At 33.8% G+C, this 141198-nt stretch overlaps 20 protein-coding genes, 1 long non-coding RNA gene and 2 pseudogenes across 44 annotated transcripts; 10 read left to right on the top strand and 13 right to left on the bottom strand.

Annotated features, from left to right (window-relative positions):
* The first annotated feature begins 577 nt into the window (after window positions 1-577).
* LOC135147286 (replication protein A 70 kDa DNA-binding subunit B-like) lies at window positions 578-3714 on the top strand. Its single transcript, XM_064080205.1, has 11 exons — window positions 578-727; window positions 836-1115; window positions 1191-1287; window positions 1365-1486; window positions 1552-1633; window positions 1711-1819; window positions 1907-2061; window positions 2133-2253; window positions 2385-2591; window positions 2660-2800; window positions 3520-3714. Exons 1-11 carry the CDS (start codon window positions 578-580, stop codon window positions 3712-3714), a joined length of 1659 nt encoding a protein of 552 aa, XP_063936275.1.
* LOC135147348 (uncharacterized) lies at window positions 2408-5369 on the top strand. 2 transcript variants are annotated; one of them, XM_064080510.1, is made up of 10 exons: window positions 2408-2591; window positions 2660-2800; window positions 2911-3799; window positions 3880-3982; window positions 4064-4185; window positions 4278-4359; window positions 4444-4552; window positions 4655-4809; window positions 4880-4991; window positions 5072-5369. In XM_064080510.1, the coding sequence occupies exons 5-10, from the start codon at window positions 4131-4133 to the stop codon at window positions 5339-5341; spliced, it is 783 nt and encodes a 260-aa protein (XP_063936580.1). In that variant the 5' UTR covers window positions 2408-2591; window positions 2660-2800; window positions 2911-3799; window positions 3880-3982; window positions 4064-4130; the 3' UTR covers window positions 5342-5369. The 2 variants fall into 2 exon arrangements, with proteins under 2 accessions (XP_063936580.1, XP_063936581.1); XM_064080511.1 differs by having other exon boundaries at window positions 2911-3982.
* A 2946-nt stretch (window positions 5370-8315) lies between these two features.
* Window positions 8316-9425, bottom strand: LOC108226823 (uncharacterized). Its single transcript, XM_017401815.2, has 2 exons — window positions 8745-9425; window positions 8316-8654 (listed from the first exon to the last, which is right to left on the bottom strand). Exons 1-2 carry the CDS (start codon window positions 9327-9329, stop codon window positions 8580-8582), a joined length of 660 nt encoding a protein of 219 aa, XP_017257304.1. The 5' UTR covers window positions 9330-9425; the 3' UTR covers window positions 8316-8579.
* Window positions 9426-11585: 2160 nt separating this feature from the next.
* Window positions 11586-16972, top strand: LOC108224291 (PP2A regulatory subunit TAP46). Its single transcript, XM_017398825.2, has 9 exons — window positions 11586-11864; window positions 11949-12071; window positions 13309-13392; window positions 13563-13664; window positions 13814-13975; window positions 14582-14617; window positions 14728-14799; window positions 16177-16460; window positions 16561-16972. The coding sequence occupies exons 1-9, from the start codon at window positions 11769-11771 to the stop codon at window positions 16808-16810; spliced, it is 1209 nt and encodes a 402-aa protein (XP_017254314.1). The 5' UTR covers window positions 11586-11768; the 3' UTR covers window positions 16811-16972.
* A 1562-nt stretch (window positions 16973-18534) lies between these two features.
* On the bottom strand, window positions 18535-19710 carry LOC108225367 (phytolongin Phyl2.2). The gene has a single exon (XM_017400214.2). The coding sequence runs from the start codon at window positions 19561-19563 to the stop codon at window positions 18781-18783; it is 783 nt and encodes a 260-aa protein (XP_017255703.1). The 5' UTR covers window positions 19564-19710; the 3' UTR covers window positions 18535-18780.
* Window positions 19711-20398: 688 nt separating this feature from the next.
* On the bottom strand, window positions 20399-23163 carry LOC108225303 (protein IQ-DOMAIN 21). Its single transcript, XM_017400139.2, has 4 exons — window positions 22895-23163; window positions 21832-22125; window positions 21363-21728; window positions 20399-21237 (listed from the first exon to the last, which is right to left on the bottom strand). The coding sequence occupies exons 1-4, from the start codon at window positions 22976-22978 to the stop codon at window positions 20605-20607; spliced, it is 1377 nt and encodes a 458-aa protein (XP_017255628.1). The 5' UTR covers window positions 22979-23163; the 3' UTR covers window positions 20399-20604.
* Window positions 23164-28011: 4848 nt separating this feature from the next.
* LOC108224562 (E3 ubiquitin-protein ligase SINAT5) lies at window positions 28012-31537 on the top strand. Its single transcript, XM_017399225.2, has 3 exons — window positions 28012-28483; window positions 30240-30626; window positions 31034-31537. Exons 1-3 carry the CDS (start codon window positions 28259-28261, stop codon window positions 31394-31396), a joined length of 975 nt encoding a protein of 324 aa, XP_017254714.1. The 5' UTR covers window positions 28012-28258; the 3' UTR covers window positions 31397-31537.
* An 812-nt stretch (window positions 31538-32349) lies between these two features.
* On the top strand, window positions 32350-36931 carry LOC108227175 (calcineurin B-like protein 7). Of its 9 annotated transcripts, XM_017402195.2 has the most exons (10): window positions 32521-32658; window positions 32928-33079; window positions 34800-34917; window positions 35313-35395; window positions 35541-35600; window positions 35706-35814; window positions 35925-35998; window positions 36224-36304; window positions 36382-36494; window positions 36567-36931. In XM_017402195.2, the coding sequence occupies exons 2-10, from the start codon at window positions 33017-33019 to the stop codon at window positions 36628-36630; spliced, it is 765 nt and encodes a 254-aa protein (XP_017257684.1). In that variant the 5' UTR covers window positions 32521-32658; window positions 32928-33016; the 3' UTR covers window positions 36631-36931. The 9 variants fall into 9 exon arrangements, with proteins under 9 accessions (XP_063935363.1, XP_063935364.1, XP_017257690.1 ...); XM_064079293.1 differs by lacking the exon at window positions 32928-33079 and having other exon boundaries at window positions 32350-32523; window positions 34835-34917; XM_064079294.1 differs by lacking the exon at window positions 32928-33079 and having other exon boundaries at window positions 32351-32523; window positions 34835-34917; window positions 35925-35977.
* A 2515-nt stretch (window positions 36932-39446) lies between these two features.
* LOC108227174 (phosphatidylinositol 4-kinase gamma 3) lies at window positions 39447-43102 on the top strand. The gene is made up of 3 exons (XM_017402193.2): window positions 39447-39602; window positions 39958-41371; window positions 42427-43102. Exons 2-3 carry the CDS (start codon window positions 39989-39991, stop codon window positions 42802-42804), a joined length of 1761 nt encoding a protein of 586 aa, XP_017257682.1. The 5' UTR covers window positions 39447-39602; window positions 39958-39988; the 3' UTR covers window positions 42805-43102.
* A 1325-nt stretch (window positions 43103-44427) lies between these two features.
* LOC108227173 (probable pectinesterase/pectinesterase inhibitor 34) lies at window positions 44428-47923 on the bottom strand. Its single transcript, XM_017402192.2, has 3 exons — window positions 46685-47923; window positions 46284-46420; window positions 44428-45355 (listed from the first exon to the last, which is right to left on the bottom strand). The coding sequence occupies exons 1-3, from the start codon at window positions 47644-47646 to the stop codon at window positions 44658-44660; spliced, it is 1797 nt and encodes a 598-aa protein (XP_017257681.1). The 5' UTR covers window positions 47647-47923; the 3' UTR covers window positions 44428-44657.
* A 10129-nt stretch (window positions 47924-58052) lies between these two features.
* Window positions 58053-58802, bottom strand: LOC135147287 (uncharacterized). The gene has a single exon (XM_064080207.1). The coding sequence runs from the start codon at window positions 58800-58802 to the stop codon at window positions 58053-58055; it is 750 nt and encodes a 249-aa protein (XP_063936277.1).
* Window positions 58803-62656: 3854 nt separating this feature from the next.
* Window positions 62657-64775, bottom strand: LOC108226730 (GDSL esterase/lipase At4g10955-like). The gene is made up of 3 exons (XM_017401722.2): window positions 64636-64775; window positions 63824-63931; window positions 62657-63708 (listed from the first exon to the last, which is right to left on the bottom strand). The coding sequence occupies exons 2-3, from the start codon at window positions 63883-63885 to the stop codon at window positions 62742-62744; spliced, it is 1029 nt and encodes a 342-aa protein (XP_017257211.1). The 5' UTR covers window positions 63886-63931; window positions 64636-64775; the 3' UTR covers window positions 62657-62741.
* An 829-nt stretch (window positions 64776-65604) lies between these two features.
* LOC108226893 (GDSL esterase/lipase At4g10955-like) lies at window positions 65605-67223 on the bottom strand. The gene is made up of 3 exons (XM_017401887.2): window positions 67084-67223; window positions 66826-66954; window positions 65605-66703 (listed from the first exon to the last, which is right to left on the bottom strand). The coding sequence occupies exons 2-3, from the start codon at window positions 66885-66887 to the stop codon at window positions 65731-65733; spliced, it is 1035 nt and encodes a 344-aa protein (XP_017257376.1). The 5' UTR covers window positions 66888-66954; window positions 67084-67223; the 3' UTR covers window positions 65605-65730.
* Window positions 67224-69972: 2749 nt separating this feature from the next.
* On the bottom strand, window positions 69973-71892 carry LOC108226300 (GDSL esterase/lipase At4g10955-like). Its single transcript, XM_064080208.1, has 2 exons — window positions 71865-71892; window positions 69973-71068 (listed from the first exon to the last, which is right to left on the bottom strand). Exons 1-2 carry the CDS (start codon window positions 71890-71892, stop codon window positions 70071-70073), a joined length of 1026 nt encoding a protein of 341 aa, XP_063936278.1. The 3' UTR covers window positions 69973-70070.
* Window positions 71893-75678: 3786 nt separating this feature from the next.
* On the bottom strand, window positions 75679-77531 carry LOC108226301 (GDSL esterase/lipase At4g10955-like; annotated as a pseudogene).
* A 4161-nt stretch (window positions 77532-81692) lies between these two features.
* Window positions 81693-82616, bottom strand: LOC108226302 (GDSL esterase/lipase At4g10955-like). Its single transcript, XM_017401246.2, has one exon. The coding sequence runs from the start codon at window positions 82614-82616 to the stop codon at window positions 81693-81695; it is 924 nt and encodes a 307-aa protein (XP_017256735.2).
* Window positions 82617-85786: 3170 nt separating this feature from the next.
* LOC108226303 (GDSL esterase/lipase At4g10955-like) lies at window positions 85787-87167 on the bottom strand (annotated as a pseudogene).
* Window positions 87168-88817: 1650 nt separating this feature from the next.
* Window positions 88818-92658, top strand: LOC135146957 (uncharacterized). 14 transcript variants are annotated; one of them, XR_010284102.1, is made up of 5 exons: window positions 88819-89429; window positions 89554-89645; window positions 89885-90998; window positions 91247-91394; window positions 91834-92374. It is a non-coding gene; the product is annotated as an uncharacterized LOC135146957 (long non-coding RNA). The 14 variants fall into 14 exon arrangements; XR_010284104.1 differs by having other exon boundaries at window positions 89573-89645; XR_010284096.1 differs by having other exon boundaries at window positions 88822-89645; window positions 89885-89955; window positions 90712-90998.
* Window positions 92659-95070: 2412 nt separating this feature from the next.
* LOC108225438 (wax ester synthase/diacylglycerol acyltransferase 11) lies at window positions 95071-98027 on the bottom strand. The gene is made up of 7 exons (XM_017400294.2): window positions 97664-98027; window positions 96981-97574; window positions 96752-96818; window positions 96435-96556; window positions 95837-96046; window positions 95604-95741; window positions 95071-95401 (listed from the first exon to the last, which is right to left on the bottom strand). The coding sequence occupies exons 1-7, from the start codon at window positions 97892-97894 to the stop codon at window positions 95237-95239; spliced, it is 1527 nt and encodes a 508-aa protein (XP_017255783.1). The 5' UTR covers window positions 97895-98027; the 3' UTR covers window positions 95071-95236.
* A 2915-nt stretch (window positions 98028-100942) lies between these two features.
* Window positions 100943-103125, top strand: LOC108225439 (protein BOBBER 2). The gene is made up of 6 exons (XM_017400295.2): window positions 100943-101072; window positions 101734-101906; window positions 102016-102064; window positions 102293-102459; window positions 102669-102752; window positions 102849-103125. The coding sequence occupies exons 1-6, from the start codon at window positions 101066-101068 to the stop codon at window positions 102885-102887; spliced, it is 519 nt and encodes a 172-aa protein (XP_017255784.1). The 5' UTR covers window positions 100943-101065; the 3' UTR covers window positions 102888-103125.
* Window positions 103126-113086: 9961 nt separating this feature from the next.
* On the top strand, window positions 113087-116680 carry LOC108224467 (two-component response regulator-like APRR7). The gene is made up of 4 exons (XM_017399104.2): window positions 113087-113362; window positions 114567-115028; window positions 115617-115763; window positions 116303-116680. Exons 1-4 carry the CDS (start codon window positions 113255-113257, stop codon window positions 116390-116392), a joined length of 807 nt encoding a protein of 268 aa, XP_017254593.1. The 5' UTR covers window positions 113087-113254; the 3' UTR covers window positions 116393-116680.
* Window positions 116681-118114: 1434 nt separating this feature from the next.
* Window positions 118115-126925, bottom strand: LOC108227826 (splicing factor SF3a60 homolog). Of its 2 annotated transcripts, none has more exons than XM_017403188.2 (13): window positions 126641-126925; window positions 126444-126557; window positions 126212-126316; window positions 125590-125732; window positions 125337-125433; window positions 124422-124586; window positions 124005-124076; window positions 123120-123278; window positions 122082-122159; window positions 121310-121438; window positions 120474-120620; window positions 119120-119291; window positions 118115-118357 (listed from the first exon to the last, which is right to left on the bottom strand). In XM_017403188.2, the coding sequence occupies exons 1-12, from the start codon at window positions 126812-126814 to the stop codon at window positions 119145-119147; spliced, it is 1530 nt and encodes a 509-aa protein (XP_017258677.1). In that variant the 5' UTR covers window positions 126815-126925; the 3' UTR covers window positions 118115-118357; window positions 119120-119144. The 2 variants fall into 2 exon arrangements, with proteins under 2 accessions (XP_017258677.1, XP_017258676.1); XM_017403187.2 differs by having other exon boundaries at window positions 118115-118709; window positions 126641-126907.
* Window positions 126926-133702: 6777 nt separating this feature from the next.
* LOC108225062 (uncharacterized) lies at window positions 133703-139697 on the top strand. The gene is made up of 6 exons (XM_064080385.1): window positions 133703-133928; window positions 134016-134065; window positions 134439-134512; window positions 134985-135102; window positions 136283-136341; window positions 139143-139697. Exons 1-6 carry the CDS (start codon window positions 133823-133825, stop codon window positions 139219-139221), a joined length of 486 nt encoding a protein of 161 aa, XP_063936455.1. The 5' UTR covers window positions 133703-133822; the 3' UTR covers window positions 139222-139697.
* Window positions 139698-141198: the final 1501 nt, after the last annotated feature.

The following is a 141198-nucleotide window of genomic DNA, read 5'->3' on the forward strand; positions in this document are numbered from 1 at the left end:
ACTTCATAAATTCAAATAAATATGATCAAAAAATGACCTGCACTCAAATTTGAAAGGTCGATAAGGTCATTCGACATAGCATGCTTCTAACCGGCGAAACAAATCTCCGTACATACCCTATCTTCCGTAGCACTGCAATATCTAACATGAGATTTTAAAAAAGTACTAAGTATTTAATATAAACCTACAGTTTAGTATATTAAAACCGTCAGAGAACTCAGCTTTTCATACATCATACATGATACAGACAGTTTGGAGTCTTCCACAGTACAGAGCAAGATGATGCAGATAATAGGTAGTACCTATGTGCTCTCCTTCAACTGTACTCTCAAACTTAATCACCATACACCTGTAACAATCTTGGGAAACCTTAGCTGTCAAGGATTTCAACACAACTATTAGAGATTAGAGATTGGAGAGAACGAATTAAATTCTACAGCATTCAAGTTTGCAACTCACTCTGTCTTCGGATAATCTTCAGGTCAGTTAAAGCCTCAACCACTCTTGCTCAATTCATTATACAGAACCTGCAATTAATTTCTCAAATGTAACTTTATTTTTATATTAGGGTTTTAAGATGGAACTTGAGAAATTTGATTCAATCGAAGCTTTGACAACGACGCGTTTCGATTGGAAATGTAGACTACGCTTACAGTGTCTGTGGAGAGCTTCAAACATGAAAACCAAAGAGTTCTGGGGCTTAAACATGATCTATATTGACGATTCAGTTAGCATGCTAAACTTATATAAAATATAAATATAAAATATAAAATTCCTATTTTTCCTGCATTGTTCGGTTTCTTAGATTAATTTTTGTTCACCTAAATATTTGTAGAACCATAGGATCCATGCCTTTGCCAGCGCAAAATACTGCAAAAATCTGATTAATGAAGTGAAAGAAGGAAAAATTTATATCTTAACCAATTTCAAAGTTAAGGATTATGTTGGAGATGAAACATTTAGAGCTGTTCGCAACAAAAAGCACATTTACTTTACTACCCACACCAAAATTGAGAAAGATGTGGACAATGGTTTACAGATCGACAGGCATGCTTTTGATTTGTTCTACATGGGAGAAATGCCAAAGTTGGCAACTGACAACCGGTTTTTAGTTGGTAAGTTATATAAACAATTCTTGGTCATGTAGTTGTTGAAATTATAACTTGGTAAATTCTTTTTTGTGGCTATAGATGTCGTAGGTGAAATCCGGAATGTGCGTGCAAATATTAAGTCTACCAAAACTGATTCTGAGAAAGTTCTAACAAAATTTGACCTGTGCGATGAGAGGTATGTTGTTGCCTAGATTAATATATTTTAGGAAGGACATTTACTTAAAACTATTAATTTTCGACAAATGTTAACAGGCACACTCTGGCTGTAACTCTATTTGACGATTTTGGAACTCAGTTTGAGCAAACGCTGAGATGTTGCAAGGACCAACAGGTCTTTGTCATAATATGTGCTGCGAAGATTGGCCTCTATGAAGGTTAGATGCTCTGTCTTACAACATATACTTACAACAGCCTGAACTCCTTAAATGTTTTTTTACAGGTTTACCTAACTTAACAAACTACTCTGCTACAAGAATCTACATAAATCCAGGGCATTACAGCGTACGTCAGCTCAGAGAAAGGTTAAGAAATTACAAATGTTGTTGTCACTGCTAAATATATCTTAACACAAACACTAACACACAAAGCTTGCATTTAGGATTGCTGCCATGCCACGTGCAAAAGCTGGCTCACCACCTGTAGAAGAGATGAATTTTCCAATGCTGACTGTGAAACAAATCCAGTCATTGCCTCCTGAATCCAGCGAGGTAATGTGTCTAAACTATCCAATACAGTAATCTATTCGACACCTTCGTTAATTTCATGTTTTTTATAAATATATTATGTTTGTACAGTGTAAAGTCAATTGCAAGGTTCGTGTGACCAAAGTTGAGGAAAATGCTAATTGGTATTATGCAATTTGCACAAAGTGTCCAGCAGAAATTGTCAAAGAAAACGGCGTTTTCAACTGCATCAACTGTAAAAGAATTATTCCATATCCAGACAAAAGGTTTCGAACCAAGTTTATAAAAATATGCTTCAGGATATATAAAATTGCTTGCTGAATTTAAAATTCCACAGGTTCCGTGTTTGCACATTGTGCAGCGACAGCACAGGAACAATTGCAATAATATTTCTTGATGAAGATGTGAGCCGTATTCTAGAGAAAACAGTTTTTGACGTTGAAGTTGAAATGTTTGAGGTATATAAATACTATTATGCACAGATAATATGAAATAAATATATAATTTCGACATAATTACTTAATTACGATGTCATTTGATATATACAAATGACACCGTAAATGCCACTGATGAAACTATTGATTAATAGGCCAAAACTGAAGGGCAATTTCCACAACAGCTTAAGGAGTTGCAGAATGAAGTGTATGACATCACTCTAAACATTACGGCTGACAATCTGAAGAAAGGATCAAAGGTCTACGAAGCCTTTCAGATTCTGGACAAAGTCGAGAGTGGAGGCAATTTTGATCCATCTGGCGGAAAACACAGCGAAATGGCAGATGCAATCTCTGTGGACGTAAGAATATTTCCTTCTGCGTTAAAAAACAAATAATTTTGCTTCAGGTCTAATATTAGTTATTACAGCTTGGAGATGACAACATGAACACTCCGAACACTGGGATTTCTTCTACGAAAACAAGACCTCGAGTCCATATTGAGCCTCTTCCGTTTGATCCTAAAGGAGCAAGTCCTGCCAAAGCTATCAAAAAGGAAAATCCGGAAAAGGTATTGTCATGAAAACTTATCAATGTATTTTCCTACACACTGCAATTCTTTTTTTTTTTTTTAAATCCTACACACTACAAATCTCAATATTATTTCTTAACTATCTGCAGTGATTGGGCAAGGAACTATACTTTTGCTGATTAGGATTGGATGACTTTTGGCATATTGGAGCTTTGATTTGGGATATCTCTGTTTTATTTATGTTTCGTGACTTTAAAACTTTGTCTGTATTAATGCTCTTAACTTTAACAACTGTCCTGTAACAACATAACTCCGCATCCATCCATCCATCCATTATTATTAATGCATGACTTCTGATAAGATTTGGACATGTAATTACTATTTCTTCTATCTGTAGCAGTTTATGATTTTGTTAAATCATTTGTTTTACTACATTAAATGCTTTCACAACAGCATCAACTTTGTTAGGTACTATAAATTAGTTGTTACCCATACTGTCTTCTATACACTTTGTTTCAAATTTCTTAACACCATGGCAAACAAGTTTACATCAATAGCAAACATTCAGACAGGATTCCATGCGACCAATCTGAAGATCAAAGTTCGTGTAATACGGCTCTGGAGGGGTACAACAAAGAAAGGAGAGGAATTTACGTCTTTCAACATCCTGCTACTCGACTGCAAGGTCACTTTTGTCATGTTTTCATCTACTATTATTTCTGCTATAGAACAATTAACTTATACATTATGGTCTGCAGAATAGCACAATTCATGCTTTTATACCAGCTGTGTGCGCTTATGACCTGGAAAGACAAATCATGGTGGGAACTGTGAATATTATTTCTGACTTCATTGTGCAAGCTTACAAAGACACTGACGGTTTCCGTAGTGTTCGTGCTGCAAATCAACTAATCTTCACGAAGGAGACAAAGATACAACAGGTGGATGAGTAAGGAACAAAGATTGCACACGAGTACTTTGATCTCTATGATCACAGTGAAGTGAAACCGTTTGCTGCCCAAACAACTTATCTCATTGGTGCTAAATTTTGTTACGCATATTATAATTTCTGAGCATATTTTAATTTTAAGCTTGCTCATCTGCTTCTTATGTCACAGATATTGTAGGTGTTATCACAGATCATGAGATTTATATCAACAACATTACCAACAGACACGGAGAGGCCCAAGAGCAAGCCAAGTTTGCTATAACTGATGGAAGGTAAACTCCCAGTTCATAATCATGCATACTCAAGTTTGCAAGGTAAAAGTTCATAAGGTATTTATTAGCTCACTACCGCAGTTCACTGTGGAAAGTGACCTTCTGGGATAAGTTTGCAAGGCTGTTTGTGAAGGCCATTTGGGAGAAAATGGAAACACCAGTAATAATCATTATTGCTGGATGCAGAGTTCAAAACTTCAACAGTATGTTCTCTACGTACAGTTTTTGTCTCAATTTTACCTCTTACTTTACACGGTGAAAAAACAATCATTAACATAGGCATACTCCATTTCAGATGAAGTTATTCTAACAAACGTTGCTGGAACAAAATTCTACCTCAATTACGACCATCACAGTGTCAAACATCTGAGAAGAATGTGAGTTTTAGCTTTGCAAATTTCTGAAGTTAAGGAAATCAGGATATTTCCTGCAGTCATTATGTAACAACTTCACATTAACAGGCTAAAGGATCCAGATTTTGCAAAAAAAGTCGCAGCAAACAACATATCAACAAAGGCAGAACTTCTTACAGTTCAACAGATTCAGTCTTTGGATAAAGAATTTATTCAGGTAATACTTTTCAGAAAAATTATCAATTGTTTTTGCCTTCTTTCTTAGTTTCTACGTTTTACAGTTCTTTCAGATAATCACTACATTTTTTTTCATGTGCAGAGGAATGTCCTGGCTCACGTGAACATCATGCAAGTTGATGGAAACCAGCCTTGGTTTTTGTATGTATGCACTTCCTGCAACTCAGAAGTTGAACCAAAAGATGACCTGTACTTTTGTCAAATCTGCACAAGAATAGTTCCTTATCCAGAAATAAGGTAGCATACGTCACTCTAAAATAATGTTTTATTATGTGCATAATGTATATATTTTAATTTTTTTCCACAGATTCCGCTTAGTCGTGCTTGCTTCAGACATTACTGGGACAATTCAAATCATCCTGCATGATCGACAGATAAGAACCCTGATTGGAAAGAGAGCAAGACAACTCATACAAGAGGTCAAATCTTTTTCTTTGTAATACATTCCAGCTTTTACATATTTGCACTAATATAATCATTTATCCAACCATTATTTCAGCAAGGACCATCAAACCACTTCCCACACTGCTTCAGTCTTCTGGCTCAGAAACCATACACGATCAAATTAGAAATCAATGAGATCAACATTAACAGCAAATGCACATTGTACTGGGCAACCAACATTTGTCATGGTTTCAAACTAGAGTGTACAGAAGACAAAGTGGAGCAGACAGTTACAACAAATGACACAGAGGCTACAACATCAACCGTTGATCTGCAAGGTCTGTCGGGACTCAACTGCAACTCATCAGCCATTACCAAAGATTAAGATCAAGCTCTGCCATCAAATTTTCAGCACCTGTCTTTCGGAAACAAAATCACTCAATGTAGTGACTTCACTAACTATGTTTGTTGTTAGGATATTTTGTTTAAAGTCGGAAAGTCAATGGTTTGTAATATTATCTTTATTATGTTGAAATTTTCTATTTTCGAACTTTTTTTATCTTCCAACGCCCAGCACCGCGGGCTTAAATACTAGTTTATATAGTCACGCGGTATATTCCTAATTTGAGATTAGTTTTTACATAGTACTATTTTCTTGTATTTTTTCTGAATAAAATTAAGGATTTTTTCGTATGTCCATGTGCACGAACTAACAACTACTTTTTAACTAGATAGTGAATTTTTATGACTACCATCCCACTAAATTAATAATGACTTTCCTGCATGCACCAAAATCCAACCCAATCAAAATCTTCTCATAACCAAGTAGGATATCGATCATCCTTGTTTTGATTATTTTTCACGTATTTAAAGTGCTAATAAGATCAAGTCTTAATTTTCTTCTAAAAAAAATCAAGTCTTAATTTTATTTTATAGGGAACTACTCATATACTCCCTCCGTCCCTATTTATTTGTCCATTTTGGAAGTAAAAATTTGTCCCTATTTATCTGTCCATTTATACTTTCAAAACTAATTTATTGATAGTTTTTCAAATATATCTCCATAATTTCAATTTTCAAGGCTTGACTTATTTAAAACTTGGTTGAATTCATGTTTTCAAGACATAAAGTAGGGATATTCCACCATTTTCAAGACATTAATTAGAGGTATTTAATGAAAAAGTTTATACAATCAAGTATTCCTTGGTATGTGTTTTTTTTTCCAAAATGGACAGATAAAAAGGGACGGAGGGAGTAGTAAAATTTTGGAAAATACTGTAGACTTTATTATAGTACAATTAAACGTTTACATCCGGCCGTGTGAAGATTTCACTGTGAGTGCATGTTCATCAGTGCGTGCGCGTCGTATACATACGCGTCAAGTAACAATGCAAGCATTAAAGCAGATTCAACCCCTCGTTTGTCATGTATAGGTAATTGTTAATCATAATTACGCTAATTAAATCAAAATTCATTTCACACTTTCATCGTAACTCCCACAATCATATTAGTCCCAAGTACATTCACCCTCTCCTGATCATTACGAATCCATCCCCTCCTCATAATATATATACATCTCCTGCTAATAATTTCCTCATCACTGTCAACTCACATTTGTTCGAGATGAACTCCATTGTGAAGGTTGAGTTCGATAATCATGATGATCAAGAAACGACAGGAGGGTATGTACATGCATTGCGTCCTAACTATAGTTATTGTTTTTAGTCAAGTTATATATCGTGTTCATGTTTATTTGTTTTTTATTGCATGCAGATTTATAGATAATTACTCAATATATAATGGTGGCTCACGTATTGAAGAGTTTGATCCTATGTGTGAACCTTGGCCCCTTTCGGGGCAACACGACGACATTCCTGAACTTAGCATGAAAGACATCGAAGAGATTACTCGTAGCCTCGATGCTGACTGTTCGTGCTTGTTTCATCAACCTGGGAATAGTACCCTGGTTGGTGCAACGCAACCAACAGTGATGGCTTCTCAACCTCAGATTTATAATGAACCGAGTCCTTTGGTCGATGCAAACACGAAAATAGAGACGACCCAATCTCATCAGTATTTCCATGCACAGAATATGTTTGTTGATGCAGTGTCTGTCTATGCAACAATAACTCATCATGAAGCTCAGGACTTCCCAACTCATTATAGGAGAGCTGATTACGAGACGACTAATCAACCTCAGTATTCTAATAATTACAACGTTGGTAATTTGGGGAGTAGTGAGAATGTGGTCTATAATTCAATGCATCTCAAGGATGATTATTGTGATATTTTTCCCTTACAAATTGATGAAAATGTTATAGTTGATGCGGAGCCAATTTGTATGATACCTGCAAGTGCAAATCATGTACCGCAGTGTCACAATGTTTCTGCTGCGCATGATTCCGGAAATGTAAAAAGTGCAATCAACTTGAAGAGTGAGCAAAGCAGCAACGTTACTGCAATGGTTAAATACGAAGAGGGAGTCAGTTTACGACAAAATGCAAGGTGTAAGACATCTGCGCTGGAGCTTGATGAAATCAGAAAGCATTTTAATCTGCCACTCACAGAAGCTGCCAAGAAACTCAATGTGGGTCCAACCGTGTTGAAGAAAAGATGCAGAGAGCTTAACATTAAGCGGTGGCCTCACAGGAAGATCAAGAGCTTGCAGTGTCTGATTAATAATATCAAGGTAAATTTTGTCATATATTGATGTAAATATAGCAGAAAACAAGAGTTTATGATTATGCATCGGAAAGTCATTTTTATTTTGTTTTATTATGAATATTCTGTATAGTCTCTGTAATCTTTGTGCCTCTGTGATTGTAATTCTTTTTTATGAGATTACTATAAGTTTGTAAATAGTTATGTTTATTATGTATGTGTCTTGATTAGGAGATGGGGATGACTAATAAGAAAGAGATAGAGATGCTGGAAGAGAGCCAGAGGATGCTGGAAAGAGTTCCTGAGCTCGAACTGAGTGAGAGCGCCAAGCGGCTCAGGCAGTCTTGCTTCAAGGCCAACTACAAGAAGAGAAGATTGTCGCGCTCATCTGCAGCCGCCCGTCGTTGACTCATCACCACCTCCTCGTCCTTCTAGTCGGCTATAATAATCATTGTGTAATTGGTTAATTTGCTAATGTGGTCAGTATTGTTTCTAGCTGATTGTTTTGGTAATGTTGGTATATGGCTCATGTAGAGACAGCAAACCTCAGATGTTCTATTCGGACTATTCATGTAATTCACGTTTAAGTTGCAGATGGTGATCAATGCAAATTTCTAGTAGAATCAAGATAGACCTGTCTAATCTTTATGTTCGTTTGGCTAAACATGCAAACCCACGTAAACATGGATTCAAGTCAATCAAGAGAATGACAGCTAGCCGCTTTCACATACATTATGATCTAGAGCACACACAAGTTGAATTTCAGTAACACCTACTTGTCTCCTCCCAAATTATGCAACAAATTCTACTTCATCCTATATGAGATCTCTAAGTTTAAATTTTGAATTATAAGATCTACGGTGGATCGGACGAGGGAGACTTTTGCTTTCTGATTACAAGAATTAAAGATATATCATACTACTATAGAGGCTCCCTGAGCGTGACAAGTACTTAATGAATCTTCAAGAACTCATCCTTCTTATCTTTTCTGGAATGCGTTTCCACGGCACTTGCTTAATGCTTTCGTAAATACTCGACTGCAACAACAAATGTTAAAAAAGAACAATCAGTTAATTCCATACAACAAAATTATGTGTAAACGATCCGTTTAATTAGAAAAAACTTACCAATACTTTAGAGCTCGCAGAGGAAACGATCAAGAAGCTGTTTGATCTCCTTCTTAACCTCCGTGTTTTAGTACCCTTCCCTTTATCTACCGAATTTTCGAACACCGATGAAAAGTCCATACTACCCTCCACACCGCTAACTCTACTGTCCTTGTTACTCCGCCCTCGCCTGCATGATGAGCTGAAGCTAGACCTCCCCTGGCTACCTTTCTGCCCTTCCGGGCTCCAAAATGATCTTCCACCACTCGATGAAAACGATCGGCCTATACTATAAGGCTCATCCAACACCGTCGTTGGCGAGGGCATATTGGTAACTTTACTAGTAGTACTGACATTAGTTAACCGCGGAGGTGGTACTAAACACCTCACGGTCTTGGACTTTGGCAGTCCGCAACCTTTTCCGTTGGTGTTAACCGCCGCGGTGGTTCTCGGCTTCCCCGGTGCCTCCTCCCACTCGAACGGTATCGACACGAAGCTGTGCAGCGGCGGCGTTAGCATTCCAAGTGGCTCCCTTTTCTTGCTCGGGAACTTGTTGTTCAGACAAAGCTTTGGTGTTGAACTATTCTGTTTCTTATCATTATTCATTTCTCTCTATCTACTAATTAATCTCTCCGAGCATGCAACTTACATGTAAATATATAATAGCGTGTCTGGTTAGAGTATCTAGATCACGCATAAATAGACAAGTCCAAAAAGCAAAAACAAGGGGCGCTTCTTCTTCACGAGAAAACAAATGGATGATTAAACATGGAATATTTTCGCGATAACGGATCGGATATTCAGGGTGCAATGACGAAATTGTCCTTGGAATTGGTAGATGATAGAGACTTGTGTAACGGTACTCATAGATATATGACATGGACGATACAGTTATAGCATCTATATGCTTATGAGTACAAAAGTGACTTTGTTTACATGTAGTTTTAAACAAAGTGCCGAGAAAGGAACCGTTTAGACGGCCTCTGTCCGAAGTATAACTACTTCTTTGATCAGGTGACATTTACAACTAATTAATCTAGTGTTAGCCGCGCCGGCACTTTTGTTTCTCTATTGTACCTCTAATTTTTATAAGTCAAATTAAATACTTAAGTAATAAGCCTTGTCCCATGCAAATACAAGGAGGTTAAGATAAAATAAATAAGTTTTCAATCAATATTTAAGAAAAAACTTAGAAAATGGTATATATATATAATCTAGTCATAGTAACATTTATTGGATTAATATTGATAAAACCTTAAAATAGATAATCCACAAAAAATACTCCCTCCATCCGGATATACACATACGAAATGCACACAAAAATTAAGTAAAATGTACATAGTAGTATAAAATAATGGGAAAGAGAAATTTTTGAGTGTTGGATTTGGAAAAATTGATGAAAATGGTGGGTGATTTGGAATTTTTACATCATAAAAACTTACTATTTTGATAAATATTTGTCATGTACATAATTTAATGGGACATCGAAGAAAATTTCTCTTCTTCTCTTTTTTTTCTTCTTTTTGTTTCTCCTCTCAAGCCCTACCATTCAAATTTATAATATAAATGACACGATAATATATAAATATAAGCATGTCATTCATTAGTTATATCATTATCGATACATAGTTTTTTTTGAAAATAATATATTTTTTATAAGAAATGATAATAATTTCTTATATAAAACATACTTTTAACTATTAATTTTTTGCCAAAATTTAGAGCGGATTTCATTAATACGAAAGATACTCAATCGGGACAAACCCCCAATTGATCATGCAACCATGTTGAAAAACAAATAAACGAGCTAAATAATTAGCCGCTTTGTTTCCGGATCGCTTAACTAACTGAATACAAATATTCTGAAATTTAAAAATGAAGATGATGGCTTCTTGAGCAATCGAACCGGCAACTCTCCCGAAAGCAGTAGCTTCACAATTGACCCTCACAGTAATTTCATGGATAGTATCATGTTCAGAGGACTCAGTTACAAAAACTGAGTTTAGAGGCCTCATATTATGAACAGATATATTTTGTGAGAGGTGAGCACATGCGATTTTCACTACCGTTCCGAGTGCACCCCAACTATCTACTCGCTGGACACCAGCTATAAACAAAGTGTTGTTGATGCGAGTTCTCCGGATCTCCCAATAAACCGTAAAATTCATTTTCAACACAAACACATCGCATAAAACGAGACACATCGCACAAGGCGAGACACTCAAACACATAAACAATAACTCAGACAGAAGACAACGGAAAAATCCAAATGGGTTTCTCGAATTTTGTGGAACAAAACTCGATTTTATTGAAAAAGAAACAAACAAAGAGGATTATTGATAGAAATTGAAAAGAAAAGAAGAGGTGTTGTGTGGATGGAGAATGGATGGCTAAAGAATTGAGATGGGATGAAAGGAGACAGTGATAGATATGGGTAAAAGGGGTGGAGAAGAAGATGGAGGCGCCAGCGCGCCAGCATTTGAGGAGGATGGAACGGCCGACTCTCATAGAAGAGAGAATTTCGTAGAGATGGATGGCAATCAAAACTTTTTCATACTTTTAACTATTTTAAGACAGCAATAATATAAGTACAATTCCCAATCTTACTATATTATTATATAACTAAATTATATAAATAAAAAATGTAATCTCCAACTCAAAATACGGCTATTGAGTTGACAGAAAATAAATTAAAAGCATGGCTACGAAGTACAATCCACCCAACGGGAGCCCGTGGTTTGATCCGACTCTTAAGCATATCAACCATGGGGTCCAGCCCGATCTCATTCAAAAATATTGAAGCCCAAGCCCATAGAAGGAGTCCAAAGTTTTAAGAAGGGCGTGCCGCGTGCGTCAGAACTTACGAGACCTGGCCCTCATCCATTTGCAATCAAACTGCACTTCTCTTCTCTGTATTTTATATTTTGTTCACATAACCAAATAAAACACACACACACACACACAACGATCTATCATCTATCCAATCGAACCCTAGCCTTCAACATCTGAATTGATCGATAGCTCGCAAATCGAGGCGAATTGAGAATGGGAGAGTCGAAGATGGAGGAGATGTCTCTACCAAGCTTGTTCGAGCAGGCTCGCAGGATTCATCTCTTAGCTTCTGAATCTTCTGCTGATAAGGTTTCATCTTCTTTTAATTTTCTACTCACTTTTTTTAATTTATTCAGATTTATTTGTTTTTAATGGATTTGCTGGGTTTTGTAGGAAACGGTGAAAAAGGGGTGCCAAGCATTGATACAATGTGAGGAGATGGTTAGCAAATTAGGGCTTTTTTCGTCGAATGAATCGAAAGAAGATATTAGCACCACCAATCTCAAGTATCTTCTGGTAACTCTCCCCCCCCCCCCCCCCCCCTTCTCTCTCATATGTTATAAGGTCTGTTGCTTTCTATTGTAGCATAACAGTGATAATGAAAATTATCTTACCTTAGTGTGTCACTTTTGGACGTACAAGAGTAGGGAAATGGAACTACGAGTCCTTTTATTTCTTATCTGTTCCTGTTTTTAGTACTGAAAATTTAGAAGCTTCCGCATTTAGTTGGCAACTTTTTTTTGTGATTTTTTGAAGTTTGAGTTTGTTTTGTGCCAAATAATTGCTGCATTTGCTGCTCTTTATATATATTAGTATATTACCTGAAATCAGATACTACAGTTCTAGCTATTTTGGCTGTTAGGGTTGACATAGCTATACTATTAGGAAAAAGTGAGGTTTTAATACGTATAAAATCAAAATTGACAATGATTGCTTTAGTTCGTGTTGCTATACCGACTGTTGTGGAATAAAGCTGGAAGCATTTTGTTTTATGTTGTCATTACTAATGGGAATACAGAAACAGCCACATTTAACCACTCGTAGTCCTAACGTCATAAAGTCATAAATTTCTTTTGGTTGGGATTGGCAACTTTATTTGTAATTTATGGTGAAGGATACCTTTGTAGCCAGATAATAGTTGCTTTGCTGCCTTGTACAATGTACATTATGACCTACAGATATATTAAATTGAGTCTCTTTCTATAAGTTGCGATATATCTTAGTTTCTTCTTTCTGTGGTCAGCAAACTCTTGGCGTAGTACGTTAATCAACCAAAGTGTATTCTTCATTGCTTTCATTTTACAAGTCCATGTTTTTCGTTAGTTCTGTTTTGCATCTGGTTCATTTATCTATAGAAGTAACTATATACCTTCTATATTTGTATAAATTTTTCATCTTAAATTTGTTGATATATAATGTTATTAAAAGACATTTTAATGAAATTTATGATTTCCGAAGAAATTACACATCTACATGTATAAATTTGAGTATAATCATATACATAACAGAATATTTGTTCTTTTAGAATAATGGAAAATTTTACCGGAAAGTATTGCATTTAAGACGAACCAAATATTTCCCTAAAACAGTTTGTTATCTCATTTTGTTTATTCTGATTATTTTCCACTTTTTTCTCCTTAATAAAATATTAATTGCTGTTTTTTTGTTATATTATTCGAAATATCTTTAATGTTAATTCTTAGATCAATCTGATCTCACAAGATTATAATATGGGTTGTGCACATGATTGCAGGTGCCATATTATCTGGCTGAGTTAACAGAGAAAACAGAAGGCGACAGATTACAAGTTCTTCAAGCCTCGATCGCTAAGTTGAAGGTAAAATTGTTCTATTAAAATTAGTAGGTCGAACAAATTGAAAGAATGATCTTTTACGCCTAACCACATTTACAGGCAATAAAGAGCAATGATAACAACACTGGGAAATGTTCTCAAGCTTGTTACTGGAGACATAACTTGGTTTTGATATAATTTTCTCATTTTTGCAGGAGTTCATTTCATTTTGCGAGGCTATGGAGCTTGTGCCAGAAGAGGAGTTAGAAGAATCTGCAAGAGGCTCTAATTCTCATGTGGATCGGAGGGCTAAGAAGGTGAATATAGTTTGTTTGTTTTTCTTGTCAGGAGGTGAATATAGTTATATGCATACATACACGCCATATATATATTGCATCAACAATTATAATCCAATGTAGTGAAGGCAGTCAGGACAATGCAATGATTCCTTTATAAATCTATGCAGATAGCTCGGTTTAAGCGACAAAGAGCGGCAGAGTCAAAACTACTGGAAATAAAGGAAAGTAAAGAGCGCCGCATGCGTTCTACTAGAGCATCTGCTTTATCTGCTCCTGTTGAGGCAGAAGAGGAAGATGTACAAGATTATGATGGAGAGGAAGAAAGAGAGGTACATTCTTTTAGTTCATATCTTGTAATCACTTCCCTAACACTCCCCTCCCCCAAAACCACTCGGTAGGCAACTGCAAACTTTTGTATGTACAGAATGATTCCACTAAATGGACAAGATTCGTAGAATTTACTAAATTTATGCTGAGGTGAACAGTATTCTCATTTCTGTTGGTGGTTTGGCCATTTAAATTAACTCTCCGCCGAATAAAGACATGGATAATGGATGTTGGTGTTTACTCATTAAACTACACGTTCAAATTTCAATTATCACCGGCAAAAATTTATAAGATCATTCGTGATGCATTGTATTTCCTTGCCTCTAGATCACTCAAAACAGTATTTTTCACATCTGTGGGTGTCTGGGTGATTACCAGTGCTTGAAATTTAAATATATTGGTTTGTCCTGTGGATATAACAGAGATTCAGTTTTAACTCATACAGATAAGGTCACCTGCATGCTTAACAATTTTTACGTGTTCCCTAATTGGGATGTTTTCGGTGTTTGAAATGTTATTGAAAGTCTTATTTAACCTGATGTAATTTTATTCTTCAAATTATCCATAAACCTCTGACAACCTCCCCCCCTCCCCATCTTGGTTGATAGGCATGGCTTATTACCATCTCTCTGGACATCTGCAAGGTTAGTGTGACATTCATTCTTAAATTTTATTTTCTGGAGGTGTTTTCCATAATTAATGTGGTTAGCATCTGATTCATTATCATAACTTCTGTCACGAAATTATGTATCAGGCTTTGGATCTCATGGAAATGCTGAAGAAAGAGGAAGAAATGCTAGCTGCTATAAAGGAAAAGCAATTACAGGTACAAGTACTTTATATTTCCTAATACTGCTTAATTTTGAATCTCAATTGAAGATTATGCATGGCGCACTTGCTATCTTATCAATCATGAGTTTGAAACGCTCAAAAACTGTTTTAAAAATAAATAACAAAATCAAGTGGCTGCACACTGCATACATGGGGACTTTGTCCAGTTTTGCGTGATTTTCTATTTGTATGTAATATGTTGCAATACACCTTTTTTCTGCTAATTACCCTGGTGTTGAAAATACTTTCTACTATGTAGCTTATAAAACCAGTTAATTTTTTGACCTAGATGATTGTTTGTTCATCATATGCTATTATATATTTTTGATATTGTGATTATACCAATGTGGGACAGAAAGTTCGTGAGACATTGTTCTGATTTTTTCTTGAAGTGTTTTTTAAGGGTCAAACTAAAACCATTACTTTTGGCTCGAACGTCGCTTAAATTTGAGTTCGATAGCATTTTTATCTAGCCGAATGTGAGCACTCAATAGTTGGCTTGGCTCATTTGCAAACTTATCTATATCATAATATTATATATCACACAAAATTGCCGTGCAATGGCTATATAATTTTCTATAAAAACAGTTTACATAATTAGGGTTTGCGGATACGTGAGGGATAACACCTCTTTGCGTTGCGACAAAATAACAGTTGCTCTATCCCTATTTTATAGGCCACTTGTATATTGTTTGCATGTGTGTGATGTGTCGTGTAAAGAACAAGCAATCATCTCCTAAACACAACACAACAAAAAAGTGGTCCTTCTCCTCGCCCTGTCTCCCTTATCAGAATATCGCACTGTTTGTGTCGGAGAATCAGGATTTTTTCGGGTATGGATAGGAAAAAATTTTATAAAAAAATCGTGGATCTGGTTAGCAGATTGAAATAGTTGCTCGAGGTCGAAAAACTAATTTTGAAAAGTTACTCGGGGAGCTTTTACGATTAGAGGATTGTCATGTGTCTACTTCATATACAAAAGGCTACTTTTTAACAGCTATTTACCAAACAATTTCATACGAAATAACTATTTCAATCCAGTAGTCAAAACTACTTAAATCAGCTAGTCAAAACATGCAACCCCTACCATCAATGACTAGCTTCCGTAATTCTTTGCCACTATCCGCTAACCGCTAATTGTCAAACAGGGCCAATAATTCTTACAAGATTTTTTGACCGATTAGCGAATTTAGAACACTCATAAAAAGATAGCGGTCGGATGCCTTGTCGGCAACTAGTCGATGACTTGATAATAATGCCTCATTCTTGTGGTCAAAACATATTTCTTACTGCTTTGTTATAAATTTTTAGTGACCATTTATTATTAGCGATTCCAGGATCAGCTATGCTTAACGATTTCCTACTTTGGCAGGACGGTAATGAAGGGATTTCACAGGCTATTCTTGATGAGCGTGCTAAGACGGCTGAAGCCTGGCATCGTGGTGCTGCAGCTCGAGCTCAATACACAAAACCAGCGGCACCAATTACATGTGCCACATTTGCTCAAGATGTTTTAGAGGGGAGAGCACAGGTTTCGCAGGCACATGAGCACAAACACCAGCAGCCCTTGATATTTGGACCGGCAAGTCTTGTGGGTGGAAGAGTAACAAGTGAAAGGGAAAGGATGGCCGCACAGGTTTTTCAACCTGGACACAGGTAATTATTGTACCCAAACTTGAATGTGAGTTGAAATACTCTCTTGAAATGTATTTATATATTTCTAATATTTTGGTGAATGGTTGTAATAATTTTCAAGATTGCCGACAATGAGCATTGAGGAGGCGGGGTTAACAGAGATGAATATGATGAATGATTGGCAAGAGAGAACTGCCAAGATGATAGCAGAAGCCAATTCTTCATGGCATAATGATGGTCCAAAGCCAAGGCCGGGAGAAGAGGAGGATGAAGATGACGATGCAGCCCAAGATAAAGCCAGGGCATGGGATGACTGGAAAGATGAGAATCCTCGGGGTGCGGGCAATTCGAAGCTAACCCCTTGCGGTTAGGTGCCACTGTCAATTATATAGAATAAATGTTTAGCTGTGATATAAACACATCCACATATTTATTCTGCCACATTAGCATATTGTTATATAACCTATATGATTTTTGTGTATTGTTGTGGTCCATAACTATGTTTTTCAAATTGGGATGTTCTTTTTTTCTAATTTTGGTCCAGAGTTTAACTAGATGGCTATTAAAATGCAAGATCTGTGCATTTATGAGTGCTCCTTGGTGCATTGTAGTGCTACTTTCTTATTTCCAAAAAAGTAGATAGATCTTAAAATTGCCAAAAAAAGGATCTAAATCTGCAGCAATTTTTCAGGCGTAGTAAAATATGCATAACTGTTGCCTGGCACTTTTGATAGAAAACAGCTTTGGTGATGGTTATACATTATTGGATTTATATTTATATATAGATTTGTGCTGTTGCTGCTGAACACTTTTTCGTTGAAGATCTGTTGGACACGGTTGTTTTATAAAATTATGCTTGCTCTTATTAATTTTCAGGCTGGAATGTTTTCCCTTTTTTGGAAAGAGTTGTATATGATTAGCCTGTGGTTGCATTATCTGACGTCTGTTCACTTTTACTTGATGTTTTATTAAAATGTAAATCATGTCTGAGACGCATTAGGATAGTTGGTATTACCAAAGTATAGCCGTGCCACTTGCAAAATTTTAGCACAAAGACCGTTGGTGAAGAACATCACATCTTATATGAAGCATATCTATACTTTGATATATGTATATAGGCAAGTGCTCAAATACAAACTCTTTAGTGTACAAACGTAAAAACAATCACTAAATGACTTGAACAGAATCACTAAATGATTGAACGGAATCACTGAATCTACCAGGAGGGTCTGATGCAGAGATAAGGGGAGGGGAGCACTTACGGGGCGGCATAGCCGAGTGGTGGTGCAGCGCGGCCGGCGGCAGCCGCGACGCCGGCGCGAGGGCAGTGCTAGAAACACGATTGAGGGATAGAGACACGATTGAAGGAGATGAGAAAAGCAGTGGTGAATGTGTGTGTTTGTGTGTGTATAGCACTAATCGGTGAAGGAACAACCAGAGAGAGAGAGCCGCTGACAGTGGTGGTGGTGGTGAGAGAGAGAGGCGCTGGGCAATGGTGGTTGGTGGTGGATGGTGGAGAGAGAGAGTGGCGCTGAGCAGTCGTGGTGGGTGGTGGGTGGTGGGTGGGGTTGTCGTGGTGGTGGTGATTGGAGGTGATTGTGGTGGCGGTGGTGATGAATATATGTATGTATGTATTTGTTAAAATAAAATATGCTAATCACTAAATATTATTGTCATAATCACTAGTTTGTACGTTTGTACAGTAAAGAGTTTGTACTGGAGTAAGACCCTATGTATATAATCAAATTTTTAGTTGCTACAAAGTGACCTGATGTACTTACATGCGTTATTTCGGTAAGGGCTTATTTTAAAAAATAGGTGCTTATTATTTAAAGAACATGTACTTTCTTATAATATTTTTGGATAAAAATGTTAAAAAGATGTTTTATATTCATTATTTGGTAAAAGAAATAATGATTTATTTCAGAAAAAAGTAAAGCATTATGTACTTTTCTCCGGTAATAAGTACTTATATTAATCAAATGTTCCTAAAATATTAGTTGTGATTCAACCATATCTCGATTATTTCAAACTCCCGGAGTATTAGCTATCAAGCAGCAGCCATACCTCAGACTATTCCTTACATACACATAGCTAAAAGCATCGCAAATTTGTTCACAGATGACATTACCACTTACCAGTACCAACATCATAGTTTCATAATTTACATTTCAAATTTTACCAAGCATTTGTGAAGAGAATAACTGCAGTATCACCTATACATAATTGGTGAGTATAAAATTAGCTTGTATAATTAGGTATACAAACAAGACTTCATCTGACCCAAAGAAGGCCATAGCAACGTTACCAGGAGTTTTTCAACATGTAAGAGATCAGCATATCATTCAGAGATGCATTTAAATCCGCGGCATATCCACAACCATATCGCAAACATGATACAACAGACAATCAAGTCCACCGACAACACAATCCAGAGTTGTTTCTTCCAAACTCGCTTTGCCTTGTCAACAACAAACAGTCCATTTTTGTGACTGCTTATTAGAGAAAATTCTCTGCTCGAGGTAATGCCATTGTCACAAGACATATCCACCTTGTTCTCCTTCGAAACCTCTTCTTTACAACCACTCGCCTCCCCGAGAAACCTCCTTTTCTTCTTCATCACATTCTTCTCTGATCCTCCTAACAACGGAGTCAATCCGACTCTGTTATCTCTAACTGAACACGAACCACTATCGTCACTCACAACCAACTTCCCACCATCCAGGCTCTCCTCGCCCAAAGGCGCTGCCACCAATTGATGGAACACCGGATATAAATCCCCTTGGAAGCAATGCGGCTTCAAATTACTCAATTTCTTGACAGAATTCTTATCAAGAACCCTAGTAAACGAGCCGATCACACTCTTAAGAAAGGAAACGCACAAGGGTTTCTCAAGATTCCCATCAAAGATTCCGAAATAAACAAAAGGGTCTTCAATTAAGTACATATAAATCCTTTTCCTAACACTATGAGAGTACATGGAATGAAATTGCGGGGTTTTCTCAAGGCATTTCAGAGCTAAGGCGCCAAGATCTTCATCTTTGGATATAAATTCAGCTAGAATTGTAGTTCCTTTGGCAATACAGGCGTAAAAGATCATCTTAGAATACATACTAGACATCATTAGCACTCAATTTAAGCACAGAATAAGATCACAATGTGAAATTAAAGCGGTAGAGTAAGATCAGAATGTGAAATTGGTTTATAATAAAGATGAAATCTTTCAGATCATTTTGTGGGAAAAAGAGAAAGATTTAGTGGGATTGAGAGAGATTGAGATTGAGAGAGAGAGAGAGAGAGAGAGAGAGAGAGAGAGAGAGAGAGAATAAAATATCAACATGGGGCGGTGGATTGTATTGAGCTGGATAGACTACGGAGTTATTCGATTCGTGTGTATGCGTATAGTGTGAGAGATAAAGTGCAAGTTAGGGTTTATTCGTCCCCAAATTGACCCAACTTCCGATAGATTTATATTATTTTCTTTTTCAGTGAATGATGAAGACCCGATTAGAGATTGACCCAATATCCAATAGACATTTTCCCCTTCAAACGAATGAATTAAAGTTAGGGTTACTCAGAGAAAAAAAAACGAAGTCATAGTTAAAGGGGTTAGAAACATAATTATTTAAAAAGTTTATGAAGAAGAGTCTAATTTATAATTTACTTGAAAATTTCAGATACGATTAAAAAAAAATTGGTGAAGACATGAAGTAGTTAGTGGTTTATAATTTGTGTGGGATTTTATTGACGTCGATTAGAAACTTTGAATTGGTTGCACACCTCTCTTTAGCAAGTTTGCATATCTGTGCTACATCAGATGCAACCATGGCTAATTAACATTCCCTCCTTTCACAAAATCCATACTATGTTTAAAGCAGGGAACTTGATTTCTCAAACCGAGGGATCTACGAGGGAATTTAATATTTTGTTACAAAATCAAAAACTCGATAGACGACAGCTGCAACAAATTTTGAATGTCTTGCATAGGCACCACATAATGTTATTGAACTCTTTATGGAGTTTTTTTTTTTTTTTGAAATTGTTCAGAAATATACAATGAAAAGAAGAGTTCTACATAGTATTATCAACATGAACACTTGATAATAATTTAAGACATGAGTAAAATCACACACCCATAAATGCCATGTCTTATTGTGAAATGTAATCAGGTAAACCTGTGTCTCCAGCCATGAGAAAATCTTTCATCACCTCCACTAGAATCAGGGCTGTATCCTGTCATCCATTTAGCCTGTCCATGTTGAAGCAGACTGCTTTTCGGGCTCTTCAGGACCTGATACCCTGCAGTTCCTCCACCTGAGCTTGACGAGTCTGCATTACCTAACCCGAAAATAGGTCCTCTCCCAGTAGATGTATTCCACTGGTTGGCAGATGAGTTTCTCGGCTTAGTTGTCATTGGGCCCTGGCTTCTGACTTTGGCTTTAGCAGACTCTGTGGGTGCCATGTAGCTAGGGACAACATCTAGCCCAGACTGTCTATTTGGCCTAGTCGAAAATTGTGCTAATTCAAGAGTATTCCCTCTTAGCCGGCCCATGGGGACATGTTCTGAGGCCATGGGCATTGCCATTTCAATTTCAACTGTCTTCTCAGACATGTTGTCTGTAGTAGTAAGTGTTGTGTAGGAGCTGTCATGAGGTCCTAGGTTGCCGAGGTGACCAGGCTGCGACGCCATCCAACGCTCTAGCCAATTCCATCCCCATTGTTGTTTGTCATGCTCATTGCTCAGTTGTGCAAATTCATCCCCGTGTAGGTCCCAGTGTGAGTGTGCAATCTTTTGTTGCTGTTTATGATTCCAAAAGTTAATTTAGGATCTCATAATTTACAATGAAGTTCAGAAAAACATAAAATTAAGGCAACTGATTAATTAGCAGATAAACAAAAGTATGACACAAGTACATAGCTAACCTGATAAGCAAAAGCATATGCAAGAGCTCTCTCCCTTTTCAAGTCAGCGTCATGTTTCCTCATACTACTTCCCTTGATTTTCTCCCTGGTCTGATCTTCATAGTCACACGCTTTTGATCCGAAACTTCTTTCTGGGGTCTTCTGTGTATGGTTGTCTTTCTTGGGTGCTAGTTTATATTCTTCCTTGATTCTTTCCTCAAATTTTTCATGGGCTAATTGGAGTCTGCGGGCACGAACTCTTGACTGCACTTGTAAAAGTGCCTGCATGCATCGCATAGTCATATGTGCTTGCTTGCGAACATTATGGCCCCTCACTAATGCTTGCAGCCTCACTAATCCTTTCAAAGCACGCAAAGCACGTCTAGCCTAGACACCCAAAACACGACAAAAATTAAACAACTAAAAGCATTAAAATCCACAATTGAATCTCAATGGTATCAAGATATATATGATACATGTATAAACTTACCAGATATCCTCGGTAACATGATTGTATGAAGATTGTAGCTCTTTCTTCCTTAGAATTACGTCCATAGCCAGCTAAGCGAACAACTTTAGCTGCTGCTTGTGCAGCTGCAACAGCAGCCTCAGCTGCTGCTGCAGTTGCCACTGCAACAGCATTAGCATGCTGGTCCTCAGTTACCGGAGAGAACGAGTCTTCATTACTATCATCATTGGTGGTATCTGGTGAACTCTCTGCTGGAAAATGTTCGAATGACACAACCTCAGGCACATCTTGTTGCGACTTGTTTCCATTCTCTTTCTGGAAAAATTAGCCATGCTAATCTTTAGGGTTATCACAATTATACTACTAATACAAGAAGAACAAAATTTATCATCTTCTTAATGGCAAAATAAATATCTCTTCAAGAACTGACACGAGCTAACTGGACCGATTGGGATCTAACACAGGGAGCACATGATGATCAACTAGGATGATGTGAAAGCAGAGGTGGCATTAAAATAAACATGTCATTAAAAATATCAAATTTTTGTCATAATAAAAACAGGGACCATACATATAATGCCCTTTTTGTAGTAGCTATAGATCCAACAAGAATTAAATCCATCTCCCCCACCCTAATTACCTATAATTAAATTTGATGAACTCAATACAAAAAGTAACATTGTCTAAACATCTTTGCCAAGAGTGTTAAATTTCGCAAACAGTTAATATCAGGCTAAATACATAGTAAAAGATGTAAAATTTTCCTCTACTACAGAGCTCCTTATAGAATAATCTGCTAGAATTTAGTAGAGAAGGTCAGAGTAATAACAAGTTTAACCATTTGAGATTTCTAATAAATTTAAGTTTCTGGTAATTGTGGTTACCCATAAAACAGTAAGAATCATTTCATATTTCATGAACATCTATTTAAATGATTCTTCTGCAGCAGGAACCATCCAAATAAATATATTTAGCTCTGGAAATGCAGCTAGTATAAGAATGAAATGAAACTATATTTTCCTGGCATGCTGAAATTTTAATACCAAACATTAGACAAAATAATAGTCAGGGAAGTTGAGCTCACCCTCGAGTCCGGGGGCAGGTCTTTAGAAGAAGGCTTGAAGACTCTCCTGACAGAAGAGAACCATCCGGAACCTTTCTTCCCCATTAATATTTTTTCAAGAGAAAGAAAAAGGTCTAGCAGTAGACTGGTAATAGTGCAGTAGAGAAGAAGAGAGAAAAGAAAGGAAGCAAGAGCTTTCCAGCAATTGTTGTTGAGTATTTATCACAGTCACAGCTGAGGAGCCAAAGGCCTAAATTTAAGCTTCTTCTAGTGCTTGTACTGCATTACCCACATACATGCACACATCCACTTGTCATCCACAAATAGGGTTCGGACACGTAGACCGGACTTGCCCTCATTCACAAGGCTTGTTTTAATCACTACTTAGTGTACACTTCCACCCTTTCTGATGCATACATGAAAAGTTATGAGCATTTTAATCATCTTTAACAAACAGTTCGTCAAAGAAAATAAATAGGATTTGATTTCTCCAGAAGGTGATACATTTATTATGCCCAAGGGTGCCCTGTGTTTTGGGTCAATATACATTGCAGATTGTTGTCATTTCTGTCAGTAGCAAACCAAATTGCAAAAGGAAATGTCATAAAGAAATTTGATGAACTTTCGTACTACTGCTGTAATAATAATTTCTTACCTAATAATACGACAGATGAATGAATGTATGTTTGATACATTTCAAGTTAGTTGTGGCATCAATTATCGGCTCTTGACATTGAAGGTATGTAATGTAATGCATGATTTTTACATCTCACTGTATATCGAAATTATTGGACATAATTATTACTTTAATATATGCTCAAGTCTGAATCTTTGGCAGTTGGAAAGAACTCACAAACCGCAGAAGATTTAATAATACATAGGAAATTTTTGATGTCATTACATTTTTGGAAGTAGGCCTTAAAACACAAAGGCTGTTGCTCAGACTTTTTATAAAATAAAAAAGCCAAGTTCAGGAGATCACTCTTTAGCAGCATACTCCAATTACATTAACAAGCACCATATTATACTAATGAATTTCATGTATGGTATTGTGCTCTAATAGAGTAATGGTCGTAAAAATTTGACACACGTTTGCTTACTGGAATTCATATACAATCTTATGCAGGACACAGAGAATCAATACAGTTCTGTCTGGAGAAGCAGATGTTATATTCCCAAAAAGTTCCGGAACTACTATGTGTTGAAATGCATTTTTATAGTTTTCAAATCTTGTTCTGTCAGTCATAGTACATCAGTCATCAGAGGCTAACTAATACCGGGAATATTAATGCTGGATCATCTGATCAGCATTTTCTTTGTCTTCATGGATCCCTGGTTTGTTGGTTTGCTACCTACATAGTCTTTTAAGTGCAAGAGGAGGAGAAACGAGGGCTCGAACCCGTAACATTGTCACCAGGAAGGCCAGAGGGGCCGTGGAGATGAGATTTTATCTACAGGCTATTTCTGAATCTTCCCTGGAGGATAAGCTCTATTTTCCCTGGTTTTTTTGCAGGTTGAATAGAAGCCATACATAACAAGTAAAGTCGCACAGCAGCCTATACTTTTTTATTCTGCCATTCTGTTTCTTTGTATACAATTTATAGTTTTACAAACTACTCAATGTAACTCTTGCACTACATCCAGCATCATGACATTGACATAGCGTAAGATTTGTCACATACACAAGGAAAAATATTACGGTACATTTATCTTTTCCTTTCCTTAGCTGAATTGTAATTGTTTAACAAATTTCTGAAGTTAAATTAATACATAATTTGTATTTTATCTGTGCTTTGACGGGACTCACACATATTACTGGTAAGACAATCTGGATCAAATATCGAGTTTTATTTGAAAATTGGTCAACTTCTGAATTTCAACTTCAATAATAAGTCACAACTGCAATAAATTGGTAATCTACGAACCCGTCACAGGGTCTTCAAAAGATCATTTATACTTATAAATGATGAATTAAACTGAACTAAAATCTACTCGATGTGAGACCGGAGTATTACAACTCACAACCCCGCAAGTTCAGGGTAACTCTGTCCAAGATAGGATTTACATACATCTAACAGACTTTGATTTACAAATAAGTATTGAAATTAAAGAGATGAGAGTCCATGTTGTTGGCGCATCCTCTTGGCTCATGGGACTAAAACAAACCAAGTAAAATAATAAGAAAGATATGCAAATATTTCTGGGAAGAAACTAAAAAAATGTGCAGTAGAGAAAAAGCAAGTGGTGAATAGAATAAAGTGAAGAGCAAGTAATGGGGAGGGATGGAAAAGAACAAGAAGATGAAGAAGAACACCCACCACCAAGGAACGCATATCACTAGAATCAAATCATCCAAGGCACCGAGCCCACCTTCCTTAATAACATCACCAACGTGCTGTGCTTTCATTATTGTTTCTTTTCTCCTACATACTTAGCTGTACTTGAATTATCAACCAACCTGTAACACTTTTTTACATTCCATTGTGTTCATATTTTTATTAATTAAATGTTGCATGCAAGAATATTATTATGTACACAATGATTATGGTGTTTTACTTCAGAGTGTCAAATTCAGGAATATTCTTCATTTATTTTATGATTTTCTGAACGTTTATTACTAACAAAATGATTATAAATAAGACTATAAGAGTATGGTACATTTTATAATCCGGAGTTTAAAGCTGGGAGAGGTCAACTTCTTGCGCCTACCGTTCATTGTGATGCAATTTGGAAAGATCACAACATGAATAGATTTTTCTTAAAAAAATCAAATACATTTATAACATACTGTATTAATTATCCATCAAAGATGTTGTACAATAACATGCTTGTTCCTAAAGTCTGCCGGGGAATGGGCTGGCAAAATGTTGAATTTCGGTTTGAACTGGTACGAATGCAAGGGGGAGTTCGATTTTGGAGACGGTGCACTTCTGTGATTTCATTTTTAATGTTTTATATATAATAAATTTATGTTTAAATTTCTATTTTTAGTTATGTTAAAAAAATTATATAGTTATACGATCAATACACTCTAATTTTGTATTAAAGTAAACTAGTACAAAATAATTTAACTATAATTTTGAAAAAGAAACTTCATATAAGAAGATACGATTATTTGAATAAAAGAAATTCTACTTCTCCGGATTTGTATCTATCAATAAAATTATCTTCCTTCTGATTGGAAAAAAGATCAACTAGGACTAGAAATTGATATAAATTTAGAAAAAAAATATTATATAAATATATCAATTATTTTTAATTTTTAAATATTATCTGACTAAAAATAATAATTAAAAAAAAAACTCAAGGCACTCGATATCATATACTTATCATTTAGCAAATAAAACATATTACTGTAAAAAATAATGTGTTAAAAACGACTTTAATATGTGTGTGTGTGTATACACGTGTGTGTATATTTGTTATGAATTACACAATTATAACTTATTTCTAGACTTTTTTTCAATTTTTTTTAAACATTAATTTTTTAAAACTAGAAATCTCTGGCCGAAATAATTGCGAATCCATAATCCTAATTGTTAACAAATTAAGGGATTGTTTGGTTCACCGAATGATGTGTCGTTGGAATGAGAGATCAGGTAGGTTATGATATGGAATTAATTTATCATATCATGTATTTGATCAAGTGACGGAATCAATATATTTCATTTAAAAAATTAAGTTTTTTTTTGAAACATAAAAAATTAAGTTATTAATTTATAGTAATTAAAAATATCAATATTATTATTATTATTATATATTTTTACATTATTGATTATTTTTGAATTAAATATTAATATAATTATTTAAGTAAAAATAAAATTGATTTGCCTACTTTCATCTCATATCCGCCTCTTTAATTATAAGAAACTCATATGTTGATACATTGAGATTTAAATTTGAAATTTACTTTTTGCCCGACACCCGTATGAAACTGATATTTGATTTCAGAAATCTATGAACCAAACTATTCTTTTGGGTAGGGCTGAGCAGAACCGAACCGAAACCGAAAAACCGGACCGGACCGAATAATTTCGGTCCGGTCCAGTCCTAATTTCCTGAAATTTCGGTCCGTTCGGGTATTTCGGTCCGGACCGAAATAAAATACGGTCCGGTCCGGTCCCCATCGAAAAACTTCGGTCCTGGACCGAACCGACCTAACTTTTATATATAATATAAATAAAATTTTTATTTTATATATTAAATAACATATTATATTTATACACTTATATTATATTATCTAATATCTATATTCACGGACTCTATACGACTATACCTAATCTAATCGAGCTTTGAGCATACCTAATCTTCTGACTATCTAACTATCCACGGTGCCGCAACACAGTATCTCACTATCTTGTTCGAGTATGAGAAATCGATAACTCTGGTTTCTATATAAATGTTTACCAGGAAAAGTACAAATTTTATCAACTCAACTGTACATTTCATTACATAATATAAGATAGAAATATGGTATGCAAATCTCCTCTGTTCCTTCGCTAAATTAATCTTTTACAGTTATTTTGCCGAGTGCCATTGAATTAGCAACCATGGTGTGATGCAGATGTTTAAGAATAGTTTACTTGTTTAGTAGTTTACCTGTTTGGACATGCTTTTTCTCTTTAAGTTTTGCTTCTGAATTCTGATGCTATGTTATTTGCTTGTCTTATAGTTGGAGATTTGGAGTGGTGTTTGAATGTTACTGGCTTTCTAAATCATGTGTTGGTCGCTGCATTTTTTTACATTAATTATGCTTGATGTTTCCTTTATAACACAGATTAATTTAAATTTTTCAAAAAAAGTTCGGTTCTGACGGACCGGACCGGACCGACCGAACTATTTCGGTTCGGTTCCGGTTCGGTCCATATACAAACTTCAGTCCGGTCCGGTCCAGAAATTTTCAGAAGTTCGGTCCTCGATTCGTTCAGTCCAGTCCGGTTCTGGACCGAACCGTCCGAATGATCAGCCCTACTTTTGGGAGTATTATTTTACGATTATTGTTTAGTGTCTTTCCCTGTACTTGCAATTTCTTCCACTTATGACCCAATTCCCAATTTAAAATTCGTAATAATTCTCTTTATCCTGAGAATTCAAAATAAAGAGAAAAATATTTAAAATAAAGAAGCCTTTTCTTTTTTGTTGGGTAAAAGTGCTGTTTGGCTGTTTGGTTATTGTAATTGTAATTCTCTCTCTCTCTCAATCCTCTCGATCTCTCTCTCCTTCTGCGTGTTCTTTCTCCAAAAATACATATAACCCTCCCCTCCTTGCAACAAAGAACTTAAAACCCAACTTCTCAAAATCCAATAAAATGATGATCTTGAAATCATCAACAAATTAGAAGATTTAGAGGGGTGGGTAATTCAAGATTCGTGTGTAAAAGACAAGATGGATATAGATAACATAGAGTGTGTATCATCATCAGATGGAATTGAAGATGATGAGATCCATCATCACCACCATCCTGTTAATCAGAGGCATCTGTACCCTTTAAAGACTCATAACAAGAATATAATTATTGGGTCTGTTCCAGGGATTGCTCCTGCTACAAGCGTTCATGAGTTGTTGGAATGTCCTGTCTGTACTAATTCTATGTACCCACCTATTCATCAGGTTTGTTTTCTCATCTGGGTCTCTTTTGTTTTTGTGTTTTTATCATCTGTTTATGTATGATATTTTGTGTGTTTGGTTTGGGGGTCTTTGTTCTGTTGATTTTGATGAGGGTTTTTTGTATGAATTTCGGTGTATTGTTGGTGAAGTTTTGGTTTTTATGGTTTGTGGCTGCTAGGTAGGTGGAAGAGAGGGGGGGGGGGGGGGGGGGGGGGGAGGGGTTGGATTTTAAAGATTTCGAAGTTGTTATGTACAGATAATACCTAATGATATGGTTTTCTTAGATATTATATGGAACGTGTTGTGATTGAATCATATTGCTTAGTTGCTTGGTTCAATTCTGGTGTGTTATTAGTTGATTTGAATGATGAAATACTCTTCCTGTTGTCTGTACTTCCAGCCTCCAACCAATTTACAAATTCGCTGTGCTTTTATGGTGTGTTTTTATCCTGCGTGGTTGGTAAATACGATATGATGGAAGATTTCTGGAAAACATTTGAAGGTGGAAGAGGTGAAAGTGAAAAATGTTAATTGTCAACTTCGAAATTCATGGAGTAGTACTAAGAGAATTTGAAATTGACATTTATTATAAGTCCATTTTGTTTTTTAATACATTCCCTCCTTATCAACCAATGTTACCTTATTAGACTTTGAAACAAAAATTCCTACTCACATCAATTACCTGAGCTTTTGGTTGGATACAAAATTACCGGTGTCCATCTGAGGTATCATTTGGGGATTCGTTTTTGTCGCTTTTCATTTTGGATTCAACCAGCGTAACCTTATTTGTTAGACTTCGAAACAAATATTCCTACTTACATCAGTTAGGCAAGCTTTTGATTGGATACAAATCACTGGTTTCCATCTAACGGTATTATTTGGGGATTCTTTTTGTCGCTTTTCATTTTGGATTCAACCAACATAACCTTATTAGACTTTGAAACGAATATTCCTATTTACTTAAATTAGCTAAGCTTTTGATTGGATACAAAATCACTGGTTACCATCTAAAGGTATTATTTGGGGATTCTTTTTGTCGCTTTTCATTTTGGTTATTATGTCATGACAAATGAAAAAATTAATCCAATGATCATAGAGTGTCCTCAACTGGTCAGTTCATCACGGAAATTTTATTTTAATGCTGGAATATGTGAATATGCCAGTTAGGGGTCTACTTAAAATGCACCTTTAATCAACTCCTGGGCTGGTATTGCACATTGCCTATGTATCCAGTAATAGCAAGCAACTTGTGTCTTGAACTGGACGTTGACAGTCTATAGTTTTCAATCTGCATGTCTGTTGTTTGCGTCCTATAATGGTCTGCATTTAGTATGTAAAATGTTAGACACTTCATCTTGTATATGAACAAGGACTTCTTACGGAGCCTCTTTCTGCCATCACAGGGTCTCTATACGTGTAATCTATACCTTGTATTTTTATCTGATGTCTGACTATATGAATGAGGCTTACCCGACTTTGAGAAAGTGTTAACATTGTAATGGCACTAACCCTTATTGCTCGCAAATGTATTGAGGTTGTCACATAATGACATATCTTTCTAGCTGCTTTACCTTGTTCCATAGATAAAGAGATGCTGAACTAACTAATATACATCTTTTCTGCCTTCATTCCAAACTGGCCTTTCATTTTATTACATCTGCTTGCATGTAAATAGTGCCAATATGCTGGGGATTGTGGTTCCCTCAATTGTTCACTACACTGATGAATTGCCTTTTTACTAATAACTGCATCCTTACAGTGTCCCAATGGTCACACTTTGTGTTCGACCTGTAAAACAAGGGTTCATAACCGGTGTCCTACATGTAGACAAGAGCTGGGAGATATCAGGTGCCTGGCTCTGGAGAAGGTAGCAGAATCTCTTGAACTTCCATGCAAGTATTACACACTGGGTTGTCCAGATATTTTTCCATATTACAGCAAACTTAAACACGAGGCAGTGTGCAATTTTAGACCATACAGTTGCCCATATGCTGGATCAGAGTGTGCTGTAAACGGTGATATTCCTTTTCTGGTTTCCCATCTGCGCGATGACCACAAAGTGGACATGCACTCAGGATGTACATTCAACCATCGATATGTAAAATCAAATCCTCGTGAAGTAGAAAATGCCACTTGGATGCTAACAGTAAGTCCTCTAACTCTCATTTCTCACTTTGTCTTCTACTTGTATACGTCTCCCTCGATTGACCTAATGATGGACCTGTGCTGTGTAGACACTGTTAAGATAGGTTTGAACACCAAATTGCATCTGTTTTTGCGTGTCTTCTCTTGATGTGAAGTTTAGAATAGATTGCATAATACATTGACAACACTTGTTTCGTGAACTTACATGCATGGATAAAACTTAAAAGTGTCTGATATAAACATGCACATATTTATCGACTTAATCATTATCATTGTAACTGTCTGGTGATAACTGCCAACCTGCTTCTGGGTAATGCACTACATCGTTCAGATTGTATGATGATTGACTTTCCACTTTTAAAAAAAATATGTATTGGATGCCTCAAGATGATGTACCTTTTGTGATAGGTATTCCATTGCTTTGGTCAGTACTTTTGCCTTCACTTTGAAGCATTCCAGCTCGGTATGGCTCCCGTATACATGGCATTCCTTCGTTTCATGGGTGATGAGGCTGATGCTCGCAATTACAGTTACAGCTTAGAGGTAGGAGGTAATGGTAGAAAACTGACATGGGAGGGTACCCCACGCAGCATCCGTGATAGCCACAGGAAGGTTAGGGACAGCCATGATGGGCTAATTATTCAAAGAAATATGGCACTCTTCTTCTCTGGGGGAGACAGGAAGGAGCTGAAGCTTAGAGTTACTGGAAGGATATGGAAAGAACAACAGAATTCAGATGCCGGGGTGTGCATACCAAATCTTTGTAGCTGAAACTAGTTGATTATTGTTAATTCTTGTTCTTGCTGCTTGTATTGTTCTGTTATGTTAAAATTGTAAGCAAAAAGAAGTCTGGAAGTACAGAACTGGAGGTTTAAGCTTCTTTCAGTATTTATATTGCAGCTTCTTTTCCCATTCCTACCTGGAAACACAAAATTGATCTACTTCCTCTTTCTGTGTGTATTTATTGGTCAAGCTTCACAAGAATTGATGGAGCCAATTAATCTTCAAATTTTTATACTTAAAAGGTAATTAGGCCCTGGGCCTGTATACACTTTGTTTAGTTGCGGAACTGAATGTCTTGAATTGAAATAAAATTGAGATTTAACAATTCGAAACCCAAATCTAACAGTATTTTGGATATCTAAATATATCATTTGATCTCAAATGAAATACAAGGTCCAAATATAAGTTTGATCGAAACATATTTGCTATGCTAATTTTGACGCTTATTTTAGTCTAATTATTTTAAAATCTATAAATTTAATTGATATAAGTATTAACTTTATGATATGAGTAATGTATAAATTTGTAACTTTGCCGTATAAATTTATAATAATTATTTTTCACTCTTCTATATACGGACAACAATATTTAACTTTTCTACTCTTCACTTACCAAACATAGTCTATCACTCATAATCTTTTCTTCCCACAAAATATATATTTTTTTTCTATCAAAAGATGTTTTTATGTAAATTCTTTTTGTTTGGAATTAAGTTTTTATAATATCCTAAATTTTATTTAATGAACATATCTTTTATTTAAAAAATATTTTTATCACTTAGTTTAATTATTATAATTTAACATTATTTAGTCAAACAAAATTAAAAGTACAAAATATTATTTTATTACAAATATAATATGATAAAACAAAATGAATCCTAGAAGTCGGATTACTAGTATCGAAATTAAAAGTTAGGCCACTTTATTCATCGACCTACTTTGGGATGAGATCACAGCTAATGGGACTCAGAGAAAATGGAAAATGGGGTGTAGCACCCAAAATTGCACTGATGAGTCAATAATATACACCTCCACGTATATGAATAGTGTTGAGAAACGTGATTATTTTTGGCTTTATATAGTCCCGAATCCCAACGTTGTGTCGCACCGCCTCAGGTTTCTCTCTCTCCCTCTTCGTTCATTTTCAACTTCTTGAAATTTTTTCAATTTCATGCAAGTAGCAAGTGGGTGTTTAGTATATTGTGATTGCATTGCACTTTGCCCTCTTTCTGCTGATTTGTCTCGACACAGGTTTGATTTTGGCTACCCAGCAATTTATCTTTGTTATTTTCTTCTAAGCATTGCTTCTTGATTATGAACAACTTGTCTCTCTTACACACACGCACTGTGAAAAACCATCTTGTTCTTGTTGGGTATCACTTGGGTTTTTTGATTTTTAGATTCTATGTTGTTGTAGCCACCGTAAATGTTTCTGACAGCATCTTATAAATTGTAGCGTTGTGGTCTGTTCTGGCTTAGCTTTGAAACAATTATCTGATACTTATGTTGTGTTTGGTTAGGGAGAATGGAAGGGAATGAGTATAATTACTTGAAACTAATAGAGATAGGAGGGAAGATTTGAAAAAAATCAAGTGAGTGCAAAATTGGTATGATGAGATTCGAGAAGAAATTGGGGGTAGGAGAGAATGGAGCTTTACATCTCAAATTGAAGGTTTGATCTCTGGCACATGATGTAAGGAATGGAATGGTGGAAGGAATGGAATTTCTTAATAATTGCCCATAACATAGTTCATTTTTCGTTCCATTCCTTACGGAATCTTCACCCCAACGAAAAACAACATTAGAGTTTTTTTATCTGATAATTTGTTTACATTTAAGCTATTATCTTTTTGGACATGTCAATATCTCAGTTGATAATGTATTGTGTATACATTATATTTGTATACCAATAATATTTGAAGTTACATGTGACTAGAGTAATGTTGTTTTTTGTTGAGATAAGTAACTGAAACAACTAAAAGTGCCCTTGTCAATGGACAAGTTGGATTGAAGGTTTGAAGTTTTTAATTAATAGACCAATAGACCAACCGACTTAATTATGAGCTGTAACTTGCAAGTGAATTTGACCGACTCATAAATGTTGGACAAACAGCTTACTAAAAGAGGCCCTAATCTCATGCTAAGGAGGGTATCTGATGCTCTTAGGCCATGTTTGTTTGGCCATGTTTGTTTTGGTGGATTATGATCCCTGGACACTGACCTTGTTTTCTCTAAATTTGAAGGATTTTAGTCCCATGAAATTAAATTTCAATCATCTTTTTGATTCATTTCATATTATAATACCTTCTCTCACAAGACATTATAATCCCATAGAAATGAGCTAGAAAGATGATCAAAATATGAATTATGGGATTATAATGCATTGTATTTATTACAATCCGTGGATTACATTCCCTCAAAACAAACATGAACTTACTATGAATTATTTTAGTATCATCTTGTAATGATATAGGTTTTTTCTTACTATTTATGAGAATCATTCACAATAGCACATGAGTTCCTTTAGGTCCCTCTACAAGTGGTAATATATTGAATTGATCAAGTAGAAAGATGATAAGTTTGCTGAGTTATTTGATGTGCCCATTTAGTAATTTATGGTATTGATATACAATGATGGTACCAATGCTTGGTTGGTACTTCTCAATACCTTTCACCATTTCTGTTTTTTTCCTTGGACATAAAAGAACTTTGTCTTCTTCTGCTTCTTATTAAATGTATTATATTGTTTGTGATTATGTGAACCCTTGTGAAAACATTAAGTTATTATATAAAATATTATATTCTTGGCAGTTTGATCCCATGGGTCTCTGGTGGCCGAATTTGGTAGCTATATATTAGTGTGTTTTTTCCATAGTAAAGTTATTGTACATACCGGTCAAGCTGGAGCAATGATGTATCTGTTAGGCCATGTAGATTGTGATTACTTTTGCATGGAGTCCTGGCCTTTAATCACTTGGGGATGTTTGATTTAGCTTCTATCTTGCTATTCTTGTTATGTAGAAAACTCATCATATGTGGTGTTGAAAACAAAGTGTCTTTACAACTTAGTAAAAAAGAAAGTGTCTGTACATTATGTGGTCGATTAATATCTTGCAGCTGCATAATATATTCGCTGATTTTTTATTAAATACTTCTAGGTATGGAGGCTCTAGCTGCACGAATAACTCAAATGACTTTGTTTGTTTGTATGTTATTACAATAGCAATGACTCTTGCACCACCTTATTTTTTATGTATCAAGTGATTTGTTTTCACTTAATATAACAATGACTCTTGTACCCGCTTATCTCTTATGTATCAATTGATTAGTTTTCATTAGTTTGACTTCTTGCATCAGGGAACTTGACAATCTTGTTATACTTAACTTTTCAGTTAGCTTCTTGGTATTGCATTTTAAATGTTTCCAGCATAATGGGCTGCTTTTCCTCGAAGAAAACAAAATACACCCCCGGTTATGAGGAGCCAACTGTTCTTGCATCTGAAACATCCTGTGAGTAGTCCCTTAATTTCTGAAGTATATGTTATTTATGCTCTTTTTTAAATTACTGCATCAGTAGGGAATTAAATTCTGTTTAAGCACAAAGTTCTAGTGTCTTACTTAGTGATGCACGGATATTTCGTTCCTTGGAACCATAGGCTAATATTGGGTCAATGAGCTCTAATCAGTCTACCACAGAGATCAGGCTCTGAGCCTCTGACAGTCCGACCTATAATTTCTGATGAATATGTGAGATGTAAACTTGCAGTTAAAAATCACTAAATTGTCCTTGTTCTCTTTCAATTAAAGAACCTAGAAGATGCAGATAGGTCATTAAGATTGGTTTTTGCAGAGTGTGTTTCTACGATCAAAGTATTGTTATTAAATAAGGTACCCTGTCTATGCAGTTTCAGTGAGTGAAGTTGAGGCCTTGTATGAGCTATTCAAAAAACTAAGCAGGTCGATTATTGATGATGGACTTATACACAAGGTACTTCCATCCAATTTAAGATAAAGCTTGAAGTCATATCTCGGGCATAAATACATATACATGTTTTGAATTTTGATATGTTTATAAAATTAGTTCATGATATATATTATTTTTAACATTTGAAATAATATCGTCTTGGCTATAGGAAGAGTTTCAGTTTGCTCTTTTCAGGAACAGAAACAAGAAAAATCTCTTCGTCGACAGGGTATGTTATGCACAAGTATACTCATTAGTTTTATGTCTTCTTTTTCGTGCTCATTAAAGTATTTATCAAACAGTAATATTACTGAGGTAGTTTTCTGTTATGCAGATTTTCGACTTGTTTGATATAAAACGCAATGGAGTTGTAGATTTTGGGGAGTTTGTTAGGTCATTGAGCATATTTCATCCAGATGCCCCAGTATCTGAGAAAATTGCTTGTAAGATAGGCTTCTTTGGACATGACTACTACTTTAATGTTGACTCTACCCTAAAAATAATGGTTTGCTTGATTTATTCCTAATTCATTATTTGGAAAATTGTTTTGCAGTTGCATTTAAGTTATATGATCTAAGGCAGACGGGGTTTATTGAGAGAGATGAGGCAAGTATACAAGTTCTTCGGGTTTGTTTCTTTTTTCCTACTGATTACCCTCTTAAGTAGGAAGATTAATGACATGTTGGCAAAATTTCAAAATCACGGACCAAGAATGGAGTGGTTTCATATTCTTATTACTTTTGTATTGACCGTCTACGGTGCAGTTATCAACTTTTTCCCTTTTCATGGTACCTCATGCGTTTTTGGACTTTGTTCTCTGCCTAATGTGATCAAACCTGTGTTCTAGAACAGTTGAAGGAGATGGTGGTGGCCCTATTACATGAGTCAGATCTGATCCTTTCGGAAGATTATGTAGAAACAATCGTGGATAAGGTGCAGTTAACTATAGCTACCTGCAATGTTGCACTCCCTTGTTGTAGTCACTGATAGCTTTGTGACATTTGGTACAGACATATACAGATGCAGATACCAAAGGTGATGGGAGAATAGATCAAGAAGAATGGAAGGAATTTGTACTAAAAAATCCATCTTTGATAAAGAACATGACCTTACCATATTTGAAGTGAGTATCTATTTCTCTATAAAGCAAAATGTCACGTTTTTATGACTAACATAATCTTGATAAAATTTTCAGGGATATAACTTTGGCTTTCCCCAGTTTTGTCCTAAACTCAGAAGTTCCCGATTCCGAAGTGTAGACTGGTGGCCAGGTTGATTTCTGGATCACACTTGTTCACACATCCACATCTGCTTTTATTACTTGACCTGCACTCCGTGGATAAGATCAGAAGAGCTTTGGTTTCTATGGTGACTATCTTTGAACCGTATAAGATCCTTAGTGCCTAAGGCAGTACTGTTTGCCGAGCAATGAGTTTGGATTCACAGACTCATAATGGGACTCGCGAGTTAGTTTCTTACTGTAGTTCCTTGTAAATTGTACATTCAAATTGATAGATAGGGACCTTAAATGGTCCGAATAAATTTGGAAAATTTTAGCTATCCAGGAGAATATATGTCTGTGTTATTATATTATCTTTAAAACAAAGTATTCACTGAGTGATAAAATGACACAAGTACTGCGTACTGATGACATCTAGGTAGAATGTAGCCCATCCGATAACCATTTATAGAAGTCGGATATTTTTCGATGCTGTGTATCATCATTTATAATTACTCTTAATTTACATTCCAGCCAGATTCTCATAGCCTGAAGGGAGGCTTAAATTATGAACTTGTCCCGAAGCAATCCAAAATGTTATGCAGATGAGTCTCCCTTCAAGCGATCAGGCCATGTAGGAAGCACAGTATGTTAATATGATGTCCCAGTTTTAGTTGGCACGGTACATTGTTATGCCAACTTTAACTATAGTTTGATGTGCTCCTTTACCTTTCTCACATGGTAGATCTCCTTGTTACGAACAAGCAAGGACATGATTAATTGCTTTGGACAATTAACACTTCAGTACCATATTCTATGCTTCAAAGAGCAATTAGTGATCCAAGAAGTTGTTAAACACAGCAAATAATACTAGATGGTACATAATTAGTGATGCAGATGAGATCTTTTAGGGATATGCACCCTGATTTTCTACCAGCTCTGTCTTATAGTACTAAGCTAAAGTGGTTGTGCTTTTAATGGAGTTGATTCAGGTCGTAAAAAAATATAAAGAATTTGTATAAGGAATTTAATTTAATTTATTGCATACACCAAATTCGTCTCAATTATGTTTTCAAAATGAGGTGGCAAACAGAAAACTAATAACGGAAGATAAGCTCTTAACTTGATTGGGTGATTTATGTGTATGATTGAGCATTTCATTTTGGTTTAAAATCGAACCGAATCGAAAAATCAAAAGTCAGTTATGCATACAAGATTATTTTTAATATGGATGGAATCAATCATTGCCAACAAGATTTAAGAAATAAAATTGAGAATTTTGAGATAACTTTCTCGCTCTTTTTAAGAAATATTCCCATCTCAAAGAAATTATCCAAGAAATTGTCCCAATAATCTTTTCCAAAAAATTTACAAAATTTGTTATATCTCAAAGAAAAGTTTCTAAAGAAATTTCACATTAAAAAAAATTCTAGTAAATATTTCTAAAAGAATTTACATTGCATTTCCTCATCAAAAAAGTTGTTAAAATTACGGGTTATTTATCAAATTGGTCACTGAAGTGGGTTTAATATATCAAGTTGGTCACTGAACTCAAAACGGTATCAAGATGATCACTGAAGTGGCCATATATATCAAACAAGTACCTTGAAATATGAGTTCAAGCAGTAAAAATATTATTTATAAAGTTTTACACATTATTTTTGAATGTTACCAAAACCAAGTAAAAGGTTATGACTTCTAATATTTATGACAAAAAATTTAGACTTTATCAAGTTTATTTATTATTTATTTTTAATTAAAACAAAGAAATAACTATATAATAAAATATAAATAATAAATAAACTTGATAAAATATAAATATATTATTTTAAATACTAGAAGTCATAACCTTTTAGTTGGTTGTGGTAACATTTAAAAATAATGTGTAAAACTTTATAAATAATATTTTTAGTGTTTGAACTCATATTTCAAGGTACTTGTTTCAGTTGTTTGATATTTATGGCCACTTCAGTGACCATCTTGATACCGTTTTGAGTTGAATGATCAAACTTGATATATTAAGTCCACTTCAGTGACCAACTTGATAATTACTCTTGAAATTACCGACAAACAATTTATTTTTAGAAAATATTTTTATGCTTTCTGAAGGTGAAGCAGTTTTGCGAAACTATTCACTTCTTCAAAAAAATTCCTCTATTTTTCTGTTTCATAGAAATAAAAAAACACATAAAGATAAAAAATAAAAAAACAAATGAAGAAAACACATTTTTTTTCTGAAAAATATTTTAAATATTCAAAACATCCCGAAAAAGTGGGAATATAAGTCTTCTAACAGAAGGAAGGAAAAAAGAGCATTAGTTACCTTTTTTTTTATCGAAAATATTTTTCGTTGCTGAAGTCCTCTCAATTTAGTGAGGAGTATGCGGGAGGTTTGTCAAAATTATATTTTCTTTTTCTTTCCTTTTTTTCGCTTTTCTTTAACAAAGAAGACAGTATATACGTGGCTGATGTCTATTGGTCGTGTCATGTAATAACCACGTTTCAAGTGGCATTCGTCCCCTGAGCTTATATTCCCTCCAAATATATTTAAAATTAAAATTCAAAAATTTACAGTAATAAAAAATATTATAAAAAATTGGACAAATAATTTGATTTCACGAATAGAAATATACTGATTATATATTTAAGAGAAAATTTTAAAATTACATTTCTATATAATGCATTCTATAACAAATTTAATAAAATAGACAAATAAGAAAAGATGTCATTTATTGAAGAAAAGAACCAGTGACATTTATAGTTTTTAAAAATAACCCTTGATAAATTCTTGATGGTAAATAGCCAAATAGGTCATGCATTGAGGTAAGTTCTAGAACAAGTAAAAAAAATTCATGAAAGTGTAATTGTTTATGATATATCAATGGCTTCAAAAGCACCCGTACATTTCGGACCACGCTTGCCCTTCGGCTATATATTGCATTTCACTGATCATATTTCACAAAAGGGTTACATGATCAACGAACACATCAGTGTTTAATCCTCTTCATTAAGGTACAACCCCTGTTTCTTGATTTCTTGTTCAGATTGTGTGCATATTTTAATTTGTGTTGAAAGATTGTGTATTTGATTGAATTACATTCATGGGGTGTGTTAAATTTTGTGTTTTTATGATGGGTTGTTTCTTTCTTGTGAGATTAAGGTGTCGTGCAGTTGAATGTTGAAACCCTTTTGATGTTCTTGAAATGGATTGTTAATTAGTATGTAATTGGTGTTGATTTGTGAGATTTGCTGGTTTGTTGTTGTGTGTTTGATGTTGGGGCTTTTGATGGATGATTGTAAAGTTGGGTACTTCTGATTTTTAGTGATGAGTGTGGTGATTAATGGTTTTTTATGGGTAAATATGTAGGCTGGAAGAATTTTGAATTTGTAGTGCTGCCATGTCGATAGCCGGTGTAGCTCGGAGTCCGGTTCATGGTGGGTCTTTTAGTTTTCCTGGTAATGTGTTGGATCAGTTTGGACTACGGTCGAGGGAGTCGATTTTGATTTATTTGACTGTGGATGGGTCTGTGTCCCGAATGCGTGTGCTGGAGTCGGATTCGATTGCTTCTGTGAAGCTAAGAATCCAGATGGACAAAGGGATTTATGTGAGGATGCAGAAACTGATTTTTGATGGGAAAGAATTGGCTAGGAATAATTCTTGTGTTGGGGATTATGGGGTTGCGGATGGGAATGTTTTGCATTTGGTTCTTCGACTCTCGGATCTCCAAACTATTACGGTTCGTACTGTTTGTGGTAAGGAGTTTGAGTTGCATGTTCAGAGGGAGAGAAATGTGATGCATGTTAAGGAGCAGATTGTGGATCAGGGGATAGTTTCTCTCGGTCTCAAGGATCAGCAGTTAATTTTTAATGGTGAGGAGCTTGACGATCAAAGGCTCATATCTTCAATTAGTAGAGACAATGATGCGGTGATCCACTTCTTGCTCCGCAAATCAGCAAAGGTAAGTGCTAAAGCAGTGGAGAATAATGTTGAAGTTTCTATTGTAGCTACAGATCTTGCTGAAGAAACTGAGGCTCTGAATGGAGGAAAGTTTCAACTGGGAACTCAGTTAAGGAAACCGCATGCTATAGTAAAAAATATTTTGCAAAGTAATCTGATTTTAGAACCCATTGTTGTTAGTTCAGATATTAAACTGACACCTGGTATTAAGAAGCTAATTAGTGGAACATTAGATGGATTAGAGATGGGCAAACAACCAGTTAGGTCTTCAGAGGGATCAGGAGGTACTTATTTTATGTGGGATTCTTCTGGTCACAAATATATATCTGTCTTTAAGCCAATGGATGAAGAGCCAATGGCTGTGAATAACCCTCGAGGGCTTCCCCTGTCAACCAATGGTGAAGGGTTAAAGAAAGGAACACGAGTTGGTGAAGGAGCATTCAGGGAAGTTGCGGCATATATTTTGGATCATCCAAGAAGTGGACCACGCCTTTGTTACAATGAGGAGGAGGGCTTTGCTGGGGTACCCCCCACAGTTATGGTCAAATGCTTTCATGGAGGATTCAGTTATGCTGCAGGTTATGAGAATGCACCTAAAAAATTTAAGATTGGATCCCTGCAGATGTTTAAGAAGAATTCTGGCAGTTGCGAGGATATGGGTCCCCGTGCTTTTCCTGTGGAAGAGGTGCATAAGATATCCGTGTTGGACATAAGACTGGCCAATGCAGATCGGCATGCTGGAAACATATTAATTAGTAAAGATGGCTGTAGCGATCGACTTGCTCTCATTCCGATTGATCATGGCTACTGCTTGCCTGAGAATGTAAGTTTGTTATCCTTCTCTCGTATGTTCGATAACTCTTATATTTGATTAGTGTATTGAAGGTTTGTTATTGTTATTATTTTGTTGTGCGCCTTCTGTATTGCTCTGTTCATTGTCAACTTGCTAAGTTCTGTTGTTGGTGTTTTGGCGGATTGATGTAATAAAGTTCTTTGGATAGAACTCCCTTTGTACTTGTGGATTTAGCCAATATTAACTACTCTATTAAATATCTGATACACTAATATCTCTTAGGGTTGTAAGATATAGTTGCTAAGCTTGTTTATCACATTAAGTCTAATGATGATCGAATGCTAATCATGAAGGCAAATGCTATTCTATCAAGGTGTGTGCTAAGAGTAATCAACACATATAATGGATGTTTAGACATTCATAACTAATTTTTCCTATATAATTGCTTTGATAGTTTTTTTTTCTTATACCATTTCTTTCCTAATATGCTCCAGGGAGTCACTTATCAAGATTTCTATGTATGCACACATGGTTGTATGTACTCCTTTCCACTGCTGATTGTTTTCTTTCTCATTATGTGTAGTGGTTTGCCTTCTTCTCATCTTCTGAATTTGGTATTAGCACTTAGCTGGCCCGCTAGGTGCAGTATTATGATAGATTTTGTTGCAATGCAAGATGTACACGTGTTCATAGTCGCAACTATTTAATTTATGGTAAGCTCAAGAGTCTCAATGTTTTCAGATTTCTGTGTATAAACATCATGGTTCATAAGACCTTCCCTGATGGTGGCTGTTTTCTCTGTCATTCCGTGTAATATCAGCTGATTGCTGGCTCTTTGGTGATGTGATATGATAGCATATATTGGATCATAGATAATACATGTGTTTTGTAACAGAAGTTACTTGGTTTTTTCTTCGAAACTTCTGTTTCTTTTCTGTTAGAAAAATTGGAGGAAACAGGCGTTGCTGTGGTCTGCCTCAGAAACTTTACTGATCAAGAAGTTTTTTCTATAATATACATAGGCCAAACTAGCAATATGGGGGCTGCGGTATTAATTTTTTTTTATTTTCATCTCTTTGCTGCAGTTTGAGGACTGTACATTTGAGTGGCTCTACTGGCCTCAAGCTCATGAGCCTTATTCTCCTGATACAATCAAGTACATAATGTCACTTGATGCCGAGCAAGATATCGAACTACTGAAATTTTATGGATGGGACCTTTCCCGTGAGTGTGCACGCATCCTTCGAATATCTACTATGCTTCTAAAAAAAGGTGCAGCAAAAGGACTTTCACCACACGCTATAGGAAGCATCATGTGCAGGCAAACATTGAAGCAAGAATCTGTGGTTGAGCAGATTATTCAAGAAGCTGAAGAAGCTGTGCTCCCGGAAACAAGTGAAGCTGCGTACCTTGAATCTGTCTCTTCACTCATGGATAGTCGCCTCAATGAGCTCTTCCCTTAGGTCCCTGGAATCAGATACTTAATATATCTACATATATAATCAAAGATATATCTGTTATTAGCAGATGATGGAAAATGATGCTTCATTTTGGTTGCATTCGAATGCAGAACCCAATAACCCATGTAACTTGGTTTCTCCGGCTTTTGCTCTAAGCACATCCTTGTGTTGTATGCGTGTATGTTAGCGCTATGCTACATCTCCTCCCCTGTTTATCAACCCATCCCCACTTTGTATTTCTTCAATGCCCTAAATCAAACACATTATACTATTGTTTTCTGGTATATATGTGTGTTATGTATATTTGTGCTGTTTTCTGAAGCATGTCATATCTGTTGCCTCTTCCCTTTAAAGTTTTGCTACCACTCAATCATAAATTTGTTGTTTTTTTTCCTTAAATTTTTAAGTGCAGAGTTTAAGCCTTTCGGAAGGCAAATATATCTTCTTTTGCTGAAAAAAAAAAAAAAATGGACTTGTGGCAACTAAAATTTTGGGCAGATGTTGAAGTGACACACCATCTTGCATAAATATGTGGCATCATACATAAGCCAATCAATAGAGAAAGCTACAAGACAAGAAGTTCCAAACACACACAAGAAATCAAGAATACACAGTACGTTTGAAGTTTTGTTTTAGTGATTGGGCGGTCCAGTGTGCTTTTTAAATTGCAGGCAAAACTACAGATAGAGCAGGTGCTTGGTCCTTATTCGGATGTCACCATTCACCCAGGTACATGGTGCACTCTAAAAGAAAAAAGGTTTGGTCGACTTGACTGATACTTCATCCAATCTCAATCATCTTCCCAAATTTCTTTATTCATGAAAAAATTTTATCCTGAACTTATTCACGGAAAAACCCGAAGGACAAAGTTGAGCCAAAAAATCCCGATTCAAGAGACGGATTCGTGTTAGGTCATAAGTCATATATACAAATTAAACCGTACACATGATTAATATCAGTGGTAGTAGATTCAACCATATCAGTGCTAATAGATTCAACCGTGTCGGGGTATTTTAAAGGAGTAGTCTCAGCCAGTATGCATGAAGTTCATGTTTAACTCCACAAATTAATTAAAAGTTGAAATTTTCACCTGCCAACATAAATTTAGTTAGTTGGTTCACTCTCATTGACTTGTAGCCCTTCTTTCCAATTGTCTGCTTGTTTATTTCTGCAAACATATTTTCTCTAACACTAGAAAAATGACTTTTATTTCACTGGTCTTCAGATGGGTTCTGCACAAGATTTCCAGAAGGAAGTAGTTAATTTATAGTACAATATATTACATATAATAGGACTAGACATGTAAAAAATGAAAAGCTTGAGTTTATCATCTTACACATTGAAGCACTTTGGGTTGGAGATTTGACGATAAGATGCATGAGATTCATGCCAGCAAGATGAAAATGGACATGGACCCTCCTAGTAGTTGCAAGGGACCTTCTTGTTTTTATGGAGTTGGCTGCTTCCCATTATTACCCAGCTAGGTCCATCGCCATTATATCTCAACTAAGTCCTGACATTGATCTGTCTGTTCCGTTGTGTATTAATCGAATACTTAGATATCGTTTTCCTAATCATGTTAATAATCGAGGTTTCGACTTCCTTAAATGCTTATCGACACCGACAGATTGATTAGTATGTATTTTCCATTCACAAAAGCGAAGTTGCCAATTACAAATTTTTGCCCTGGCGGATACTACAGAAGGGAATGTCATTTCTTCACTGGACGAATTATTGAACTATGAAGAAAAAATTAAAATACAACAGAGGAATTAATTATATACCTATACTATAATACAAAATGAATAAAAAGGACTGGATCCCGCTGGGAGTCTTCTGTTAATGTAGTTGCCCATTTAAACCGATAATCCTGCCAAGAAAGCCACTCCTGTGGCAGGTAACCACGAAGATCCGTAAATGAACTGTGAAACTGTAAATTTGTTTGCTTCCACTGGGGATGTGATGACCCGATAGCCAGGCCATTTTACCCGTTGTCCGACAGCTCCACCCGGTCCGTAATTCATATACTCGCCATAGTATAACGTATCGAGTGCAAATGTCGTGTTCCATTCTAGCCATCCCCTGGGATGAATATGGTCACCCATGTTAGACAACATATAAACTGTTCGCGAATATAGTTTCCAAGGACGCCCCAAATATGTTGAGAAGTTGGCTTTCGACGCCTGCAGATCTGACGTTGCCACTATTCTGCAGGCATGGATTGAAATGCCAGTGTTCTGATTGGGGTCTTTCCGGTTCTGAGCTGTGATCGTGTTCTTCTGCTGGTCCATGGGCTTGCGCGCGTACATGCTGCAGTTCTGAAACACGACTGCTGCATTCCCAAAGATGAAGTCCACTGTTCCATATATGTCACATTCGCGGTAGAACTGACGTTGAGAATGCACATACAATGTGTCTTGATATCCGATAACATTGCAGCGGTAGATGACCGCATGATCCGCGCCAACACGGAGGGCCACCGCCTGGTGCTTGCTAGGTCCGGCCCAATTTTCAAATGTGATGTCCCTGGCAATGAAACCAGCACCAGTAGCCGCTGCAGTGTCACAACTCACAAGTCAAACAGTAGAATCTTATTACAAGTACTACACATATATTTCAAGTTTTGCAGAAAGCTAAACTGTAACTTTAGGACTAAAGGCAAGTGGGAGAATGAGATACCCATGACCCCCTGCCCCTCCAATAATGTGATATATGGATAGCATTTCACTTATATTCAAAAACAACCACCTCCACCGATTTTGCTGTACCAACATTTCTGTCAATGTCGTCTATTCTTGACCCAGGAACACTAATAATATCAATCATTTGTTGCTTATGTCTTTAAGAGATAGCACTAAACAAATAGCAACAAGTCAGATACAGCTCATGGTATGCGACTTCAAATTTCGATAAGTATTCCGGTGCACAATACTCCTGTCCCGTGACAAACTTTCGGACATTACATAATCATAACATGAATTGATGTTGAACAAGATATTCGACTCAACTTGGAATATGACAACTATTTTTTAGTTTCAGAATTGATTCCTTAATAGAGAATAAAGGCTTTTAAGATGAATATCGTGGCTAAATCTGTCTAAATAATCAAGGCATCCAATGCAGGTGTAACATCAATTTGTCTATCACTAATCACATGCATTACTTAACGACAAAATAAAGCAATTAGCTTCAAACAAATGAAAGAAAAGAAAACACACGTAATTATAACACCTTTTATACAGCATTACTGTAGAATCATGAGATAAAACATCACTTAATCATGCGTTGAGAGCGACAAGACCAGAAATCGCAATAGTGCAAATACTATTAGCTCTTTAGTCTTTAGTAACAAAGGAACAAACAGATCACATGCACGAGCATCCCCATTACTTTATTTATCCCATTCACTTTGTTATCTTCTTGCCAGCTTAATTAACTTTTCAACATAAAATCAGAGGATTAAAAAGGGAATATATATTTACCAAAGGACGCTGTGTGAAATGTTGTGACGTTGTCAAACACGCTTTTGCCTCCTGAAATCACCGTTTTGCCCTTGCCGTCACCAATGAACATCAAGTTCGTTTTCTTCCTTCCCACTTTCAAATTCTGCTCTTCGTACCTACATTGCATTTATTCATTTATTATTGCAGCGTACATTTTTGACAAATCACCGATCACAATAATGAAACAAAGTTAACGAGGTGATATTTAATTTTGCATTTACGTGACAACTAAGATACAATGCAGAAGTAATCTAGATAATTTTCGAATCCACCAAAAAGTTATTTTTTAAGATCTCCAGAAACTTTTAAAAAGGTGTAGATATTGTAATAATATAATAATTAAAAAGAAAAAAAAAGATATATTTTAATAATAAACTTACTTTCCTGCCTTTACGTAGATGATAAATCGGCGAGTGCCATACTCAGGCGCTTTCTTGATCGCCGCCGCTATGGTCTTGTACGTTCCGTTGCCGTCTTTGGAGACTATAATATCAGCTTGTATCGCCGTCACAGGCGATTGTAACAACCTCCTTTCTCTTCTGGACAACCATTCCGGGAACTCACGCGCCGCCGGCGATTCTTCGAGCAATCTCCGGCGATTTTGTATCGGAATTCCGCTAAAGTCGTCGCCGTTAGTCGCTGCAAATATAGCTAAGCAGTTACTAACCAGTTCTGATAAGTCCTTGAGTCTGTCCACCATTTGATCCTTGACGTCACCTTTGACATCAGCGAAGCCTTCCGCACACGTGTCCTGGTTCGTCAACGCCGCGCTCAGCCACGTCATCACATCGGCGGTGGATCCGACCGGCTGAGACCTCCGGTTCGGCGGCGGCGCAACGGACGTCAGCGACATGGAGAGCTGGTCGACCGAGTGTTCCAGAAGCTCGAGGCAGTCATCGTAGGCGGCGCGTGCGCGCGTGTCCATCTGCAAGTTATTAATCTCCGCCGAAGCGGACAGCGCGCGGCCGAAATGATGCAGTGTCATATTCACCGAGATATGCACTAAATCAGTATTCGAAGCCGTGGTCGAGCCAGGAAAATCAAGCAGCGAGTCGACACATAAACTCGGAAATCGAGTCTTCCTGCACACTTGTGACATTGCTTGACTCGGTTTCCGATGCGACGGGAGATCAGTATTATCATCTCCCGTCGCTTTATTTCGCAGTGCCACGAGCACTGCGACAGAAACACCGCAAGCTACGATCAAAGTAGCTGCGAAGATAAACAAAAATTTAAGCTTAGAATTGCGAGGACGAGGTGACGTGGCATGCGCCACGGCAGTGCTGTCAGGATAGTGGCGGGAGGATCCGAGCTCGGATGAACCGAGACGTCCATAGCCCATTAATGAATTAGCTGCAAGTTGAGTGAGATATGAGAGAGAGAGAGAGAGAGAGAGAGAGAGAGAGAGGGGAGAGTGATAAACAATTGGTGAGCGAGTAGAATATATAGATTATGCTGTATGAGTGTGGGAATTGTGATTGAGGAGGGGTGGGGTGGGTGTGAAGTCTGTGTCTAGAGTGTTAGCTGGACTCCTATTCCCGGCAGTGCTGGGTTTAACTGTTTTAATTGGTTCTCAAATAGGTTTTCAAATTTTGGATGGCTGATTCGTTTTGATTAGTGGTATGCTGTACCTGGGCTTTTCTAATCCTGTGATTAAGACAGTTTTACACGCCTTTTATATACGTTGAGGTGGAGCAGACACATTGCAAAATTTTTTAACCTAGACGTATTAATGAAAAGGCTGGATTTATTAGCACATAGCTTTCTTATAAATTTCTGTCAGAAAAAATAGTTTTTCTATTATTTCATCAATATAAATTAATACTTTATACGGGAAAAAAGAAACTTCATTTTATGATATTGTTCGAAATCCTTGATAGTAATCTAACTCATTAAATTTATTGCTAGATTCATGGGTAGTCGGCGAAACAAAATGATATGTATGTCAAAGGATTCTCAAAACTTCTTTCAAATGCTCACCTATGAATGAATGGATATATGACAATATTTTTAACAATAATAGTAGATCCACGTCGACTCTATATATGTAAAGATTTATAAATTAAAATGAATTATATTTTTATAATTTTATTTAAAAAATTGAGATAAAATTTGAAATGCTTAACAATTTCTTTTGATGAATAATTGCATATGTCTACTAGAATAATTACTATATTCTGTCTTATCTATTTTAATAATTATTTAGGCTTTTGATAATGTAATGTTCTTTAATGAAATTAATAATTAATCACACACTCTGTCTTTCTGGCATTTAAAATTTGAATCCACAATTTAGCTGGGGAAGGAGAAGGTGCATGTTGGTTTGGATTAGTTTAAAAGAAATAACTTCTAGCTTACAATAAAAAGATAAAGCAAAAATAAAAAGTAAATTAATTGTTATAAATTGTTAAAGTGTTTGAAAAGAAAGTAGAAGTTGCAAAGAGAAATTAATATTTTCTCCTGACAAAAAAAAAAGAAATTAATATTTTCTATTTTTAATTTTCTTCTCACCATTTCTTAAAATAACGGGTTAAGAAAAATACAATTAAGAGTAGCTCTGCTTCTCTTTCCAGACCGGGGCACAATCTGAAAAAGCAATGATTCGCTATTTTCTGAAGGATCATACGTTTGATAATTTAGTTATGTTTTGAAGAGTGAATTAATACATTCATTCAACAAATTATAAATTAATATTTATTTAATAATTCTTCCCAAGATGATTATTCCTTGTGCCTAATTCTACTGATTGTTTTTTCTTTTAGTTAATTTAAAAAATAAGCGTAAATGTACTGAAATGAGATGATGACGATATTTGATAATTGATGCCTGATGGCTATCATATTGAATCAACTGTTCTGAGAATTGAAAATAGTCGTTTGATTTTATTTTTATATTTTAATTAAATATATAGAAAAAGCCTATTCCTAACACTATATAAATGTAAATTATTATGTATAAAATATCATTTCAATCCCATGTTTCAATCTCTCATTATCAATACCCATATTAAACCGTTTGACTAACCTTAAAATAAGTGTTTCTTGCTTAAAATAAAGAAGTGAAGTAGAAGCGAGAAGAGAAGCAAGTTAAGACTTTTAAATGATTAAAGTATCTGAGAAAGAAGTAGAAGTCAGTGAAACAAAAGTTAACCTTCCTAATTTTTTAGTTGTTTATAATTGTTTCTTGAATCTCTAATTTCACCGTACATGTTTTAAGCCCCATTTGTGAACTTTTAAGTTGGAAGCACTTATTCGCACCGTTTGTGTAAAAAGTCGAGAAGTACTTATAAAAAGCTACGATTCCTAACTTTTGTTTCATGACTTCTACTTTTTTGCCAAACACTTTAATCACTTATTAGTCTTAAATAACTTCTAACTTCTACTTCACTTTTTTATTTTAAGCTCATTCAAACGGCCCCTTAAACTCCTGATCGCATTAAATAAAAACCTCTTACGAACTCGGCATATCATATCTTGGTTAATCAGCTGAAGAGTTATTAATGTATATTTTTTATATGCTTCTATTTCATGACTTGGAACTATATAGTTTCCGTAAAGTCAAATAAAAAAGGTCAATTGTTTCGATTATAGAAAACTTTAGATGAAGAGAATGAAGAATATTACTACTACCCCTTTTAAAGAAAAAGAAAGGAATATTACTACTGCCAGCTTAAATTATTGTAATTTTTTTAGTAAAGTCCCGAATATCGATCTTTATGGGAGAGTCCACATTTATTTAATTTATATGGACAACGACGGGAACAATGCGTCAATGTGGCGTTCCTGGAACTTTCCTCTAATCTATCATTGCGCTCAAGACTATTACTGTACTAAAATTTGCAAGCTATGTCGGTCTCAGACTCTCTCAGTTACAAGGGCAGCCCTCCGCCGCCTTTCGTTCTGTTTTTGCCACCCGCTCGAACTTTATAAAAACGGTAAATACGAATATATGAGCTGAAATAAAAGAATGTAGCATGTTCGCTGCTAAATTTAAATTGATTATTGTCAGAAATTGAATTTTTTTTTGACTAAAACAGGGTTAACATCAGATACCTTGGACAAATGAATACTTTTATTTCAAACTAATTTGATATATTCCTCCCACCTGTCAAATACTGAGCATCTAGAACCCTAATTAAGAGCATCTCCAGTAATAAAAATTCTTATTAAATTATCTAGGTGGCTTTTATTTAACATCTATGTGTCATTTTTGTCTTCTTTCTCTGTTTCAAGCAGATGGATTTTCAGTCCGATTTTTTTTAATTCTGTGGTTCTACCTCAGATCTAAGGTTATTTTCTCTCATTGGTGAAAACTTTGTTTTACACTTCTTAATTGTAAGCGGGGTTTTGATTAGGTGACGAAAATTTGTATGAAATCGCTGTTTTGATCGATAACTCTATCAGGGGCATGATGAAGAGGGTACCAGTAAATTAACGAGAATGGATGAAGCGAGTACTTATATTTGTATATACATTTTCTTCAAAATATCGTTTAATTGTCTATTTGTGAGAATAGGCGATTGCAATTTACTGCTTGTTCGACTTGATCATTGGTCTAGATGTTGTATGATTTTTTATTATTAGATTAACACTTTTGTTTCAAAAAAAAATTTATGTAAAAAAATTTAGATTCCAACCCTCTCTCTCCTTAATAAAAAAAAAATATAAACAATCATGTTTGGTTGACATATTTGTCTATCCAAAAAAACATATAGATATAATTTTAAATAAGCATATATCTCATTGGAGTACATGCTCCACCGCTTGTGCGGACCCCGTCATCATTAATCACTTAGCAAAAATATTACATAATCAATTTTAGCCGATAAAAATATTCAACCATTATACATATTATCTTTAGAGATGCTCTAAAAATCATTAATATATACTAAATAAAAAATATAGAAATTATAAAAATTATATACAAAAAACTAATTCCAAATAAATTTGCAAAGAACTTTTATATCGCTTATTATTATTATATTAAAATAATATATTACATCTGTAACAATCTAAATCATTAATAACAAAACTATTAAATATATCGATACCATCAAAATATAATTTATTACAAGTTCAACAAATTGTATACTAATCATCTAAGAGTATCTATGACAGAGCTCTTAAATCTTTAAAATATAATATTATATGTGGTTCCTAATGAATTAAGGCATTGAAAAATATGACAAATCAAATACTTCTCTTTATACTTGTTCCTTATTTATATTTTATTTATATAAATAAGAGTGAAAAGTAAAAAGGAGAGAAATGTTGGAGTTAAGTTGAATGGAAACTAATATTATATTCATAAATACAAGTTAAGAGCTACCGGATGTTGTTTATAAGAGAGGATAAACGATGAGTTCTTTAATTTTTAAAGAGTTTCTAGAAGACTATTAGAATTCTCATTTTTATATTGACTCTAAAATTTGAAGTTAAGAATTTGTTTGGAAATATCTGACATGAGCAAGGCTACTGTAAATTTTGTCAAATGATCCGACCAAGCGTGTGGGTCCGTGGGCTTTAATTTACCATTACAAAAGAAACCCACAATGTTCAAGCACACATACTTAAAACCAGGTTCAAAATGGCCCACTTAGTTTGACCCAGTTATCATATGCAATCAAATTAATATGGTTTGCATAGCAGGAAATGGAAAATAATAAAATTAACTTTCAAAATTAAAAATAAAAATTGACAATTTTAATAGTTTTAGTTATAATATTAATGAAAATAGTGTTTATATATCAATATATGTACGCATTATTATTGAATAAATGTATAATTTGTAATTTAATTATCTATACTGGTCAAATCTCACAACTGAACAAAATCATCTGTAATAATATATTAAAACTAAATTTTATAATATTAATTTTTAAATACATAAGCAAATGTAAAATTTTAACAATTAAAATATATTATCTTTAGAAATATTTAAACAATTTAAGAAATACTACTATTATTATAAATTAATAATCCAAACCGGTATCCGTGACATTATTGGGAAGCCTCAAATCCTTTGTTAATGGAAAGCACGTCCAGCGTCCACGGGCCCTGTAAATCGTAATCTCAGTTACGTAGAGTTGTAGACCATGCACCGACAGCAGAAATATATTGTGAAGCAATGAAGTTACACATTTATGGCCATGTTCTGCCTTGAAAATTGTCACCTCCTGAGTCATATCATTTTGAATTATATAAATGTACTCCTTCCCTCTCGCCGATCGTCAAAATTATTTTTTGACATATTTTTAAAGATCTTTTTAAAATATAGTTTCACGATATTTTTTATATTTATTTTTTCTGGGTACAAGTTTGATATTTAAATTTTTATTAAAAAATAAAAATTAAAAAAATATTACATAATTATATTTTATAGAATTTTCAAAATACATGTAAATAGTGAACATCAATGACTTAGCAGGACACAAGGAGTGATATATAATTTTGGTTGAATGATATTTTATTATATAATTATCAATAAATAGTGTAGGAACAAATAATGTCTCAATCGCTGATCAGCAGCAGCTCGTGTCATGTCCATGTATACGCGTTTAGAGATAAAAGACATAACGACAGATGTTAAAAAGAGTCCAGAAAATAATGTGAATAGAATATATATCTTTCACAATTCATTCAACCACACTAAATTAGTGGTTTATCCCATAGAATATTGGTTGGTTTCAAAATGTTTTGTTTGTCCTCGTTCTGCAAAATAATAAGGATCCATGCAACTTGCTCAGACTCTGATTAGTATCATGTACCTTTTCGTGTTATATATTATTTTTATCATTTATTTCAAATTCAAAACGAAACACTACATAAAATAAATTCGAGTATGGAATCCAAACACAAATGATACAAAAGTATCAAGATACGCAGAGTAAATAGAATTCTATACTTATACCACACATAGACACACACATATAAAATCCCCCGGAAAAGGGAAAACCGTACACTTTAATATGGAATAAATACTTTATTTTATGTTTAAAATGACTTTGACCTTAATTTATATGTTAGTCCTTTAGAATTCAAAAATTCTGAATATTATACTTTAATATGGAATAAATACTTTTATAAACTAAGAAATTTTGAGGATTTTTTTCAGATTCGGGACGTCGCAGGAGACTCTCATTCACGAACTTGTTTTTTCCTAAACAAAACAATTTAACTATCAAGTTAATTTTTATTTCTTCAAACAAATCTCTCTTTTTTAAAGAAAAAGGTTAAAACAATCTAAACCTGCATCTAGTGGGGTAGACCGATTAATAATATCAGACACGACCCGAACCCGCAACCCGATTTAGTGAGACAAAACTCGAAAGTGACCCGAAAATCACCTGTTTGACACGAAATGGACTCGACAGGATCCGAAATTTGAATTTCGTTTCTAATAACTTCAATTTTCAGTTTTATTCAATTTTAAGTGATTTTAGCTTGACCCAAAATCGACCTGATTGCTGACACGAACACGACCGAACCTGTCATCCGTGCGGGTAGTACATTTTTGGAGTTTGAATACTGTATTCTGAAAATCACAAGAGACAGGCAGGAGGTTGTGCATGTGCAAGCTTCCCACGAGGTAGGGAGCATATACATGTATATATCCAACTAAGCTGCTTGTATCGCAAATGTCAAACTTCTATTATTGTGCCGCTTATATCTTCCAAAACATGACTTGACTATTACAATTAAATTTTATCTTGATAGTTACTGTAATATTTTTAATATGTTATAAAATTGCTGATTACAGTTAAGACCACATTATGAATTATAGCTGGAATAAATTAATCTCGTGATCAAATTTATAACAAATGAATAATTTCGCCACAACAAAAAAAAATAAAATAATTTTGTTTATTGTTGCAGTGAAATTATGTAAAGTTCGTTCTCAGGGAAGGACTGAATACAATATTAAATCAAGTATATTACTCCTTTCTATTTAGAAGTTTAGAGAATAAATTGTGGTTTTTACTATCAACTAAATTAAACTAATAAAGCAATTAAAAATGTGAATTAACGATGATAAAAAGCAATCCAAGAATCAGGTTTCTTTGCTGGCTACAATGAATGTCAATCAATTGTGATAAACAAGTCTCCACTCTGCTAAAAACAATCCTTCTATTGATTATAATGTTCTCTCCCAAGATACAAAATAATACCTATAACTTAATCTTGAAGTCACTCCCATGATCAATCAAAACCAACTTATAAGCTATCACGAACCAAGGATTTTCTGTTTCACAACTCGCCTAATAATCTCCCGATTAATTAATCAAGTTATGTCTGTCATATCATGTACAAGAAATATAAATCCTCTCCCGATTCATTATAAATCCTACAGATACAATTACAGGTTCGCGACTCCTATAACTGTGTTAAGCGCTCAATGACAGATTAGCATACATAGAGAAACCACAATCTTAGATCAAACAAACATATTAAGCCAACAAATACTCCCCAATCCTCGGATTAGAGGATTAGTTACCCATAACAATTAAAGAAAACACGAATATATATATTACTGAAATCATGTCAAAAGAGTACAAGAGTAAGAAAATACAACTTGACGAAATCTCTCGAACTTGGACTGAATCCCTTCAATCTTTGCTCAAGTTATCTCCTAAAGCTTTCTCTATCTCTATACACTCTCCTCCATCTCCAATAATCATAAAACCCTAATAATAATAATGTTTTAATGGTTTCCTCGAAAAACAATTCCGATTTCCTAAAACAAGTTGGATTCTGAGACAAAATTCGTGGGCTGACTTTCAGGCCTGATTCTGGGCTGATCCTTTTGTCTTTAGATAGCTGGACCACTTTAAACTTGTAGACAATTAAGATATCTTCGCGTGGGCTGTTGAATCGTCTAATTCTGACGTCCGGAACTCAAGTTATGGCCCAAACAAGATTTGCTGCGCAGGTGGCCCATAAAGTCCGAATTTCCATCAAATACAAGCCCAAATAAGCCAGTTTCATCCAACTTAGGAATATTTATTTTCCTGCCATTAAACACTTAAAATCAATTAGTAATTACCCGATTATTTACAAAATACTACAATTATGGGAATAAAATCATATGAAAGCATATATAAATATATGCTCTATCAAATATCCCCACACTTAGTGTTTTGCACGTCCTCGGGCAAATAAAATAAACTTAAACTAACACCTAATAGATATATACCACTTCCGTAGGTGATCACGGTTGCATTTGGCATATGCAACAAGCCCTTTAAACCCCTAGGCAGCCCTAGTGGACGAGTAAGGTCTCGTGAGGGCCTGTAGTGAATGTACCCACAAAATTCATTTTTTTCTGCCAAGTCTTAAGAATGCAACTAATATGAATGCAAACTAAATGAATATGCATAGATCCCAATCATGAAATTATCAACCTTGTCAACATATAATCCTCAGAATATGCAACAATCAAGGATTTCATCTATCACACACATTAGTCATGCAACTCTTTCACTGCAAGTACGGAGTGCATCGTGTGTGCTCAACATGCTCTCTAATGAAACAACATAAAGACCAACAAACTTCAACAGAATCTTAGCCATGAGTCGTTAATAAGAATAATGCTTAAACACTTCGTTACATTAGAGTCAACTACAGCTTGGGGTCACCAAGGAACTTCCATGCCTCTCTTATATATGCTCTTTTTCTTTTCTTTGTTTTTTTTTCTTTTTTTTTTCAATATCTATTATTTGGTGTGTACATGCTCGGTCTAAGGTCGGGACGCTTCTCAGGGTAAGTGAGTTACGACCACCATAAGACTTCACCAACCAAATTGTTCACACATGCTTTCGATGGCTTATTTGACCGTGCAATGGTTGAGATCCCAAAAGATTTATGCACTAATACCCATTTAGCGAGTGTTGGGTCAGCAATCCCAAACCATGAAAGGCTTTAGGTTACTAGGCACAAAATCCCCTCAGACTTAATTACTCGAGTATTAATGAGCCCAACCTAGTCAATTATACCACCATTTTTTTTTTGTGAACTTTATTGCTAATATATGTGTCTATTTTTTTTTCTTTTTTCTTTTTTTCTCTCTCTCTTTTTTTTTTTTATAGAAAGGCATGTATATCCCAAAGCTCCCCCTCACTTAAAAATTATAGACTCTCAGCTCAAAAGGGAATAGTCAAAATTCTACGCCCGGCTCATAGCTAAGACTCAAGAAATAAGCTAGTCTAAATCTCGCCTCTAGAACAGTTATAGTGTAATTACAAGTTACCGCACAAGCAATTTCTAAGCATGCAAGACATCACATATGATCAAGATTACTAGCCAAGAAATTATGCAAATAAACTCATCATAGGAAATTGACTTGGTCGACAAACATTCATGGAATTGTGCAAATGCAAACTAAAAAGAAAATATAATAAAAATAAAAAAAATAAAAAATAAAATAAAAAAATGCATGCTAAATTAAATAACTATATGCTCTAATTTAAATGCAACTATCATGAATAGTCTAAATTTAAGACAAGGCAATATACAATTTTTTTATTATTTCATTTTTTTGTTTTTTTTTATATATATTTTTAATATAATATTATTCGCCTTGAGAACACATCCCCACACTTAAATGAGTCAATGTCCTCAATGACACAAAAACTACTCTAAAAGGATAAGGAAGAAAACTGCCCTGATATCAAGATGCATGTTGTGAAGAATATCTCTCTAGGGAAGCAGAGACGTCAGCCAACTGTTGCTCAATCTTTTTTTTTTAATTCAAAGAAGAGTATGAATTGGAAAATCTTCTCTTCCTTGTTTTAAAAGAGGTGCTGCAGGATTTAGGTTAGACACAAACACAAAAAACAAATTATATTATACAAAGCACATATAAATATATAATTAGTATTAATAAAAAAATATATATAAATAATGATAATAAATACTAGATTTAAAACTAACACTAATAAATATCTGAATATTATAAAATATTAGCAATACAAAATAATAATTAGCTAACATAAATCTATTAATAAAAGAAAGCATATTATTATTATAACACAAAAGTCTATTTAATAAAATATATAAAAACAAACCGGTACATGGTACGTGCTCTTGTGGTAACAAACCGCATACGGCCAGATCCTTTTGCACCGACGGCAGTAAAGCTGAACGCCAGGCAGCAAAAGCTAAATAATTCTTTCCTGGCATTAGAAGTTGTGCTGTGGGTGGCCTGATGGTAGGCACTTGCGTGGTGAAAGTGGGAGGTTCAGGGTTCGAAACCCACTGCAACCTACAATTTTTGTCGGAGTGGACTGGGCTTACACATGGGCTGCTACCACACTTGGGCCACGGAGTGGACTGGGCTTTCTAAGAACTGCATGAGATTAAGCCAATTGAGTCAGTAGCTTCTGCACCGGCAGCATGAATGCGCACAGCCGGCAGATAAAATAACTAAAATCGCAGGATGTCCAGTAGCTCGTGCACGGACAGCCCAGGTATCGCACCCCAGGCACGCAGGAATAGCAATCCGGTTAGTTTTTTTTTTTCTTTTTTTTTTTTACGTCCAAAATTATTAAAATTTATTCCTATAATCCTGCAACACCTCACAGAAAATTATCAAAGCACCTTGTGGGAGTTAAAAAAAAAAAAAAAATTCTAGATTCCTAAAAAAAATACAAAACAAATATATATATTATAATATATTAACTTATAGAAACCTTGGGTTGCCTCCCAAGAAGCGCTTGTTTAACGTCATTAGCTTGACGTAATTACCTCATTTTCATGGTGGTTCCTTCAAAACCAACTCAAATTGTCCAGTTGTCACATCCGTCTCCTTCAAATTGTTTTCACCAGCTTCAGCTTCCTTCTTCCGAAAATTAATATTATAAGTGACATCCTGTACAAGTTCTTCAACAATATCTACAGCAAAACTTTCGGTTTCAAGTGACGGGGCCTTCATAACTTGATCAAGATCAAACTCAACTTTTTCTTCACCCACATTTAGCGCAAGCTTGCCGGCTTTCACATCAATACTGGCTCCAGCAGTAGCCAAGAATGGTCTTCCCAAGATAATCGGAATCTCAACATCCTCATTCATCTCCAAAATAACAAAATCACAAGGAATAACAAATTTATCAACATTCACCAAAACATCCTCAAGTACACCTAGTGGATATTTTATAGTTCGATCCGCAAGTTGAAGTGATATCCTTGTTTTCTTTAACTCTCCCAAACCAAGTCTTTTATAGATAGAGTATGGCATCAAACTCACACTAGCTCCAAGATCACACAATGCTCGTTTTACTCCTACTTGTCCAATAGTGCATGGCAAAGAAAAGCTCCCAGGATCCTTGAGTTTAGGAGGAATCTTCCGTTGTATAACAGCACTACACTCTTCATTAAGACTGATTGTCTCCACCGCCTCTAACTTCTTGCGATTAGATAATACCTGTTTCATGAATTTCGCATAAAGGGGCATTTGAGCCAACGCATCAGCAAAAGGAATGCTAATGTGTATCTCCCGAAACATCTTTAAAAATTTCTCATATTGTTTCTCTAACTTCCGGTTCGTCAACCTTTGTGGAAAAGGGATTGGAGGCACATATTGTTTCACGTGAGCTTTCGGTACAATATCTTCATTAAGACTGATTGTTTCAGATTCGGGACGTCGCAGGAGACTCTCATTCACGAACTTGTTTTTTCCTAAACAAAACAATTTAACTATCAAGTTAATTTTTATTTCTTCAAACAAATCTCTCTTTTTTAAAGAAAAAGGTTAAAACAATCTAAACCTGCATCTAGTGGGGTAGACCGATTAATAATATCAGACACGACCCGAACCCGCAACCCGATTTAGTGAGACAAAACTCGAAAGTGACCCGAAAATCACCTGTTTGACACGAAATGGACTCGACAGGATCCGAAATTTGAATTTCGTTTCTAATAACTTCAATTTTCAGTTTTATTCAATTTTAAGTGATTTTAGCTTGACCCAAAATCGACCTGATTGCTGACACGAACACGACCGAACCTGTCATCCCTGCGGGTAGTACATTTTTGGAGTTTGAATACTGTATTCTGAAAATCACAAGAGACAGGCAGGAGGTTGTGCATGTGCAAGCTTCCCACGAGGTAGGGAGCATATACATGTATATATCCAACTAAGCTGCTTGTATCGCAAATGTCAAACTTCTATTATTGTGCCGCTTATATCTTCCAAAACATGACTTGACTATTACAATTAAATTTTATCTTGATAGTTACTGTAATATTTTTAATATGTTATAAAATTGCTGATTACAGTTAAGACCACATTATGAATTATAGCTGGAATAAATTAATCTCGTGATCAAATTTATAACAAATGAATAATTTCGCCACAACAAAAAAAAATAAAATAATTTTGTTTATTGTTGCAGTGAAATTATGTAAAGTTCGTTCTCAGGGAAGGACTGAATACAATATTAAATCAAGTATATTACTCCTTTCTATTTAGAAGTTTAGAGAATAAATTGTGGTTTTTACTATCAACTAAATTAAACTAATAAAGCAATTAAAAATGTGAATTAACGATGATAAAAAGCAATCCAAGAATCAGGTTTCTTTGCTGGCTACAATGAATGTCAATCAATTGTGATAAACAAGTCTCCACTCTGCTAAAAACAATCCTTCTATTGATTATAATGTTCTCTCCCAAGATACAAAATAATACCTATAACTTAATCTTGAAGTCACTCCCATGATCAATCAAAACCAACTTATAAGCTATCACGAACCAAGGATTTTCTGTTTCACAACTCGCCTAATAATCTCCCGATTAATTAATCAAGTTATGTCTGTCATATCATGTACAAGAAATATAAATCCTCTCCCGATTCATTATAAATCCTACAGATACAATTACAGGTTCGCGACTCCTATAACTGTGTTAAGCGCTCAATGACAGATTAGCATACATAGAGAAACCACAATCTTAGATCAAACAAACATATTAAGCCAACAAATACTCCCCAATCCTCGGATTAGAGGATTAGTTACCCATAACAATTAAAGAAAACACGAATATATATATTACTGAAATCATGTCAAAAGAGTACAAGAGTAAGAAAATACAACTTGACGAAATCTCTCGAACTTGGACTGAATCCCTTCAATCTTTGCTCAAGTTATCTCCTAAAGCTTTCTCTATCTCTATACACTCTCCTCCATCTCCAATAATCATAAAACCCTAATAATAATAATGTTTTAATGGTTTCCTCGAAAAACAATTCCGATTTCCTAAAACAAGTTGGATTCTGAGACAAAATTCGTGGGCTGACTTTCAGGCCTGATTCTGGGCTGATCCTTTTGTCTTTAGATAGCTGGACCACTTTAAACTTGTAGACAATTAAGATATCTTCGCGTGGGCTGTTGAATCGTCTAATTCTGACGTCCGGAACTCAAGTTATGGCCCAAACAAGATTTGCTGCGCAGGTGGCCCATAAAGTCCGAATTTCCATCAAATACAAGCCCAAATAAGCCAGTTTCATCCAACTTAGGAATATTTATTTTCCTGCCATTAAACACTTAAAATCAATTAGTAATTACCCGATTATTTACAAAATACTACAATTATGGGAATAAAATCATATGAAAGCATATATAAATATATGCTCTATCATTTATCAAACATGACAATTACGTATCAAGGGCAGATCTAGGAAGAGGCACGGGGACACGTGTCCCTCCTAAAATTTTTTTTACATTTTTTCACTATTCTAAATTTTATAAAATTGTAGAAGTATCCCCCTAAAATTTGAAAATATATAGATGTTTTCTGAAAATTTGCTTGGTGCCTCCTAAGATTTTGTGTCTATATCCGTCCCGAGTATGTGCAAAGGTGGAACATGAAGCAGATTGCAGATTGATGGAACTAAAGAACAAGTGACCCACAGGCCACATATACTTTTAAACTAGTTTGGTAACGAGGCCCATCAATGTTTGGAGCCCGTTTGTCTTAAAAATGCTCGATTTTAATTTAAACTATCTAATAAGCTACGATAGATGATATATTCATTGAATAATGGATTTTATTTTTATAATTTTTATTAAAAAGTCAATTTTAACAATCAAAATTTATTTTTATTATATTTTTGGTAACTCATAAATTTTATTGAATTTAGGAGATAATTCAAAATACACTTATCCTATCAAAGTCAGTATAAATCATAAATAAGATAATATCTTATTTTAAAAGATGAAATGGGTTCCATATATAAGAGTGGAAACCTTATCTTAAACGTCATAATAGTGTATCATTATGATTTATTAACACCACGTGGTGTATCTAATCAGGAAAAAGAAAACATCATGTGGTTTAGTTGCACAATCACAACTGTTGAAATGAAGGCATTTCGGTGGTGTTTGGCCACGGTTTTTAAGCCGACTTCTGGGCTTATAAGTTAGAAGCACTTATTTTGTACTGTTTGTGTAATAAGTCAAGAAGCACTAATAAAAAGCTGAGAATGCTAGCTTTTGTTTCATGACTTCTACTTATTTCCCAAACACTTTAATCACTTAGAGCAAGTCCAAGAGTGCCTCAAATTGATGTCCTAACTTCAAATTTAGGGCATTTGATAAAAAATACTGCTCCAACAATGTCCTAGTGATGCCTTATATCACTAGGACAACTCCTCCAAGCCCTATTTTTGAGGCACTCTATCTTCTTGCCTTATCCCATATTTTATAATAAATTTTTATCAACACTCTCTTTTTCTTTCTACTTTATATTATGTTTTAATGATGAAAGTGAACTTTTAATAATAAAATATTAAACATATAGAGAAAATAAGGCACGTTGTTGGAGTTGAAGTTAGTTAAATATGTCCTAAACTACTAGGACATAATTTTTTATATTATATTTGGGGTTTCAATGTTGGACTTGCTCTTATAAGTCTTAACTTGCTTATAACTTTTATTTCACTTCTTTACTTTAAGCAAGAAGCACTTATTTTAAGCGCAGCCAAACGGCCCCTTCTACAAAGTATCCCAGGCTCCCAGCCAGAAGTGCTTTTGTAAACATCATGCTTCTGTCATTTTGATCTCATATCTGTAATCGTATCCTGTTATTATTCGACATTCAAGCAATTTTCAATAGTGAATGGACAGCATGCATATTTATTTTAAAGCCGCACCTGGTGTGGTTGGTAAACTAGAAAAGTGCTGTGTTCCAATTAATATGAAACTGATTATAATGACTAAGATATATTTCAAAAAAATAATTCATAATTTTTCAAATTATTATTAATAAAACTTTTTGTATAATATGATAATACATGACATGAACATTCATATTACGACAGTATTAATATCACAAGATTCAGATAAAGTTATCATAGACACATGAATGCAAATAGCCTTTAGCTCAAGCTCAAGGATTCGGACAATAATGTAAATGTAAAATTATGCAAATGCAAGCTGAAAAGAACATTCAACTGAACTGATGTAGCTTAAATTGCCACTGAAAATCTTGTTTCCACCACTGATGAATACCATGACACTCCTTAAAATCGTTCCCCGAATTCATATTTGTTGTCAAATAAGCCGAAGGGAGCAGATGAGTTGGCTCGATATCTTTTCCCAGTGCAGTTGAGAATAAACTCCCTATTGAATTTTGGGTAGCAACTCTCCCAATTCCTCCAGCACCAAGCTCAGCCATCTTCTCTCTATGCTCAAAATATCCTATATACTCTGAGCAAATAGAATCTGATGGATTCACAAAGAGGTATGGGATCCATGTGGATAGTACTTGAAACGAATCCTCGCGTTGCAGCTTCTGATTCTTGCTGCTGACTGCAGCAGTGATTCCAGCAGTGATGAGACTACTTGCAATCCTCACTCCATGCTTCACTTTCTCATTCTTGATTTTATCAATTGGCGCGGAAGTGAACGGTGGATTGAACAGATAAGTCTCCACTGGACAGCCTAATTTGACCATGTGTTTTCCAGCAAGTAATGCAATGGCTGCACCTAAAGAGTGTCCAGCTAACCAAATATTAGCAGCTCCAGCAAGTGAAACCATCTCCTGGACAGCTTGCATAGCTATTTGGAAGCGGCGACTCTTGTGGAGTCTGTTGCCAATGAATTGCAGGTCCAGCTTCAGGTCCTTGGATAGACTACTTGCCTTGGGAACTGTGCCTCGGATTGCAATGACATATCTTGGAGGGTTCTGTTGGAAATTGTTGTTGTAAATAGGATATTTGAACTCATAAATGGCCCCGATGATTGAATGATCCGTATCATCCACCAGTGCACGGGTTAACTGGAAATGGAAGAATTCCCACCAGGCAGGAGCAAGAGCTTGAGGGCCTTGGCGTTGCTTTTGGCGATCACATTCTAGAATGTATGCCCCCTGTAACAAACTAGCAGCCACAGATGTTCGATGATATGAATTATTCCTGCAAGTATCCAACTTTAATGAATTTTCTAAAATGATTTACATAGTTTTTAAACATCAACTTTTGACACCACAGAAAATTGAACAAATCAAGCATGAATGTTAAAACATTTTACCAGTCGACAACAGATAAGTGCAGTGCTCCTGAAAGGCTAAAAGTTTCCTTGTCTAAGGCCATAAAGGTGCTGTATGCTTCTTCTGGTATTGTGATCTGCGTTGAAAGTCTGCCACAAGATAAAAGGAAAATCAGATACTAACTATCAAGTAACTAGCAGGTTTGCACGCAAGGAAGTAGTACACATAGATGATTGATGCATATACAGGCTTTAGGCTTATCAAAAAATCCCAGATATCTGTCATTCTGCTTAACATTTTGATGGATTAATCCTAAGAACTGTGCCTACGCAATGAACTCAATTATATGGATTAATCCCAGATATCTGTCATTCTGCTTAACATTTTGATGATAATACTTGAGGCATTATCATCGTGTTAGAACCTATCCCTGTATATAACGATATAGATTCTACTCAATAGACTCTTGCTTCTCTCCACATCAGTAGTATATTTACAAACAAAATGTCTCTTTCTCTGTAGACCAACCTACGGATTCTTCCCTTTTTCACTAAGCAATTAACATCCAAATCAAATAAATGTACTTATTTATCTTTGGCCCTTGAGTGATAATGTACTTCTACGTGAATAAAGTGTCTACTTACTATCGGCTGGGTAACGAGTTTAAACATTCAACAAAGATAAAGCTGCTTGCATCGGACGATGAATGTACTATAGTTTCTTGGTGATCGAACACACAAACAGCATTAGAACAAATGAAATGCAGCCCATTAATCAAATATAAACTGCACCACTCACATCAATACATCATAAACCATATATGACATAGAAATACAATTGCCAGAAAACTTACCCTGATTAGGCTCGCAGCTAAAGCTCTTCACAGTTTAGTTAAGAAGATCAAGAGAGACTTTTAACAAATAGAATGGGGGTGGATATCATGCATTTAAATAATTCGTCAACCATCATCATCACTTCAAAGTAAACTCAGGAATAGTTGATTTAATACAAATTGTACACTACTCTAATAGCAACTGTTTGTATTGCGTTTAAATCAGAGAAGTCAGATGATGATAAGTCAGAAGGTTGACTTTTAATTTTTGTATTTCAAGATTATAGTTTACTCTCAGATACCTCCCACCAACTACAAAAATGAAGTAAAAGATGATGATGATCGATCAAATTGGATAAGTAAACAACAGATAATAGATGCCATTCAGCCATTAGCATGTAGTTGAAAATCATTTTATGGAAAATGCCAACAGCTTTTCGTCTTATAGTAAATTGAAAGCTACTTTAAAGTTTATTCCATATAAACAAGCAAAATGAAGCTGCATGGAAGATTGGAGGCTCTATCCTCTCTGGTAGTACGGGAAATTATTGTTGACTTGGCAACCAATTATTGCCAAAGCATTGGCAATTTGCAACTTATTGAAAAGTTATTTCAATAAGATAACTGTCATGTGTCTACTTAAAATACAAATATGTAATCCGAATAACTGTCAAAACATCTAGTTTAATCTGTTTATGGTTCGATATCAATCGTCCCCCGATCGAGAATCATTCATGTCTTATCTTATTAAGAGCAGTGTGATCATCTACAAGACTATGAACCACTGTGGGTTAGCTTAGATCCTGTTCAATTTGCTTCAAGTTATCGTGTAACGTGGTTGTGTATAGTAAAAATTGAGTTTGAAACTAAATCAAAAACTCTTGAGTTCTTCACTTCAAAATTTTTGAGCTGAAATCAACATTTGAACTGTCAACTTGTTTGTAAGGAGAGTCTTTACAATGTAATCAAAGTTGCCACTTTGTGCGAAGATGAGAAAATGACATGTATTTTACTTTAATTTGAGAGTAAAAATAATTTATTGTTGGAGAACATGTACAAATACAACAACATTGTTACCATGAACCATATGAGCCTATTAAGGCATATAATCAGAGTCTAGCAGTACTTGTGTATCTTGGACTGCCAATTAAAACTCTGCGTCCACCACTGCTCCACTCCATGGGCTTGCGTAATGCTCTGGCTCTCACTCATGTTGATCACCAGACAAGCTGTTGGAAGCAGATGAAATGCTTCTGTACTACACCCCAATGCACATGTGACTATACTCCCCACTGAATTTTGGGTTGCTAATTTTCCAATTCCAGCTGCACCAATACTCTCCATTTTCTCCCTGTGCTCGAAGTAGCCAATATACTCCGAACATATTGGATCATCTCGGTTCACAAATAGGTACGGAGTCCAACCTGATAACACAGTGAACGCGTCGTCTTCCTCTTGAGGCCTCTGTCGATGACCTGTTAGGCCAACTGACAGTCCAGCCTTGATCACACTCCCAACAATTCGAGCCCCGTGTTTCAGTTTCTCGTTTTTGATGTGCTCTAGTGGTGCTGCACTGAATGGTGAATTAAAAAGGTATGATTCCAGGTAGAAGCCCATCCTTACCATTTTCCGCCCCACGACTAGACCAATAGCTGCACCCAGAGAATGACCTGCCAGCCATACGTTTTCGGCACCAGCATTATGTACTAGTTCTTGAACAACATTTAAGGCCTTTTTAACTCGGGAACTGTCCTGAAGTTTTTTCTGGACGAATACGAATTGGAAATCCAGCTTTAAATCTTGTGATCTTGTGTCTGGTTCGGTCAGTGTGCCTCGAAATGCAATAACATACCGCGGAGGGTGCAATTTGGAAAATGTGTTTATGGGATATTTAAACTCATAGATGGCTCCGAATATTGAAAAATCTGAATCATCTACGAGCACTTGACATAGATGGAAATGAAAAAAATCCCACCATGGAGGTGCTAATGCTTGGAGGCCATGGCGATGGTGCTGACGATCTCGTTCCTGAATGTAGACACCTTGGACTAGGCTTGCAGCAACAGATGTTCGATGTTGTGTGTTATTCCTTCAAAAATGTACACAGGACCTTAAATTAGTAAATAGATCCATTAGTAATTACCATTCTATTAACAGTAGCAAATCAATGAAACAACATAGATTAACATTTGGATTTGGATTTGAATTTACCAGTCGGTTGAAGTCATGTGTACTGGTCCCGAAAGATTGAAATATTGTGTCCTGGTTCCCATTGACAATCCTGTATGTGATTCCCCTTGTTCTTCCTACAGAAACCTTGTTTCTGAATCAGAAAGCTAGCTGCATGGAAAAGCATACACAAAACTCATGAATACTAATATATAGATTAGTTCTGATCTCTTCTAGTTTCCTACAAACATCTAAAATAGCACTATCACGATAATTTTTTATTTTATAAAAGCGTCTTACCGGTGCTGATTAATCGATCTGCAACTCCTCAGTCCTTAAGCTTCTTTCTGCAATCGCATTACAGGCACTAAATGAACAGCATTAGGTGAACAAGAGGAGGAAAAAATGCAGAAGTCAAATAAGCAGAAACAATATTTGTGTTAATTCATTATACTAAAACAAGTTGAAGTATTGTAATACTATACAGTATTGACTACGAGCAGAAGAGAAATTCACCGACTTGATCCAGTCAAAGCCATGATCATATTGTGATGATTATTATTAAAAAATTAAAAATCATAACTCTAAAAACATTATAAACTTTAAATTATATCTGAAAATATTTATCAAATTTTACCTAGCAATTTAATGATGGAGTTGGTTGCAATTTGGTGGTTATAATTTTCACCAAGTTTCAAAATAATGTAATAATGTCTATGATTTCAAATTTACAAATTGGCAAACATTTTTATTGTTTCAAAATGGTAGCTACATTCCAAAATTTATAAATTTTCATGATTTATGCGGTGTTATAAAATGATGACAATATTTTTACAGTTTAATAAATAAATTTCAATAATGTATATAAAAATTAAGCCCGCAAGGGTTGGTTCAGCTGGTTAAAGAGAGGACAAGTATCCTCTTGGTCACGTGTTCGATCCTGGATCAGAGCCTGTCGCGCTTAGGTCGAAGGGTAGCGGCTGCGGGTTCCTACGTTAAAAAAAAAAAATTAAAAAATAAAAAATTAAATTTACTGACTCTAAAACTATTTTTGATAATACATTATAATTTAAACTCAAAAGGTTATCAAGTTCGCGTTCAAGTAAAGTTTGATTTGATTGAAATAATATAAATTAAAGCAAATATTCCAAAGTAGTTAAATAAGATGGTTCACACTTTTGAACATATTTTCAAGAAAAATTGTTTAAATTGAATAATATTCTTACATGTAAATAAATATTTATGTGTACATGATATCAACATTATTTATTCCAATTTATTAATTTATTCTATATATTCTTGTGATATTTTGATTTTATTAGTTTTCTTATTTATTAAATTATCAAGACAAGATTATCCTTTTGAAACTAAAGTTACCGATTTATATATAATACATTATAATCATCATTTTGAAACTCAACAAAAATTTTGATCACCGATTTACAAATTTGAATTTCTTACAATTTATGAAAAAATAATTTATAATTTCTGATCAGAAAATGATCAATTTGATTAAAACAATTAAAATTGGATAACTATTTAAAACGAATGAAATAATATATTACCGATTGAGAGATCATCAATATTACTGCGTCACTCATACATGTTACATGTGCTCCCTCCGTTTCAAATTAAATATCCACTCTACAAAAATCACATAATTTAATGAAAATAAATATTAATTTTATATTTTTTTGACACATATTTACTTTCTCAAGGCCTACTCGTCCGTACATAAGAGTTCTCCACGCTAGTTGAGGTTGGGAGTATCTTCTCTAGCAACCAACATTAATTGTAAAGAAGTTGACTTCTAACATTAATTTGGCCCCCAAATTTGCCAAATTATTGGCGTCGGGGCCTCTGGCCTGCAAGTTGCAAATTCTTCATTGACCAGAGAATTAATAAAGTTATTTCCCGAGTAAACTTCATGTGGTCAAAGTTTACACCAATTTTTAAAAAATTGACTAGAGTTTCAAATTCTCAAGAAGATGGTCAAATTTTGGCTCCGATTTTTAAAAGTTTGGCTCCCGTTAAATGTATTAATGGTAGCGTAACGGGAGCCACATTTTTGAAAAGCGGACCAAAATTTGGCCACTTTTCTGAGAATTTGGAATGAACAAAATGGTGAAAATGAGTTCCAAATTCTCAGAAAAGTGGCCAAACTTTGGTCCGCTTTTCAAAATGTGGCTTCCGTTGGGCTCCCGTTAGTGACATTTAACGGGAGCCACACTTTTAAAAAACGAAGCCAAAGTTTGGCCATCGTTTTGAGAATTTGAAATTCTGGCCAAAGTTTTGAAAATTGATGTAAACTTTGGCCACAACTCTGAAATTTACTCGTTATTTCCCCGCCAGAAAATTATGACATGTATTTTATTGATAATTATTATTCACTTTTGACTATATGTTCAAAATTAATATTGTAAATTATATATTTCAATGAACAAAAACATTAGTTTCATATCTTTAATTTATGAAAAATGAAAAATAATAATAATAATATCTATAAATATTTGATCAAATTTTTAAAAAATACATGCATCCTAGGAGAGAGTAAAATTAAAAAGTGATACGCTTGCGTGTTGCTGCTTACATATTGTAAACCCTAGTATACCACGTTCACTAAAAATGCCCTGCAAATATTTGAAGCCAGTGTATCTGCTAAAAACTACTCCCTCTGTTTTTTTTTTATATGACGCTTTGATTTTTGGCACACACTTTTAAGTGCTTTGACCGGGTAGTTAAAAATATTATTTTTAAAATTTTTTTTTTCTGAATAAAAGTTTTGATCATATATTATTATTCAGAAAAAGAAATTTTAAAAAATAATATTTTTAACTACCCGGTCAAAGCACTTAAAAGTGTGTGCCAAAAGTCAAAGCGTCATTAAAAAAAAACAGAGGGAGTATTTGCGAGTTGTGCATAGTAGCAGTACGCACAACACAGGTATCTAACATAATGCTACGAGCATGGTTCGTAGAATTGAGAAATTGAAACTAATTATTTGACCAACTGATTCCTAATTTATTAAGAAATTTTTAATCAATTAGAGATTGTCAGTCAAATCAACATAAAATAGATAAATCGAAAATTTTTTTTTTTTAAAAAATAATCAAAAATTTTAAATAAATCAACATTCCTCTGGAACACACTTATGAGTCCAAAAGCATACACAAATTACACAATCCCAGTATATTTACATTGCACTTGAGTGTTCTTTTCCAAATGCAAGGAAATATTGAATTGCTGGTGGTCATGTGATAACATTGTGTCTATCACATAAAGCCCGATCAAAACTTGTGAAACAAGGTCTCCCGGTCAGTGCTTTCTGTCCACCACTGCGCTAGTGCATGGGCATCCCCAGGCTTTCGGGTCATGTTCTTATTAATCACTACACAAGCCGTCGGAATGAGGTGATATGGTTCCGTCTTATACCCCAATGCCCATGATGTAGCTATACTCCCCAATGAAATCTGGCTCGCACGTTTTCCGATTCTAGAAGCACCCATGAACTTCATGGTCTTCCTGTGCTCAAAGTATGGGATGTACTCCGAACATATTAGATCACGAGGATTCACGAATAGGTAAGGTGTCCAGCTAGATAACAGGCTAAAATGGTTATCTTTGGCATGGTGATGGCCCGTCAGGCTCGCTGATAGTCCAACCTTGAGTAAACTCCCCATGATTCGGGCCCCGTGTTTCAGTATCTTGTTCTTGATTAAATGCTCTAGTGCTGTTGCTGCTGAACTGAATGGTGGATTGAAAAGGTAGGTTTCCAGGTGAAAACCTAGTTTTACCATGTTTCGGCCCACTATTAATGCAATAGCTGAGCCGAGAGAGTGGCCTACGAGCCATACATCTTCAGCACCGACATCATCTATGAGTTCTTCGACGGCTTCTAATGCCTTTTCAGCTCGGGAACAGTACTGAAGTTTGTTTTGTAGGCATGTAACTTCGAGATCAAGCTTAATGTCTTGATATATCGTTTCGGGTTTCAGGACTGTGCCTCGGAATGCAATGACATACCGAGGAGGGTGCAGTGTGGAAAAAGTGTTTAGTGGGGATTCGAACTTGTAGATGGCTCCGAAAATTGACGCATCTGTATCATCTGAGAGCTCTTTGTGTAGCTGGAAGTTGAAAGACTTCCACCATGGAGGCGCCAGGGCTTGGAGGCTGTCCCGAAGGTTCTGACGATCTTTTTCCAAAATGTAGACGCCTTGAACTAAGCTCGCGGCAATTGATGTTCGGTGGCCTTTGTCATTCTTGAAAAAAGTACATAATATGCGAACTTATGTAACAATATACAAGCATTTGGGTTTTAAATCACTAGTCGATTGCAGTTATGTGTAACGGTCCAGAAAGGTTAAAATGTTCTGTTTGCGGCCTTCTAGAATATTTCTGGAAACTAAAGAGTTAGTTTATTTAACAGATAGCAGCAACTGTTATTCGGTGATGTGTGTTACTCCTTAAAAAAATAAGAGCAAGTCCAAAAGCTACCCTGTCCTAAGTCATAATATAAAGGCACTTGATTAGAAATAGAGTAAATGACACATTGCACCCCTTATCTTTGGTCATTTTTTCGATATGATCTTAAATTTATAATGTTGGCAGAATGCAACCCTTAACTTTTAATTTCACTTCGTATTGCATCCCTTTGTCAAAATTCCGTCTAAAACAATCGTTACCGTTAGTTTACAAGAGGGTAAATTTGGAAAAAAGTTTCAAAGTTTAAATTTTGACACAACACGCCCCATAATTTTATTATTGTGGTGAATTGCAACCTAACTTAAATTTTAATATTTAGTAGTATTTTTGCCCGATCTTCGAGCACGGCGGTCAATTATTTAATTTTTGTTCATTATTATTTCATAAATAAATTTAATATTTAATAATAAGTTTATTCGAATTAGGTGGCATTGATGAATTGGTATCGTTTAAGAATTATAATATACAAAGATTTGTTATAAAGGATAACTTTAATATGATAAATTAAATATTTTGTAGTCATAGTATTAACTAATATTTTTCTTATTTGTGAAAAGTTAAACAATATATTATATCTTCTTAAAATTATATTTGAGAACCGAATTTATTTAATACAGTATTAGCCATTTTTTTTTACCGTAGATGATAAACTATTCTTCTATAACTTTTGAAAAATGAAAACTATATTTTAAAGTAGATCAAATATATTTTCTAAAGATGTGATTTATAAATTTCTTTTAAATTATATAAATATGTATTATTGGTCAAATTTTAGTCAATTTGACCAAGTCAAATCAAAACAAGAGTATTATTTTTATATCTACAAAAAAGTATTTAATTTTATCATATTAAAGTTATTTCCTGTAAAAAAATTTAAAATTGTAGCTTGGATGCAATCTATTACAATAATAAAACTATGGGGTGCGCTACGCCAAAATTTAAACTTTGAAATTTTCTTTCCAAGTTTACCCTCACAAAAACTAACGGCAACAATTATTTTGGATGGAATTTGACTTGAGGGTTGCAATACGAAATAAAATTCAAAAATAAGGGTTGCATTCTGCCAACATTATAAATTTAAGACCATATCGAAAAAATGACCTAAGATAAGGGGTGCAATGTGTCATTTACTCTTAAAAATATTGATCCAACAGTGTCCTAACGATGCCTTAAAATACTAGAATATCTAACAAGTGCCTTATTAATGAGGCATCACTATACATGCCCTATACCATTGTCAATCAATAAAAAAATTAGTTTTATTTCATTTCTCTCTTCCCCTCCTTTTCATTTCCCTCCAATAATCATTTAAATATATATATCACTATTTTAATAATATGAATTGTGGATAAGACTTTTTGTTGGAGTGAATGTATGAAATGATGAAAACTATTAGGACATCATATTTTATTATTTTTATAAAGCACCCACTAAGACACTACTGGACCTGCTCTAAGTAGCAATTGCATTAATCAACAACAGCATTAATGAAATGGACCTTGAGTATTCAATTTAGGGTCGTTTTAGTATATTTGTTTGTGAACACACGATAATAATTAGTAATTTTTATTTGATGAAGATTTTTGTATAAAAACGGGTCCGTCATTATTAACTAATCAGAGATATAATAAGAATCTATCACCCAATTAAAAATGGTTGATTATTTGTGTTCATGGACACACACTTAAAAAATCATTCAATTTATTTTTTGAAATTAGGAAATTTAAGTTGCAAAACACTGAAATCGAATAATGTGAATTATGATGATTTTGTGCTTTAATTTACCAGTCGGTTGCTGTACTTATGTTTCTTGGTCCTGAAGTATTGAAATTAATCTTCTCGATTGAATGCCATGAACAAAATGAAATTTCTTCTCTTCTTGCAATCGAACTTTATTCTCCTTGTTCTCACCCTTATCACAAAATCAGCTGCATGTAAAAGAAGTATGACAAACTGTTATCCCATAACTTGATATATTTAGGCCACGTTTCGGCGTGACTACTTGTAATTGTTTAGACATCTTGATCCGTTACGGAGGATGTTTGATTTTTTACCTATATTTTTAGAAGGTTTGATCATATATTTAAAATTGATTTTTTTTAAAATTTTTTTTTCTAAAAATATTTATGTTATATTTTATTTAGAAAAAAATACAAAAATATTAATATTTTTATATGATCAAAACATCTAAAATTACGTGTAAAAAGTCAAACGGCTTATAAAATGGATTAGAGGGAATATATTTTTAGCGTGTAGCTGATTCTGTATTCAGTTTCTTATTCAATATAGTAAAAACAATATTCATAATTCAAATTCGAAGTGCAACCGTATATCCTAGCCAGCTACAAGTCTACAACGTCTAAATCGCAAATATAATTCTAAGAGAAACGTTTAATTTTCTCAATTCTTCTTGCTGATAGTTTTTTATCATGAAAGTTGATTGTACATACCAATGCTGCAGAAGAGAGATTGTCTTCTTTATATTGTTTAACTCTGTGCACCTTCCTTGAGCTCCTTTATTCATATAACAACCACTTATTCGAAGAAATATATATAGACACACACTAGAGGAGCGATCGAGGAAGGAGGTTTGCACCTTCATTGAGCCCCTTAATTTCTGCAATTATATAAATATAATAACCACTTACAGGAAGAAATATATATCTAAACACGCTATGGGAAAGATGGATGGAGGAGCTTTGCACGTAACCTTCGTGGGTTTCTTCGTGCAAAGACAACCTATATTAGAATTATATATAGCCGTCAACTCGTCTAGTTGCAGTACGTCAATTGACCTCGTGCATGCATAGTTGCATACTAGACTGAGACTCCATTGATTATTGGTATAACTAGAGCCGTCGCTCTCCGTCCCAAATTAGATAAACTCGTTGATTTATTAGACTGAGACTCCATTGATTATTGGCATAACTCGATCAATGTCTTATTGCTGTCATATTTATCAATGGTTTTGACTTTATGCAGTGTTCATGGAATCATGGTACTGTAAAGGTAACTCGGGAAACTCCAGTGCGAACTGCACTCACCAAACCTTCCTCAAACACTTTTGATTATTACTCATCGCGAGGCAGTTTATAGAACTTGACACGCATTTTAATGATTCTAGAAAATATAATTTATCAAAATATTTTTAATTTTTTTTATTTAAAAATTTGATGTTTAAGATTTTATACATAAAAAGAAAATCTTAAATATTAGTTACATAATTATATTTTATAAAAATTTTAAAATACGTGCCGATTAGAGGAATTTTTTTTAAAATAAATGAGAGGAACGAAAGGAAAGGAGTATATTTTATCCATGAGATAAAGAAATCCCATCACATGAATACTTCCTCTCGTTATACCAATTCTATAGTACATTTTAGATATATAATTTTTTTCAAAAAATATTTTAATTTGATCACATAATAAAATAATTTTTTATAATTTCTCTTTAATAAAAATAGAACATTAATATTATTATTTTGAATTTCTTTTCTCAAATTATTAATTTATATACATGGGAATTTACCAGGTGGTCGTTGTGCATGCACACAACTTCAATTCACGGACACAGGAGTGAGCTGAAATCGTCTCATGTAAAAGATTTGTATAATATTTAAAGATTCAATAAAATAGAATTATGTAAATGTATATATAAGCTATGTCGTTAAAAGCCTATATATGCAGTCCTTTAACAAAAGTGATAACAGCAAAAACTAACTGTCGCTGTAAACCATCAACAATTTGGATACATAAAACGGTCTCACCTTTGTTAACAAGATGATTTACAACTGAATGTAACAAGAAGGAAAGCAGAAACGCAGAGTAAAATAGAGCCTGTTGCGATTATATTAACAAGGTGCAGTACTTTAAACTCAGTATTGAGTGCGAGAATAATTGACTACACTGACTTGATCGAATATTCAAAGTGTTCACTTGTTTATAAACTATCACCACTCGTCCTTGGGTTCTTGTCTTCACTGGCTACTCTCTTGGTACACATTTATCAGTGCTAATCATACTCTTTTTTTATTGTTCTCCAGTCTTCTATGTGAGAATAAAGTACGTAATACGTATGGAGCTTTCTAATTTATGCCTGCCATATAATTTAACTAAGCAATTGGTACTGGAATTTGCAGATAACATATCTCATTGAATTATACTCTAATCATTTTCAGTAGTGTTTTTACAACTGACATGAGATCTAGGGCATTCATATATAACAGACCACACTGAAAAATATTATTTCTTTATTATAAAATAATAGTAGTTTTGTTTTTTCCCACGGTAATTGATGAGACGTAAAAGAAATATTTCTATACATTATTTTTCTTCGTTTTTTTTCCAAATAAAAATTTGACCCCAATATCTTTTATAGTATGCTAAAATTTTCAATAAAAGGCCTAGTGTCTCTCCTCGGATCACAAACACAAACAATATTTTTATATGAGAAACACTAATACGTACAACCAGATCTGTACATCTTTTAGTTGAAAGACAATCAAAATCAGACAGACACAGAGTGCACCAAGTGCAATTTTATTTTCAAAAAGCACGCACAAGCAAGTTACACAATCACAACAATATTATTGCACTTGAATAATTTTCTTTTCGAAAGGCAAGGAAATCTTGACATGGCTCCTACTTCAACACTGATCACACAGCACACAGCACACAGCACACATGCCCACAGTCATACATGGGTGACTTTGGATACCATTGCAATCCTCATACATATAGCTTAATAAAACTCGTGTAAATTGTACTGCCAGTCAGAACTTTTTGTCCACCACTGCTCTAGTCCATGGGCATGCCAAATGCTACTGGTCGAGTTAGTTACCAGATAAGCACTTGGAATTAGGTGATATGGTTCACTGCTATATCCAAAAGCACATGATGTAACCATACTCTTGTATGAAATTTGGGTCGCCCATTTTCCGATTGTAGAAGCACCAATCATCTTCATGGTTTTCCTGTGCTTAAAGTATGGGACATACTCCAGACAAACTGGATCACGTGGATTCACGAATAGGTAAGGTGTCCAGCTCGATAACACGCTAAACTGCTTATCTTCGGTTCGGTGATGGCCCGTCAGGCTCGCTGATAGTGCAACCCTGAAAAAACTGTCCACAATTCGGACCCCTTTTTTCAGTATCTTGTTCTTGATCAGTAGCTCTAGTGCCACGGCTACTGAACTAAACGGTGGATTGAAAAGGTAAGTTTCTAGGGGAAATTTCATTTCTACCATGTTTCGCCCCGCTATTAGTGCAATAGCCGAACCCAAAGAATGTCCTGCCAGCCATACATCTTCGGCACCAAATTCATCCACTTGTTTTTTGACGACTTTTAATGCCTTTTCAGCTCGGGAACAGTCCTGAAGTTTGTTTGGGACGCATAAGACCTTGAGATCCATATGGATATCTCGTAATATTGTTCCCAGTTCAAGTAGTGTTCCTCGGAATGCAATTACATATCGTGGAGGGTGCAGTGTGGAATATTTGTTTAGTGGGGATTTGAACTTGTAGATGGCTCCGAATATTGACTTATCTTTATCATCTAGGATCACTTGCTGTAGTTCAAAGTTAAAAGTCTCGTACCATGCCGGCGCTAGAGCATCGCCGCCAACTTCCCGATTGTTCTGACGATCTCTTTCCAGAATGTAGACGCCTTGAACTAGGCTAGCAGCAATCGATGCTCGGTGGCCTGTGTTATTCCTGAAAAACAAATGCACATACATGCAATTGATTATCTAAGTACTTGCACAAGACCTAATTATCCTCCTGCAGTAGCAAAGCAGTTATGGAAACAATTGATACGACTGCAGTATCATAAACTATTTGGGTTTTTGATTTACCAGTCGACTGCAGTTATGTGTGCAGGTCCTCAAAGGTGGAAAAATTCTGTTTGACATGCCATTAAGCTAGCAAAAATGGACCTGGTTTTTCCTTTTTGTCAAACTCCTTTCCTCTTGCCGCTTAACAGATTCTTCTTCAAATACAAATTCGAGCTGCTGCATGAGAAAAAGCCATCAATACTCTCATCATTACTACTTGTAAAATTAAATATGAGCTGCTTGGATCATCTGATTTCAATCACGTAAGTATTTATCTGCACATAATAACGAGTTCAGTATAAATAATTCGGATCTTTTTCCTTTTTATGGAGATAGTATAGCTACATATAATAATTACTAATATAATACTCTGTGGTCGTTGTGCATGCACCTTCAACTGATCATATCAACAGCTAGAGCACAAAATTGTTATACGAAAAGTACTACTGCAACTTCATGTCATGTCATGTAAACGATTTGCAATATTTAAAACATTCAATAAAATTCAATATGTAAATGTCTATATAAGCTATATACATATCATCAAAAGGCTTTATATATGGTCCTTTAACAAAACTGATAACATCAAAAACTAATAATCTTTACTATAAAGAATGTGAAAGACTCTGACCGTTTTAATATATAGGGGCCGTTTGGGTTAACTTAAAAAAAACTACTTATTGCATGCTTATAGTAAAGAAGTGGAGTAGAAGTGAGAAGTAAATAAATTAATAAAGTATTTGGAAAAGAAGCAGAAGTTGTGAGAGAGAAGCTAGCATTCTCAGCTTATTAAAAGTGCTAGCTTCTACTTCTTTACACAAACGGATCAAGAAAAGTAAAAGCCAGTAGCAGTTTCCGCTTCTTTTAGACAAACACCACCATAAACTATCGGCATTGTGGATAAAATTAACGGTCTCACCTTTGTTGATAAGATGATTTGCGACTGAAACTGTATCATGAGTACGTATACGAAAACATTAGAGGGAGGACAACGAAAGAAGAAGGAAAGCAGAAACGTAGTAAAATATATAGAGCCTGTGTTGCGATTACATTAACAAGTTGCACTACTTTAAACTCAGTATTCACTGCGTGCATAATTGACTACACTGACTTGATCGAATCAAAGTGATCACTTGTTTATAAACTATCATCACTCGTCATGCATCTTGGCTTCTTGTCTTCACTAGCTACTCACTTGGAACATTTCTCGGCACTACTAATTATATTTTCTATTGTACATATTTCTACACTTATGCCTGGCCATCTAATTAATTTAACAAAGCAACTGACATAGGTTTTTCAGATAACATATCTCATTATACACATCCTCTTCGAGTCCATAAATCAAATAAATTTTGAATCATTCCTTAAGGCTTCAAGTCCAAGCGAATAATTAATATGACATATATCGATATAAAATTACTGCCAATTATTGGCTTTAAGCACCAACCCTAATATCTTGTTATAAAAATATTCATATTTAATAAACTAACTGATACACGATGTTCTACCCTCTCGCAAGTTGCTTGCTACCATTTCGTATGGTATTCTTTTCATCTCTACCGGTTTACTTATTAATCTTGTTATGTTTACCAAATTTTAATGTGAGCCACTAGCTTAATTGTGACAACCGAGCTCCATTTTTGGCTTTATTGGTATTTTTTTAAGATTATATGTGATGATTGGGTTGACTGCTAGTCCTAGAAGCCTGTGATACGTCAAATATGTGAATGAATTGACGGGAGAAGACCCTAGTCAACTATTCCCCACTTCCGGAACAATGTATTTACATGTCTCATCCGTGATACATTAAGGCTGGAAATTAATAAAGTAAAGGGAAAACAGGTTGACATAAAATAAATATTAGTCTTTTCAAAATGTAAAAATTGGAGTGAAACTATTTCTTAATCTCCCCCTGCAGGATGTGTAAGAACAATATATTATTTATTATAATATTAATATTATATTAAAATACTTGGAAATTAATAAGGATATATTCATAATACAAAATATTTGTTAAATTAAACCCATCAGCTATTTTCTTCTTCATTGTGGAGTGTAAGCTTTGTTTTTGAGATGAAAGTTTATAAAAATTTCACTATGTAAGTATATAGTTACTTTTACTTGATTTTATCTTTCGATCTCTTATAAAACTTGAGATCGAGCAACTTTTAATTCGTTAATATATCCAAAAGGATGATGCATATTTTCTGAGAAAAAAAAGATATATATATATATATATATAAAATATGTTTTAAACCAATTAATGCCCCAGCACTCTCATCTACTTAATTGTGATTCTTGAATACTTAAATAGTTCTTGGTATCCATCCCTCTCATCCACTTGTATTTCTCGAATAGTTATTGGCATCCATCTATCATGATATGACTCTCTCTTGCTTTTACTACTCTTTTCTTGTGCATATTAGATGCTAGCTAACACAAAGCATAAGTTGTCTGGTACCATATTCATTATGGGTACAGAAGCAGTACTTCCAACTCCCAACCGCAAAAATAAGCAACTAAGAAATTTGTACTTCAGTTTTATCTTTTAGGGCAAACCCAGCAGTGATCCAAAAATCTAAATTTGGGGCAGATTACCCCAAATTCTTCTCCAGCAGTGATCCAAAAAGTGATCCAAATTTGGATCAATGAATAGTACTGATCCAAATTTGGATCACCTACTTTATTATAAATAATGATTTTATTGTTTAAAAAAGAGTACAATACATGCATAAATTAAAAGTACATAAAATGCAAATAATATAATATAAGTAGTTAATAATGATTAAACATTAAATTTAAGATTATATAGTTTAATATGAAATTTATGTAATATAATATACAAAAGATAATTTGGATCAGAATTTGGATCACGCTGCTGGAGTTGGTGAGAAATTTGGATCAGAATTTGGATCAGTTGGTGATCCAAATTTGGATTTTTGGATCTCGACTGCTGGAGATGGCCAAGCTCAAAGTTATCTAAACCCGCACTAATTTTATAAGATGAGATGCATTTGAATCCATAAAATTTCTTATTTTATAAATTAAACAAATATCATTTTATCTCTTGAAAATATAAAACTTACAAATTCATGACAAACACAAAACAAGAACACTGGCCAGGCAACAATAACTCCAAAAAAAAAGAAAAACGTAGACTGTTATACCCAAATGAATTGACATTGGCCTAACTTATAAAATATAATTTATTTATTTATTTTAAATTATATTTAAATTCATACAAATTATATATATATATATTATATTTGTTTAATTATTTAAATAATTCGGTTCGGTTTTTTTAACAACTGTTCGGGCTTTAGTTTTCAATTTTTTCTTTTGCTCAATTTTTTAACAACTGTTCGGTTTTGATTTTTTTTTTTTTCCATTTTTTGCTGAGTCCTGTTGGTGGCAATGAGTATAGGTAATAACCCACAAACAATTTCAGTACCTTTAAAATCAGGTGGAATTGCAAGACGTGGAGGTAGCTGTCACTGCAACAAACAGGGGATCATTACAACCACGGATAGCATATTGGCATGGCATCACAGATCACAATATTATTATGCCCATCACATATAGCCCTACTGAAACTTCTGTACCAGGGTCTCCCAGTTGGTGCTTTCTGTCCACACTGCGCTAGTGCATGCACATCCCTAGTCTTTGGGCTCTTATACTTATTAGTCACTAGGTAAGCCATCTGAATCAGGTGTTCTATACCCCAATGCACATGATATTGTAGCTCTACTCCCCAATGTTATAATTTATTAGGTCGCACATTTTCCAATTCTAAAAGTACCAAGTAATGAACTTCAGTGTCTTCCTGTGCTTAAAGTATGGCATACACTCCGAACAGATCAGATCACGTGGATTCACAATTAGATACGGTATACGGTGTCCAACTCGATAGCACACTCAACTGACTATGATCATCATATGGTGATGGCTCGTTAGACTCACTGCAGCTAGTCCAGCCTACAGTACTACTTGGTATGTTCGATAAAGGGTAGATCTATAGTCTCCAGTTGCCCACGCCAAACTCATCCCTCTTTTATTTTATTCTTCACGTCCAGGATTAGATTGTTTAATTACTACTTACATTTTTTTTTAATTAGATATAGACGCAGTTTGTGTTATCTTATTTTTCACAAAGTTACTTAAATGTTTGCGGAAAAGAATGGAGAAGATTACTTTTTTTAGAAAATATATTACTTATTTATGAATATAATGAATGTTAAACCCTTATAATTAAAAGTATTTAAAATCATTAAATATTAAACAAATATAAATTTTCTTGAAATAAGTTTTTATTGTCATAATTAAGATGACCAAACCTGCCCATGACACATAAAACATTAAAAAAAGTTAGCGCAGAAAACATAATAAAATCAAAAGCATGTAAAATAAAAGAACCATTTATTAATGATAACAGACACAATTACAACATTGTACAAACCGATATACACGTATAAAAATACATTTTATTTGAGGCATGTACAAATATATAAGTTTCTAACTAACACCAACATTGTAACGTATGAGCCCAACAGGTATCAGATGATTAAAAGATTACAGGTGGTGCACCATGGCTAGTACCTGTGCAACTCGGGCTGGCAACTAAAACACTGTGTCCACCACTGAGCAACTCCATGAGCTTCCTTCAAGTTTTGGCTCCCACTCTTATTGATCACCAGATTAGCTGTTGGAAGCAGATGAAATGGTTCTGCAGTACGGCTACCCAATGCATACTTAGCTAAACTCCTGGTTGAAACTTTGGTCGCAGCCTTTGCAATTCTAGCACCACGAGGTCCCCAACGCGCCATTCTGTACCTGTTCTTAAAGTAGCCAATATACTCGGAACAAATTGGATCATCTTCATTCACACATAAGTATGGAGCCCAAATGGATAACTGCGTGAACTTATTTTCTACTTGAGTCCTCTGTTCATCGTCCATCACGACCTTTGATAGTACAGCCTTGGCTACAGACCATGCAATTCTTATCCCACTCCTTTCTCTACGGCTCAGCTTGATGTGCTCTAGTGGTATTGAAACAAACGGTGGGTTCAAAAGGTAAGTTTCTAGGGGAATTCCTATTTTTGCCATGTCTCGCCCCACTGTGAGTGCAATAGCTGACCCCAGAGAATGGCCAGCCAGCCACACAGTATTCGCGCCAGCATTAATATTATCCACTAATATTTCCACAACTTTAGATGTTACTTCAGCTCGGAAGCTTTTTGTGAGTTTCTGCTTGAGTAAAATCTTGGGATCAAGTTTGAAATCTTGATACATTGTCTCGGGTTCGATGACTGTGCCTCGTAGCGCAACCACACAGCGGGGAGGGTGCCATTGCCCGAATGTGTCTGTCGGAAGTTTAAACTTGTAGATGGCTCCATATATTGAGGAATCAGATGGATCGATTAGTGTTTCTTCAAGTTGGAAATGGAAAGATTCCCACCATAGAGGCGCTAAAGCTTGGAGGCCTGTTCGACTCTGTCTACGATCTCGTTCCATAGCATAGACCCCTTGAACTAAGCTAGCAGCCACTGTTATTCGGTGATGTGTGTAACTCCTTCAAAATAATAGGTAGTATATAAATGCAAATCTTATATTAGTAGTCATTGCATTAATCAACAACAGCATCAATGAAATGGACCTTGAGTATTCAATTTAGGGTCTTTTTAGTATTTGTTCGTCAACACACAATAATAAGAATCTGTCATCTAACAAAATTGTTGGTTATATATATATATATATATATATATATATATATATATGTGTGCGCGCGCGCGCGCGCTCATGGACACACTTAAAAATCATTAATTTATTTTTTGAAATTAGAAAATTTAAGTTGCAAAACACTGAAATCGAATGATGTGAATTATGATGATTTTGGGCTTTAATTTACCAGTCGGTTGCTGCACTTATGTTTCTTGGTCCTGAAGTATTGAAATCTTCTGGATTGAATGCCATGAAAGTACAAAATGAAATTTCTTCTCTTCTTGTAATCGAACTTTATTCTCCTTGTTCTCACCTTAGATCACAAAATCAGCTGCATGTAAAAGAAGTAGACAAACAGTTATCCCATAACTTGATATATTTAGGCCACGTTTTGGCGTGACTACTTCGCTTAGACATCACCAATTCACGAGTTCTTATTCAGTATAGTAAAAATAATATTTATAATTCAAATTCGAAGTGCAACAGTATATCCTAGCTAGCTGTAACGTCTAAATGGCAAATATAATTTTAAGAAAAACGTTTAAATTTCTCACTTCTTGCTGATGGTTTTTTATCATGAAAGTTGATTGTACGTACCGATATATACTGCAGAAGAGAGAATATTGATGTCTTACTTATATTGTTTAACTCTTTGCACCTTATTCCTTGAGCTCCTTTATTCATATAACAACCACTTATTCGAAGAAATATATATAGAGACACACTAGAGGAGGGATCGAGGAAGGAGGTTTGCACCTTCACTGAGGCCCTTAATTTCTGCAATTATATAAATATAATAACAACTTACGGGAAGAAATATATAACTAAACACGCTATGGGAGAGATGGATGGAGGAGGTTTGCACGTAACTTTTCTTGGGTTTCTTCATGCATGAACTAATTCAACCTATAAGAAGAAATATATATTAGAATTATATAATATGCATGACGGTCTAGTTGCAGTACGTCTATTACCTCGTGTATGCATACTAGACTGGGACTCCATTGATTATTGGTCGAACCAAAGTCGTCGTCGCTTACGCATAGTAATACTAATCATCTAGAGTTCTGCTTGTCGTCACCGGAATGCAGACTTGTTCCCGTGTTGGAGCCAGGGGTGGATCTAGACCCAAAATTTTAGGGGGACACCAAGCAAATTTTCGGAAAAAACCTATATATTTTCAAATTTTGGGGGGACACTTATATAATTTTGTAAAATTTAGAATGGTGAAAAAGTGTAAAAAAAAGTTTTAGGGGGGCACGTGTCCCCCCGTGCCTCTTCCTAGATCCGCCCCTGGTTGGAGCCCACAGAGACAGAGCTAGGTGAAGCATTATACACATGCAAAATGTATAATATTATAGATCGAAAAATTACATATTTTGAGGTTTTGGGGTAGGGTTCATTAACGGTTTCAACTTTCAAGCAATCGAACTGGATCCATAAAATTATAAATTCAAATAGTAAAATTCTAAAAACTGATCGGAATTATTTAGTGTAAAAACGGAACCAAAACCAAATCATAAATTTTGGTTTGATTCGGTTCGGAATCAAAAAACCAAAATTTTAATTGTATATTATATTTATTTATTTTGTTTAAATTTTTTATCCTATATTCATTTACTTAAGAAATATATTTTCTACAGGAACTGATAGAAAATTCACACGAACGTGCTAAATTTTCGTTATCATCATATGTAAAAGCTGTTTCATTTAATAATAATTAGGGTTTGTCTGGTGTGTGCCCATGGGCACACATTATACACTAAAATTGATGTTTTTGGTGGATTTTGATTGGTGGACTTGATGTAAATGCAGGGGGTCATCCTTATTTATGATTAGGTGACCAATAAAAATGCACCAAACTCATAGGAGTTAGCGCTTATTGTGTGCCCATGGGCACACCATAGAAAAACCGTAATAATTATTATAACACCATTATAAACTATTATGAAAAGAATCTTATGTTGTTTAAAATTTTATTATGTAAGTATATCGCCAACAAACTTATATCACCAACAAAATTGTTAATTTAAGTTTTAGAAATAAGATAATTTCTATCACATTTTAGGTAACAGATAAATAATTAATATGTTAATATCATTAGCCTCCATATTAATATGAAATTTAATTCAAATCCAATCCTTCAGAAGATTTTGAAAATGGCGCTAACACTGACAATACAAACACAAAATCCTCTGATAACAATTTCACTCCCAAATAACTCTATAAAATTAGTGTCATATTTTACAATCAAAAAACTAAGGAGTTTATATATTGATATTATTAGCCAAATTTATATTAATACAAAACTATATCAAATAAATACTCCCTCCGTCCCCGTGAATTGTATACAGTTTCCTTTTTGGGACGTCCCATCAATTGTATACATTTCAAAAGTAGTAAACTTTTATAATATAAAATATCATTACACCAATTACTTTCCTCCACTATCTCCATTCTATAATAATATAAACACTATTACACCCACTACTTTCCTCCACTATCTCAAATCTATTATTAAATATAAATGGGTCCCACCACTATACCTATTTTTCATCTAACTTTACTCATTTTTTACACAATTTCTTGGTCTCCGTGTCCCAGCCATTTGTATACAAATGACCGGGACGAAGGGAGTATTTAACATCACACTATTCAAATAAATTTTTATATGATATTATTGATAAACTAACCAATACAAATAAAATATTACAAATCACAACATTACGCAAATCAATTCACAAATATATATTGAACTACAATATGTTTTACCGGGTGGGAATAAATCAATAAAACCAGTAACACATAAAAAAATTCAACATCATATACTATTTGGGTAAAAACACAACAAATCGATTTGATAAAACCGTTAATCACACACAAATTTTGACACACATCATAACGTATAAGCCCAATATATAGGTACCAGTCTATCAGATAGTTAAACGATTATTGGTAGTACATCATGGCTGGTACTCGGGCTGGCAACTAAAACACAGTGTCCACCACTGAGCAACTCCATGAGCTTCCCTCAAGTTTTGGCTCCCACTCTTATTGATCACCAGATTAGCTGTTGGAAGCAGATGAAATGGTTCCGCAGTACGGCTACCCAATGCATACTTAGCTAAACTCCTGGTTGAAACTTTGGTCGCAGCCTTGGCAATTCTAGCACCACGAGGTCCCCAACGCGCCATTCTGTACCTGTTCTTAAAGTAGCCAATGTACTCGGAACAAATTGGATCATCTTCATTCACACATAAGTATGGATCCCAACTGGATAACTGCGTGAACTTATTTTCTACTTGAGTCCTCTGTTCATCGTCCATCACGACCTTTGATAGTCCAGCCTTGGCTACAGTCTACAGACCATGCAATTCTTATCCCACTCCTTACTCTACGGCTCTTGATGTGCTCTAGTGGTAGTGAAACAAACGGTGGGTTAAAAAGGTAAGTTTTTAGGGGAATTCCTATTTTTGCCATGTCTCGTCCCACTGTGAGTGCAATAGCTGACCCCAGAGAATGGCCTGCTAGCCATACAGTATCCGCGCCACCATTAGCATCCACTAAGATTTCCACAACTTTTGATGTTACCTCAGATCGGAAGCTTTTTGTAAGTTTCTCCTTGAGTAAAATTTTGAGATTTAGTCTGAAATCTTTAAACGCTGTCGCTGATTTGATTACTGTGCCTCGTAATGCAACCACACACCGGGGAGGGTGCCCTTCCCCAAATGTGTCTGTTGGAAGTTTAAACTTGTAGATAGCTCCATATATTGATGAATCAGATTTGTCGATTAGATCTGTGAGAAGTTGGAAATTGAAAGATTCCCACCATGGAGGTGCTAAAGCTTGGAGGCCTGTTCGACCCTCCCTACGATCTCGTTCCATAGCGTAGACGCCTTGTACTAAGCTAGCAGCAATTGTTATTCGGTGATGGATGTTACTCCTTAAAAAAATATAGTACATGAAATCTTATATTAGTACTGATAGCACAGATCAACAACATTATAGAGTATATATTAATGAAATAGACCTAGCTAATTGAGTGTTCAATTTTGTAATTTGAAATTATGAAATCTAGAGTTGCAAAACACTGAAATCGAATAACGTGAATTAATGATTTTGCGCTTCTAATTTACCGGTCGGTTAATGCTGTACTTATGTTTCTTGGTCCTGAACTATTAAAATCTTCTGGATCGAAAGCCATGAACAAAAATAGAATTTCTTCTCTTCTTTTAGTCCAACTTTCTTCTCCTTGTTCTCCTCAATCACAAAATAAGCTGCATGTAAAAGTAGACAAACATGTTATTCCCATAATTTGATATATGAAGGCCATGTTTTGACAACTTATAAGTCGTTTTGACATAGAGCTGTTTGTGCTAAGTTTCTTCAATTCACCACATATTTCTCCCTCTCCTAGCTTGTACGTATGGCTGGCCGCATAAATAATAAAGTTTTTAGAATCGAAGGAGACGACGACTAACATTAATTACAATAAGTCTATGAAGGACAAGGAGTTAATCTAATTTGAATCACGTGGCATGATTGTTCAAGCGATGCCATCAAGAGCCTGTATATACGAACCGTGTAACTGATTCAGTACTCAGCCTCCTGCAGGAGCGAGACTAGTGTCCTGAAAGAGATTTACAATAGCAAAAATAATAGGAAAATGTTTGGTGTACACAAAATTTTGTACATAATGACATGTGATGGGTTTTAATTAGTATGAGCCTTTTGTATTTACATCAATAACCTCAATTTCAACATTTCACATCAATTATCATTTTATTATGTACAAATTTCTTGTACGTACACCTAACACTATTCAAAACAATATACAAATTTCAAATTCAAAGTGCAACCCCATATATCCTCCTAGCTATAATATTGTTTAAATGGCAAATGGAATTCTAAGAAAAACGTTTAGTTTTCTCATTTCTTACCGATCTTTTTCTCATGTAAATTGATTGTGTGAGAGAGATTGTCTTACCTCTACTTCAATTGTTTGCACCTTCCTTGACCTCTTTAATTTCTGCAATCATAAAATAATCTTATATTTATATAAAGGAGGTTCTTCACATGCTTACGTGGCGTCTCCCATATGCCGTGTTCTATTCTTTCTCAATTTCTAGAATTTCACTATTTTTTTTTTAGAGATCTCGACGGTTACTCCTTCAGCTAGGCATCTGTAAAGACCTAAACTGATAATTTAAATGCAAAGTTCACATTTCGAAGCCGGCGATCAACAAAACTCTTGCCAATGACATCCATCAAGTTGCTCATCAGATCACCACTCTCACCCTACTTCAACCCTCCCACATTTCAAATCTTTTATAAAATCCTGGGCAACCCAAATTTTTTTTTTTGGATTTTTTGACATCTTCAACTGTAATTGATGATCAGTCGGAGCAATAAAGGAGCAAGTCATGGGGCACCATGTGTCTCCGGCCAATCGGTGTCGACTAGCGGCAGCGTGGGCTCTCCTACAACCGGGAGTGAGGCGATTGGCAACACTCCCCCAGTGATAAGACTTCTTTTACAGTTGATCATGTAGATGCTCATGCTGGTGATGTTGCATCTCAAGCTACTTATATGTGAGTGCTTAATTTGCTGTGTTTTTTGAGGATTTTATTGCAGGGAATCGAGTGTGATTGATTTGCTTTTACAATTGAGACCGGATTCTATGGTGATTTGATTATATATTTTGATTTTGGAGCAATTTTGTGATCATTGGATGGTAATTATTGAATTTAGAAAAGTGATTTTTTTTTCTGTGTTTGTTTTTGTGTTTGGACTAATTACTACCGTCTGAGCATGAATTCTGCTAACTGTGTGTATTAAGTGTTTTACTATATTCTTAGTTTTGTTGTGATGAGACAGTGAAAAAAAAGGGGTCAACAAGCAGTCAGAGGGGATAAGAATCTTATATTTATATAAAGGAGGTTCTTCACATGCTTACGTGGCGTCTCCCATATGCCGTGTTCTATTCTTTCTCAATTTCTAGAATTTCACTATTTTTTTTTTAGAGATCTCGACGGTTACTCCTTCAGCTAGGCATCTGTAAAGACCTAAACTGATAATTTAAATGCAAAGTTCACATTTCGAAGCCGGCGATCAACAAAACTCTTGCCAATGACATCCATCAAGTTGCTCATCAGATCACCACTCTCACCCTACTTCAACCCTCCCACATTTCAAATCTTTTATAAAATCCTGGGCAACCCAAATTTTTTTTTTTGGATTTTTTGACATCTTCAACTGTAATTGATGATCAGTCGGAGCAATAAAGGAGCAAGTCATGGGGCACCATGTGTCTCCGGCCAATCGGTGTCGACTAGCGGCAGCGTGGGCTCTCCTACAACCGGGAGTGAGGCGATTGGCAACACTCCCCCAGTGATAAGACTTCTTTTACAGTTGATCATGTAGATGCTCATGCTGGTGATGTTGCATCTCAAGCTACTTATATGTGAGTGCTTAATTTGCTGTGTTTTTTGAGGATTTTATTGCAGGGAATCGAGTGTGATTGATTTGCTTTTACAATTGAGACCGGATTCTATGGTGATTTGATTATATATTTTGATTTTGGAGCAATTTTGTGATCATTGGATGGTAATTATTGAATTTAGAAAAGTGATTTTTTTTTCTGTGTTTGTTTTTGTGTTTGGACTAATTACTACCGTCTGAGCATGAATTCTGCTAACTGTGTGTATTAAGTGTTTTACTATATTCTTAGTTTTGTTGTGATGAGACAGTGAAAAAAAAGGGGTCAACAAGCAGTCAGAGGGGATAAGAATTGCAGGGGACTCCGCCAATCTAACATGAAAGGTTTGTGCCTTTGTCATTCTATGTTGTTGCGATAGTAATCTTCTGCGCATGCTGTTGATATATAGTTGATGTTTAACCAAGAGTGCTTGTACTGATCAATGGGTGCATAGTGAAGTGGTCTATGTCATAACAATGTTATATTTTGGGCTCTATAGTTCAAGTTGCCTATTACAAAAATTGTTAAGTCTCTGCTCAAAAATGAAATCTGATTATATTGTCATGTGATTATGGTTCTTTAGCTAAAATGGTTGGTTGTTTGGCGTCCACTGGCATCCATTCCTCCGATCCTGTCAGTGCCAATTTTTCCAAGGTCAAACCCTTATTCTTTTTTACTGATTGTTTTGGTCAATTTTGTTTATTATTTTTAGGGTTTTGATTATTTTTTGTGTGTGCTTTGTAATTTGATTTGGGTTGTGTGAAAATTAGCTTTCTTGATCTTGATACTTGAGGGTTTTGTTTAATATGATCAAATTGATTAAAGTGCTTTGTGATAGGTTGAACTTTTGGCCGTTAGGAGATTAGGAATTTGATATAGTTTTTGTTAACTTTCGTGTATTGATTTGATTGTTAGGAGCTCTCAGCGAATTAGGTAATTTCAAATTAATAACAAGATTCAATCTGACACTCTAATTTAATATAATAAATTAACTAATTAGATAAATTTGGATAAAATTAATGGATGATCTCGGATAGCTTTGCTGCTGAGATAAAGTTGTCTGACAAGTTTTTTTCCCCACCAAAACCATCATTCTCGCATATTGAAATTGTATCTTTCATTTTGCTTGGTTTCACCTTCGAATATGGTTCACAGTTTATAAATTATGCAATTTCGCGTCAAGTTCAAGACTTAAATGTGCATATTCCAGAATTTGTTATGGATTTATCCACCTTTAGTTCTACTTCCATGAAGAAACTTAAGATGAGTCTTGATTTTTGTAAGGTGTTTAGATTCTCGGATTGTTGGGATTTGCCTGCTTTAACAACTCTACGCTTGATACTCCCTTCATTAAGCCTTGGCGGAATAAGTATTCCTGAATTATAGTTGATCTGTTTGCCTTCTTTACAGACTCTGGTTCTCGATTGTATTGAGTTACCAAATTCTCTTGATTGCTTGCTTCAGTAACTCTCTATCTGGCAAGGTGCAAGTCCTTAATATTAGCTGTATTGGTTTATTCCCAATCACATTTAGACTATCTCAGTTAGAGTATGTGAATATGAAATTAAGGGATAGCACTGATGGAAGAAAGCCTATTCCAGGATCTAAGTTGATGAAGATATATTATCGCGGATTTACTTATGTCTCAGGTTTAGGGTAGTGCAAAGATTCTTACTCTCGACTTGGAGACTATTGAGGTATGAGGTATAGTTCTGCTTGATTCTTTTCTGCTATAGTAATTAAGATATTACAACTTTATTATCTTTTCTTCAATTGAAGATAATTTTATTAAAATTGATTGTCATGCCTACTGCTTTTTGTCAATCATTGGTCATTCATTGGAGAATGTTATTATTGATTGATAATAGTTCAAACTTTTGGATGACAATGCTATAATTTGATCAATTTTGTTTAGTTATTTCCTAGGCTTTATCTTCTATTTCAGATTCTCTCGTAAATTCTCCTCCTCATTCTATAACTTAAAGTATGTGAAGGTGCCACAAGGATGTAAAGAAACAAATTTTGTCAACTGACCTCAAATGCTACTTGCTTGGTCGCTCTCCAAAGCTACTATTGTCACTAAATTTCCTCAGGTACTAATGAATCGTATCGACTTTTGATTAATCGTTTCATTCCCTTTCTTGTTTTGTAAGCATAAGAGGATGATGTGGCATCTCTCAAGGGCCTCCATCTAAGTTTTCTATTTTTCTAGCATCTTTGTGCTTTGGTATTTTTATTTTGATTAAAACTAATTAATTCTTTATCTTTTCAGCTTATTAATTGTTATGAATTACAGTTACAGACTTTTTATTTTCCTCTTCACTTCACTTCTTGCTTTCCATGTGACAGTATATATAGATGTTTATGCATTGAATTGCTAATTGGTTGTGATTGACTTGATGAGTAATTTGGTTTGGAAAGGCATTAAGAAAGCAACTGGCTAACAAGATCGGTGTCTGTTTGTATAGTGTGATTTTGCTGTATGTTCGATATTGAACTTCTATGATGATATGTGTCGGTTATTAGAGACAGCTAGGAAGTCTGCACCAACCACTGGAGAATGAAGATGCCCCACAGATACCGTCCTGGAACTCTTGCCCTGCGGTATATATTTGTTTATAACTTCATATGCATCCATCAAATACAGTGGAATAAACCTTTCGGAGGTTTACTTATGTTTTACACGTTTCTACCTAGACATCTATAAATATTAAAATACTGTGCCCTGTCATGTATATATGTGATATAAAGAAGAATCATCCCCGCTCGTGAATTGTGATGATTCTGTAAGTGTGGCCTCCCCCGTCGAGTTCTACGTGGCGGTATGATTTTTTAAGGAGTCAGTGGGAGCCTGGGAGGTTTTGTCGCCAATGTTGTGGCCTCGTGGGGGTTTTGCTTAAAAGAATTACACTTATTTCTGTTATTAGTATTAGTCATATCTCTTCTGAAATAATCTTAATGTAAACAAGAGGTTTTTTGTTTGAGGTGTTTTGGACATTTTTTCTTTTGTTAGATAAAAAACTGCTTATGGCTTCTGCAAACTTTGCATTTACATTTTTATTTTAGCAGAGCATCAATATTCTCTTATGAATCATGTAATTTACACGGTGATGTATTTGAAACTATTTTATTCATTTGAAACTATTTTATTCTTCTTCCTAATTGAACACACACATGCCCCTTTCACCTTCGACAGGACTACAACCCTGGCTGAAGGTAATAGTAGTGCTAAAGGATAAAGTAAAAGTACAGGATAAGTTTAGTGACAAATCATCCTGTTTCTGTTTACTGATCCGAGAGTGAGATGGATCCTGGCCTTCTGATGAAGAAAGTGAGGGCTCCTGATCTACTGTTTCATCATTAGACCCCCTCTTGCTGCAACACAAATGAACTGGGTCTTCTTCAGAAAGAAACCTCACCCCAGTATATCAGTGTTAGAAATTTTGTTATTCATCAAGTTTAACTCATTGTAAAAATCATGAAAATACAAATGAAATCTAATATATTTACTTTTCTGTTATTATTTCATTTGAAAACACACAATTATATTCTTTCCTTCAAGTCGGATGAGAACTTTTCTTAGAATAAATTATCAAGTTCGAGTGAATTTGATGGATATATGTTCGATGATATTTTTTACATATTTTTATATTTAATTAAAATTATTAATTATCAGTCAAAGTTGTATTATTAGTGATCACGTGACATCTCTGAGCAAATATGTAAGAATGAGACTGAATGAGACTGCAATACACATAAAGTTAGAGTTTGAGAAGAAAGTTAGAGTTTGAGAAGAAGCTATATTATTTTATATTTTATATTTTAACAAGAAATACAAAACAAAAGATCCATAAATTATAGATCATGAAAATCTTTTAAAATATTTTATATTCTAATTTTTTCACTCGCGCGGAGCGCGTTTTTTTCACTAGTTAACTACTTATAGGAAGAAATATATACACACCAGAGGAGAGGAGGGAGGATGCTTGCACCTTTCTTGAGCTCCTCAATGCTACGTTACATATAGGAAGCTTGAAATCAATATACTAGACTAAAACAGCCTCTTGAAATGTATTTACATATACCACGAAAGAACAAAGAAAAAGGTACTGTAGTCTCTTTCATGAGTGGGAAAAAGTAAATAATAGAGAGTTGCAGGATTTTATTAATGATGTGGCCGGACAAGCAAATTATATATAGTTATATACTTGCACACTTGCATTGCTATTGAGTCAATAGTGCCCTCTTGCATACAAAATAGACTCCACTGATCATTCAACGAACCAACGACAAAGTCGTCACACGTAAAATGAAAATAATACCGATACTGCTTTAAAACCAATAATAATCTGCTCATTATAGATGTAACATAAGTTAAGTTATAAATAACAAGCTTGATTATAAGGAGTATTCATTATTTCTTCAAAACCCAAGTGCTTGATTATAATGGGGCCGTTTGGCTGAGTTTAAAATAAATGCTTCTTGCTTAAAGTAAAGAAGTGAAATATAAGTTAGAAGCAAGTTAAGACTTATAAGTGATTAAAGTGTTTGGGAAATAAGCAGAAGTCCTGAAACAAAAGCTAGCATTCTCAGCTTTTTATAAGTGCTTTTTGACTTATTACACAAACAATATGAAATAAGTGCTTCTAACTTATAAGCCCGGAAGTTGGCTTAAAAGCCGTGGCCAAACACCACCAATTTCTTTTCTATCCAAGAGTCACTTAAACTGAGTAGATGGACTGAGATATATTGAACTTTCGACAATATATACGATATAATAATAGATATTTTGGGTGCATTGATTCTCGTCTTTTTTCAGTGAGTTGGAGTAAAATTATATTTGAAATTCTAAATATTAAATATTTTTTCTCAAAAATCTTTTCTAGTTCAAATTTAACATTCAAATGATTCTTATATTATCTTATAACTTATGTTAAGATTTTTAAGATAATTATGTGTAGAAAAAATAAACGTGAATCATTTGAAAATCTACAAAAATTAATAATAATAATTTTGTACGGGCTAAAATTGTCCCACTCATTTTTTTCTACATTTTATTTTATGTCTATGTCCTTATAATTATTTATTTACGTTACAGATCTTATATTTATATCATGCTCCTTGTAATTCCAACCACCGGATATTTTATATGATAAATCTTTTTTTTTTATCTTACTACTCAGCTGGTCAACTAGCGGGGTCGTGCTCAGCTGGTCAACTAGCCAGGGCGTGCTGGCAGGGACGGAACTCAGCTTGATCTGAGGTTGGCTCCTACGGGTAGAAGTTTTGAGCCCATCTAGCATATAAGTTTCGTTGAAGTCTACCATTGCAAAAAATAAGCAGCCCTGTTCATATAAATGATCTAGTCCTACAACCTATATCTCTAAACATCAGTCCAGCCCAATAATCATAAGACCATTTCACAACAGTTAGCTGTTAACAAAAAAAATGATCTACTTAAACTAAAGCTGCTTAATGGGGTAAAGAAGAATGTCGAAACTCTCAATCGTACATACTCGTGACTTAATCTCGTAAAACATGGATCAAGGAATGGTATTTATCAATTTAATCCGTACTTAATTATTTCCACTCGGTCATGATCATAAATGGAGATTTTTGTGTGTGTGTGTGTGAAATAGAGACTCCTATTTTCCTCATTCTAATTTTTTCAGATAATGTATAATTAGATTTCAAACCACTTACGTCTACTAGAAAACTTTCATCTTACCCCATTTCAGTATCTCACCAAACATTCAGATTACACCACATGCACAAACAGAAATTTAGTTTCCATATCACATGGCACAACAAACATTAATTGATTGCACAACAGTACGTACTGTGAACATGCATGCATGCATCCTCGCCCTCTTTTTATTTTATTACACACCAGAAGCAGTACTCTTGATCATCAGATAATTAATTGATTCAGCGATTAATTCGCAGTGATGAGTCCTCTTTTGATGAGAGTGTCCTTGATAAGATTGAGAGAAACCTCCATGTCTGTGCAAAGCTTGTGAGGATCCGGAATCAGATCGGATTGAACGGTTAGAATCAGAACCATTTTATCGCCACAGCTCTGCCAATGCATTGTCAATGCCTGATGCACAGCAAATAGAACACTAATCAACCATACATGTATACTCACTCTTCCAGCAGGTTTTTTACATTACTTTTTAGCACGTATTTTGAGGTTTTCATAGAAGTCTCAAAATACGTGTAAACAGTGAACGTAAACAACGTGATGTACGGGAGTAGCAGCAGAGAAGTAAATTAGAGATGACACACTGACACACACTCACTTGGGGAGCTCCATAAACAGTAGGGGCAACATAAGCTAAGGGATGACCATAAAGACTGATCTCTTCTTGTGGACCAACCACGTTTGAGAAAGATACTGTTGTTTTCGAGATTATATTGTGCATTAATGGAGCAACTGCCTGCGATATTTATAACAAAGCAGCTATAATAGGACGACTCCATTATATATATATGTAGATAAATGACAAGATATACATTCATTTAATAGGTATACCTTTGTTCCAAATAATTTGTGAATGAACAAGCCAATTGCAAAGGAGCAGACAGCCTCAAAAGAGAGCTTTTTTCGATCAAGCGTCGCTTTCGCTCGGCGAATATAGTCTAGAGGATCATCTCTTATAGCGATCTCGAATGGAAGGAGAACATACCCGAACTTATTGCCCGACTCTAGCTTCGTCTCATTTTCCATTATCTTTGCAAAAGCCTGTGCGTCAATATTAAGACTTGTACGTAAGCTAATTAATGGATAATTACATGTATGGAGTTTGATGATCAGCTCAATCTAATCAATTGGTGGTGTTTGGCAATCGATTATAAGCTCGACTTCTTGGTTTATAAGTTAGAAACACTTTTTTGTACTGTTTGTGTAAAAAGTCAAGAATACTTAAAAGAAGTTAAGATTACTTATTTTCCAAACAGTTTAATCACTTATAAGTTTTAATTTGCTTCTATTTTTTTTTCACTTTTTTTTTAAAGAAAAAAGCGCTTATTTTAAGCTCACTCAAACGACCCCAATGATTCCATCCATTCCTGGGTCTCAATGTTTGTTAGGTAGTACAGAAACATATTCTTTTACTAAAATAAATTGATACCTCAATTCCTGCAGACGCTCTCAAGTTGACATAGAGGGCTGCTCTAACACGAAGCCCTTTGGGCAGGAAATCCCTTATCTTGCTAGCCATCTGATATCCAGCTTTCTCAACTTGCTTACTTGCTGAAGACAAACATAGTATAATATAGAAAAACTTCATATTTCAAGGCCAATTTAAGAATCGCAAAACAAGCTTAAGTTTATGTAAACGCGCGCAGATGCAGACATATATATCACCTTTTGTTTCAAAGAGATGAATCTTTCGTTAGGCATGTAGTGCTCATGTCTGGTAACTTAGCACAAAATTTGGATACTTACCGTATCGTCCATTGAGATAGCGTGAAAGCCCAGCTTCCGTTACTCCAAACACGACATCGTTGATCGTCTGCAAGCAGAATTTCAATATTACACTGATTGTAGTGGCTGAAAGAAATAATTAATTAAAGAGATGAAACATATGTTTCATCACATTTATATTTTTAAAAATCATGCATGCATCTTTCTTTCAAGAGTGCAACATAGTATAAACTCCTTTCAATCTCATTACCGTGTTCATGGCAGTTTTCACAAGCTTGACATCATTTAGATTAATAAGCTTGTGCACCATACACTTCTTAGCAGATCCGGACTCTGGTGAGCCTTTAATAGGAGTATCGGAGTCTTTAAGAAAAAGTGCAGTGGCAGTCAGTAACAGAACATCGACAAAAGTGTTAAAAACCATCAAAAGCATGGTCCAGAAAGTGCAGAAAACCCCTTTAGTTTTGGAGCTGGAATGGCTCCTCGCTCTAGTACTCGTGGGAAGAGTAGGCAGCCTCTTGGGATCCGAAGATTGGCGAGTGCAAGCCAAAAGGCTAGACATGAGAGAGATGCCATCACCAAGTGAATGGTGAATTTTAAGAACAACAACACCGCTAGCCCCTGATGTTTGTATGTTCAAAATGTGAAACTCCCATAAGGGCTTAGAGTAGTCCATTTTTGTTTTATGAAGATCTGATATGTAATCTTCGACGTATCTGTCTGCTGCTTCTGTTGGATCATCCGTCTTGGGGAGATCTATCTTTGGGACAAAGATATGGTTGTCCACATTCACCTTCGTCTTCCTCCACCTCATCTTTGTATAATTATTTCCCTCATCCATCACCTTGAAATATATAAACAAGACATGCATGATTATGATTTATGATTACTTAAAAAATGTCCCTTAAAATACAAGAAAAAAGCTAATCTTACCAGCAAGCTGGAGAAACGAGGATGCTTAGCCAGCGTATTCTCCAAGCCCATTTTACAACGGTCAGCGTCCCACTTAGTTTTTGAACCCATGGTAGCCATGACACAGCAGTTCAGTTGCGGTGATTGAAACAGCAATGCAGGGGGGCTTAGCGGCTCATCCTTGTCTGTGATCTCATTCTCGGCAGCTGATCTTATGATATTTAGAGGTTTAAGGCTGCCAATGATATCCATGTAAACTCTTGAACTGAATCCAATAATACAACTAGGTCAAATTATGAAGAAGTGTGTATTCTTGTTCAAGCTTGTACAAGAAATACTAGTAACAAAAGGGTGCAGTTACTATATAGGGATGATCAGGGGAAGGGTTCAAATGTGTTGTTTCCTAAACAGTGGAGTACAATTAAGACGGACACCTACCAATGTTGATTATTTACTAGAAATAATTTCATCTGCAGTCAAGGTTCGATATTTATTACTAAATTAATATGAAGTTTCCTGTGAATTCCTAACATTAGGTAGGTAAGTATGAAACTGGCCCATACGATGTCATGGAATGCCAGTGCTCACAGCCTCAAGTTACTTTGCTTCTTCCGAGAAGTTCTGTATAGACCCAAATTGGTTCTCTTTTGTTGCATTATTTTTCTGGTTTGCATCTTCATCCTTTTTTAGTTAAATATATATTTTTAATACTTCGATTGAAATAAAAACATGCCCAATGCCACTATAAAATCTAGCAATAATCTTCCATGATGAAGAATAGATCAATATCTTTACTAAGGAAATTTAACAACAAAGTTCGTTAACCAAATGGAGGAAGTTGCTCTACACTTAACAATCAACAAAATAATGAAAATGGAAGTGCTGGGATATGATAGCCATAAATATCAACTAAAAGCGAAGTAAGGGTTTCAATGACTCCCAGATGTAAAATTTGTTACTGAATAACCATGTTCCTAAGCACAAGGACCAAGTACGGTCAAATCTTTATGAAATTTTATTCAGAATTGTTGCACATGTGTCTCACAACTTCCTCACGCCTGCCTACCAGACTATTATTTATCTAGGCAAGGAAAGTGCATGAAATGGGATGAGTAAAGATAAAGCGAATAATATAGAGTATATATAAGAGAGAATTTGAAGAAAATATATGGATTAGTATTGGCTTAATGATCTTTTAGCTCTCGAAGTCTGGATGGATGTTCCGATGCGACCTCAATATTTAAAGTCGTTCGATTCAAACTCTTAAAGTTTCACTATTGTACCTTTTAGTCCTTTTTTCAAATAACGGTATATAATAGAGGGTAAACTTAACAATTCATATTCAGAGTAAAGTTTGGGCGTACCTTTTAACGCCTAAAGTATACATCTCGCTTCTTTTAATCCCTAAAGAATATATTAAAATACATTAGATGTTCCTTTTAACCCTCGATGTTTAATACTCCTTTTAACCCTCACGTGTGAAATGTCAATTTTGTCCACTTCGTTATATACAGTATACGTTATAAGGGTTAAAAGGTACATTCGGAAAATTTGGAAGGTCGAATTGAATGATTTTAAACTTCGAAGCCACATCGGAACTTCCACCCATATTTCGAGGGCTAAAAGGTCATTGAGCCATTAGTATTTTATGTGATGATTTGGATAGAAAATAAATATAATAATAAATGGAATATTTTTCATAGAATCCATAATTTATATTTTGAATGTCTCCTAATTTCAAATATTATAGTTAATAAATTTTGAAGGTCACCTGATTTTCAATCCTATAGTATTTGGACACATATACAATAACTTTATTGTATATTGACTAAATCTATAATTTATATTTTTTTTTACAATTAGTGGATTGCCTTTAATATTATCATTAATTTACAAAAATATTTTGTTTTTATTACTTCTCTATAATAGTAACACATGTAATATACATGCTATGGAAATTTGATTTTTATCGATTACTTTCATCTTAAATCAAAAAAGGGAGATGGAGCCTAATATTTTCCCATACAAAATAGTTAAAACTTCTTTTTTACATTGAAAAGATAAAATATTTGTCAGAAAAAAAAAAAAAAAAAACCTCACCGACTACTATTTAGTGCCTGTTTGGGGTTGTGGTTGTCAACCACAACAGCAGCTTTTTGTCAAAAAGCTGGTACAAGGTTGTTTGGTAACGTTTCAAGCAGCTTTTTTTAACCGCGCTTTTTGTCTAAAAGCTGCTTTTACAGAAAGCAGGTATACCCCTGCTTTGCACAAAAGCGGCTGTTGCGCCCCGCTATTACAAGTCCTGGCATCAAACCCTAGTACATGCAATTGTTTTTTTATTAAAACAAAAAAACAGAACAAGCCATACACACTTATGAAATACTTTTTTTTATTTTAATCTGGATTATTATTGTCCGTTAAGCATTTAAAATTACGTAATACTAAAAAATTATTTTATTTTATATTTGAATATAAAAAATAATTGATAAGTTACTGTTGAAAATATTTCACCTCAATTATATAGTTTTGCAAATAGAATATAATTTTTAATCATAAATTTTAATATTACTTACTTTATATTTTTTTAGTGTAATGAAGAGATTGACTTTAATAACTTATAAATGAACTTATGAAATATATATTATTACAAATTATATATATATATATATATAATTTGTAATAAATTATATATATATATAATTTATTAGTATTAATATATACATATATATATATATTAATACTGATAATATATATTCTTTTAAAAACCTGATACATTACAAAAAAAAATTAGTTAATTTTTTTAAAAAAAAGCAGTATTAATAAAACTTGCACGTATAAAACATTTTTATTGTAATAATGTATAGTAAACAACAATAAATTACTTTTTCATTAAGATAACTGATAAAGCAAGCATCATGCATCCTCCTTTTCCATTACTCCTATAACTTAATTTTTATCCTTTTTTTTCTTTGTTAAAACTTAATTAATTTTTTATTATCTTATTTTATACAACTATAATTTGTTGTTCAATATTTGTATATAAAATAATGAATAAAATATTATTTTATTTATAACTATAACTCCAAACAGCAATTTAATAAAAAATTTACCAAACAGTTTGTTTTCAGCTTTTACTCAAACAGTACATTTGAAATCAAATTTACCAAACAGTCTCAGCTTTTATAAATAACACTTTTTTAAACAGCACTTTTACTCACAGCACCAGCAATTTTCAACTGCAATCCCAAACAGACCCTTACTAGTGGAATCCAAAATCGAATTGGAGTAGAAAACGGCCGTCGACCCTCTAGTACTATATAAATACACGATACCCTTCTTTTACCCATTCCACTGATCAGCCTCTACTTCAAAAAAATACGCACACACAAACCCTCAGCTCCAATATTATTCACATCGGCATTTATGGCAGGTATTTATCGTAATTATCAAACTCGTTTAAAGGAATATATTAATTGCTTAGGGGGATAATTCTAAGAATCCCCGATTAATTGATTTTGATAATTAATCGTTACATCACTTTCGTAAACTATATGATGATCAGGTAATCTCATCGATGAGTAAGCTTATATTTATATTTATACATGTGTATATTGTGGTGCGTATTTTAAATATTGTTGATTGTTCTTAGTTATGTCATGATCTTGTACTATGAATTACTTTTTGGTTTTGGCTTCGCGCATGGTTTTGATGTTTGATACTTTGATTAATCACTACATAATTTTCTCAGAACTTGTTGAAATTAATGTAACATAAAATATTTTGGACCCTCAAAATTTTAAGATTTTAGATGGACCGGGTGTACTAGTTAAGCTTATATCTTTTAGGTTCGCGTATTTAATTGGTTGATAAACTGTAATAACACGATTGTTCTAAATTAAATTAGGATCTTGACTGAATTACTTATTATACAATTGTTCTTAGTTAAACTAGGATCTTGTATAAATTACTTATTTGGTTTGCACATATTAAATTACTGATCAGATGAGTGTGCGTTGCTCATTGCCTCATTATATGACATGAATGAGATATTACAGACTGATAACTTCTTTATATGATTAATTTATAAGCAGCTCCCAATGCTGGCAATGGCCTTGATATGGATAACTACAGTTGGGGCCAATCTCTGCAAGAGGTTAATATAAACATCCCAGTGCCTTTGGGAACAAAATCTAGGGATATTGTGCTTGAGATGAAGAAGAACCATCTCAAAGTCGGACTCAAGGGTCAGCCTCCGATTATTGATGTAAGTGTTTCTTGATTTTGTTAGGGACTACTACTACATGTATACTTTTGCTTTTAATTTATATCATTGTTTTACTTTTTCCTGATCCACTGTCTTGACATACTTGCAGGGGGAGCTCTTTCAATCTATAAAGGTTGATGATAGTATTTGGAGCCTTGGTAAGTTTTAATTGGAATCTGATTTCTCGGACACTTATAATTTATAAGTGTTTGTGTGTGTTGTAGTGTCACTCTTATAATAATTAAGCACAATGTCGTCAGTTGTGTTTATAAGGCTTGGATGAATGTGCATGGCAGGTTTATAAGGCTTTTGTTTTGAGATTTCAATATTTGTAGATACACATTCGACAATTTTTGTTTAATCTACAGTGTGACTTTGTTTTTCAGAGGATCAGAAGTCTATCTATGTACTTCTTTCCAAGCAGGACAAAATGCAATGGTGGAAATATTTCATTAAGGGTGATCCTGAAATCGACACACAGAAGGTAGAGCCTGAGAGCAGCAAACTATCTGACCTTGATGGAGAAACACGATCTGCCGTTGAAAAGATGATGGTAAGGACCACATATATTTATATTTATTTTTGATTGATATTACACGTGTTCTTGTAACATGTAATTACTTTATGATTTTTCCTCACCTCTCCAAAATTTATCTATCATACTCTTCTCTAACAAGAGTAGGTGTATAAATTTATCTGTCTTTCTTTCTCATACATTGCATTTGTTTTTTTGTTAATCTAACCTGTGACATTGGTCTGTAGTTCGATCAGCGTCAGAAGCAAATGGGCCTTCCCACCAGCGATGATATCCAAAAACAGGACTTGATGAAACAATTCATGGCCCAGGTGAGCAATTGTTTGTTATTGTTTGTTTATCAAGTGTTTGTGTGCCCCCATGCTTACACTCTAACTACGTTTATGCATCAATTCAAATTTATGCAGAATCCCAACATGGACTTTTCGAATGCTAAATTTGCTTGAGTGCGGCTGAGGAAAATATCTAGCGGATAAGTAGTTAAAAGGATTTCTCGTTTGCTATGTTTTTACATTACAATCAATTTTGCTCTGTTTATATGGTGATTTGGGAAACTTGCTCTGTTACATCTTATACTTAATGGTTAAAATCTTGTAGCACCAACTTGTCCGACTGAATTTTAAGGGTTATATTTGAACTCAAAGCATAGCTTTAAATTAGTTCATACTTTTGAGAGTCTCTTACAATTAGATTTGTTTTAAGCTTTTCTATAGTTCTGCAATTTGAATCAGTCATTTCTACCAAACAAGTTACTTGTTGAGATAGATAGTTATTAGGCTGAGCAGTAGAAAGGAATAGTACTAACACGTAGCAGAAGAAGCCATGTGAATCTGCATCACAAGTCCTTGTCTAAATAAAGGTTAGAATAACTTCTTGGCAGCCGATTGTAAGTCCAATTATAGGTAGCTCGGTAGGACATTCTAGACGAAGCAGTGCTAATTAAGTGTCATTTTCAATTGAAAGAGCCAGAACTAGCATATGTTAACTGGCTTGTTCTTATTCTCGTTCACTAATTGTGTATGTGTTTATATATAGATGTTCCTAAAATTTGTTCTCGACTTTATTAGCTGGATATAGCTTGTTCCATCACCACGTTTCATGCCCATAAAAACAACTAGAATCATATTCCTGACTGTGTGTTGTCCAGAAAAAGAAGGTTTTGTATGTTTAAACATTCATGTTCATAAGATGATGATGCGAAATCCTGATACCAACAGCAGAGATGTGGTCACAAGCAGAATGTATGAAAGGAGGCTAGTATTTTGGTCTGTAATTAGATGCAACACAACACGGAGAAATCGAAAATCGGATCTAATTTGTTGGTCTACCGATTCAGGATTTATTGGAGATTTATCAGAAATTTTTTTTTTGATAAACCAGTCAAATCAAAATGTAATCTGCCAGTCGACAAAAATTATTTTTTAAACATTAATCAAAAAAAATTAAAAATTGAAGATGTTTAGAACACTAAGTAAACACAGGCTACACAGCTTTTGATTGTGTATAAGGCTGGGGGAGCCTGGACAGCTGAAACTCTATCTTTTCAATAATTTATTTTCATCAGAATTTTGACAGACCGGAATTAATTGAGGATGAAAAAAAAAACAACAGATAAGAAGTGTCTTTTGAGGAGGAACTCAAATACAGAAGAAAAGTAAAACTAATATACTTGCTTCTACGCTTCGGTGAACTTGTAAAAGTTACAAATCTTATCAACAAAGACTATTCTGAAAATCGAAGAAAGTTCTATGGAGACTAGATTATTTGGAGACTGTAGAGACCTAATCCTGGCCATCCAATCATTAAACATCCAACGGCTGCATATTTTTTGTCCTGCACGTTTGTTTTCTCTCCCTATCCTGTCCTGCACTTCTAAATCGATGAACAACAAGCAGTATTTCTAAATCTTGCATAACATAAAATAATAATTCCATAATATTGGTGTTCAATCACCGAAATCCTAACAAATAAAGCTATGATTGACACTGAACTCATTGTCATTGTCCTGCAACGAATTGATTTGTTGCAAGACAAAATAACACTTAGATATATCACAAATATACGGGACAAATTATTAATATTACGTTACCAGAAATGCAGGACAAGAATAGTGTAAATTACAAACATAGTTTTGAATTAAAACTAAAAACAAGAAATGCAGGACGAGAATATTAATAATACATTACTAGAAATGCGGGACAAAAATAGTGTAAATTATTAATATTACAAAACTAGAAATGCAGGACAAGAAATGCAGGACAAAGAATATTTAATCATGTCCATTAATTGCCATATTATTTAACGGTAGATCTTGTAGTCTCTAATGATTCCAAAATTTTTGGTCTCCATTGAGCCCAACTCTCTGAAAATCGGTATTTAATTTTGATTAATCACTGTTTCATATATCATCAAAATGATTAAATATTTGATTATAAATTTAATTATCGGACTAATTTTTTATTCTGTAACATATCAAACTGAATAAATCTCTTCCAAATAATCATCTAATTCATCTTAATTTAATGCCCTTTAATCCGTGCTTTTTTTATAATTCTGTGCACGAATATATTTAATTTGATCTCTAAAATATCAAATTTCACGGAAGGCCAGGACCAGGACTCCATGAGAGCATGCTTTTGCGAATGGATGGCCTGTATTCTCAACTTGTAATATGGTGATGTTCATGTTACAATTGGCCATCATAATTTTTGGGAATAAAACGCAAAGTTGTACAATTTGTTTTTTGTGTAGTACATTCTTCTTCTTGTTATTCTGGTTAGTAGTACAAAGTGTCTGTGTCTCTTTCAAAGTTTTATTGCATTTTCCTCTATTATCATCTCTTGTTTTTTACTGATCACGTATTATGGGCCGCCAAAGTAAAATTTTATAATTACACTACAGAAGCCCATTCTTGCTTTGGACCCATTATCAATTTAAGCCCATTTGAAGTTACCAACCCTCGCATGCTACTCGTCAAATGTCAAATCAGAATCAATGGCTTTTAGAATTATAATTATGATGAATTTACGGTGCAGCTTTTCTATTAATCACATAAGTTTTGGGTTTTCTCCAGAACCACACGTGGGCTAGAATTAATATCTTAATCTTCAAATTAATTTTATGAAAAATAGGGGTATTTTGGCCTCAATCAAAGAATGTGAACCTATAAATGAGGATGTGCCATATTAGTTACGGACCAGGGATTCGGTACCAACAAATTTTACAAATATAACATATATAAATAATTAAATAAAATAAAATTTTGATGGATCGATCTCTCATATATATATTTACAACAATGGAAATCCTTGAGAACTTTTTTTTTTTTTTTGAAAGAAAATCCTTGAGAACTTTTATTATGCCCCTCAGAAAATTTAGTTCAGTTTTAATACCTAACGGTGCTCGACTCTCGAGGCCGTGTAGCCGAATACTGCCGCAACTAGGTCCTCTTTTGATTCTAATGTCCAAATTCATAGCTACATGCAGACAATTAATTTGACAATGAAATGCTATCAAATACTGAGTTGATAATTTTGTCAATGATGCCCAAATACAAAGAAAAGTAGGAGGCTGTCCATATTAGATCGTAAAAGTTTATAGCATTTTGTATATATATTGCTATTTTGTCTTATAAAAATCATATTATTATAAAAATCATATTATTAAAACATCTTTCGTGTATCTACGTGCAAAAGCTCATATCCCTTTACATTCAGAAACAACAAATAATATTTTAGAAAAAATAAAAAGAATCTGAAAATTCCGAAACAAAGTAAAATGAAAAGAATAGAGACCTGCACCGAGAATTAAAACGAAGAAAGGTCAACATATATGCTAAAGCGCGATTCGAATGCCAACTGGTACGTACGAGTCTAGAAAACGAGAGAGTCTCCAGCTGTTTTTTTTTAAATTTATTCTTCTGGGTTTTGATCTTTATATTCCTAGATAGTATTTGTGCATTTCTCCAGTGCCGTTTCTTATTGGCCAAGCTTTTGTCGCAAAACATTAAAATGCTCTGGGAAAAGTGTGAGAACAAATGGCAAAAGCAAACAAAAGCTTTAGCAGACGTGTGAAACTATACTGTACGCAGGTGTATGCATCTGTGAACGCGTGTGTTTATATTAGCAAAGCTCAGAAATGAAAACTGACTTGTTTAGCTTCTTTTCGAATAAATTGGTAATTGTGTTAATTAAAATCAATCATTTTTAACACATTATTTTAAAAAATGAGAATAAAATTTATGGTAAGTAATATTACAAAGTCTGATGTTTGCCTAGTGAGTAGATCATTCTTTCCTTACCTTTCACATTTCATATAACATTTGTAGCCTGGTTTATCCTAATTTTCATAATTTTTATCCAATTACTTATTCTAATTTTTTTATTGGTTTATATTTTTTGGGAAACAGATTTCGAAACACGTCTTTGTCTATATATTTAAATTTTGAATATTGTCATGCCTCGGTTAATAAAAAAGATAAAACTTTCTTTGATTAATAAAATTAATAAAATAATAAATTTCAGTAAAATTACTAATTCTAATTTTGAATATTATTGTGTCTCGTTTATCAATTACTATTTTTTTTTTGAAAGAAAGAATTACTAATTTTAGTTCTCGTTACACGTTTCTGTTTGTATGTTTAAATTTTGAATATTGTTGTGCCTCGGTTAATAAAAAAAAACATAACATTTTTTTATTAAAATTAAGAAAGTAATAAATTTAAGTAATATTTATATATTGATTTTATATTTGAGATGGGTCGAATAGTATTCAAACAGTACATACGTAGAAGCAGCCAAATTGGGATGGCTGGCCTGGAATAAAATGGAGTGGGCACTCCCAGAAAGTGGTGCAGAAGATGCAAAGCTGAAAGCCTGCATATGAAAAATGTGCGTTTACATTCATTCATTCACAGCTTTTTTAGCAATTTTTATTCCCTTAAAATTTTTATATGCATATATAATAGCGATTCAACGACAAAAAAATATATACAAGTAATAAGTATTGATTGAAAAGAAAGTCAGGAACAATACAAAGTGAACAACAAAACAAAACAAGTTCAAATCGGAGGGGAGACAATAAACTCGAATTCGCTATCACATAATGCATCAGTGGATTGTAGAACTAGTAGTCGCCTTTAAATAAGGGTAACCTAAATAACTTTTCTCGTTTTTTTCTAACAAGGTGGGACTTATCTCACGTAACTTTACATTGATCAGCATAGCATAAATGGAAATTATCATCAATTAGTTGCTTCACATAGATTTTAATTTGTTGCGGTATCAAGGTGGCTTTTCTTTCTTCATTTCACAATTCTTTAATACTTTTCACTCTCATATTATTAGTTGTTGTCCTTTTGAAACTCTACATGGTCCCACTTCACAAGTTTCCATGCATTTTTAATTAAAAAATTTAAATTATGTATTGTATTGTTCGAGAAAGTAACAATCAGCGATAATTATAAAAATAAAATATCAGGATTGATGAATCTAAGTTGGTATTCTTAATCTTTAATTAATAAAATAAAATATTGCAGTACCTTGTAAACTGGAGTAACAAATTTACCTAAAGGGGGAAGTTAAGGTTAGTGAAACAAGCACGGTGAGGCTATTAGCTATAGCAACGCATCCATCAAAGTGCGTGCTTATTTTAGTGTCGCGAGGGGACAACATTACTGGTTTATTCTCGCCCAAAAGTTTGGTCACGTTATATTCTGCCCCCAGTATGTCTCTCTTTCTACATTGCCGTATCGTCTTCATGATTTGAATCAGCACATAAGCCGGACCTGTTGGGGAGCCTCAACAGATCCATTTTAAGAGGTGTTCATTATTTTCACATATATATATTTTTTTAAATCCATCCTAGACAAATTTAATATTTTCAAATTTGTTTCTTAATAAGAATACGTACATTTTTATTCAGAACAAAAAAAATATTATTGAATACTATTTTTATATACCCGAAAGATATTAAAATGTCTGATAAAAAATTACAAAAAACTTATAAATAGAGTGGGTATTTTCCATTTAGGGTTCCATTAAATATGTCACGCGCTTTACAGGCTAGCTAAACATGTGTGTAGTACATGATGAGAATGAGTGAATCATTTTAGTGAGGAATACGCCTTGATATTCCATCAAAATTAGACTATTTGACCTAACTTATGACATGATGCAGATACTATTGTGATTAACTTATGAGTTACGGAATTGAGGGTCTTCTACTGTTTAAACTATCTCAGCACGCCCTCACAATGCGCGGGAACATCGAATATCAGGTGTCTTATTTACTGTATCATTTGGTTTTTTTCAGTATTTTCAGCACACCCTCACAATCCAGTACAATATATCAGGATGAAATTTTGATCATAGAGTAAAAGAAAATTAAGGTATTAAGAATAAATAATAAATTTTTTAGTTCTATTTTACTCTATCATTATTTTGTTATGAGGGGCAGACCACGTTAAGTCTCAACTAAACCTATGACATTAAATTTAGCGGCACTTTTATATTAATTAAACAAATTGTAATAATTTGGAAACAAATGATTCTGATGTGAACAAAAAAATTATAGTGATTTACTTGATATATTTAAATGAAATAAGTGAGTTATTTATTTAATTAACCGGGAAATAAATGATAGGTTTACACATTTTGTTAATTATCACGGTTTATGAATGGACCGAGTGGAATACTTTCATAAATAAAAGAGAATAAAAACAAAATAGGTGCAGCTGTAAAAAGTGCAGTGTGAGAGATACTTGACATAACATCTATGCAATTATGTTCATGTATTACAGAAATATATCTTGTCTTTATCTGGAATCTAATTCAGGATGAAATTAGGATATATAGGTTTTATATGTTTGGACACCTTTTATGAAAAACACGTACTCCCTCTCCGTCGAGCTTATTTGACTTTCACCGTGATTAAGAAAAAAAACTGTATAGGCATGCACGCGGCGTCAGGCACTTTAATATTGTTGTCGTAGTGCAAAGTATAGTTCTATAATTTATTTTAAAATTTTTTTATGAATAAAAATTTAAATTAAATTTTTATTCAGAAAAACTTTTAAAATAAATTATGAAACTATATTTTATAGAAGTATTAAAATATACACTAAATAATGAATTTATATTATTAAAATATATGCTGAATAATAAAATAGAATCTATAAAACTATCTTTGATCTAATGCCTGAACCAGTAATTATTGTCCTCGGTTGCATTCACTGATAGGAGTACAAAATACTACAATCATAGAGGTAATAAATAAATAAATTTACAATGTAGGCTCATGTTCACATATTATAAGTACATGAAATTTTATAATTAACATTAACATGAAAATAAAAATATTCACGATCAATATGTGTGTTAGACATCATAAAAAAAATATTAAGAGACAGAAAAGTACCCAACTAAAAATTAATGTGTGTCTGTCAGCTCAAGGCAGAAAAACCCATAAATAAGTGTGCGGACGGGGACTTATAATTCGCATACAAGTTGCAAAAATTCGCATACAAGTTGCAAAAATAATACTACTACTCATCAGTTTCTAGCTTCTCCTCACCCTGCACCTTGCTCCGGTGCTAGGAGGGAACCTAGCATTATATTTACTGTTTTTGTGTCCTACTCTGCCCTCTTCTGCCCCCACGGCCCCACCTCCATTCACCGCCATCACATGTGTATATTGATTGCGCCCATTCCTTTCTCTTTCTTAAGTTAAACGATCCATCTCCAACTATGGAACCAGTTTTTGACCCAAATTTTGATCCAAATTTGGATCGAAACATCTTTCCATTCCAACAGTTTGGTCCAAATTTATATATCAATATTTTATTCTTCTAACAATATTTATATTATTATTCTAAACTTTTTAACAATAATATAAGATTTCTTATTAATATTAAACTAAATAAATTCATTAAATTAGAAAAACAAAGAAAATAAAAGAAAATTTAACATTTTATTTAATCAACTAAAATAAAATTTACAAAGATTCAATACTACTCCGAATTAACATATGTTCCCACAAATACTCAATTAATGCATCTCGAAGTGCAATATGAGCTTTTTTATTTTTTTTATTTTTCGATATCGTCCAAGAAATTATTGAAATCGAGCATTTTAATGTGTTGTTAATTTGAATTATTTTAAGATTATTATATTTCATAATAATATATAAGTAAAATATAGTAAATATAATTTATAAATATTTAATAATTATATTAACATAAAATCATTTAATTAACTAAATATAAAAAAGATAAAAAGTTATTATTATATTATTAAAAAGATTCAGGCCGGTGAACAGTGCCGGCCTAAATTTAGGCCATCTAAATTTGGACCAAAATTTAGGCCACTGTTGAGAAGATTTAGACCGAAATCGGCCCAAATTTGGACCTTTAGGCCACTGTTGTATTTGGCCTAAGAACCTGTTCGGTCTGTTTCATTCGTATCAAAGAGTACTCCGAATTAAAGCTATTTAAAATCAATAATTTTGTATTTGATACGATAACATCACACAAAATATCTTATTATAAAGTTTATGTTCATAATTTTGATACATGAACATGAATATATATGTTAATTTGACAAAAAATATGAAATAAATAAATTTATATTTAAATATATATAAATTTATATCATATTATTAATGCTAAACATGCAAAAAAATTGTCATTAATGCATCGTAATTTTGGATCATTTAAATCAATTTATTGAGAATAGTTAGATTTAAATTTTTTACATATATTTCACCTGAAAACTAAAATGTTAAATTTCGAATGCCGTCAACAATATACGGGCTAACTTCTTGGCTAAAGTAAATAATTGGAGTAGAAATAATAAGTAAATTAATAATTTATAAGTTATGAAAGTGTTTGGAAAAAATGGAGAAACAATCTTAAAAGTACTTTTCACTTTTTTTACACAAATGTAAAAACAAATTTCTTTTATTAATGAAATTTGTTTTGTTAACAAGAAAAGGGCATTGTTGAAAGTATGGGGAAAAACAAATTTGACATAAATCACACAATTTTTTTTTATATGTGCTTGTGTGATAACTATTTGAAAGAAAAATAAAGATTATAGCCTTTACAATATATAATATAAAGTAGCGCACTTTTCTTTATTATTTAATGAAATATAATATATTAATATATTATGATATAAGTAATTTAATCCCGTTTCCCTAAAAATTATGAAACAGAGATATTTAGACATCATAAGCGATCATATAAAACCCTCTTATTTTTTCTAAAATTAATGATTATTTAGCAAAGTCTACATTATTTCATAATTGTGCTCGGCCGAGTTTTCATAAGTACAATTCTTTTTAATATATTGCATAGAGGCCCCAAATTGATGTACTTTGTCGGACTCGTTTTGTGCACACATAACGCTCCATTTCCGCTTGCTAGCCTACACATTTTTAATGTAAACACGATAATACTAAGCGTTCTAAGTTTGTGCATATATGATATACTCCTTCCTTCCCTACCTTCCATTTTTTTACACTTTCCTTTTTAGGGTGTCCCATCTAATTTTTACATTTCAAAACTTATCAAATATGGTGAATGGATCCCACCACTTCTCCACTTTTCTTTCCTTTTCACACTACTTTTACACTGTCCAACCCATTCGATAAGAAATGAGAGGGACGGAGGGAGTACATGTTAAATATGCAGTACATATGATCTAATGCTATGCATACAACTTACAAGTACAGTGTATGTGTATTAGGGCTGAGCAAAAAATCGAAAAAAAACCGAAACCGAAACCGATAAAAACCGGTAAAAACCGAGCCGGGAAAAACCGATCCGAAACCGAAATCGAAAAATAAAAAACCGAACCGATGTTATGGGTTCGGTTCCGGTTATTGGTTAAAACCGAACCGGGGAAAACCGAACCGAACCGATTATTTAAATAAATAAATATTATATATATTATGAATTTAAAATTATTTCAAAAAGATAAATATATTTGTTTATACCATGAGCCTTTGTGTGAGATAGCTCAACACTGATATAACTGATTGAAGTTTTTGGCACATAGTATGTCTTTGAACACCTTGATTGGAAAGTGGAAACACTATGCTGATTGCTGAAGGACCACTTGAGGACATTGCAGTGTCTGCATAAGCTCAACTTCAATTCAGTGAAGGTCCAAAAGCCTTTGCCAGTGAATACTAATTTTGACAGAACTGATATAACTCAGCACTCTTTGGTTGGTCATAATTATTCCAACACCCATTTAGTATTACATAAATCAATTATTATATCAAGATTACGCGTATCAATTTGTCTCGTTCGTATATTATTTTTCATTTTTAAATTTATCGGTTTTGTAACCGGAACCGAGCCGATTACAACCGAACCGAGGTTTTTTAAACCGAAACCGGAACCGAATCCGAACCGGCGGTTGCGGTTTTTGATTTTAAAAACCGAAGATATATGGTTGCGGTTCCGGTTTTACCCGGAAACCGAGCCGAACCGGCCCATTCTCTCCTTAATGTGTATATACGATAGACATGTGTGGGGACAGTGATGAAATAATAATGTAATGTCTGATGTTGACGTCCTTTGAGACTTTTGTCGTTTTTCTGTGTCTCTATATAAATTTATATCAGCATTTCAGTAACCAACAAACAATCAGCTTATTATTATTGTTACTTTCCTTTCCTCTCTTCTCTCTCTACTCTGCATTACATCACTCTTCTCTACTTGTACACTATTGGTTGATTATTAATCGGAGTGGCTGTGAAATTTCATTGAAGTAGCTCAGCTGCTGGGCTCTTTTGGCTTGTCAAAATGTATGCTGAAACTGGCCTTCTCTTTCCGTCTTACTACCAGAATCTTGCTCCTGAAATGCACCCTTTTGATGACTTCTGGCACTCCCACAAATCCAATTTTTCAGTGGTACTCTCTCTCTCTCTCTCCCCCCCTCTCCCTCTCTCTTTGTGTGTTTTGTTCTGTTTTCTTGAAAAAGGCATCTTCGGGATTATGGTTTAATTTTTGTTAGCTAGAGGATTTCTTTAAACCTCTCTTTTTGTGTGTTTTATATTTTATGAAATTGGAATGTTTTGATAGTTGGATCCACCTATGTATACTGTAGTTAATTTGTAGTGAAAATATCTATTTAGATGTCTAATCTTATGAAGTCATGATCTTCAGAAATCAGAGGTCTCTGTGTCCATTCATGATTATGTTAAGGGCCCTTCTGCTCAGTTTAACTCCTGTTAATACAATGTTTAAGATATGAAACTGCAAGATTTTATTTGTCATAAAAGAATGTTTTCTTGGTTGCTGCTTTTCTTCAATAATCTCTATTTTTGTAAAATTTTGATGTCAACTTGTAATTGAGGATTCACTTTTTATCGCACTAGCAGGATTTAATATAAGAAAAGTTGGAGAAAAGCTAAAAGTGAAGCTACCCATTTGTTGTAATTATTCCATGATTATGATTCAGAATAGGATAGCAACTTTAAAAAAGAGTTGCATCAGATTTTTCTCTTGTTGAAAGATAGATTCTTTATATACAGTTGTACACTTTGAATGTTATGGGCTGACTTTTGGTTACTTGAAAGGTTTAATGATCACAATTTATTTGTTCAAACTATCTGAGCTTACTTTTCAGGATTCAAGTTTCATTATATAAATTTTAGATGCCATTGAAGTATAATATAATTTTGCTTTCTGCTAAATTGGTTAGTGATTGTCTACTTATTAGCTTCTAGTGCCTTTCCCACTGCACCTTCCTGTTTTCCTTAATAGGGCTGTGCTAGATATTTCTGTAAAAAGATTATTTTTCATGAGCTAATTTGGTAATGGTCGAAATAAGAATTTTGAAACCATTTTGGCACTTGGAAGCATGATTGGATTTCATTGTTTCTTTGCTTTTCCATATCTATCGACTTAAACTTCTTTGTGAACAACACGTGTTCACCTTCAAGTTTACATTTCAATTATTGATGTGTATTAAATTGTGTTGCTAAATTTAGGAGTTTCTGAAACCTTTAGCCAAGCATTACTCACAAATCACTATAGTGGACAACATTTTCTTGCTTTCTTGTTTCTTTTTATACTTGTTGATTTTTTTACTTATTATGGCAATCCAATTCAGCCCTCCACTATATTGGAATATGACCTTGGGGCAGAAGGCGATCTTTTCAAAGCACCAAAACCTGTTATTGAGGAACCAATGGTAGGCCTTGATCCCATGACGAATGCCATGTCAATGATTTCATCAGCAGAAGACGTTGATATTGAGTTAATGCAGAATGAGCAACTGCTGAGTGAGGTTTTTTGTGAATTCAAGAAGGATCTCTTGGCAAATGAAGCCACAGGAACATCACTGTCCGAGGTCCTGCAAATCCAGATTCCTGTTGCAACGGATGGAAACCCTACTAAAGAGGAGAAACTGCTTTCGCAGACTAACATACCTAAAAGTGCTAGCTCAGAATGTCTAAACTCAATGGGATGGGTATGCAGAAATCCAGTCGGTGACAATTATCTGGAATTTCCGGGAATGGATTTCGGGGCTGTTTATGGGATGCGAAGGTCATATAGTGAAGGAGACATAAAGGTCATCTTTTTCTACTGTTTCCTTTTCTTCTAGTACTTCCACATATATATATTGATTCTCCCTATGTGTGTATGTGTCTGGGTGACGGAATGCCTCCAGAAGATACTAGCTCAAGAACATGGAAAGCAGAAATAGACAAACTTACAGAGTACAGATATGTATTGGTAATTAAGAACATGTTCTCTAAAGAAGTGTCGAAGAAATTCTAAGTAACACTTACTAATTGCTACTTGAACCAATATAGATTTAATTCACTTGTTCAGATTGATTTGTCCAGTAAAATGATTACTTCTCTATATCTTCTTCTGTTATACGGTTCACCTAGCTGCAAATTGAGTATGCGTTAAGAATTAGAAGTAATACGATAAGATCTATTGTTAGGATATTCCATTTGCAGTTGCTTCCCCTGTTTTAACTTCAGAGGAGTTTGTCTACCCTGTGTCAGTGTGAAACACAACAAGTTAATATCTGGATTACAACCCTAATTATTTGTTTGGCATTGGAGTCTACAAACTAAAGAAGTGTTTAGATGTATCTGTTCATTCAGCATGTAAGGGCTTTGTCATTGATACTGAGTTTTTATGACAGACTCTTGGTAATGGAAGTGTGAGCATCATTCAGTCACCCATTGGACAACCTCAAATATTGGGGAGTTTCTCCACTGAAGTTCGCAAAGAAAAGCTGTCTAGATACAGGACTAAGAAGGCAAAACGGAACTTTGGCAGGAAAATCAAGGTATTTACTAAATCTTTGTGTCACATTTAATGACTTTAAACAATTTCTGGAAACTTGCAGAATAGTTTCTCTATGTTCTCTGGACCTTTAATTTCACCTGGGCACTCAAAACTTCATTTTGTGCCAATAACATGCATAAATTATAATATATTGTTTTTTTATTGTAGACTCACACTCCAAACATGTATTCATGTTGGAACTTCTAGCAGAGTATGGATGATCTAGGTTTTTCCGTTTATGTAGGATAAAAAAATTAGGTAACTTCCTACAGGGTTTACTATATTATATGGCATATGGGTGACCAATCCAAATAAGTTTCTGTATCTCAAATGTAGCCTTTATTCAGGGGGTGTTTGGCTGGGCTTATAAGCCCAGCTCAGAAGCAGCTTATTTCAATCTTTGCTATTAACTTGTGAGAATACTCATTCTTCCATTTTCACATGATTTCTCAATCCTGATTCTTTTATGTAAGGAGTGCTCTTCCCGACTTATGTATTTGCAAACTCTCTGACCGAATTTCATGCATCGTTTGCTTTCAGTATGCTTGCAGAAAGGCTCTAGCTGACAGTCAGCCAAGGGTCCGTGGGAGGTTTGCTAAGACAGACGAATCCGACACTTCAAGAAAGTAAAAACCATTAGACTCCGATGAGTAAGAATATTTATCAGTAGCTCAGAATGATGGGGTAATGAAAAGATCAATGGCACTACAAGCTTGGCACAAACCTCGACCCTAATAAGCCCACTATGACACCTAAATTAGCTGGTCTGTGTTAGCTGCAATAATATCCTCTCTAGAGCCGAATGTTCGATGTAGCTGTGTCGTTTAGTTGGAATAATGACCTATGTAGATCGGGACGTCCAATTAACATCGTTGTAAATAAGTATTTGGTCAAATAAAATAAACTGGAACATATCTACTCTGTGGCTTTATTTTAACTGTCTACTTACTCTGAGGTCTGCCTGTGATTTATGTGGAAGCTTTGAGTACTGTAAACTACTGTATAAATAACTAGGATGCTGGGAGTAGAGAATACAGAAAATTTTACATACAAACTTGTACTCCATGGATGTTACGTTAATAATTTCAGATAACGCTGACACCAACAAAAAAAGATAGCAACTAATGGGGAAAATTCGAAATAAACAATTTAGGGAGTATGCCAAAATTGTTTTTGAATGAAAGTGATGTATATCAATTAACAAAAAACGACACATATATCATTTTTAAATTTTGAATTGCAAATGACATGATTTGAATTTCATTTCAAATTCTCAATTATACAAGTATTTAAATATCATGAATTTCAAGTTAAATTTAACTCCAACTTTTTCATGTATTTAATTTCAATGAAATTAAAGATTGAGACGTTATCACCTGGTAAATGATAATGATACATATTAATAATTATTTTACATAAAATATTTTTCGAGTTATATCCTTGTCCCAGCCTTTTTAATTTGTAATATACTCCCTCAATCCTATTTATCATGTCTACATATCCTATTCTCCTTCTCCCAATTTTATTATTCACATTTAATACATATTATAACTTTATAAGAAGTATTAATTATATTAATATATTTCGAAAATTTATTTCAAAAAAAAAAATATATTTCGAAAATAATATGAGTTCATAATTATCAGTTTGTTTAATGTGAACAAATAAAAAGTTAATATAAAAAAATAAAAAAATAATTTATGACGATATGCAAAATGAATATTACATGAGTATCATTTCTAAGTTCAAAATCAAGTTGAGAAATCTTAACATGTGCAATCCAGTAAATCACCATAAATTTTATATTTTAATTTTTCATAAATAATATATTGGTAGTTAGTACTTAATAGAACACGTGTATTAGGAAAAATCAAAATATTATGATTTTATACTAGAAAACCGTCATGAGTCCATAAGTAAAACAAAACAAAAAAGAGGCAGGTATGCATAATATTTGTAAAATCGTTCTCCTCTAAACATTTAAGCATCCTCTAAACATTTAAGCATATCATAACAGATTAATTAAATGTATAAAAATAACGGAGTGATAAGAAGTGGCCAAGACCTAAATTTTGATCCTATCCGTCTTAAGTCCATTTGCTATATAGCATGCATTGTTAAATTGGTATAGGAGTTTCCACAAATGTTCACCGATGCATTAAGAAATAACAATTTACCAAATAATTAGCATCAAAATAAAGAAACTGTACATGCCACTTGCTCGGTAGACACAAAAGTGATCATTCTGGTCTTCTAGCACAAACGCCAAACACTTTTGTAAATGGATTCATGGTAATCAAGTGCAATAGCAAACACAGCATAATTGTAAAAGTGGTGCATAATTGGCTCCAATTGGAAAAAACCTTTTTAGTTTGCCACTAACCAAGAATCAACAATCCAGTTGGCCATAAATATACATGGAAGAGACCCATGAACCATTTCAAATAGTTAATACAAATATCAAGTCCGAGAACAACCCTACATACTTGTATAAGCCCTACACAAGTTTGCAGTGCCCCGCAGTATTAATCTGAACTTGAAGTTCATAAAGATCCAGCCACAGCTAATGTATCCGCACTTTACACAAGGACGTTTCTGCAAAGTTAAAAATTCTTCAGAAATTAAAAAAGGCCTGGCAGTTACAACAATCATGCCATAAGATAAACAGTAAGTGAACATAATGGAGCGACACAGTAGACATTAGTAAACTATAGATGTTCTATGAGAAAGGCTTCGTACTCTTGGCAATTGGCATACAACCTGTTGCAGTAAATGTATTACATTCTAAATATGAAAGTATTAGAAGGTAGTGCAAATTGTGCCATAACGTTGGTTCATAATCAAACTTAGTCTAAAAACAGCAACTTTGAGTTTCCTTCCGTCTCTTCTGCATAAAAGAACTTCCATGTCCCCAAAGGAAGAACTGTCAGATAACCATCACATCTTCCTGAAATATAAGAGCTTTAGATTTCTCTGCTTAAAGTTCAAAGCAAATTGGAGCATACATAAAGAAGCAACCTAATTAACATTCACAGGAGAAATATATTATGAATGAAGTAACGCTGGAAGTTTGGAACATCAGCAAGAATGTCATGAAAAGAAGGCGTGGTTGTTACATGTGAAAGAACACCAGGTACATTACACCCCTGTGACCAAAGTTTATCCCTAGCCTTGAATTTTAAAGAGAGACACCACGCTAAAATTGAGGGAGTTCAAGTTCCTTCTCTTAATTCTAGAATGAGTTACTTGGGCCACAATATAAAATTGCTAAGTTATAGATGGCAAGGATTGAACATATTCACACTAGTACGATTATTGCTCAAGTAAAAAACAGGTGCAACTTCACCAGGAACTTACTTTGGTCATGATTTGAAGTTGATATTTATATCAACCCCTGGCGCTGCAGATCGGTATATGTTTTCTTGTTATATATGTTACCCTCTTGGTCTTCGTACTCTTCTTCAAGGTCTGGACGCCACTTGTTCACTCCTTGACGTTCTTGAATACGGTCCCACAATTCTTTAGCTTCCTGGACAACGAAAGAAATGGGAGGATTTTGAAAATAGAGTGCATATCAACGAGCAATGTTTGCAAATCAAAACACTATTCAGCATCGCTACAAGTTAAAATAAAGAAAATTCCTTTCTTAAAAGCTGCTCCCTCTGTCCCTCTCATTTCTTTACAGTTTATTCCACTGCTTGGCACGCATTTTAAGACTCCTATAAAATATAGTTTCATAACTTATTTTCAAAATATTATTTTTTGTATAAAAATTAAACATCATACTTTTATTCAAAAGAAAAAATAATTTATGAAACTATACTTCATAAGAGCTTTGAAATGCATGTCGAGCACTCCATCCCCAATGTAAATAACCTAGGGGTACTGAGGGAGTATCTCAGCGAGAGGCGAGACTTGCACCTCATTGAAGAGAGGCACAAATCTTGTGATATCAAGAAAATATACACATAGATACGTATATATATAGAATATTAACTCAACAAGCATCAAATTAGTTGTATCTGGTTTATAAATAACTAATTTGATGCATGTTGAGTTTAACATTTTTATTTAAATGCATAAGCATATTAATAACTTTTTTCAATATAATAATTATGATAACTATAATATTCTAAACAAACTCCCATATAGGATCCTTGGATACATTCGATGCGCATACAATTCCATATATAATATTTATATTTAGATTTTATAATCAAATAATGCCTGTTTGGTTTATATGCTTAATTTAGGAACAAAAAAAAAACTTTTTCTTCCAAAAACATAAACTCTTTGTTTCATATGATAACTTAGCACTTGTACAAGTGCTTAATTTTGCAGTTTGCCATATTAGCTGAACTCATCAAAAGAAAGTTACTGCAATCAGTGTTTTAATTTAATATAGGTTTAAACTAGAATTCATTTTAACTAGGCAAGCCTTGACTGCACCTCAGCCACCGAGGCAAGTGCCCTTTCCAAGTGACATCACCTAACAAAAGTCAATGATGCGGGAAAGAGAACAAGACATAAGTTAATAAAAACTCCAGCAGAATCATTGTAATCAAAGCTTAGGGAAAGAGACAAAAAAAAGAGGCCAATTTAGGTCTTTTCCTAACTAGGACAAGAACAAAAACGACCACACCATCCTGCAAAGGTATTTCACATATAATATATTAACATAATTTTCATAGAAAGGACAAGAGATTCAAACCTCAATTGATGTGATTTCATTGAAGTTCTTGGTGTTTGGAATACCAAGACAACGCATCCCATGCTGATGCCTCCATTCCTTGAAATGGCGCTCGTAGGCTCTACGGCCCCAGTAACTCTGGTTTCCACAGATTTCACATTTGAACTCCTGAAAAGCACACGTGCTATTGGTGAAGAGAGATCCACAATTTACGAAACAATAAACTCAAAAGGAGACATAAGACTGGAGTCTTAACTACTTCAATTACATAAACAGTATTATAAATTTGGGTATACGTAAAGGAGGATCGTGCTAATAACATCAGTCTTGATTATCAATTATATGTTGGAAAGGGAATCGAAATCAACCTCGAGGTCAAGTGGAATAATGATTAAAAATGATTGCTTATTTCCTATGCATAAATAAACATAGTCCTTATATAAATTATAATTTAGAAAGCTAGTAGTCGTTAATGTTTAAATCAATCAATTTGTTCCAGAAGCCTTATAAAACACCAATTAACAAATAAGTACTAAAACTTACCTACACAAGAATAATATACATTTTTATAAGGTCAAAATGCAAAAATAAATTTACGCATTTGAGGTACAGGTTTTGCACTTTTCACACTTCGTAATTTTTAGTACTCAACTTATATGTCACGTCTAACTAAAATTAGAAGCAACTATCTTTAAAACAGTCATGAAAATACATCTTGGATTAACTACAGGTGCAGGAACAAATAAAAGTTAAGAGTTTTGGAAACTAATAGGCCAAATGGGCACAAACTTCAGTTTAGAAAAATGCACTTCAATTAGTATTTATTACCAAATAAGTTCCAAGAGATTAAAAATTACCTGACCAAGACCATGAAGCTTATACAACCAATAAGGTATAGGCTTCCCATCCCAACCCATTGGCAACTTCAGAGGATTATAGATCTGCTGCTCGTCATCATCACTTTCAGTGTCGGCTTGTACCTCATCCTGACAATTTAAAATTTTAGAAATGTCTGTCAGAAATAAAAGGAACTAGAGGAATCCATGGCTTGAAACAAAGAAAACAGATTACATATTGTATCATACTCATACAAGTCATAAAAAACTTGTGAAACTGTAAAGTTCTGCGTTAAAAACCCACAAAGAGCTTTATTATATACAAAAAAGATAACTAGATATTCACAAAAAGTTTTCTTGCAAAGTAGCACAGAGTTAAATGCTTTAATAAATAGTATATCAAATCAGCAAACACATTGACCTCAATGGGATCTAGAGCAAACTAACAACAGATTATAACCGACTGATGTCAGAGATAGCATCAGTGAACTGATACACACACTATAAATCTATATAGCGGCAAACTAACAACAGATTATTACCGACTGATGTCAGAGATAGCGTCTGTGAACTGATACATTACACTATAAATCTGTATAGCGTTTCGGGAATAGGTTCTTAGCTACATTATGCTAATTAATGCTGTATAAACACTTCCAAAGTCCAGGTATCATGCACCAAAGGAGCCTGATAAAATTTTAAAAAATATACTACTGAACAGATAACATGAACGCGCTCTCTGGAAGGTAGACTTACATGTTTAAGGGGTCAAAATTAAAGTAAAATATGTTACCTCTTCTCTTTCTGCTTCCATTTCTTCATATGTGAGAGCCTGCTTCTTCTCAACATTTTCTTTTGTGCGTACTATTGTCTGCACAAGTCACAAAGTTTGCAGTCAAATAGATGAACTAGAATATGTAACAGGGCCTTCAAATGTACAACCTGCAACAGTATCCAACTAAAGGTTTTGCTACAATACTTTTTCATTATATAGATACATAATTCATTACCTTCAATGGCAATTGATCATATTCCTTGATAAAAAGTCTGTACACGGTATCCTATTCTATAGGAAACTTTATGTGTATTTTGCTTAAAAGCTAAACAAAGCCTAGACAGAAATATAAACAAGCTGATCTTGATCAAAGAATTGTTTAGCTGGTAATGGCTAGTGAGCAACTCAAATATCAGCTATTTATGACTAATACATACACATACACAATACACAAGGCAATACATTTAACATACAAGAATGGAGATAGATATATATCAATTACCTACATTTTGTAATTTCTAAATATTCCAATAAGTTAATATAGTAATTTACACAAGTCTTTCTATGGTGTGATGTGATTCACAAATTTAAGAAAGTGAACTTGACAAGAAATGAAGCTCAGTTCCAAGATTTCGAACACAGCTAGCTTGAGTTCCGTTTTGGTCAATATTTATGGTAGGAGAAATTTCCCCAGTTTTCCTACAACGCAGACTATGATTGATTAAATTTCCCGAGTTCTGTTCTGGTCAAGAAAGCTTTGAATTTATAATCATGATGAGTTTACCGCAGAAATTAACACGTATTTTTGAAATTGAGGAAACCATTTTGCATTGGGTCACCAAAAACTGTTCCCTTCTTTCAAGGATACTATCTATCCCACTATTGGAGTGGAAACAAGAAAGAGAAAGGCTAGTCTACATGACTGACAAATAACCTCTTTAGTAGAGTTATTGTTCGGATCGGGAATCCACATTAATCGGTAATTGCAAAAAATATAATTGTTGTGTCTGATAGATGAAAAAAGATAATAAGGGATGACAATGAGGATGCCCTTACCTCATGTAACAGGTCACATAGCTTTTCCATCTTAGCTTCCATCAAGGCAATCTCTTTGCAGTCATTAGTTTCTTGTGGAGTTGAAGCAGCACCGTTTTGTACTGATCTATGTGAACCCTTCACAAAATGCTTTTTATCCAATTTTTCAAGAGGTGTGTCCTGTCACGAAAGAGCTATAATAGTTGACGTTTGTAGAGTAATAATAGTTGAAGTATGCAGTTTTTTTTCACATAAAAACAAAAATCTAGGGTTGGAAACTTCAGGAAAACAATTGAACTAAATTTTTTTAGCAGGGTGGTTAGGGAAATAAACAAACAATATCAAATCAGTAGAATTTAATATTTCCTTCATTAATCAGTACAGATATCGAGAGCTTTCAAAATGTACTCAGACGGCTTTAGCTGTTATATGTAGATCAAACTTATGGCTAACCTAATTCTAAGCACAAAAACATAAAATTATGTGTAGAATATGAACAAAATAAGAAAATACAGACAGAAAATAAATTTCTACAACCATTTTTATGAAACATAATTCAAAAATACTGATTGCAACTAAAACATGAAAATTCTGCATCCTAAATCAAACAAAAGCAACCCCAGTTCTTTTGACTCCTTCCAAAATAAATTGGTCAATTTAGGCTGACCTAGAATGCAGTGAATTTTTTTGAAAAATCAACAAAATGCAACTTAACATCTCAACGCAAGGGTTTGCATATGACAAGCATAGGTTCAAGTTCAACTACAAATTTGCGAGTAAGCAGTGTATCCATCATACTGTGTAAGGTTCTCATCACGCAATTACATGTCCTACACACTTTGGGAAAACTTCAACTGTTCAACTACAACTAAGCTTGACAATGTTAGCTCATGAAATGTGTTATACCTTGGTAAGAAAAAGCCTCTCTGCACGCTGACGAATAGTACCACCAGTCTTTAGTCCTAGTGCTGCCAAAGCCTATCAAAAGCAACATTGTAAAAAATAACAAAAAATAGAAGAACAGGACAACATTGCTTGAAAATAGTTCACGGATTAAGAATTTTAGATTTCATCTCATCAAAGCAGGTCCAATTCTAAAATGTCAAACGAAAAGAAATACAGAAGATGGCAAACAAAACTTACAGAATTACCAGCACAAGATTTTGCACTTCCTAATTAATTGAGTGTTTTGACTACAAATGTTTGCGTGATTATAAAAAAAATATTCACAAATGATATAAATACATCTTCTGCAAATACACAAGTACTATAGAGATAAACCTACAACACCAAAATCATGTTAAATTAAGACTTATACTGTACCTCCTTTAACCGCTCAGGTCCCACCTCGATGAGCTCTTCAACTGTGCTGTAGTAATCAAGATCAATGGCAGTGTGTTGAGATGGATCATGTCCATTCTCATGGGTGTCATTCTCCCAACCTTGCACCATACCAGTGGCCCATTGCTCCTCCAACTCAGTGCTTACCTGTCACAAGACGATACTTCTTTACAAAAATAACAACATACATCCTGAATTTAAATGGCACCGATCAAATATCATATTTGTTTCAACAAGTGGCACAACAAGAATTATTTGCATTTTCTCATATAAGGTATATACGTGCTTATTTCTCCCCACAAAATATCTAGTCAACTGTCAACTAAGGACTTCTTAAAATTAGCACTCTAAATATTTCAACATGAACAGCAGCCTTCCTAACCACCTATTAATATTAAAGTTAAAAAATTATACACCACATGCTCAGAACGACATGTCCTCTGTAAAGCATTCGATTCTATTCTTAGTTTTGTTAGTAATTTTCATCATACATAACAGCACGCATATATATTATGTACTGGACACTGTTTTTTATAATTTTAGAAGATAGCATATATTACTCATAGAAATGTGTGCAACTTTGTCTGTTCAGACTTCATAATGAGGCAGAATCTACATTTTAGGATGGATGAACAGATATATTGGAGTGTGAAACCCCTCTGATGCACAGCAAAGCATTAAAGATTAATGTATACGTACTATACTTTACTAAATAGAAGTAACTGACACTAAATAAAAACACACTACATAACTCTTGAGTTAAAAAATCTTTAAATATAAAAGAAATCAAACATGATCCCTAATATTCAACACTTGCAGCACCAAGGAGTAACACCAAATGAACAAAAAGTGAAGACAATGCAAAATTAAGTATGATGGGTACAATATAAAATGCACCTTTGAGAATATTCTTTCTAGGTCTTGCAAAGGTTCTGTCCGTTCAAAGAAACTTATGAGATACTCCAGCAATTTGCTCAGATACTCCTTGTATTGCCTATAAGAACATATTACAGATATATGAATTTATAATTTCAGGACAAAAAATGCTAAACAAACTCACTACATGTATATCATCTCAACTAGTTATGCATAAAACATAATGTGCTGTAAGAGGTAGCATATTATACGGTATAATAAAAATTGCCTAAACCTTGTCAACTTCAATTTGCGAGGTATCTTTTGTGTTTGTGGAAACACTTGAAGGTAGGCAGAGTATTCTATTGGCTCTCCAAATTTAGAATTGATATAATCATTGTACAGTTCATGCAGATCAAGGTAGCGACCGGATGCTTCCTGAAAGTCAAAACATATAGATTACAAAAAGATGTACATGCTAAACCAAAATATCGGATAATAAATTTCCTAGTGTCTTGAATAACCTTACAGATCGGATAAATAGATTGCTTAAATTTCACAAATAGCATTAATGTTGATATAAGAAGGATGAAACAAACTTTGAATGAACTTCCCTATTCTATCCCCTAATCACCATTTCAATGCATGATTATTACCGAAGTCATTTACAATGAGCTACAAGGACCCTCCAACTTGTAATTAGAGTTCTTTTATTACACAAGTCATCTAATCTTTAATGGTTTGTCCCTTCGAAATCGTATGTGCGACAAAAGTTCCATACAGTACATGTAACCTTCACATTTGTTTTGTGATGAATGAAAGTAAATTTCAATTAGAGTATCTTAATAAAAGCATATTACAACTAAAAAGGCATTTACATAAGCACATAGATACGATGAAAGATTAGAGATAGATACCTCGCCGCTGAACTCAATCAGAGGTTCCTCCTTAAGCATCTGCTCATACTCGTCCGTTGCATCAACAACACGAGCAGAAGGATGACGCCTATGATACTCCCGAATCTACAAAACACATCACAATAATTAACAGTTTCAAACATATTACGTAAACAATTACAAAAACTCTCAAATAAACCTCAAATCCTCTATACAAAACAACTTCTCAATTCTCCTCCAACAAAAGACGCACCTCTTTCAATCGATCGTAAAACACGCTAAACACGCTACTTCCGCTAGCCGTCTGGCCTCCGAGAGCCGCAATCTCGTCTTTCCTCGCACTGTCCTTGTCCTCGTATATCTCAATCTACACAAATTCATTCAATGTGATGTAAAATTGTAAACAATTTCAAAATTGAACAAAAACAGAGAGAAATTGACTACACATACAAGTTTGTAAGTAGTGCTGGAGATTTGATCAATCATACTGCGAACGCGGTGGCTCTGGTAAAGACGGTCCCTGTTGGAAGTAGGATCGTTTTGGAGATCCTTGACGATTGTGCGCTCGAGGCGCTCGACTTCCTCGTGATTCGCGCGAGTCGCTTCCAGTAGCGTCGCCGACATCTTGTTATCTCTCCGGTGTTTCTCTGGTTTGAAAACCTAGGGTTTTGTGAAGTATAAACAAGGTTACCGGAGTGGCGGATTGGAATTTGGAATAGAAATATGAGTTAATTACCGTATTTAACCTTTATTTTTGACTCAAAAATATACGAGCATCTTTCTTTTTCTTTTTTTTTACATTTCCGAACTTAATTTTATTGTATAATCTTACTCGTTTTTTTAATTAAAAATCATCACTAATATTATTTTCATATATCTTTATATTCATGTTTGTCTTGACTTGTATTTCAAAAATACATCATGTAGATATCTTTTTTTTTTAGTTCTCCCAAACACATCATAAATTACGTATAATTATTAATATACAACTGATGATATGTTTTAACTAAATATATTAATTTTATTTTTAATTATTTTGTATTATAACTTTAAATATAATATCAAAAATATATTCTATTTATTTATATTATTTAATACTATATATTATTATTATTATTATAGTAAAATTGAAATATTAATAATTTAATAATTTTGTCGAGTTTTATTGGCCGACATGTATTATTTAGAATAGAAATATGAGTTAATTACCGTATTTAACCTTTATTTTTGACTCAAAAATATACGAGCATCTTTCTTTTTCTTTTTTTTTACATTTCCGAACTTAATTTTATTGTATAATCTTACTCGTTTTTTTAATTAAAAATCATCACTAATATTATTTTCATATATCTTTATATTCATGTTTGTCTTGACTTGTATTTCAAAAATACATTATGTAGATATCTTTTTTTTTAGTTCTCCAAAACACATCATAAATTATGTATAATTATTAATATACAACTGATGATATGTTTTAACTAAATATTTTAATTTTATTTTTAATTATTTTGTATTATAACTTTAAATATAATATCAAAAATATATTCTATTTATTTATATTATTTAATACTATATATTATTATTATTATATTAAAATTGAAATATTAATAATTTAATAATTTTGTCGAGTTTTATTGGCCGACATGTATTATTCTACAGATCTTCTTAATATATAACGTGTACTCTGATAATTTTTTTATTATCAATTAAGTCAAAATATTTAAAAATTCTGTTAGTATTATCATTTTATATTTTAATTAAATTTAATGCTGGTATAACTTATAAGCTGATACAACCAATGTTGTAAAAAGCGGGAATCAGACTTAGTCGGTGAAAGTACCGTCCAGCGATTAATCGGATAATTGGAGATTTATCGGAGTGATTAATCGGATCATAAATCGTAATAAACTTAATATTATTTTTTAATTATTTATATATATATATATATATATATATATATTATAATTTATAGTCATATAAAATCAAAAGATTGATGATTTATTATAAGTTATAACACAAAACATGCCTTTATATACATATACAAGTCCAGTCATCTCATATATAAACTTGAATTTGATTGAATCTGCGAAAGAAAATATTGCCTTTATATGTGTATATATATATATATATATATATATATATATATATATATATATTATAATTTATAGTCATATAAAATCAAAAGATTGATGATTTATTATAAGTTATAACACAAAACATACCTTTATATACATATACAAGTCCAGTCATCTCATATATAAACTTGAATTTGATTGAATTTGTGTAATTAGAGTTTAAGAGCTAATATTGAAATGTTGAAAGGTAATAAAAAGAATTTTAATTTATGTATTTTGTCATTTTCCGTGTTTTTTGTTTTATTTAAAATTAAATATAAAATTTTAAAATCATTTTACTTTTTTTTTAATTTTTTTTAAATTCACTGTTTGACCGATTAATCCCGATTTTGACCGATTTTCAGAAAAAAAAACGATTTTTTCACCGATTAACACTTAATTGAGACGGTAACTGACCGAACGACGATTAATCTCAATTAATCGCCGACTTTTATATAACTAATATTTAAATTGTCAGATCTATCTATTTATCTATATATCTATTCTTCTATTCTATTAATAATAGCCCAACATGGATCACGTTGAGCAAATAAAATCATGAGACATTTTAATCTCATAAAAAGACTTATTTACCCTTATATTTAGAACTCATTATCTCTCACATTAACTTGTCATTTATGTCTTCGTATCATCATTTATGTCTTTATATCATTCATTCATATAATAATAACGCATCAGACCAATTTAGCAAATGAAATTATAACACATTTTGTTCAATTGATTGAGAAACTTATCCTCATTTTTAATAGACTTAATTACCAAAAAAACTATTAAACTTATGTAATTTTTTCATTTTAACCATAAAACTGTTTTTGTTGCAGGATAATGCAACTAAGTATACATCAATTTGACATAACCCAATTTTACTGAATCTCTAATCATGGTTATTTCATAACTGACATGAATGCCGCATACAGCACAACACATCAATTTTTTTAATTTAATTTTAAAATTTTACATAATTTATTATACATACATAAAAAGTCAGCTATATTTACATATTCTTTTTGTGCATAAAAATTCAAGTGATAAATTTTTATTTAGATAAAAAATAAAATAATTTATGAAACTAATTTTTTTAGAAGTATTATAATGCATGTCAAACTCTCGTTATCAGATCACCAAAATATTGCAAACTACCACAATATTTTAATAATGCTAAAAAGAATAATATAATGTTAATAATTAAATCTGAAGCTAACATGAGTGACAAAAAAAATCCGAACCTAACATCAGTGACAAGAAAATCATAGTTTGGTGCTAAGTTTCTAAATACACAATAAGTTTGGTGGCGAAAAAATTTGTTTTTTATTAAATAAAATTATCAATTCGATATAAATTAATATAAATCGCATGATAAATAATCGATATACAGTACCTGATAGACGGTGGTTTCAAAAAATCACACTAACATCGTCGCCTTCGAACATAAATTTAAGTGCGCTCTGTGTTTGTGTAGATTGTGAATTAGGATTTTGACCCTTAATCAGATAGTAAAAGTATATAAATAAAACCTATGTATTAAATAATTTAATTAGTAATTTGATAATATATGTGGCACCCATCTTAATTTTAACTTAACCATGGTTATGAATTAGTGAGATTGGGTTTTTAAAATAAAGTTTTTTAAAGTTACTTGCATTATTCTGCAACAAATATACTATTGTGGTTAAATTGAAAAAAACATGATAGTTATATAGTTTTTTTGGTAATTAAGTCTTTTTAATATTTGTGAAAAAATTGTTTTTTAATAGAATCCAACAGTGAGTGCACTGCTAGCTTTCATTTTTATGTAGCATTATATCAACTTGTCATCAATGTTTTAATATCATTTATATAATATGTATGTATCATGTAAATAACAGATTTTTTGATGTTTTATTATAGAGACTTAATTCTTGTCAATTTTTAATAATGACTTTATTTTTGTATTTATTAATATAAAATATATCGTCCAATAATATATATTTATATATGATGTGCAGACTATTTTTTCTGTTTCGAAACAATTTCGGTACCATAAAAGTGACTAGATTAAGAATCAAAAAAAAATATGATTTGGGTTTTATAAAAATATCTATAAAATATGAATTTTAATCAGACTATAATATGTTTATATGGTTGTTAGATTGTTTTTTAATTTATTGCTAAAATTGAATTAAAAAAGGCTATTACATATCAGTGCTAGAATAATAATATAGTAAAAATATTTGTAGACAGATCTGATGCCTCTAATGTGCTACTTTTATATGTGTATCAGAAAATAAAGATTATAAGATCATTATTGTATTAGTAATTTTTTATAAGTCCATTATTAAAATATATCAATAATATACTTATTTATCATACTTTTCATAATTCAATCTTTAATAGAATCATAATTATCGTGTACGAAGTATCTGATATGTCGAAAGTTATTCGAATATAACTTCTCATCGCAATAGATGTGAAATTGTATATAAAAACAATTCACACTTTACTTTCAATCGAAATATAAGTAATATACCGTCAATTACGAGTTGCACAAAATTATTATGGATGTTTAAATAATTTTTTAATAATTTAATCTCCACGATTTATCATTATTTTCACTTAACTAATGAATGTGTGTTTTCAAACGCATTAAGTTTTGTCATCTTTTCGATTTCAAAATAGGAAATCATACAATATATATGTAAACAAGCCGTTCGAGCCAACAACTAAAATTCGTAAAATTGATGTATTTTTTTTATATATCCAGAAAGTAGCACACAAATTTAAGGTTAACTATTTAGAAAATATTCATGAATGATCAATGATCAATTTTGATATAATTATATTGATCACATTAAATTTCATAAAAAATTTAAAATATAATTTACATATTCAAATCGAGTTACTAGATACAATACACGTGCCTCGCACGGGTTTTGGAGCTAGTCAATATATATATATATATATATATATATATATATATAAAGGAGGATGCGGACGTCTCTAGAATTATTCGATTCAGTCTTCTAATTTTTCTTAAATTTCGGAGAGAAAATATAGTTATAATTCAAAAAATCAGGTTCAAGAATTCTAAAAGTAATACAACTCTTTTCTTATCGAATTCCAAAGATGATACAATTTTTTTCTTATTTAATATTTCTTATTGAATTCTAAAGATGAGACAATTATTTTCTTATTTAGTAATCCTAATAGAAATAGGATTATATTTATTCAAACTAACAAAATCATAGATAAAATACAATTTATATTTAAGATTTGTAAGGTAATACGTACAATTGTTATTATCGATTTAGTCTTATAATTTTCTTAAATTTCGAATAGAAAATAAAGGATTGTAAAGATAATAATCATTAAAAAAACTGATAGCAACAAAAATTAGAACCATAAAAGAATAATGATTTTTAACTATTAAATAGGCATCAAAAAATAAAAATAATTAACAAATAAAATAATATATAAAAAATAGGAATCATATATTAATTTTATGATAATGTAAATGGGTCTTGATTAGTATTGTGTTTGACGGGCACGGGAGGCGGCCCAAACTAATTTTTATCTAAATAATAATAAATTTTCTATTAGTATTATGTTTGACAGGAAAGTCGCTAAAATTTTTTTTATAAAAGAATAATAATTTTTAACTAATAAATAGGAATCAAGAAATAAAAATAATTAACAAATAAAATAATATATAAAAAATAGGTATCATATATTGATTTTATGATAATGTAAATGGTTCTTGATTAGCACGGGAGGCGGCCCAAACTAATTTTTATCCAAATAATAATAAATTTTCTATTAGTATTATGTTTGACGGTAAAGTCGCTAAAATAATTTTTTATCTATGTTATAATATATTTTTTTTTGTTACACAATTCAAAATAATCTTTAATTTTGTCATAATTAGAATAATTTTTATTAGTATTGTGTTTGACAATAAAACGACTCAAACTAATATCTAAATTATAATGTTTTGTTATAAGTATTATGTTAGACAAGAGAACGGCTCAAACTAATTTTGATCTAAATTATAATATTTAATTTATCATAAAAATAATAATTATGGATTAATATTGTCTTTGACGGGAGGGGGGTTCGAACTAATTTTATTATTAGTATTGTGTTTGACAGAATGATCACTTAAACAAATTTTTATATCAATTATAATATTTTTTATTTGTGATATGTTTAATGGGAAGATGCCTCAAAATAATTTTTATCCTATTATAATTCTGATTCATATCAAAATTTATCACGGCGCCGCGAAGCGCGGCTTTTTTCACTAGTTAATAATAATGCTACAACCAGTAAATTTATCGTTTATTTTTTTATAATCACTTTGGACACTTTATTAGGAGCTTACTGTAATTTGTTCTCCACCGAAACATGCTTTTACACAAGGAAATAAGAAATTAGTAAAAAAAAAAAGAGCTTATTGCACTTTGTAACCCTACATTTTGGCTAATTAGCAAATCAGACCTCACACTTTGAAACGTGACACATTGTAACCCTACACTTTATTTTTCTTTCGGTTTGTAACCCGGACCCACTATTCTGTTAAAAAACCACGTTACCGTTAAGTGATTAAGGGGTTAACAGCTGCAATTTCAGTTTATAACCCCCTATTACCCATGTACTTGATGTAGGCCTGATAATTTAACACGTAACACGCTAATACGAAACGAAACGACACGAAAAAAATGGATATGAGTTTTGATTTTTAATGCACGAAACACGAAAGCACACGAACACGAAATTACACGATAAATTTCGTGTCGGATATGGGTTTTCATTTTGGGTACACGAAATACACGAAATATTTGTACAGAATTTTTATTATATATATGTGATGATATATTATATAGATAATTGTGTAAAATATATATATTTATTTATATATATATATGTAAATATATATTAGAGATTCGTTAACAAATTTGTAGAAAATTGTATGCAAGCATAAATATATCATTCATATCTAATAAAATTATATAGGAAAATATATATTAAAACTATTTATTGATTAAAATTATATTAATATTTTTATATATAATATACACGAAAAGTACACGAAAAATACACAAAACGTTTCGGATCGGATACGGGTTTCAGATTAGGTATACGAAATCAATAACAGGCGGATACGGGTATAACTGGGGGTTATAAACTGAAATTGCAGCTGTTAACCCTTAATCGCTTAACGGTAACGTGGTTTTTTAACGGAATAGTGGGTCCGGGTTACAAACCGAAAAGAAAATAAAGTGCAGGGTTACAATGTGTCACATTTTAAAGTGTAGAGTCTGATTTGCTAATTGGCCAAAGTGTAGGGTTACAAAGTGCAATAAGCTAAAAAAAAAAAACAACACATGGACGGAAACCAAACTCAAACTCCCAACCTGACTTCACAAAATAATACCAGGTATCAATTGGAGTGCTAGAACAGCGATCTTAAACCGAAACACACAAAACTTAACAAGATTATTACAACATACAAGCCCTGATAATGTGGAACAAGCTAAACCAATCAATCCTAGGCGGAGATGAAGAAGAAGAAGATGAATTGTTGTATGATACTCAAGACCTCTGTTCACTCACTCATCTTCAGGCAAGTTCATCCACGTGTCACCCTTTACTTTAAAACTGAAATCACATGTTAGATTTATCTCAATCTGGTTTTAATTTGATTTACCAGAGAGTCTACGCCTTCGCTGCCTGTATGCTGACTGCTTTAGTCCTTATGCTTTTGGTATGACTTGCTTCTACATAACCTCTGTTCTTATTGTTTTTTTCTTCATATTGTTGTATATAATGTAGACTTGATGTTCATGATTTTTGTTGAATTCAGCGTTTGTGTGGAAATATGTAGTACGGGTGTTCTATTCTCAAATCGAAATTGGGATTTCAACTGAACGGGTAGGGTTAAAGATATATGATCCTACTAAGCCCGTATAGTAACACCTTCGTTGTGGTAGAATTGGTAATGGAATTTTATATTGTAAAATTGGAGCTGTATTTAGCTTATGATTGGTTTAGAGATCTTAGGTGCTATATAATTTATGTGCACTCTCTGAACTATTCATCGCGGTTTAATTTTCTAATGATTGATGTCTCTTTTGCAGTCACTGATCGTGTTTGCAAATCCTATTAAATTTGCTTTACTGTTTACATTTGGCAACTTGATTGCCATTGGAAGGTTTGTATTTTTCACTACTCTTCATCCCCAAATTTGAAACTGCTTCAGTGCTGCTATCATGTTTATAGTATTTATGTACTCTTGGTTTGCCATCGTATGTGCAGTTGTTATGTTCGTAAACTTATTTTCTGGTATACTCCATTTGCCCCGTTGAGTTGTATACGTTTGGAACAGAGGGCTCGACACACATATCAAGGCTCTTATAAAAAAGAGTTTATTTTAATTTATTTTCTTTCTGAATACAAATCTAATGTTTAAATTTTTATTCATAAACAATAATTTTAAAAAATAAGTTATAGAACTATATTTTATAGAAGCCTTAAAATGTGTGTCAAGCAATGCAAAAAAAACTATATAGAAATGAGTGGGACGGAGGGAGTAACACTTAAGTAGAATGATTGTAGGTTCTATGATATCAAACCATAAGTAGAGACATGTAAACATAATTCTAAATATGTATGTTATGTGGCAGCACAGCATTTCTTATTGGACCTGCACAACAAATAAGAATGATGTTTGATCCGGTTCGTATGTACGCCACAACTATCTATATTGGGTGTGTTGTTTTAGCCCTCATCTGTGCTCTTCTGGTAAGCTTTTGAATTTTGTGATTTGCACAACAAATAAAAATGATATTTGAGCCTGTTCGCATGTACGCCTCAGCTATATATGCTGGCTCTATTTTTATAAGTTTTATTCCTCGTATGTGCTGTTTTGGTATGTTTATGAATTTACTAAATTGTATCTTTATTGAAGAAAGATCTGGCTTACTTTGGTTTGCAATCCTCATTATAAGTATTGCGGGCAGGGCAATATGTTCAGTGCCTTCCAACAATAAAATACTGAAACAGTTTAACTTCAAAGGAAAGACCACGGAATTCAAGAATACATATTACTCCCTCCATTTCAAATAATAGTCGCTTCGACTTGTTGCGCGTAATTTTAGGTGTAAAAAACATATTTCTACACATCATTTTTCCAATTTTCTTTTCTGAATAAAAGTTTAAAATCTATATTATTATTTGGGAAAAAAATATTAAAAATAGTATGTAGAAATATGTTTTTTTTACACCTCAAATTATGTGCAAAAAGTCAAAGCAACTATTATTTTGGAGTGAAGGGAGTATATATTCAACTATTGCTTTCTGGCTACTCAGTTGTCAGCCGGAGTTGGAGACTCTAAATTTGAAGATTTTGGAGGAGGAAATAACCAGTGTTGCACTCTTTGGTTTACTGCAGTTCTTGGGCTAATTATATATATATTAAACAATTTACTACGAGTTGGGTGGTGTGATAGAGTAACAATTTCTTGCTTTCACAAAGTATGGGAACACGAATGATTTGAAAAGAGTGTTGATGATGATGTATCCTAAACTCCTACCATCTGATCTGTAGCTGACCAATAATTAAGTCTCATTATAGCCTACAAAGTACAAACAACTCGAAAACAAGCAAAGACCATCATCATACATATATTTAAGAGGTAACTTCAATCATACTGTAAAACATATTACATGCAACTTTTAAACCGGAAGATGACAAGAGAGCTGATGTTAGATCGATTGCTGATTCCTATCTGAAAAGATTTTTATTTGGTTTATAAGGTTCTATTATTTTAACTGGTGTTCATCTGCACATTAATGTTCCTTAATTCATCACTTGTTTAGATGCAAAATAAGTGTTCTCTGCACAGCTTAGCATTTAATAATTCTCTTTGTGTTTCTCTTTGGTAATGCACTTAACCTTTCCATCTTGTTTTGCATTTTGCAGATCCATAGTAAAGTTTTGACCCTGATAGTAATCATTTGTGAGATCTGTGCTTTTATCTGGTGAGTTCATTGTGTAATGTTTCTACCAATTATCTTTTCAAGTGTGTGCAACTATTTTATTTTAACAGTATAGACATTGCTGTCACCTACAATGATTGACCCTTTGTGCTAGGCTTAGTCCTCAAGTCCACACTCCCATATTCATTGACCTCAGGCTATAATATTAGAACTAGTGAAGCTCAGTTGATGGCCTCAATTGTAGGAAAAACAAGCTTTGCATTAGGTGTTTACTTCATAGTAATGGAACAAAAAGTGAACTTCTTATGATCAGATTGTTTAACTTAATTTTTTTACAATCTTCTTCCCCTAGAATGGAAAAAGACATACTGTATTGTAAAGAACAGGTAGGATGTTATGGTTCTGGTTTCCGAGTGCTAATGAAATTACAATTCTAATAGTTATGTATACATCTGAGATCATAGTAGTTATTGTGAAACAATCTGTGTAATATAACTAATTGACGAAGCAAGTGTTATGCAAATGGAAAAACAAATATACAAATAAAGGATATTGAACTGAAGTCCAGTGAAACTTTCTTCCAAAAGCGATTTCTCCCTCACCGTATCTGTTATTTAAATCACTTCGGAGGACAAAAAGATTATCTACTTGTTGACGAACAATGACCCTCCGCGAACTAGAACACAGCAAGAACTATCCCGGAGTGCAGAGAGGACAAAAATGAAATGAGATTTCTGCGAGTGGCTGTATCGAATGAGAAATGACCCTAATTTCTATATAATATGTATATGTGAACTTATTAGCACAAACCGTGTTAAAATCAATTTTAATAAATCAATTAATCCAAAATTTGATCTGATTGATTTGTGTTGGTATATCTGAGAAAATATTTTTGGCAAAACTGGGTTATATCAGTATCACACGGAAAGTGAGATGGAGCAATACATTACTAACAAATATGAACACTGAATGTGTCTGGCTATATATAATATGTATATACAAACTTATTAACACAAACATGTCAAAAGTAATTTACTAAATGATTAATCCAAAATTATATCTAATGTTAGTATTTGAGAAAATATTAAATTAGCAAAACTGGCCGGTATTTACTATTTATTCTGCCCAATTTTCACTCCATTCATTTTTGCCAGTCACACACGGAAAATGAGAGGGTGGAGCGATACATTACAAACACATTTGAACACTATAAATGTATCTGGCTATATATAAACTCTTTATGTAAACAATGTGGAACTTTCATTTTATTTTCCAGTTTTCCACTTCTGAGGGACCAATTTTTGATCATCACATCTCAGCCGTTAGTCGTTTTAAATACTTAAATATGTGTTGGAAAGCCCTCGCGGAGGAGAACACACTCCAAACATAACTTATCTCGAACATGTAACCAAGGCCTCCTCAGAACAATGATCAAAATGACATAAAATTGTGGGGCTTTTACCCACGTTTCCCAACACTTATTCAGGTACCTCACAAGTGAAAGATAAATAATATCATTGTGTCTTCCGACCCCAAATATTCGAGGATGTTGTTTATGTATGTAAGTGCTTTGCCTCCTGGGTTCAGGATTTGTTAATCAATAAAATGCCTCGCCAAGCAATCTTCCATCATCAGAGATGTCTGTTAAAGCTTTAGATATATCATATATGCTTCAGAAAAATATTTTAGAGTAGGATTGCCAGAAACACATTTTGCTCAAGGATCTGTCCGCATTTGAAGTCAACTTCTGTGATTTATATAGGAGGCGTTTATAGGCTTGTAAACTGCATGTTTCAAATTTTTATGTCTGGCCATATTCCAATCTTTAAATTACTATCATCTATGAAGAAAAGTAATTGCCTTAATATTTTTACATTATTTCTATACATATAATATATAATGGAGCTTCTATGTAAAACTCAGTTGAGAACCTACAGATTAATTTTATTTTGCTGCGAAAGAGATCTTAGGAGATGCTTGGGAAGCCAGGGTTAAAGTTACTAATTTTTGGAGGATTCGAGGATAGCATATTGGTAAAGGCTTATCATCCACCCCCTTCCCTCTGAAACGGTCAATGTTTGTTCTGATGTAAGGCAGTAATGCTTGTATTGGTAGGTTGGGTTTCCTGACTGGGGCTATGAAATGTTAATAGAAAAAAACTCCTAAATTTGCCAACTTGTAGCATGTTTAGGTAATAATTATAATTGAGTGTGATTCATTGGCAACACGTCAGTGAACCCAGCTCAAGAATTTCTATTTGGTTTAGAGTTTAGCTTAGATCCATCACAAATCCAAAACTATGCAATCACTATGCTTTGTACTGGTCTACCTTGTGTAATTGATCTTAGAGCATCTCCAATGATGCTCTTGAATCACTCTTTAAAATATAATATGTGGCTTTTAGTGAGTTAAGACATTGAAAAAGCTTCCAACTCCAATGCTCCTCTTTATACCTACTCTTTATTCATATTTTATTCATACAAATGAGAGAGAAAAGTGAAAAGAGAGAGAAAGGTTGAATGTGAAGTGGGAGAAAAATTAATATAATATTCATGAATAAGAAGTTAGGAGCTACTAGATGCTCTTTAAAAGAGAGGAGAGATGACAGGCTCTTAAATTTTTAAAGAGTTTTTAGGAGCCCGTTGGAGCCCTATTTTTTGATTTGCTCTTTAAATTTAAGGATAAGAGCTTGTTTAAGAGCTCCATTGGAGATGCTCTTAGATTTCTGGTTTCACCTACCATTAAAAGTGTGGAAGAGATCTATGCATGGTGCATCTGATTTTGTATCAAATGTTTTTTTTACTCAACTTCAAAGGTGTAACCCCATATTCTGGTCATTCCAGGTACAGCTTAAGCTATATTCCTTTTGCTCGTAGAATCATATCTGAGCTAACGATCCGGCTATGTGACACGGAAATCTAGAGCATTATCTGGAAGTAGCTACTCCTTGCAAGTTCAATTAGATTGCGGAATATGAATTATTGAATGATTCTTTGTTAGTCATTGTTTATATCCTTCAAGACACCAGTTCTTGCCATTTCCTTTTACTGATGTTTATTTTACTCAAACTTACTTCAAATCACTAATATCTCTCTCCCCTCCCCCCACCACCGCGTATATCATTGTCGGAGATTCTAATGCATTCACAAGAATGGGACAGAGAACAAGACACCGCACTGGTGATTTGAAGTGACAAAAATATGCTCGATTCACTTTAAATGTTAGAGGTGGAGTTGTGATACACGTTGCATGTGTATATGGCCATATGGGAATGGGACCTAATGGAAGGCCTTTTGTCTGGTATCAAATCCCTATATGTTTGATGCCCACTTATAGCTGTCTTCGGTTTGGTTTAAATTCAAATACTTATTCTACTACAAGTTTTATTTGGTGTGGAATCTGGTACATTGTTTTCATTTGACATAAAAGTAGTGGGTCGGGGCATGGCCCTGGGACACTCTCACTGGAATCTTGATATTGTGCAGTGCTAGAAAGTAGATATGCCGAGAAGTAGTTAGAAACCAACAAGGTAGGGGATACTAAGGTACGTGTAATTAAGGACATTAGGCTACCTATTTAGAACAGGCCTCGTGAGCTCGATTCTCAGCGACATCGAAGGTGAACCATTTGATTCCGTTTTTCTAAATTCGACAAGTGGTTGATGTGTAAATCATACGAAGTTGAATTATTACATTCGGTTTTTCTATATTCGACAAATGGTTGATATGTTAATCATACATGTATGGAAGAGGTGAAACCAACCAGTATCATATTAGATTGGAATAACCACTTTTTTCTTGTAATTCCTGTATAATTTTTATTATTATTAGACACGGATGTCAAGACTTGTATATGATATAACTTTATAATTTATTTTTGAATTTTTTTAAAATAAATGTAAATATTATATATTTATTTAAAACAAGAAAAAACAATAAAATAATTTATAAAATTATATTTTCAAGAATAGTACAATTAAATAGGGATCGCAATAAGTAGCACCATACTGCAACTTTTTGTTGGTATTGACAACCTCATGGGCCACAGTGCTGATAATTAGGGTGGAGCAGGACCACCCAACTGCAACTGGCTACTGCAGCCTGCCGACAAATACGATCTATGCTCTCTTATCTACTCACTTGCCCATATCATCCATCGAACTTGATAAGCATGTATCAACAAAAGCTACATTACATATCAGTTTCAGCCAGTGTGTACTTTTTGTTTGCTTTTTTAATTCTTGTCGCCCTCATATTACATTTTTACTACTCTGTGGAGTAACTGGGATGGGATGCCTACTTATCGGTAACAACAGGAGTGTTTACATGTTCTGATCTCGATGTCTCGGCTTCTTATAATCAGAACGGTTTTTTTAGTGTGTGACTATGATAAAATTTAACTCATTTTTATTGGTTCTGATGGATCCTGCCTATCAAAGTTCTAAGTTTAACATGTGCCTATGAACATATCCTAGACAGATATTAATTAAAAATTAAAAAATGTATGATAACTTTGTGGAGTCGTAAAGCTTGGCAGGTTAGATTGTTAGAATTGTGGCCTGCAAAGCCAAATGATGCAAACTTCAAGATTCAAATTATTAAAAAATCAGCACTAATATTCTGACATCTAGTAGTCAAACCTTTTTTTCTTGGCATGAATAGTTTTGTTTCCATTGAGCAGTGGGAACTGGGAACCACGCATACTGAGATGGGTGGTACTCCTATAGTTTGTTTGACTAATCAAAAGCTTCAGGAGGAGGAGGCTTCTCAACAACGATCACTCTATAGTCTACAGTGAATGGCTGCCCAAGGAAATTATAATGGTTCGGTTTAATTTATTTGATTTTTAAAATAAATTATTTATCTTAGAAATTATATAATTTATATATATTTTTAAAAA

This window comes from Daucus carota, chromosome 6 (genome assembly GCF_001625215.2).
Source record: "Daucus carota subsp. sativus chromosome 6, DH1 v3.0, whole genome shotgun sequence".
NCBI classification, from domain to species: Eukaryota; Viridiplantae; Streptophyta; class Magnoliopsida; order Apiales; family Apiaceae; genus Daucus; species Daucus carota.

Bases quoted from the DNA above. Each gene is read 5' to 3' on its own strand.
- LOC108224467 (XM_017399104.2), top strand. From the start codon at position 113,255: ATGTATGCTGAAACTGGCCTTCTCTTTCCGTCTTACTACCAGAATCTT. The intron at 115,029-115,616 runs GTCATCTTTTTC...TTTTTATGACAG, and splicing joins ATAGTGAAGGAGACATAAAG to ACTCTTGGTAATGGAAGTGT. The intron at 115,764-116,302 runs GTATTTACTAAA...GTTTGCTTTCAG, and splicing joins ACTTTGGCAGGAAAATCAAG to TATGCTTGCAGAAAGGCTCT.
- LOC108225439 (XM_017400295.2), top strand. The intron at 102,065-102,292 runs GTAAGTTTTAAT...TTTGTTTTTCAG, and splicing joins TGATAGTATTTGGAGCCTTG to AGGATCAGAAGTCTATCTAT. The intron at 102,460-102,668 runs GTAAGGACCACA...ATTGGTCTGTAG, and splicing joins CTGCCGTTGAAAAGATGATG to TTCGATCAGCGTCAGAAGCA.
- LOC108225062 (XM_064080385.1), top strand. From the start codon at position 133,823: ATGTGGAACAAGCTAAACCAATCAATCCTAGGCGGAGATGAAGAAGAA. The intron at 133,929-134,015 runs GTTCATCCACGT...TTTACCAGAGAG, and splicing joins ACTCACTCATCTTCAGGCAA to TCTACGCCTTCGCTGCCTGT. The intron at 134,513-134,984 runs GTTTGTATTTTT...GTTATGTGGCAG, and splicing joins AACTTGATTGCCATTGGAAG to CACAGCATTTCTTATTGGAC.
- LOC108225438 (XM_017400294.2), bottom strand. From the start codon at position 97,894: ATGGATATCATTGGCAGCCTTAAACCTCTAAATATCATAAGATCAGCT. The intron at 97,575-97,663 runs GTAAGATTAGCT...ATATATTTCAAG, and splicing joins CTCGTTTCTCCAGCTTGCTG to GTGATGGATGAGGGAAATAA. The intron at 96,557-96,751 runs GTAAGTATCCAA...GTTTGTCTTCAG, and splicing joins CTATCTCAATGGACGATACG to CAAGTAAGCAAGTTGAGAAA.
- LOC108225367 (XM_017400214.2), bottom strand. From the start codon at position 19,563: ATGATGTCTAGTATGTATTCTAAGATGATCTTTTACGCCTGTATTGCC.
- LOC135147286 (XM_064080205.1), top strand. From the start codon at position 578: ATGGAACTTGAGAAATTTGATTCAATCGAAGCTTTGACAACGACGCGT. The intron at 2,254-2,384 runs GTATATAAATAC...ATTGATTAATAG, and splicing joins TTGAAGTTGAAATGTTTGAG to GCCAAAACTGAAGGGCAATT. The intron at 2,592-2,659 runs GTAAGAATATTT...TAGTTATTACAG, and splicing joins CAGATGCAATCTCTGTGGAC to CTTGGAGATGACAACATGAA.
- LOC108225303 (XM_017400139.2), bottom strand. From the start codon at position 22,978: ATGGGGAAGAAAGGTTCCGGATGGTTCTCTTCTGTCAGGAGAGTCTTC. The intron at 22,126-22,894 runs GTGAGCTCAACT...TAATTTTTCCAG, and splicing joins ACCTGCCCCCGGACTCGAGG to AAAGAGAATGGAAACAAGTC. The intron at 21,729-21,831 runs GTAAGTTTATAC...TTGGGTGTCTAG, and splicing joins CATGTTACCGAGGATATCTG to GCTAGACGTGCTTTGCGTGC.
- LOC108226300 (XM_064080208.1), bottom strand. From the start codon at position 71,892: ATGGCTAATACTGTATTAAATAAATTCG. The intron at 71,069-71,864 runs GTTCTCAAATAT...TTGTTACATAAG, and splicing joins TACTGTATTAAATAAATTCG to TTCGCATATTATGTACTTTT.
- LOC108226730 (XM_017401722.2), bottom strand. From the start codon at position 63,885: ATGGCCTTAGACAAGGAAACTTTTAGCCTTTCAGGAGCACTGCACTTA. The intron at 63,709-63,823 runs GTAAAATGTTTT...GGATACTTGCAG, and splicing joins CACTTATCTGTTGTCGACTG to GAATAATTCATATCATCGAA.
- LOC108226302 (XM_017401246.2), bottom strand. From the start codon at position 82,616: ATGGAACGAGATCGTAGACAGAGTCGAACAGGCCTCCAAGCTTTAGCG.
- LOC108227175 (XM_064079293.1), top strand. From the start codon at position 32,390: ATGGGGTGTAGCACCCAAAATTGCACTGATGAGTCAATAATATACACC. The intron at 35,999-36,223 runs GTTTGTTTCTTT...GTTCTAGAACAG, and splicing joins CAAGTATACAAGTTCTTCGG to TTGAAGGAGATGGTGGTGGC. The intron at 36,495-36,566 runs GTGAGTATCTAT...TAAAATTTTCAG, and splicing joins ATGACCTTACCATATTTGAA to GGATATAACTTTGGCTTTCC.
- LOC108227826 (XM_017403188.2), bottom strand. From the start codon at position 126,814: ATGTCGGCGACGCTACTGGAAGCGACTCGCGCGAATCACGAGGAAGTC. The intron at 126,558-126,640 runs GTATGTGTAGTC...GAATTTGTGTAG, and splicing joins CCAGCACTACTTACAAACTT to ATTGAGATATACGAGGACAA. The intron at 126,317-126,443 runs GTGCGTCTTTTG...TGTGTTTTGTAG, and splicing joins TTTACGATCGATTGAAAGAG to ATTCGGGAGTATCATAGGCG.
- LOC108226893 (XM_017401887.2), bottom strand. From the start codon at position 66,887: ATGGGAACCAGGACACAATATTTCAATCTTTCGGGACCAGTACACATG. The intron at 66,704-66,825 runs GTAAATTCAAAT...ACATTTTTGAAG, and splicing joins CACATGACTTCAACCGACTG to GAATAACACACAACATCGAA.
- LOC135147287 (XM_064080207.1), bottom strand. From the start codon at position 58,802: ATGTTTCGGGAGATACACATTAGCATTCCTTTTGCTGATGCGTTGGCT.
- LOC108227174 (XM_017402193.2), top strand. From the start codon at position 39,989: ATGTCGATAGCCGGTGTAGCTCGGAGTCCGGTTCATGGTGGGTCTTTT. The intron at 41,372-42,426 runs GTAAGTTTGTTA...TCTTTGCTGCAG, and splicing joins GCTACTGCTTGCCTGAGAAT to TTTGAGGACTGTACATTTGA.
- LOC108224562 (XM_017399225.2), top strand. From the start codon at position 28,259: ATGGATATAGATAACATAGAGTGTGTATCATCATCAGATGGAATTGAA. The intron at 28,484-30,239 runs GTTTGTTTTCTC...GCATCCTTACAG, and splicing joins TGTACCCACCTATTCATCAG to TGTCCCAATGGTCACACTTT. The intron at 30,627-31,033 runs GTAAGTCCTCTA...CTTTTGTGATAG, and splicing joins ATGCCACTTGGATGCTAACA to GTATTCCATTGCTTTGGTCA.
- LOC108226823 (XM_017401815.2), bottom strand. From the start codon at position 9,329: ATGAATAATGATAAGAAACAGAATAGTTCAACACCAAAGCTTTGTCTG. The intron at 8,655-8,744 runs GTAAGTTTTTTC...TTGTTGTTGCAG, and splicing joins CTGCGAGCTCTAAAGTATTG to TCGAGTATTTACGAAAGCAT.
- LOC108227173 (XM_017402192.2), bottom strand. From the start codon at position 47,646: ATGGGCTATGGACGTCTCGGTTCATCCGAGCTCGGATCCTCCCGCCAC. The intron at 46,421-46,684 runs GTAAGTTTATTA...AATGCAATGTAG, and splicing joins ATCTACGTAAAGGCAGGAAA to GTACGAAGAGCAGAATTTGA. The intron at 45,356-46,283 runs GTAAATATATAT...GTGACACTGCAG, and splicing joins ATTTCACACAGCGTCCTTTG to CGGCTACTGGTGCTGGTTTC.
- LOC135147348 (XM_064080511.1), top strand. From the start codon at position 4,131: ATGGAAACACCAGTAATAATCATTATTGCTGGATGCAGAGTTCAAAAC. The intron at 4,360-4,443 runs GTGAGTTTTAGC...TCACATTAACAG, and splicing joins GTCAAACATCTGAGAAGAAT to GCTAAAGGATCCAGATTTTG. The intron at 4,553-4,654 runs GTAATACTTTTC...TTTCATGTGCAG, and splicing joins TGGATAAAGAATTTATTCAG to AGGAATGTCCTGGCTCACGT.
- LOC108224291 (XM_017398825.2), top strand. From the start codon at position 11,769: ATGGGAGAGTCGAAGATGGAGGAGATGTCTCTACCAAGCTTGTTCGAG. The intron at 11,865-11,948 runs GTTTCATCTTCT...TGGGTTTTGTAG, and splicing joins CTGAATCTTCTGCTGATAAG to GAAACGGTGAAAAAGGGGTG. The intron at 13,976-14,581 runs GTACATTCTTTT...CTTGGTTGATAG, and splicing joins ATGGAGAGGAAGAAAGAGAG to GCATGGCTTATTACCATCTC.